The following is a 144,179-nucleotide window of genomic DNA, read 5'->3' as shown; positions in this document are numbered from 1 at the left end:
GGTGCCAGCTGGGCAGTACACTGTTGGCACTGCCAAGGCATATGGCCTGAATATGGGAGGTCATCTTTTGCAAGGGCCATCAAACCCACTAATTGTATTAAAATGAGCAGGTTTGCATAATTATCAGGTTACCGCCCTCTGTGGCCGAGATCCCGATCAGGGCTGGCAACGCAGGTCGGGTAAATCTGATTGCCTTGATGTCCATCAGGAATCTTGATTTTTGGCTGATGCCCCATTCAATAGGCGTTGGGATTTCCATGGGTTGTCTCACAAGGCTGGAGAATCCCGCTCACAGTTTTTGCTTTTAATCTTTCCTTATCTGAACTAAGCTTCCCAGAAGTTACTCTTAATTACCTTTATTACGTGAGTTCATCTTTTAGAATATCAGTATGAAATTCATTCTCATATTCTCTTTTACTATCTTCATTTTAGCTTTTGACAGTCTATTCCCCATTGTTACCAATAAACATCTATTTATAGTGTTGCTCGGCTAATCAGCAAATAAAACCCTAGTTCCATCAACCCAACCAACCTCGCTTTCTACAATTTCCACTTTACGATAGTTTGTTCTCCTCTAACCATACACCCACCATAGCACATTCTCAATTATTGAATTCCTTATTTTTTCATTTTTTCACAATTTCCTAACATGAGCATATCGGTTGCAGCATTTCCGACATAACACCTGTGACTACACTTCAAATGAACTAGTCCTTCATTGGCTGTAAAGCACTTTGAGAAGTCTGTGGTGTGGAAAAATGCAATATAAAAGCAAGCCTTTCTTTATGTGCATGCTGCCTGCCCGCTTGTAAAATTTACACTTGTAAAATGGGCATTGCTCCAACAAATTTCTCAGGGATCATTCCGGGGATTCTTGGAAAGAATCTCTTCACTTTCAACTTCACATACAAGGTGAAGGCACATTAATTTTTTTAATACTTTTATTACAAATGTTCTCCTGGATTTAACTACATTTTAGTAGATAGCAAATGTCAAACTCTATCAGATGTGACATTCTTCAGTGCAAAACCTGCATGCAATTATGATTTATTAAAATGAACTAACTCATTTCATAGTTTCACAGAGATACTCAAGTAGCATTGTGTGAAGTAATCTCTTGATGCATTGATCCATAACCATGATCTATATAAGCAATAGACAGCAAAGGAAAAAATGTTGATTATACATTCATGAAAACGTCTCAAATCTTGTAAGGGAAAGCAGCAGATGATGGATGGTAATTTTAAAATGTTTCGGTAAAGTATTCACTTAATCCTGCCGCTAAGATTGGTGAAACAAGAGCATTATTTTTCAAAGGGCAGTTCCAATTATTCTGATTCCTCTTCAATGAGATATTACAATGATTGTTCCTCTTGGCACACCAATTTGCGTGATTTGATTTATCAGTCAAGCTTTAGCTAACTAAATGAATTGGTCATCAATTTAGATTCAGTAAGTCATCGTATAATCTTGATATTTATTCCTTGCGACGTGATTTTGTGATTTTGTTTTGATAGGTCTGAGTTGTTATAAATAGAATACTGGTGCACAAGTGTGTGCTCAGCTCTCATTGAGCACAATGTTATCATCTTGCCTCCCAAAGTGATTAATTATACAATCACAGAATCTTCTTAAGATGCCCCTCAGCTACACGTAACCCCAGATGAGTTATTTATTGTGGCTGCTCATTCCCAGGAAGTGCAATGAAGAATGCATTACCATGGAAAACAAAGCTAACTTCTGCAGTTGTGGGCAAATTCCAGACACCTTCATCCCCTTTACTCAAATCCGACGGGGAATGAATCCACAATGACACTGGTCTGTCAAAAAATGGAATGATATTTGCTGGGAGGATGAGGCAAGGATGCAGGGGAGGATAAAAATGGCCAGCAAATGTGTTGTGGCTGGGGACTCTGAGGTCATGCTGCGTGTAACGGAAGGACCTCATTATAATTCGTTGCTTCTGTTTCCGGCCTTTGGCAGGACAAATTGACAATCTGGTGGGCAGGAAAACCGGAGGCAGACGGCTGAATTCAGGGATGCTGGCAAATTGGGAAGGAAAACATTCAGAAATGGGATGTTGGAAGAAAGCTATCATGCTAAATAAACTTTGAGCCTTGAGTCACACAGTTTGTGGGAGGGAGTGTCCATAATCAGCAGGAAGGAGGATTAAGGCTCCTTTGAAGGGCCCTGGTGAGAACCCTGCTGCTCATGGCCCACGAGGAGTGCTACAAAATGCATTTGTGTTATCAAGCCATCAGCTCCCACCTCCATTTTATTCTGGGTTTTCCCAAGTCCTGGAAAACCAACTTGGCAACTGTTAATTTAACACAATGTTCCAATTGCACTTTAGGAACCTGATTTGAATATGTTAAACAAGTGTTCTGGCTCTAGGGCCGCAAACCTCACAGCAGTAAAAAGCAGCAGGAGTGTACACGATGAGTTGGAGTTGCAATTCCTTTGTTTGTGTTTTTATCCGTATTCTGACCAATTCCCATCCATCATGGGGTTAATATTAAGGTCAAAGTGTCAGCCGTGGTTCAATGATAGCACTCTCATCTCTGAGTCAGATTGTTGTGGGCTCAAGCCCCACTGTAGAAACTTGTAATCTAGACTGACACAATTTTGCAATATTGAGGTAGCATTACATTTTTTTTGGAGGTGCCACTTTTCAATGAGGCTCTCTCAGGTCTATGACATGTTTGGAAAAAAAAGGGAATTTGCCTGTTCTGGCCAATGTTTAAAGCAATCACCTGACCATATACTTCACTGCTGTTTTCAGTAGCTGACAATGCACAAAGCAGTTGTGGGTATTCCATATTGTAACATTTGGTAGACTTAAAAATAACTTCATGGGTTGTAATGCTCTTTGGGTCATCCTGAGGTTGTAAAAGGTGCAATGTAAATGCAGGTCTTGCTTTTTCATTTAACTAAGGGTGTCTTGTTCAACCTAAATGATGTGATGATTTTGTGCATGTATGGAAGATTTGTAAAGTCAATAGTGTTTCTGGGAAGGAATTGGAAGAATATTGCTCCAGTTATATGGAGAATTTCACAGAACTTCATTGCAGTGTTAATGTGAGCCTTACTTGTGACTAATAAATAAACTTTAAACTTTTACCTCAATATCTCTCTCATTATCCAAGGATTAGGGACTTCAGCCACCAAATTCTATTGGAGCATGCTTCATCATTTTCTAGAGTTGAAGAGGAATCTTCCATCTTCATCAATTAGCCTAAGTTTCTTTTTCCCTGGATGTTGCCTCTTTTTTAGGAGATTGACAGACCCCATTGAGTTTGGCTGGAGAACACAGACTTGATGGATCATATGGGCTTTCCTATTCTTTTCAATATGGTTGCAAATCATAAATTGGATCAAACCTATATTTCATATATAAAGTTATTAAATGTTTTTATCATTTTGTGTGTCATAAAATCCTTCACATAAAAAGGGGTTGATTTATGTTTTCTCTGCACATCAATAATGTATTAACATTACAATATATAGTGTGCCACTGTGCATTGCATACAGTCCCCTTATTTCCCGTTTGCACACTTTCTATGATGGCAAGCTTCTGTTATTAATCAAATTCGATTTATTCAAGTTTTTCCCACCTGAGTTGATTTTTTAAAAATTTAATGGTATGGAAATTTATTGTGAAGAAATCAAATTTAGTTTCTCGGCAAAAGAAATCAAATAACTGCAACATACTTGCTACAATTTTCACCACTATTATCTTTCAACTCAATGTGCCAATTATATAGTGCTTTTCACAATTGCTGGCCACCTCAAAGAACTGTACATGAGGTCACATTAACCCTAACCCTAAACCAATAAAATACTGATGAACTGCAGTCACTGTTGTAGGAAATGCGGCAACCAATTTGTGCCGGAAGCTTCCACAAACAGATATGTAATAATTGCTCTGAGTTACCACTATGTCTTGTGATTGGGCCCTTCTGTCTTGGACTCTAGGCATAGGACTTGGTTCTTAAACAGACTATGGTATCTGTTTAACATTTGTTTATCAGTACTACATCTGAACAAGTTGCAGAATAGGCATGCAACTCTTAGGCATGATTCCAACCTCTCTCTTGAGAGTCTAAATATGACTGACTAGTGTCAATGGTACGTCATCATTTATGTCATACATTAGGATATCCCATCTGTGGGGTGGCACAGTGGCGCAGTGGTTAGCATTGCTGCCTCATAGCACCAAGGACTCAGGTTCGATTCCAGCCTTGGGTGACTGTCTGCATGGAGTTTACACATTCACCCTGCATCTGCATGGGTTTCCTCTGGGTGCTCCAGTTCCCTCTCACACTCCAAAGATGTGTAGGTTAGGTGGATTAGCCATCATAAATTGCCCTTAGTGTCCAAGGATGTGCAGGTTAGATGGATTGGTCATGCTAAATTGCCCTTTAGTGTTCAGGAATGTGTGAGTTGGATGGATTAGCCATAGTAAATGTTACAGGGATATGGGGGGGAGGGGCAGTCTGAATAGCCTCTGTCTGGACTGTAGGGATTCTATGGTTAACCCTTTATACTACAGTAATCACCCGCATGACCATCCATTTCATAATTTCGATTGTGGGATAAATATTGGCTGGAGATAACACCCCTGCACGTCTATGGAATTTTGCATCTTCTGCATATAGTCACGAGGGCTGTGTTTAATATCTCACCTAAAGATGGCAACCTGACAGTGCAACATTCCTTCAGTACTACACTTGAACATTGGCTTGATTCTTGTGGTCAAAGAAAGAGACCAGATATACAGGAGTAAAATAGGTGGGCAGCATGCGATCACCCATCCTTGAACCAGAAGCGCATGTTCGCCTTAATGGAGTAGACATCAAAATGAGCAGTCAAGGCTGGTGCCTTAAAAAAAAGCGAGGCAAATAGAGTATCTAACCCTCTGTTTGGGGCCCCTGTTTTGTTAAATTGAGCTGCATTCATGAACACCCAGTCTCTACAAGGTCGAGGCAGCAATTCTTCAAGAGAGCAGCGCAGGCCATCATGAGAAAGGTAAGTGTGATAATTGTCCCTTTAAGGGCAACACAGCAAAGAAAGGGTCACCTGATTTGGGAGACCAATTGGAACGCTAAATGGCTCATCACCCCAGGGGATGGAGTCCTCTCATAGGCAGAAGACATTTAGGGACTTACCAACAGCCATGTGGCTGCTGTCTTCTGTATAATTTTTCTTAATAATAAATACCTTTCCTACTTCTCGTGAAGTCCGTGAATATGCATCATTGCAGTAGTTTTTTGAAAAGTGTTGAGCAACATGTATGCTCCTCCCAACTCCATATTAAAATCATGGCTGCTGCTGGCCATGGCTCGCTTGACACCCAATTACTGCCTCCCATTCTGTCACCATCAGGATCTTCCTTACTTTGCTCCTGGTTTCATCCCGACCTCCTTCATCTAAAACCATCTTGAGGGCCCAAAATTCCCATTCTCTTTGCCAGTGGTCTGTTTGGGGATGTCTGCAAGCACCTGTAGCTTGCTGATCTAATGTAAGAGGAGTTTGCGGTCCAATCAGCCAAGCCTCAGGCCTACACGTTCCACGTAGGGATTGTTTCCTGAGCCGAATCCTCACTGCCTTTGTGAACCATATCTTTAGGTCAAGGTGTCAGAGAGCCATATAATCATAGAGGTTTACAGCATGGAAACAGGCCCTTCGGATCTACTTGTCCATGCCGCACCATTTTTTTAACCACTAAGCTAGTCCCAATTGCCCGCGTTTGGCCCATATCCCTCTCGACCCTCTTACCCATGTAATTGGCTAAACGCTTTTTAAAAGACAAAATTATACCTGCCTCTACTACTACCTCTGGCAGCTTGTTCCGGACACTCACGGCTCTCTGTGTGAAGAAATGACCCCTCTGGACCCTTTTGTATCTCTCCCCTCTCACCTTAAACCTATGTCCTCTAGTTTTAGACTCTCCTACCTTTGTGTCTAATATAACAAAAAAAGATTTAAAAATCTATACTCATTCTTGATCAATAAGGGGATCAAGGGTTATGGGGGAGAAGGCAGGAGAATGGGGATGAGAATCATATCAGCCATGATCGAATGGTGGAGCAGACTCGGTGGGCCGAATGGCCTAATTCTGCTCCTATATCTGATGGTCTTATGGTCTATACATTGAGAAAGCAGTGTCTGTTGAGGTAACCATTTGAATAAGACTGCAATTGCTGCCAAAGCCATGCATTCACAGTTGCACTATTTTACTCTGTGACATTATTGTGATGCCACAATAAACTGAATCACAATTATCAGATTAACTCAATACATTTACACAGCTGAAATCGGTTGTAAATGAAACATTATGTTGATTGTATTTTGCTCCATGCAGCTTTTTAAAATGTAAACTGACATTTAGCCAACAAAATTCCAAAGCATCGTTAAGGCTTACTCATGGCGGGTGGGATATTAATTTAATCTTTAAAGCTAAAGTTTATTTATTAGTCACAAGTGGACTTACGTTAACACTGCAATGAAGTTACTGTGAAAATTCCTGAGTCGCCACACTCCGGCACCTGTTCGGCGACACTGAGGGAGAATTTAGCAAGGCCAATTCACCTAACCTGCACATCTTTGGACTGTGGGAGGAAACCAGAGCTCCCAGAGGAAACTCCACACAGACAGTGACCCAAGCTGGGAATCGAACCCGGGTCACTGGTGCGGTGAGGCAGCAGTGCTAACCATTGTGCTACCGTGCCACCCAGATTTGATGGCAGACTGAACAATATTTTCCAAAAAAGACACACACTGAGCATTGCTGCTCACACCTAAAGTAGCATTCATCTTTTCAAAACAATCTGTGTTTAAGTGTTTGTAGCTCACTTTGAGCCAGAGGTGGGGGGGAGGGGGAGGTACTTTAGCAAAACATTTCCAACAAGACCAATGCGCATGCACAGACGTGTATCAACAGCCATCTTGTGAGGGCAGGTGACATGTGTTTGAAAAAAAAGAGGTCTGGTTATTCGATTGGAATCCAAATCTTGCTTTAGTTTGCATTTTATTGATTAAAAAAGACCGTTATTTGATTCTAAAGAATCAAAAGGCTTACAATGAAAATGAATCCGTCGAATTTAATGTAAACTTCCCAATCTTTTTAAAACAGTGGGATTCCAAACCCCTAGATATGCATCAGTTTCCATCTTGGGTTTTCTTTTCAGACTTTATGGACTTTATTTTGTCCTCCAAGATAAGTCGTAAGAATCTTAAGAACCAGGAACACGAGTGGGCAATTTAGCCCCTCTGCCATTTAATACAATCATAGCTGATCTCATTACCTGCCCATTTACCTTAGCCCTTCAAATGCTTACTAATAAATAAGTGAAGGAAAGTGCTATGTATCTGCTTTTGTGAGGGATATAATGGCATGCATCTCTAACCATTTCCATCAAATGTTTTTTTGTTTGCTACTCTATACTGCTAACAGCACCTTTATTAGCTGCATTTTGGTCCTGTCCTTGTTCAGCTTCCCCATGCCTTCCTCCTTCTTCCCTATCCTCCCATTCAAAAATTGCATTAAATCTCCTTTGAAAATCAAGCTTTAAAATGATCCGTTTAGTATTAATATTACGTAATTTGAGGGGTGGATTGGGGGTGGGGGAACAGGAACTGACACATTAAAGTCCTCTAACATTTAGAAATGTACTGTAGTTTCTCAATTATGAGTCATTAATTGTCTCAGTACAATAGCATCTAAAAATGCCATTCCTCTTCGCCTTAAATGTGTGAGAATATACTTCACACAATAATCATCGTGTCCATATACAACTGCGATGATGATGAACCTCTAATTTACTGCCAGGAATTTATTCTCTGACTGAAATGAACCAATTCTGACACCTATGATGAACATTACATTTCTCTAGCTACAACTGGGCCCAGTAATAAAACCTCCTATAGTGATACAAGCATTGATCTTCCACACCTTGTCAACTGTATCTTTTAATCTATCTTAGAATCTCTCCAATTATTCCTCAATAGCTCTTAGTGTGTGTCACAGACTTGAATGAATAGAATGCATTTGGGAGTTGTATTAAGTCATCAAACCTACAGCAATTCTATTATAACCTCTCAAGGTTGTGAGGCTGTTGGCTGACAAAATTCAGTGCTCTGTTCTTTGAGGAGTGTGTAATGGGAATGATATTCATATAGAACAGAAGCTCGCCAGCTAAAAGGGGCATGTTCTACCTTGAAGAACCTGGTGGTCTAACATTCTTCACCAAGACAGTGGTCACCTCACTGTCATCCCTCCTGATAGACCACCACCGCCCCCCAACCCCCCCCCCACTCCCAACCCCAGACCAAGGACAAAATAATTGAACAAAATCTTTGGATACCATTGATTTAAAAAATAACTAACCTAGCTTATAATTACTCGACGATTAATAACCAAACTGGATATGAAGAAGGGAAGATACAGAAATCTGGCTGTCTGAAAATCAGTGGTGTCCAAAAACCGGACACTTTGAAAAGTTTTTTAAGGCTAATTAAATGGATAAAAAGAATTGCTAGCTTGTTTGCCGTGGTGGCGTGTCAAGCAGTAATCCACTTTGCGCAACTGATGTTGCCTACATTACAAATGGTTGGAATAACCCTTGACGCCACTTGACGCTGATCAGCCTGACCTGTCCCCAACTGTCTCACCAGCATAGACGCAGCCAACCCAACCCCAATGGGTCATAAAACAATAGCCCTGTGCTGGTTAGGAAATAGCTGTCTTGATAATGATACATTATGCAAGTTTTAAAAAAATGCATGTCTTGATGCAGGAAGTAATAGTCTTCTGAAAAAGAATCATATGGACTCAAAACATTAACCGTGAGTTCCCCGGTGGTGTGGGGTGGCTTCAATGGGAATTTTGATTGACAGCAGCAGAACCAGAGGATCCTGCCACCTCATGCCACGGAGATAAACGCTGAGGGGAGGCCAGAGAATCTCGCCCCATGTTACACTCTGAGGTGCTTCAATACAGTCAAAAAAAATTAGATATTTTAAAATGGTCAGTAAAAAAAGTGCTGTGGCATTTACATTGTCGACATTATCATGTTGCACTATCACATGCTTCAATACAATTGTGATGTATGTAATATTCACTGTATACATTCAGTGTAAGTAACGCATCCCGAGGGGGTTCTATACATTTCCCCTCCCCTTGGTACACTATGGCTGAAAGATCTTAATGTGGAGATGCTGGCGTTGGACTGGGGTAAACACATTGTACACATTGTCTGTACACATTGGCTGTACCTTTAAGACTTGATTAGCTGCAAAGACTCACATTCCAATCATTTTTCATGTAAATTGAGTTTGTGTCTTTGTGCCCTGTTTGTGATCAGAACTCCCACCCACCTGACGAAGGAACAGCCTGTTCCGAAAGCTAGTGGCTTTTGCTACCAAATAAACCTGTTGGACTTTAACCTGGTGTTAGAACATAGAACATAGAACATTACAGCGCAGAACAGGCCCTTCGGCCCACGATGTTGCACCGACCAGTTAAAAAAAAAACTGTGACCCTCCAACCTAAACCAATTTCTTTTCGTCCATGAACCTATCTACGGATCTCTTAAACGCCCCCAAACTAGGCGCATTTACTACTGATGCTGGCAGGGCATTCCAATCCCTCACCACCCTCTGGGTAAAGAACCTACCCCTGACATCGGTTCTATAACTACCCCCCCTCAATTTAAAGCCATGCCCCCTCGTGCTGGATTTCTCCATCAGAGGAAAAAGGCTATCACTATCCACCCTATCTAAACCTCTAATCATCTTATATGTTTCAATAAGATCCCCTCTTAGCCGCCGCCTTTCCAGCGAAAACAATCCCAAATCCCTCAGCCTCTCCTCATAGGATCTCCCCTCCATACCAGGCAACATCCTGGTAAACCTCCTCTGCACCCTCTCCAAAGCCTCCACATCCTTCCTGTAATGTGGGGACCAGAACTGCACACAGTACTCCAAGTGCGGCCGCACCAGAGTTGTGTACAGTTGCAACATAACGCTACGACTCCTAAATTCAATCCCCCTACCAATAAACGCCAAGACACCATATGCCTTCTTAACAACCTTATCTACTTGATTCCCAACTTTCAGGGATCTATGCACACATACACCTAGATCCCTCTGCTCCTCCACACTATTCAAAGTCCTCCCGTTAGCCCTATACTCAACACATCTGTTATTCCTACCAAAGTGAATTACCTCACACTTCTCCGCATTAAACTCCATCCGCCACCTCTCGGCCCAACTTTGCAACCTGTCTAAGTCTTCCTGCAAACTACGACACCCTTCCTCACTGTCTACCACACCACCGACTTTGGTGTCATCAGCAAATTTGCTAATCCACCCAACTATACCCTCATCCAGATCATTAATAAATATTACAAACAGCAGTGGCCCCAAAACAGATCCCTGAGGTACACCACTTGTAACCGCACTCCATGATGAATATTTACTATCAACCACCACCCTCTGTTTCCTATCCGCTAGCCAATTCCTGATCCAATTTCCTAGATCACCCCCAATCCCATACATCTGCATTTTCTGCAGAAGCCTACCATGGTGAACCTTATCAAACGCCTTACTAAAATCCATATATACCACGTCCACTGCCTTGCCCCCATCCACCTCCTTGGTCACTTTCTCAAAAAACTCAATAAGGTTAGTAAGGCACGACCTACCTGCCACAAAACCATGCTGACTATCACCTATCAATTCATTACTCTCCAAATAACTATAAATCCTATCCCTTATAATTTTTTCCAACATCTTGCCGACAACAGAAGTGAGGCTCACCGGTCTATAATTCCCGGGGAAGTCTCTGTTCCCCTTCTTAAACAATGGGACAACATTCGCTAACCTCCAATCTTCTGGTACTATACCAGAGGCCAACGACGACCTGAAGATCAGAGCCAGAGGCTCTGCAATCACTTCTCTTGCCTCCCAGAGAATCCTTGGATAAATCCCATCCGGACCAGGGGATTTATCTATTTTCAGACCCTCCAGAATATCCTGCACATCCTCCTTATCAACTGTAATACTGTCTATTCTACTCCCTTGCAACCCAGTGTCCTCTTACTGTGAAAGATCTTAGACAGTGACCGATCCTTGACATTCACCGGAGAGGGTCGACACTGCCTCTTGTTAATGTCCCTTTGGAAAGCAGATAATGTGAATAGTGAAGTACTCCCTCAGTACTGCACCACAATGTCAGTCTAGATGAAGTGTTCAAGTTCCTGGAGTGGGACTTAAAACCTCAACCAGAGACAAGAATGCGACCATTGGGATACCTGTAACATTGTAAGTGTTTTGGAACCACCTCACATAGTGATAAACAATGTAGGTTCTACCTCCCTTCCTGCTTGTATTGGATTTTGTAGAGGGAGCATAATTGTCAATATAGTTACTTTTTTACTAGTCGACACAGATTGGGAATGATTGAGTAGCACTTCAATCCCTTACAAGTCACTTTTGGGACAAGAGTACGATAAATATTGTACTCGATATCATACAGCTACATTGTTGGTGCCCTCCTTTAAACTGTGTTCAGGGTCTCTGCGAAATCAGTTTGTGATCAGTTTTTGCGTCATTGGCTTTGAGCACTGTAAGCTGACATACTCTCATGAGTCAACATTATCCTTGAGGAATGTAATTACCTTTCACTGCAAGCTCACATTTTTTGAGGAGAAACCTCAACTTAACCTTCAGTAGTAGTTAACCTTTACAAAGTCAGTTCTAACAATTTGAAATATGTGTTGTCAGCTGGACCAAAACTGAAAATTCTTCTGCACTTAGTTTTGGTGGGAAGATTGCATCAGTTGTCTGTGAGACTTGGGGAGGCGGGGAGGGGGCGGGGGGGGGGGGGGGGGGGGGGGGGTGGTGCTCATTTATATCTGCTTCAAATTGAGTGAGTGCTAAAGAGAGGAAAAGGAGCAAGTACCTGAGAAGCCGAATCCCTGCCCCCTTTACAGAAACCTGGGGTTCTGGAGTTTCCTTCAAGGGTCATGCTTCTTCTGGTCACAAAGAAGCATTGGGGGCAATTCTCCAAAAAATTCAAAGTGTCGAATTCACGTAAAAACTGGAGTAAATCACATTGTTTTCAGCGGGATTTTCAAAATGAATCTTCCATACTCTGTGCACTGCAGAGTGAACTCGCATGATTCACTCCAGAAACCAGAGGGCAGGGCCTATTCCTGCAGGAGAGGCCAGCAGCAAAATGCTGAGCGGGTCACTGCGCATGCGCCGATCTGTCAACGCCGAGATCAGTGCATGCGCAGTGGCCCCTCTCTGCCGGCCTCCCGATTGCTGGCCAGCTCAATCACTGACGAACCCCACAACCCCTGCATCACCCGCCATGTGAGCCACCAACGGCCCAATTGCTGGCCCCCTGAACATGCCCGGGCCAGCCTCGACACCCCTCCCACTGCCCCCAACCCACCTTATTGTTCCTGCATCCCCCCCCCCCCCCACAACCCCGATCTCCAGTCCATCCCCACAGCCCTGAAACCCCACCTGCACCCCCGACCCCTCAGCAGGCTGATCCTCCCCACCTGGAAGGCCAGCCCCGATCGCTGGCTTACCTCCCTCTGTCACTCAGCCCAAGTACAGAGTGGCAGCGGGCTCCCCCACCCTCCACAGATCATCCCTCAGAGGCCCTGCCCCATTAGGCCCTGCTCCCTTTGGCAATGTCCCATGCCCAATGGGCAGTGCCAAGGTTGCCCCTGGGCATTGGCACTTTGCCCCTTGGGCAGTACCAGAGGGCCCAGGCTAGCACTGCAAAGGTGGCAATGCCCAGGGGGCGCACCCACTGGTGCCCAACCTCCTGGGGGCCTCAATTGCCCCCCTTTCACTCCAGTGGGGCTGGGCCACCAACAAGTGGGGAGCTATACTAAACCCCGCAGAGTTGACAATGCTGGAAATCCGGCTTCTGGAGACACGCGGAGGCTGTGGCACCCAGCTGGGAGCCCGCAAAACAGCCTCCATTAGAGTCTCCAGGCCCACTGTGATACCAAAGCAGCGCAGTGAGATGGAAGAATCATCCCATTGAGTTTAAATTTTGTTCTTTCTTTACATGAACCCATCCTGACAATGGATCTTGGTCCCAGCAAGATAGACCAGCTGGGTAAGCTTCATGGGTTCCTCACATGGGCCTAAGGTTAATATTCGATCTTCCTAGGACTTGTGTAGCCTATACAATCCTTGAGCAAGATATTGTATCCTCCCTAAATGCAGCCATCTTATTCTTTCCTCCATCATCTCCCACTCTCTTGGCCCCATGACTTCTCTTAATTAATTTATGGGATGTGGGTGTCACTGGCCAGGCCACCATTTAATGCCCATCCCTAATTGCCATTGACAACATGGCGGTGAGCTGCCTTCTTGAACGGCTGCAGTCTCTGAGGTTTAGGTCCACCCATAATGCTGTTAGGGAGGAAATTCCAAGATTTTGACACAATGACATTGAAAGAATGGTATTATAGTTCCAAATCATGATGGTGTCTGGCTTGGATGAAAAGTTGCAGATAGTGCATCTACTCCCCTTGTCCTTCTTGGTGATAGAAGTCACGGAGCTTGGAAAGTGCTGTAAAGGAGCATTGGTATGTGCCTGAAATGCATCTTGTAAATGGAAAACACTGTTGCCACCATGTGTTGGTGATGGTGGGAGTGAATGTTTGTGCAAGGGGTGCCAATCAAACGGGTTGCTTTGCACTGGATAATGTGTTGAGCTTCAAGTGTTGTGGGAGCTGCACTTATCCAGACAAGTGGACAGCATTCCATCACACTCCTGACGTGTGCCTTGTAGATGGTGGACAGACTTTGTCAGGAGGTGAGTTACTCACCACAGGATTCCTAGTCTCCAATCTGCTGTTGTAACCACAGTGTTTATATGGCTGGTCCAGTTCAATTTCTGGTCAATGCTGATCACCAAGATCTTGATAGTGGGGTATTAGTGATGGTAATGCCATTTAATGCAATGTGATGGTTAGAGTCTCTCTTGTTGGAGATGGGGATCACCTGGCACTTATGTGGCTCAAATGTTACTTGCCACTTGGCAGCCCAAGCCTGGGTATTGCCCAGGTCTTGCTGCATTAAGACATGGACTGCTTCAGTATCTGAGGAGTCACAAATGGTGCTGAACATTGTGCAATCATCAGTGAAGATCCTCACTTCTTACCTTAAGATTGAAGGAAAGTCATAAATTAAGCAACTGAAGATGCTTGGGCCGAGGATACTATCCTGGGAAACTTCTGCAGTGATGTCCTGGAATGGAGATTATTGACCTCCGACTTCCACAATCATCTTCTTTGTGCCAGGTATGACTGGGAGTTTTCCGCCTGATTCCTTTGTGATGATAGTAGTTGCTATATGTTTAAGAGGGTTGTTTTAGAGTTCACCTTTTTTTAATAGGCTGTCAGCATATCTGGGGGAAATGCAGCTCAGATGCTTTGAAAGCAGGAAATCCGGCTTCTGGAGACACGCGGAGGCCGTGGCGCCCAGCTGGGAGCCCGCAAAACAGCCTCCGTTAGAGTCTCCCGGCCCGCTGTGATACAAAGCAGCGCAACCCGTTTGATTGGCACCCCTTGCACAAACATTCACTCCCACCATCACCAACACACGGTGGCAACAGTGTTTTCCATTTACAAGATGCATTTCAGGCACTTACCAATGCTCCTTTACAGCACTTTCCAAGCTCCGTGACTCCTACCACCAAGAAGGACAAGGGGAGCAGATGTAGTGCTTACTTAGGAGAGAGCTAATGGACTCTGTTTGCAAAAGAAAAAGTCCACTGGAGTTTTTGATTAAAGGAATGGAAGTTGAGTTTAAATTGGCAGGGTCATGTGATAATGTGGTTAAAGGGAGAAGCGAGATTCGTAGCACAGAGATATTTGAGCCAGTTTTTTTTTAAGACAGAGGTCTGAAAACGTTTCTGAAAATCAAAACCTCTCTGAAAGCTTTGAGACTGTGTACACTCCTATAGCAAGTATATTTATGGTTGCTAACTGCACTTAAAGTAGTTTTTAAGTCTGTAAGAAGAATGTTGCTTATTTGGAACTGAAACAGCGATAAGTTAGAACTCAAAGTTGTTTCCTTTCATGTTTAAATATGAAGTTAAGCTGCCTCATTTGTTAGAGTTATAGTTAAGCCGTATTATTAAATGAAGTTTGTTTATTCTAAAAGATCCTTAATTTGCCAGTGGAATTATTCCAGGAGTAAAGCATTATATCCTCACATTTATCCCAAAAGAGAAAAATTATTCAGGTCTAATCTGGCTTCCTAGTATAATTTAGGATCCTGGTCTTGGACCCTAACACCATTGACTGCATTTTGCTTCATGGGACTCTGCAGGAAAATCTAAATCATAGATTTACAGAGAATGTGTAGCAAAGAAACAAGGTGAGAAGGGGATCTTCCATTCCCATTTCAATCAGTCGGGATCAATGACAGCAGTGGAAAATCCCACAGTAAGCTCAAATCATGTTTCTTTTTTAAATTCATTTGTGGGACATGGGCACCACCATTTATTGCCCATCCCTAGTTTCCCGAGGGCAGTTGAGAGTCAACCACATTGCTGTGGTTCTGGAGTCACATGTAGGCCAGACCAGGTAAGGGCAGCAGATTTCCTTCCCTAAAGGACATTAAAGTTTAAAGTTAAAGTTTATAGATAACATTTAAAAAAAAGTTTACTTCTGTATTAGTGTCAGAAGTAGTGTCACATTAACACTGCAATGAAGTTACTGTGAAAATCCCCGAGTCGCCACACTCCGGCACCTGTTCAGGTACACTGAGGGAGAATTTAGCATGGTCAATGCACCTAACTAGCATGTCTTTCGGACTGTGGGAGGAAACCAAAGCACCTGGAGGAAACCCACACACACAGAGGGAGAATGTGCAGACTCCACACAAGCAGTGACCCAAGCCAATAATTGAACCCGGGTCCCTGGTGCCATGTTTGGGAGACATTTCAGAGCTTGGAGATGAGTTTTGTAGGAATAATGGTGTTGAAGGCTGAGCTGTAGTCAATAAATAGAGGTCTGACATAGGTGACTTTGTTATCTAGGTGTTCCAGGGTTGAGTGCAGGGCCAGGGAGATGGCATCTGCTGTGGACCTGTTGCGGTGATAGGTGAGCTGTAGTGGATCCATGTAGTCTGGGAGTCTGGAGTTGTTGCGTGCCATAACTAATCTTTCAAAGCAGTTTATAATGATGGATTTCAGAGCCATCAGACAATAGTCATTAAGGCACGCTGCCTGGCTTTTCTTTGGTACTGGGATGATGGTTGCCTTCCTGAAACAGATAGGGACCTCAGATTGGTATAAGAGCACTTAGAGATGTCTGCGAATACCCCCGCTAGCTGGTCCACGCAGGATTTGAGTGCTGTTCCGGGTACCCCATCTGGACCAGTCGCTTTCCGTGGATTGACTTTCGAGAAGGCTGCTCTGACATCTGCGATGGTGACCTCAGATACGAGTTCGGCCGAGGATTCCGGAGTGGAGGGCATGCTTTCACTGACCTCTAGCTCAAAGCATGCATAGAATGTGTTGAGCTCATCGGGAAGTGGTGCTTTGGAGCTGGCGAATTCATCTACCTTCATCTTGTAGCCTGTTATGTCTTGCAGACCTTGCCATAGTCAGCAGGAGTTTGCGTGCCTATCCTGAAACTCTAGCTTGGTCTGATACTGTCTTCTGGCATCTTTGATGGATTTCGTTGGTCATATCTGGATTTCTTGTACAGGTCAGGGTCGCCTGACTTGAACCTGGAGTTCAGCAAGCAATGGATTTCTCTGTTCATCCATGGTTTCCGATTGGGGAACACACGGATTTGCTCCTTTGGCACACAGTCTTCTACACACTTACCAATGAAGTCAGTTGTTGTAGTGGCGTACTCATTCAGGCTGGTCGCAGAGTTTTTAAATACTGACCAGTCTACTGACTCAAAGCAGTCCCATAAGAGATCGTCCAATTCCTCAGACCAATATTGCAAAACTTTCTTCAACGGATTCTCCCATTTCAGTTTTTGCTTGTAAACTGGGAGCAGGAGCACAGCCTTGTGGTCTGATTTGCCAAAGTGTGGGCAGGCGATAGAGTGATAGGCATGCTTTATATTTGTGTGGCAGTAGTCTAGAATGTTTGGGCCTCAGGTGGAACAGGAGGCGTGTTGGTAGTATCTTGGGAGGGCGCTCTTGAGCTTGGCCTGATTGAAGTCCCCGGCCATGATGAACCAGGCCTTGGGGTGTCCGCATGGGATGGGATGTAAACTGTTGTCAGAATAACAGAGGTGAATTCCCGCAGAAGGTAGCAGGGGTGGCATTTTAACATCAGGTATTCTAAGTGGTGGGGTTCAAATCCAGGTCCACAAACCATTAGCTGAGTTTCTGGATTAATATTCTACCGATAATACCACAAGGTCATTGCCTCTTCTTCATGCCAACGTAAGGGCACAACATAATTGTGCCGGCCCCCGCGCCAATGACGCAGCCGGTATCCTGATGTTCAACATTGGGATCCCCATTACAAAAAAATTTATATCTAATTATCAAGCCTCTACACACAATAATTGCCACCCGCTGTTACATAATACATTCAGGTCATTGTGAGGGCACCCCACTGTGAATAACATAGGTCTCCCAAGGCATCAACCTGGTGAGCAGAATCTGCCAGAGGGGTTCAAGTGAATGCATCATTCAGGGGGGAGAGGGTCGTGCCTGGTCAGTACTTGGGCACTGCTCCTTGGCACCATCAGGGTAATGCCATGAGGGAATGTTGGCTGGGGGTGAGTTCTGCGTAGCTGGAGGGTGTGGGGGGGGTGGGTGACGCTGAGGGAGGGTATCCAGACTCAGGGGGGGAATCTTTAAAATCCAAAGTTGCTGATGATATGGCAGATAAAGCTGCCTTTGGGGCTGTGGCTTCAGCATCATTTTTCCTGCCTGCAACACCAATCCTGTTTCAGGAAAGGTCTCGGGATGGGAACAGACAAGTCTGCCTTGTGCACCACTAGGTGCGGGAAGAGAAACAACAATACATACATCTAAAAATTCACCAAGCTATTTAATTAACTTCTGTTCATTTTCTTCCTTTGCAATTGTGCAATGAAACTGTAATTTCTATTTCCATTACGTTAATTTCCAATTCAGCATAATTGTTTTGCACCATTTAAACCATAATGTGTATTTCTTAGGCAACATTCTCCTTTCTTTAGCACCCAGAATAAGTTGCCACAGTAATATACTCTCTGTTACACCATCCATTAATACACCCTATTATGGAATAAAGCATTTTCATTTACGTTGTGGCTTCCATGAGTTCAGGACATCCCAGTAAATCTCAGTCACCACTTCAGGATATTTGAATTGTGAATGTAGCCAGTTTGCATAGTCCTATGAAGTGCAATGAGACAGATGCCCATTTAATCCGCTTTAGTGATGTTAGTTGGAGAATACATATTGCTGGGGTTGTGGAGAGAACTCCCCAATCTTTGAAATAGGTCATGGGATCTTTATAAATGATCTAATCCAACTCATAGATCTTATATATTCATTTTGCTGCATATATTAATGTTTAAAACTTATAGGGATAATGGGATAGCTATTAAAATACACAGTTAGAGGGGACGTCTATATAGTGTATACATATAGCATGTATGAAATTTCTATACACATCTGGGCACATGTTAATGATTGTATACCACTTGATATTTGCTATATCATTACAATATGTACACGATGACATTAAAGCACTGTTACATTTTTTAGTTATTTTACTTTGCTGATAAAATAGATCAATACACAAGTGTTTATATTATATATACGTGAGATATGTATTGTATATATTTAATTTGCTGATTTAATTCTAATTATGGAATGGTTACAGCATAGCAGGTGGTCATTCAGCGCCCCCATCTGAGTCTGTGCCAGCCCTCCGCAAGAGCAATCCAGATAGTCCCACCTAGCCCTTTACCCGTGGCCTTGCAAAACATTTTCTCTTCAAATGCTTCCTCCAGTCTCTCATGCATTAAGTCAGCAAAATGCACTTTTAGCATTGTGTCTATAGCAACCATTAATTTGCATTCAATTATGTTAATTTCCCTCCCCAAGCTACATCATTCGAAAGTAAATTTCCTTTTCCCCTTTTCTATATTTCCTCATTATACACGCTGTGGCTAATGAACAGCAGCAGAGGGATGTCACTAACCCACGGAGAATGAGCATCACTGGTATGTATTTGTTCCAATGTCTGATAATACTGTGTTTGGTAACTTTTCCAAACTATTTCTGTTAAATATGATAGCCCTCTTAAACAGGGCAGGATTTTCTGTTCTCCATGGAGGCGAGTTTGAAGGGAAGACGGGAATTAAATTAGGCGAGATGGTGGCACACTTGAACCCCACTTACCTTTTCTCTGCCAGAATTAAGTTCAGGGTGGGAAAGCCCATTGTCATCTTCCCCATCCCGCTGCCTGTTGAGGCCCTTAAAGGGACAATTAATGACCACCTAAGGCCGCATCCCGCCACCGCTGGCATTAACCCACCTACAGGCAGACCTGTCAATGTGAAGTGTTCACAAACTGGATGGTCACCTTGTCACCTTCAAGGGGTGGGAGGGGGGGATAGTCCATCAATCAAAGGCCCTCAGTGATTGATCGAGGGACAGGACATCCGGAAGGAAAGAGCCCGCTAAGTGCCACGCCCTGTCCTTGCTGTTGATTCCACTGCACATCTCCCCAACCTGCAAATCGCACACCCACCCCCCTCCCCAATTTACTGACCTGTGGGCTGGTTCACTCTGTGATTATGGGACTCTGATGCCTGTTCTTCCAGCAGCAGCCACAGCCTCCTGCGTGGCGCTGCAGAGACAAGAGATGCCAACCTCCGATGGTCTGGCAGCTCGAGATGGGCAAGACGTCCAACGCTGAGATCTTCATTCCAGGGGAATACCCATTGCTCACCTCACCAATAGCTGACTGGCTTGTGGTTCGATGGGGCTTCCCTAAAAAAGCTAGCGTGGGCCTCTCACTGGCTCTTCGATTGGCAGGCGAGACCCCAACGCCCCAATAAGATTCTGCCCAAAGTAACTTACAAACAGAAACACAGTTAACTTAAAGGAAAATTCCCTAACTTATTGCAAAGTTTATATTGTTGGTGATACTAGTTAGTATCATGTTAACTTAATACCTATGAAGAAAATATTCAGACTCTTGGCAATTTTGTTATCTATCTACTGCTTGGTAAAAAAATTATACTACAAGTGTGGGAAAGTATCTTTATGTTTACTCCATGTATTTATATGAAGTAAGTAACTACTGCTAAGACAAACACAGACATCACCAAATCTTCACAGTGCAGAAGAAGGCCATTTGGCCCATTGAGTCTGCACTGGCTCCCAGAAAGAGCATTCTACCTCATTCCACTCTCCTGCCTTATACCCATAACCTCACACATTCTTTCTTTAAATCCCATTCCCATTTGAATACTGTACCTCAAAGAAACCTGCCTCCATCACTCTCTCAGGAAGTTTGTTCCAGGCAACAACCACCCTCTGGGTGAAAAAATATATCCTCACATCACTTTTACTCCTTTGCTCCATTATTCTGAATCTGTGCCTTCTGGCTCTTTGTGTACTCTCGAGAGGGAAGTTTCTCATTATTTACCCTGTCCATACCACTGTCTATACCACGCAGGATCTTGAATACCTCTATCAAGTCTCTTCTCAGCCTTCTTTTTGCTGAGGAAAGCAGATCCAACCTCTCCAAATCATCCTCATGGCTACAGTTGTTTATCCCTGGAATCATTCTTGTGAATCTCCTCTGTAATTTCTCCAATGCCTTCACATCCTTCCTCAAGTATGGCACCCAGAAGTGGACGCAGTATCCCAAATGCGGCCTAACTAGTGTCTTATGCAAGTTCAACATGACCTCCTTACTCTTATAGTCAATGCTGCTATGGATAAAACCTGGGATACTATATGGTTTATGAACTGCTCTCTCAATGACTTATGTACATAAAGGCCTTTGTTCCTGCACCTATTTTAGAGCTTGTCCCCTTATTTAATATTGTCTCTCCATATTTCTCCACAATGAATCACCTCACACTTCTCTTCATTGAACTTCATCTGCCACTTGTTTGCCCAATCTACCAATATATCTATGTCCTTTTGAAATTCAAGACTATCCTCACCACCGCTGATAACGTTTCCAATCTTTGTATAATCCACAAATTTTGAAGTCGTGCCCTGCACACCATAGTCTAAGTCAGTGCTTTCCAACCTTTTAAGTATAGGATCACTTTTAGCATCAAGATGCAGGACGAGATCTACTCTTAAAAGTTTGACTTTACTAAAACCTTTCAAAATGTACCAATGCATAATGCTCACCCATTCTTAGGGCCTGATTTTACCAAAGGCGCGAAATCACAGTAAAGTTGGGCGTCAGGCCTTTAACGTGATCTGCACCCGAATCCGAGCAGATCGCGCCTTCGGACGCGGGTCCGGCGTGCGCCCAAATCGGGTGGCCCGACGATTTAAATACATTTGCATGCATTTAAATTGACTTAATGAACCGCACGCCCAACTCTACCGCCAAATCCCACTTTACCGTCTTCAGGCCCGATCTGCGTCCGCGCTGTTACCGACCTGCAAAATAAAAGTCTGAAGTCGCCGCTGCAGCCTCCGAAGAGCGGGGTCAGAGACTGCAACGGCTCTCTGACTCATCCCCTTGGGGGGGGGGGGGCGGGGCGTTGGTGGGAGGGAGGGGGTGTGACGTCTCATCCTCTGGGGCGGGTGGGGGGAGAGGGGGTGTGACATATCATCCCCTGGCGGGAAGGGAGGAGAGGGAGTGTGACATCTCATCCTCTGGTCGGGGGGGGGGTTTGGGGGGGGTGGGCGTCGGCTGCCAGTCTGCGGCCGATGCCTCCTGACACCATCACTGGTACACTACCAGCCACAGATTACTCATCCCTGCAGGGGCAAGAGAGCGGGAGAGATGGCTGTGGCTGGTGATGGTGTATCCCTTTACACTGTGGAATCGGCCAGTGTGGAATCGGCTGGTTCTGCTTCATCTTCTTAGCGAGGGATCGCTTCATTCTGAACGTTTCGTGGGATGGCATGGCCGCACGTCCACTCCGGCAGGAGGCATTGGCCGCAGACTGGCAGGCGACCCTCCCCCCGACCAGAGGATGAGATGTCACACTCCCCTCCTCACCCCCCCCCCTCCCCCCAGGGGATGATACGTCACACCCCTTCTCCACCCCCCCAGGGGATGATCGGCCACATCCCCTCCCCTCCCACCTCCCCCCCCCCTCCCAGGGGATGATTGGTCACATCCCCCCCCTCCCACCACCCCCCCCCCCCCCCCATCCCAGGGGATGATCGGCCACATCCCCTCCCCTCCCACCTCCCCCCCCCCTCCCAGGGGATGATCGGCCACATCCCCTCCCCTCCCACCTCCCCCCCCCCTCCCAGGGGATGATCGGTCACATCCCCCCCCCCCCTCCCAGGGGATGATCAGTCACACCCCCTCCCACCACCCCCCCCACCCCCCACCACCACCCCCCCACCACCCCCCCACCACCGCGCCCCCCCCCCCCCCCCCCCCCCACCCCACCCTCCTCCCCGACCAGAGGATGAACGTCAGAGAGCCACTCTCTCCGCGTTCTGCTTTTTTTTCAAGCCCGGGCGCAGACTGTCAGATTTTTTTCAAACTGTGCACGTGCAGTTCAGAGATCTTCTGAACGTGTGTGGGCGCGCCGGAAAGAGGATTCCAGGCGCGGATCTATTTGATGCCCAGATCCGGCACTTCGGCTCAAAGTGGTAAAATTCCGCCCTTAGTGTGACACCTGTGCTTACACGCTATCTGTGAGTGCTGTGAATGCTGGGTCATAGTTTAAGGTGGCCAGTCTCATACAGTCCATCAGATGGGCATCTGTGAGACGATTGCAATACTTGGACCTGATGATTTTCATCTGGGAAAAAGCCACCTCACAGAGGTATGCGGAACCAAAGTAAACCTTCACCTTGTGTGCACACAATGTCAGAAGATGTACTTCTCTCTGTTTACAAGTTCCCAAAAATCTTTGTCCTTTGACCTAGCTTTCAGTCCTATGTTATTTTGCATGGTGATTATTTCCATGGCAAGTCCACTGCTTTGTTTGAACAATTGCTGAAATTTTGCTGTCAGTTCTCCAATATCCACTTGAAGAAAAGGATTTGAGACAAGCATAATGATTTATTCCATCTTGATGAACTCCTGAAATTGTTTGGTGAATTCCTTTCCCAATTTGTTCAGATAGTTGCGAAATCTGTTGGATGGAACCCTTTCTGTTTGACCTGTTATTGGATTTTCTCCAAGTAATTTGCTCTTTAACAGGCCCAGTTTCAGCTTGAACACATTCACTACACTGATCATGTAAGACAAATCTCTGTCCTAGCCCTGCAGTTCATAATTCAGCTCATTCAATTTTGCACTTGTGTCCAGAGGAAACACCAAGTCTAGCAACCACACATTATCTGACAGCTCATTGTACACCACATTTCTTAATTTTACAAAGGTGACAACTTCAGGGAGCAGATCTAAAAATCTCTGGACAACTTTTCCTCGACTTAATCACCTCACATCTGCATGAAGGATTAGCTCACTGTAGGTGGCATCAAGCCCATCAAGTAACGATTTGAACAAGCGATGTTGCAGAGCTCCAACGTGAAAGAGTTGACGATTACATGAGAAAAGTCAATAACCTTGCTCGCTAGCGCTTGTTGGTGGATAACACAATGGTCATTGACAAAGGAGGGGAATTCAGAGTTATTTCTGCAAAGTGCAACAAAGCCTGAATTGACACCCAGCGTTGGCTGTGCACTGTCGGTTGTGACTGAAACCAGTTTCTTGATCGGAATGTTTTTCTGTCACAACTTGTAAATTCGTTGTAGACATCCTCATCTTTTGTCCTCTCTTTGAGTGGCAAAAGAGTGAGGAAGTTGTCCTTTGTTGCTGCATCTTTGAATGCCATGTGAACAAAAACAATCAGCTAGACCATATCCGTCATGTCTACTGACTCATCAAACTGCAGGGAAAAACATTCACAACTGATAAGTCTTGGTATATTTGCTGAGACACATCCTCGGACAACAGTTCCAGCCTTCAAGCTAATGTTAAAGCAAGGAGCGGCATGGGCTTGATGTCTGTCATAATTTCATCTTTGTTTTTAAAATCTTTGAACAAGGTGTCGGCAGCAATCGTCAAAGCCTCAGTGATAACTTCACTATCGCTGAACAGTTTCTTATGGTTTTTCAGCAGATAGCTAATGTGAAAACATACTTTTTTACCATCTTTGCCGTTAGCCACAGGTTTTGAAAAGAGTGACTGTTGAGCTTGCAATAGTCCCTTTAACGTCCAAACTTTCTTTGTTCAAATGGCACTCTTGACAGGGGAGTTTTCTTGAAATTTTTCATGCATTGTCCTGTGGTGCCGTTCCAAATGAGCCCTTTGACTCAAGGCTACACTCTATTGATAAATGAGATAAATGGTCTTACCTTTGACATTCATAAAAAGAAATTCACTTTCCCATTCCTGCTAGAAGTGGTCAGTTTTTGCCCTCTTGGAGATCCCTGGCTCACCACTCGTCATTTTGTATTCACCCAGCTTAGTTCATAGTAGAACTCTTTGTCAAGGTGGATAGTAATGTAGTTGATTCAGAGACCAGGTTCCTGAATCTCAGTAAAGGTAACTATGATGGTATGAGGCATGAATTGGCCATGATGGACTGGGAAACATTACTGAAAGGAAGGACAGTGGACAGGCAATGACAGGCATTTAAAGAATGAAAAGGTGAACTCCAGAAGTTGGTTATTCCTGTTTGGTGCAAGAGTTGTAAGGGAATTGTGGCCAAACCATGACTTACAAGGGAAATTAGCGATAGTATCAGATTCAAGGAAGAAGCATACAAGTTGGCAAGAAAAAACAATAGGCCTGAGGATTGAGAGCAGTTTAAAATTCAGCAAAGGAGGACCAAGGGATTGATTAAGGGAAAAGTAGAGTATGAAAGTAAGCTAATGGAGAACATAAAAACTGACTCTGAAAGTTTCTACGGGTATGTAAAGAGGAAAAGATTGACAAAAATGAACATAGACACCCTACAGTCAGAAAAGGAAGAATTCATAACGGGGAATAAAGAAATGGCCGAGGAATTAAATTCATACTTTGCTTCAGTCTTCACAAAGGAAGACATGAATAATATACCAGAAGTTCTGAGAGAAACAAGTTTCAGTGAGGAGCTAAAGGAAATCAGCATTAGTAGAGAAATGCTTTTGGGGGAGTTGAGGGGATTGAAGGTGGTTAAATCTCTGGGTCCTGATAATCTTCATCCCAGGGTACTTAAGGAAGTGGCCCTGGAAATAGTAGATCCATTGGTGGTTATTCTCCAAAAATTCTTTTGGACTTTGGAATAGTTCCTGCAGATTGAAGGGTAGCTACTGTAAGCACGCAATTCAAAAAGGGAGATAGAGAGAAAACAGAACTGTAGGCCAGTGAGCCCAACGTTGGTACTGGGGAAATTGCTAGAGTCTATTATCAAGGATTTCATAACTCTGCATTTGGAAGGCAGTGGAATAATCAGACCAGCATGTCTGAAGACAGCATGGATTTACAAAGGGCAAATCATGCTTGATAAATTTATTGGAATTCTTTGAGGATGTAACTAGTAGAGTTGATCATGGAGAACCAGTGGATGTGGTTTATTTAGACATTCAGAAGGCTTTCAACAAGGTCTCACACAACAGATAACTATGTAAAGTTAAAGGACATGGGATTGCAGGCAACGTCTTAAGGTGGATAGAATGCTGGTTAGCAGATAGGAAGCACAATGTTGGCATAAATGGGTCTTTTTCTGATTGGCAGTCAGTGACTAATGAGGTTCTGCAGGGATCTGTGCTAGGACCCCAACTGTTCACATTATATATTAATGATTTGGAAGAGGGAACTAAATGTATTATCTCCAAATTTGCAGATGATACAAAGTTGGGTGGGAGGGTGAGCTGTGAGGAGGATGCAGAGATGCTTCAGCATGATTTGGACAGGCTGAGTGTGAGGGCAAATGCATTGCAGATGCAGTATAGTGTGGATACATGTGAGGTTATCCATTTGGTAGCAATAATAAGAAGACAGATTATTATTTGAATGGGTATAAATTGAGAGAGGTGGATACTCAGTGAGTCCTTGGTGTCCTCGTGTATGAGCGCAGGTACAACAAGCAGTAAAGAAGGCAAATGGTATGTTGGCCTTCATAGAAAGAGGATTTGAGTATAGGAATAGGGATGTTTAACTGCAATTGTATAGGGCGTTGGTGAGGCCACATCTGGAATATTGTGTGCGATTTTGGTGTCCTTATTTGAGGAAGGATGTCCTTGCTATAGAGAGAGTACAGCGAAGTTTTACCAGGCTGATTCCTGGGATGGCAGGTCTGTTGTATGAGGAGAGACTAAGTCAGTTAAGATTATATTCATGGAGTTTAAAAGAGTGAAACGGGATCTCTTAGAAACTTATAAAATTCTAACACAGGGTAGTCCTGTCACTCAGCCAAATTCTTATCCAATTGCCTAACTTCCTTTTTATTCCATGAGCTGGAATTTTGCACACAAGTCTGTTGCGGCAGTTCCTGGTAACTTAAGTGAGACTGTTCTGATGCTTGAAACTCCTTCAACAAATAGTTCAATAAGTCAGGTTTCACTTGGATTTATTACTGCCAACAGATGTATGTCAGTTTACTGATTTCGCTGTCAGCTTTGGCTCAGCAGTAGACTTTTGCATCTATTTTGGATCACATCACAAGCTTCGGCAATTTATCTTGGATGATGTTTCCATGCAATTTTGAGGGAGAGATAGAACATAGGAACCATACCATAGAACCATACCATAATGCAAAAAGAGGCCATTCGCCCATTGACTCTGCACCGACTCTCTGAAAGAGCATCCCGCCCATGCCCTCTCCTCCACCTTATCCCTGTAACCCTGCACATTTACCGTGGCTAATTCACCTTCCTTACACATCTTTGGACACTAAGGGGCAAAATAGCATGGCTAATCCATCTACTCTGTACATCTTTGCACAGTGAGGGGCAATGTAGCATAGCCAATCCACCTAACCTACACATCTTTGGACTGTGGGAGGCAACCCATGCTGACAAAGAGAGAATGTGCATACTCCACACAGTTACCAAGGCCAAAATTGAACCTTGGTCCTTGGTGCTGTGAGGTAGCAGTGCTATCCTTTGATGGACCCATCTAGTTGAATTCCGCAGCCATGGCTGTATTGCCACATCTTATTACTTGGACTGTTCCAGACCCAGCATGATTCCTTTCCTTCCCGCAAAAACTGCAGACCAGTCCTTAACAAGCTGAGAACAAACATATTAATAAGCTTAAGTTGGCATTGCTTTGAATATTGTCAATTGTGTCACGATTAAGACAACAGGGATATGGGGAGAACTCCCTGTTCCTCGAAATAGCGTGTGGAATCTTCATCAATTATCTAACTCCAACAAATCAATCTACTGTGTATTTTCATCTTTAAAACTTTCTGGGATAATGGGATAATGATTAAAATGCATAAATAAAGGAGAGATATGTCAATGTATGTACACACATATGGGAATGTACAAATGGTTGTAAATCGTTTGATAAATACTTTATCATTACAATGACATTAAAACATTTTTGCAATATTTGCATTCAATTTAGCTTGTCATAGCTGATATAATAGATCATTACAATACATATATGCATATTTATATGATTGTACATGTTTTATTTATATATAAATACGTATTATACATCTTTCTTTCATTTGATGGGTTATTATAAAACCATGGAATGGTTACAGCATAGAAAGAGGCTACTCAACCCATCAACTCCATGCTAGCCCTCTGCAAGAACAATTCAGATAATCTGACTTCATTGAGGCCCTTTCTACCCACTGAGTCAGTGTAAACAATTAAATGACAATGTGCAAGGATAATTAAGAAATTCTCCTCATGGTCCATCCAATATTTATCACTCAATCAACATAATTAAAATAGACTTTCTGGTCATTTAACTTATTGACGTTTATTGGACTGCTTTATACAAATTGGTGCTGCATTTCCCTATGTTATAAGATTAACTTAGTTCTACTAACACTTTAGGATGCCATTAGGGTCTTAAGAGCTGCAATATAAATGCAAGTTCCTTCCTTCCCCTTTGTAATACATGATAGAGTTTGCAATGACTTGGGCAAAGGTGGAAAGATGTCAGTTATTTAACAGGAAATGTTGAAACACAAGTACTCTGTGGTGTGATTGGTATCTCCAAAGAATGAATTGAATATATCTTGTGGGTTGGAGACTTAACATTGCGATATTCATGCTTTTCATTTTGCAGATATTTAATAGATTGACCTAGAATGTACAGAACCGTATCTAAAAGGGGTTACATACAGGTTAAGAGTTTAAAAACATTTGAATAATTACTGGGAATTACTCGTGTGCGAGAACAATGGAAGCATTTTTAGAAAATGAATTAAGGTCATATAAGACGCGAACCGCATGAATTTGAAGCATGAATGAATGCAATTTTTGATGAACCATACCTCTTTCACTAATATGGCTCAATAAGGGAAAAGTGCTTATGATGTATCGCTGCAGTATCCTGAATAATTACAAGGTAAGCCTTGTAGTTAAGGCATGTTTATGGATTATGTTTAAATGGTACACCAAAGAAGGCCAAATTGGCTTCCATGTAATTACATCAAGAACAAAGATGTGTAAGTTAGGTGGATCGGTCATGTTAAATTGTCCCTTAGTGTCCCTAGATGTATAGGTTAAGGGAATTTGTGGGGTAAATGTTTGGAGTTACGGGGATAGGGTGGGGATGGGCCAGGTGAGATGCACTGTTGGAGAATCGGTGTGGACTCGATGGACCAAATGGCCTCCTTCTGCACTGTAGGTATTCTATGATTCAGTAACGAGAAGCTAAAGAGCACCAAATCAAATTTCAGAAATTCCCCAAAAAGTGCATTGTGAATCTTACTTGTGAATGATTTATCTTCCTCTTCAAAATAAAACAGAAAATAGCTTTGGAGTCAGTCCAATGTGCTCAAACAAATTTCAGCAAGTTATCAGATATTGCTTTGCCACTGCTGCTAATTGAAAGAAGCCCTCTCTGTTTACCTGGCTGCCGTTATCTTCCAGTTTCTGGCTTGCTGTGACGGATGTGTCACAACGTGAGATTGTACTCTCACAGAGACATATCAGAGAGACATTTGTCTCTACAAAAGACAAAGAACTTGCATTTATATAGAACCCTTCATGACACCTCCTCCCCCCAAGTGCTTCATAACCAATTAAATACTTATAAGTGTCAACACTGTTGTAATGTAGGATTTTTTTTTTATTCGTGGGACACGGGCGTCACTGGCTGGCCAGCATTTATTGCCTATCTCTAGTTGAGAAGGTGGTGGTGAGCTGCCTTCTTGAATCGCTGCAGTCCATGTTCTATGGGTTGACCCATAATGCCGTTAGGGAGGAAATTCCAGGATTTTGACCCAGCGACTGCAAAGGAATGGCGACATATTTCCAAATCAAGATGGTGAGTGGCTTGGAGGGAACTTGCAGGTGTTGGTGTTCCCATGTATCTGCTGCCCTTGTCCTTCTAGATGGAAGTGCTCATGGGTTTAGGTGGTGCTGTCTAAGGATCTTTGGTGAATTGCTGCAGTGCATCTTGTAGATAGTACACACTGCTGCTACTGAGTGTCGGTAGTGAAGGAAATGAATCTCTGTAGATGTGGCAATCAATTTGTGCACAGTGAACTACCACAAATAGCAATGTGTTAATGTTTGATAATCTATTTTAGTAAAGTTGAATGGGGTTGGTGGCGGCGATAAATATTGGCCAAGGCACCAGAGAGAACTTCTCTGCTCTTCTTTCAATAGGATTGCAGGATCCTTAAATCCCAAGTAAGACATCTGACAGGCTCCCAGTTTAACATCTCATCCAAAAGACAATATTTCCTGACAATTTAGTGCTCCTTTTGTGCTTAAGTCTTAGAAGTGGGACACTGAACACACAACCTCCTGACTCAGAAGCAAGAGTTATGTGATTAGGCCACGACTGACACTTAAAGCATTTATCTAGATAAGGAATAGGAGGGTTTGACTGCAGGTGAGGCAGGAACCCCGGAAGTAGCAAAGGAGAATCCTCAACCCTGCAATTGCTCAATATGGTTCCTGTTCTTGCAGCTTGTGTGGACCAGAGGAAGAATTGTAGGTTGGTTGAGCAAACTGACCATGGCACCATGATGCAAAAGGCCATTCAGCTGGAGGGAGAAAAAAGGGAATGTAATTGTAGTAGGCATCAGTATAGTTCTCTGCAGCATGAGTCCCAAAGGCTGTGTGGGCTGCTTGGTTCCAAGATTAAGAAAGGCTGCTCAGGGCTGAGAGGAACTTGGAGTGGGATGGGGAGTATCCAGTAGTCATGATGCATTTGGTTACCCAGGACAGAGGGAGGAATAAGAATTCTCTACTGACAGAGTATGAACAGCTTGGACTCAAATTAAAAAGTAGAACTACAAAGGTTCTCTCGTTTTCTATTTTAGCCATGAGAAAATTGGCAACTAAGTCATCAAAATTGGAGAGTGAATGTGTGACTCAAATATTGGTGTGAAAGAAGTGGATTTTGATTCATGGGGTCCCAACAACAGCACTGGGGAAAGAGGGAGCTGTGACATTGGGATGGTCTTTATCTGAGCCTTGTAGAACCAGTGCCCCGGAAAGTCAAAAACCTAGGGCTGTAGAAAGGGCTGAAAATGAAATAGTGTGATGGGGAGGGGAAGAGTAGATTAGAAGATTCATGCAAGGGGAGACTTGGGAAGTAATGAAAATCATTTTACTTTATTTCTTCTTTTCATCTTATTAATCAATTTTTAACAATTTATATTCTTATTCTTACTTTTATTTATTATTCCTTCCATCATTTCATTTGTCCAGTTCTATCTCTTTCCCTCCACCCACGCCCCCCCCCTCCCCCCCATTCCACAAGGGCCATCTGTCACATTCCTCGTGTTATCCTTTTGACACTCTGCCGTTTACATATTCCAATCTCCCAATAGACGCTATTAGCACTATTCCTAGCTTTTATTATCACCATTTACATACCCTTTGTCTTTTTGTGTATGCCATCCCTATCAATTACAGCTGTGTGCCATCCCTATCAATTACAGCCCCACTCCCCCTCAACCTTACAGTATAAATCTCATCTGATTTTCTTTGTCTTAAGCTCTGATGAAGGGTCATCCTGACTCAAAACGTTGGCTCTATTCTCTGCACAGATGATGTCAGACCTGCTGAGATTTTCCCATATTTTTTGTTTTGTATTGAGGCTAAAATATTGTATGCTTCAGGAAGCAGTTATATATATAGCACTTGGGGCAAAGGGAATCAAAGAATATGGGGGGGAAGGCGGGATCAGTTGGATGTTTTGCCATGATCATAATGAATACTGGAGCAAGCTTGAAGGGCTGAATGGCCTCCTTCTGCTCCTGTTTTCTATGTTTCCATCTTTTTCACTGATGTGCTGGGCTCCTCCATCATTTAGGATGGGGATATTTGTGTAGCCTCCTCTTCCAGTGAGTTGTTTAATTGTCCACCACCATTTACGACTGAATGTGACAGGACTGCGGAGCTTGAATCTGATCTGTTGGTTGTGGAATTGATTCGGTTTTTGAAAAAAAATCGTTTAGTGGATGTGGGTGTCACTGACTATTTATTGCCCATCTCTCGTTGCAATTAGTCTTGCACAGCACATGCATATCAATGTCTGAGTGCAGCTTCCTGCTAAGTGAATCAGATTTTAATCAGAATCATGATTAATGGTTCAACATCATCAGGAAATAACTGTTTATCACCAGCAACATCTCTTTTCTTGTTTTACTAAGAACCATATGTTTAAGCTCCTGGACTAACCTACAATTAAAATGTTACAGTTTTTGTGCACAGCTTCAGGAGAAGGATCAGAAGCTTGTAGATTTTAAGCTGTGAAGGATTAACAGACTTCAGTAGACTGTGTGTACTGCATGATGATTACAAAGACAAGCTCCAGGCAAAGTATACCTTTCCCTAGCATTTTATCCTGTTGAAATGGCAAGCAGGCCTGTATTTAGACATTGGAAGAGATTTTGGCCTTTTGCAGTGATTGCTGAGACTTTGAGAATCTTCAAAGATCAGTTGGATGGACTCACTACTGCATTTATCTTAAAGTGATGGATTTGTCGTTCTGCCTGAGCAAATGTGCCTGTGGAAAATGGATTTGTTTTAGATGTTTAAGAGGAGTGTATTTTAGCCAACATCTTCCTCTCCTAATTTCAGCAAATGAGTTAGACATGAATAAACAGTGGGCTGATGTCAGTGAAAGGCACTAATGGGCTATTTGCATTTAGTGCTATTCTTGTGATTGCTGCAAAAGTGGACTCAGGGAAATTGGCAAAAGACTTTAAATGCACTCTGCTTTATAAGACCTTGTTCAATGCCAATCAAAATCAAACAGGGAAGGGAGATGATTAAAATCATGAAGTCAGTTAAGGTCATCAACATCTGGACATACTTCGGTCTGTAACCTTATCTAACAGGAGGATTCTGAAGCATTAGCTCAGCTGCAGAGATTCTGGAACAGTGAGCAGTAATGAGATAGAAAGTATCAAAGTTTTCTTTCATTACTGATGGCTTATTGAAATCATGTATTATGTTGCTGTTCCAATAATTGTTCTCCTAATAGCTTCACTGATGGGAACCATTGAGCCTGCTGCTCCTTCTGTGCATCCTTCAACCCTGTGAGGTTTGGAGGGAATGTCCACATTAAATGGAAATCCTCAACACTGAGCTCTCAATTCATGAGGGGAGTAGGTTCACAATCCCATACTATAACCTACCTCAAAGCTGAAAGACCTCGGGCACGACCATTCACCCCTGAGTCAAAATTTACAATCGTGTCTTCAGTTTCACATATTGGACAGGATTTTCCGGCCGTTCCTGCCAGTGAGATTTTCCAGTTCTGTTCAAGGTGGCCCCCACCCCCACAGGGTGACAAGCAAGCTACGCAATACGCCCTGAACATCAACGGGTCTGGAAAATCCCATCGACAGCCAACGGCAACGGCCTCCAACTTCAGAAAACACACGGCGGTGGCGGGGGGGGGGGGGGGGGGGGGTAGTCCCACCCAAATTGTCTAAACATGCTTAAATTCAGAACTTGTTACATTTAGTTCAAACCAGGTCCAATACCAGCAGTATCACACTAAAAAAACTAAATGATGTGCACTCAACTCCTAATAGTCATATTATAATAGAAGCAGATACACATTTTGTATTTGTGTATAATTTTTAATGGTGTCAGTAATTCTGTTCAAAAACGCTGGATGGGAAGGAGTTGTTTTATCTTCCAGATAGAAATGCTATTTGTAATTAGTTATGTCACAAGTTAAAGCAAATGGAGCTCCATTGTGAATTCTGACATCATTGCCTTTGGGCTAGGCACCATGTTGCTCTGATAATTAGTATAATCCAAAGTAATGCCTAATGCTATCTTCCAGCAAATTACTTGAACTTCACGTGCCAAGCACGATGAGCAGGATGAATTAGAGACAATAGCATCACATTGGAGCATTTGGATCTGAATATCGGAAGAAATAGTCCAAACAACATCCCTTTTGGATTGAGTTGATGGGTACAACCTGATGTTAGTCACAATGCTACAAGCATATTATAAACCGGCAGAGTAAAATGCCAATTGCGGGTAAAACCTGTGGACAATTTTGGGAGGTATGCATTAAAAATGGAGCTGCAATTATATATTTTAATTATGTAAACATTGCTGGATGAAAATATTTGAACTGCCCACCTAGCAGCGCTGTGGGAGAGCTTTCATCACACTGGTCAGCAGTCCGAAAGTCAGCAGCACACCACCACCTTCTCAAGATCAATTAGGGATGCGCAATAAATACTGGTGTGACCAGTGCCCCACCAACCCCCTTCCACCCTGCACCCACACCATCCCTGACATCCCATGAATGAATGGGATCAGAACTAGAGGTCATAGCTTGAGGATAAAGGGTAAACATTTAGAACTGAGATGAGGAGAAATTTCTTCACCCAGAGCATGGTGAATGTGTGGAATTCACTACCACAGAATGTAGTTGAGGCCAAAACGTTGTCTGATTGTCATCAGCGGCATGATGACACACGGTGGCACGGTGGCACAGTGCTTAGCACTGCTGCCTCACAGCGCTAGGGTCCCGGGTTCGATTCCCAGCTTGGGTCACTGTCTGTAGAGTTTGCGCGTTCTCCCCATGTCTGTGAGGGTTTCCTCCGGGTGCTCCGGTTTCCTCCCACACTCCAAAGATATGCGAGTTAGGTGGATTGGCCTTAGTGTCAGGGGGACTAGCTAGGGTAAACGCATGGGGTTATGGGGGTAGGGCGTGGGTGGGATTGTCGTCAGTGCAGACCCGATGGGCCAAATGGTCTCCTTCTGCACTGTAGGGATTCTATGATTCTATGATTCTAAGAAATTAGATATAGCTCTTGAGGCTAAAGGAATCAAGGGGTCTGGAGGGAAGGGAGGATCCAGATATTGAATTCCATGATCAGTCATAATCAACATGGATAGCGGAGCAGGCTCGAAGGGCCAAATGGCCAACTCCTGCTTCTTGTTTCTACATTTCTATGAATGAAAAAATAGGGAAAATATTTGTGGTGAAATATTTGTAGGTTTTCTGCAGCCTCCTCACTACAGCTTTCCCCAGTCAATGGATTCCTACACTGAAGCAGTATTCCTAGATAATAAAATGGTAAGTGGTCTCAAAGAAAGGGAAGATTTGAGAAACAGTGGCCACAATATAACTAGTTTCAGTGTAATAACAGTAAAGAGAACTGAAAAGTCAAAGACGGGTTCTTTGGACTGGAAAAATCAAATTATAGCAAGAATCATATCTAAGAAAGAATTTACTCAATCATTAAATGCAAAATGTTTTGGGAGCAATTTGGGTTGTATGGGATGGCAAAAATCAGATTAAAATCTATCCTATAATACAACTTTACTAGATTATTTTACAATTTAATACATTTCAATGTTCTCTATATAATATCTGTATTCATCTTTAATTAAACTTTATATTAAAGTGATTGTATTACCACGAATAGAGAGGATTGCTGAAATTTTGAATGATGAAGGCAATTCCCTGAAACGTGGATAAAATGAATCTGTTAAGTACTAAAAACAGAAAACACTCCAGTAGTCTGGCAGCATCTGGGGCAAGAGAGACAAAGTTAGAATAGCAAAAGAAAACTTGGAAAACTGGGCAAAGAGGAGAAGGCAACTGTGGCAAGAAGGACAGCATGGTGGCACAGTGGTTCGCACTGCTGCCTCAGTGCACCAGGGACCCCCCCGGGTTCAATTCTGGCCTTGGGTGACTATCTGTGTGGAGTTTGCACATTCTCCCCGTGTCTGTGTGGGTTTCATCCGGGTGCTCCGTCCAAAGATGAGCACGTTGGGTGGATTGACCATGCTAAATTGCCCCTTAGTATCCCATTAGCTATGGGAAATGTGTAGGGTTGTGGGGATAGGGCGGGGGGAGGCGGGGGGGGGGGGGTGAGGTGGGGGAGAGGGAAAGGAGAGAGTGAAGGGGCTGGCTGAAATAGGAGGTGCTCTTGCGTGTGTTCTCATTGAGGTTCATTGAAACAGTGTAGGAGGCTGAGGACAGAATGGGAGAAAGAAATAAACTGAGTAGCAGCCGGAAGCTTGGTGTCACATCTCCAGGCTGAACAGAGGGATTCAGCAAAGCTTTCACTCGAATTACAGGAGTCCATATTAGAGCAGTGAACATAGTGTAATTGAATTTTTAAAATACAAGTACGTTACACAGGAGGGACTGTTTGAGTTCCTGGATGGTGGATAGGGAGGGGATAAAAGTCCAGGTGCAGTATTGCCTGCACATGCACAGAAATATGATGTGGAAAGGGGGGCATGTGTTGGGGATGATAGAGGAGTAGAACATGGGGTTATGGAGGGAATTATTCCTTTGGCATGCTGAAGGGAAGGGGAAGATGTGTTAGGCGGCCAAAATAGCTGAGGATGATCCATAGACAGTAGAAGGTGGTGGTGTATTAGATGATAAGGGGCTGATGCACCATCAATCGAGCAAGGACTAGTTTGTATTCAAGAACAAATAGACTTTTATTAGCACAAGACTTGGAGCACACTCGTGCCGATGAACTGGTCCAGACTGAGGCAAGGGGGGTGGGGAGCAGTTGCCTTTATACCTGGACCGGCGGGGGGGAGGGGGAGTCTCGGGTAGGGCCGGCAGGGATGTGTCCAGACATGTCACATATCCAGGTAATAAGCTAACAGTGGTTTACCACAGGGGCATCCTATGGTCATCCATCGGGAAGGGAGGTGGTGCAGGCAGAGTGTTAGAAACATGACAGGCACTGTCAAGAGCCCTGTCTACCATGGTGGAGATGAATCCTGAACTGTGGGAAAAGAAAGGCATTTCAGGAGATCTAGTATGGAAGGTGATATTATCAGAACGTACAAAGTAAACATGGTGAAACTGGGAGAATCGAATAATATCCTTACAATGAAACAGGGGTTGGCGCAAGTGTAATCAAGGTAGATGGGGCCCTATAAAAGATATCAGTGGATAGACAGGCAGGAAAGGAAGCCGAGAAGTCGAGGAAGGGAAGTGAAGGGTCGGAGATGGATCACGTAGAAGCGAGAGGCGGGTGAAAATTAGAAGCAAGGTTGATTAAATTTTCCATTTCAGTGTGAGAGCAGGAAATGGCACTTGTAGTTATCAGTGTATCATAAAAGAGGTGAAGGAGGGAGCCTGAGTAGGATTGGAACAGAGAATCTTTCACCCTTTCCACAAAAGCTCAAGGGAACATGAAAAAACAGTCTCACTTCTTAAGAGTTTCCAGAATACTATGGATCTTATAATCCAACGTGAGATTCCAACCGAGAACTTGACTGATTTTTTTCAGTAGAAAAATGTTTAAATTAAAATTAAAACTCTTCACTGCAGCTTCTTCTGAGGAAAGCCAAGCAATTTATTTTCCATTTTTTTGCCAATTGCTCGACCAATGGCAACACTTTTGCCAAACTTATTAGAAGATACTTATCTACCAGTATCACAATGTTTAGTATTTTATCTTCACAAATTTATCATTTGTGGGTCCCCATAGCAACACCGTTAATTGGAGGAAGTTGAGGGTAAAGTTGTTCAATGTGAGAACAATATAAAACAAAGGATGATAGTTGTGGTTGAGATCCATTTATTTGAAATCAAGCCTAACATTGTCAAAGATAGATTACAATTTGCCTTGAAATTTACATGCGAGATTTAAATGCAAGAACACTTTCAATATGTGTTTATGTAAAGTTTCAGTGGGTCTACAGTTAACACCTGTCATGAAAATTGCACAAGACTGGTATTCAAATCTGTACATGCAGAATCTTCTATAAAAGCCTTTCAAAACTTTAAATACCTAATATTCTTTGCTTTTAATCATTGCACTGTGTGACAATCCAAGCTTTCGCCATGTGTTGATAAATGTTACCATAGTATCTGATAGTAAGGGACATGTTACTTTCTTCAAAATGTGTTTAATTATGAAGTACACAAGGATTTAAGAAAATCAACCACCAGAAGTGGACATGGATGGCAAGGACGAATGGTAATCCTAAATATTGGCCTTGTATCTTGAGGTACATTGAGCTCAACATGGGCTGACTAATCTATAGGGCCGGTTTGTGGGCATAGGGATTGCAATACGTCCGCCTGAGGTGATGCAGTCAGCATGCAAACTGTGTTTGCAGCTAAAGGCTCCGCTGACTAGTTACATCAGCAAAGGGCCTGGGTGTGGTACAGCAAGCACAGGTTAAAGCTAGACAGCACTTCTTAAAGACAGCCTGTCCCTCTTAAAGGGAAGGTGCACTTTGGCTTCAGGTATTGGCACTGTATCAAGAAGTGTTTCTCAGAAGGAAGAAAGAATACTGATAGGGCAGCAGGCCAGTGAGAGAGCTTCCAGATTCTATGATGACGTACAGTAGGCCTTACTCTAGGAGCTGGAAAGGAAGAGGGCGTCATGATCCTCCGCCTTCCAAGAGGCCCTCAGACCATGCGTTGTGAATGATAGGAAGCAGGTGGCCATGGACCTCAATCCAAGGAGTCTAATTTCTAATTCCGAGGATCTGGTTTCAGTGCTAGAAAAAATGTAATAACCTCACACAAGTGATCAAGTTTGGTCAGTGAAGTATTTTCAAAAGGCATCTCTTATCCACCACAACACCAAACTCACACACTGCTCAATGCATGATGCCAGCCATGTTGAAGCCACAGGAGTAGCACTGCATAGGAGCACTGAGCCAGGCAAAGGCACCCCCAAGAGACAAAAGAAAGAAAGGAAAGTGCCAGGGTGAATATTTCAATCCTGTGTGTGTTAATGGTTAAGCACTGCTGCCTCACAGCGCCAGGTTCGATTCCCGGCTTGGGTCACTGTGTGGAGTTTGCACGTTCTCCCTGTGTCTGCGTGGGTTTCCTCCGTGTGCTCCAGTTTCCTCCCACAGTTTGAAAGATGTGCTGGTTAGGTACATTTACCCAAACAGGCGCCGGAGTGTGGCGACTAGGGGAGTTTCACAGTCACTTCATTGCAGTGTTAATGTAAGCCTTACTTGTGACTAATAAATAAATAAACTTTTGTTGGTGCTGTTGGGTAAAGTTGTCATGGAATGGATTTGATGTCTTTTATTTCAGGATTTCGGCCAAGTGGAAGGTGTGAATGGCCATTACAGAGGGATGGAAAGTTGGTGGTTTGTGGAGCAGTGGTGATGTGGAGATGTTTTCAGGGAACCGGTGTCTGTGGACCTGGTCATGGACAGCACAGCGGAATCTGTAGTGTCCCTGAAGCCTATTCCCTTTCTCCTTCTCTTCCTTCTCCTCCTCTTCTTCCTGCTGATCCAGTAGCGAGGGCTTCACCTGCATGAGAAACCAGGTTGTGTGGAATACCTCAGGCCACAAAGTAGGAGGCATGCTCCAGCGAATACTGTAGACACTGCTGAGTGATCCAGATAGCAGAATCTTTGTTTTAGGATGTTGATGATTTGCCCGATGACTTTCCTGATCTCCACAATGTGGCAGGTCAGGTGCCAAATCAACATCGGACACTGGGTGATATCATGATTTATCTAATCTTGCTCGCTACCTGCATGGCATGCTCTGGCTCTGGTCCGATTTTCCTTGCCTTCAGCTCTGACAAAGGGCATCCTGACTCAAAATGGTGGCTCTATTCTCTCTCTACAGAGGCTGTCAGATCTGCTGAGATTTTCTAGCATTTACTGTTTCCGATTCCAGCATCCGCAGTATTTTGCCTTTATTTTGCTGTTGCCCTTGGGGCGGCACGGTAGCATAGTGGTTAGCAATGCTGCTTCACAGTGCCAGGGTCCTGGATTCGATTCCCAGCTTGGTTCACTGTCTGTGTGGAGTTTGCACATTCTCCCCATGTCTGCATGGGTTTCCTCCGGATGCTCCGGTTTCCTCCCACAGTCTGAAAGACATGCTGGTTAGATGCATTGACTGGAACAGATGCTGGACTGTGGCAATTAGGGGAATTTCACAGTAACTTCATTGCAGTGTTAATATAAGCCTTACTTGTGAATAATAAATAAACTTTAACTTTAAGGCATGGCAGTCCACATGGGCTGCAGCAGAAGGAGCCAGGAGTGTATAGGTCAGCATTTTGAGGCCCTCCGGACTCCTGTAACACCAACACCACTGGCATTTTAGGAGCCCAATTCTGCAAACCATATATTTTATACACAAGTCTTGGCGGCATGGTAGCACACTAGTAGCACTGCTGCTTCACAGTGCCAGGGACCTGGCTTCGATTCCCGGCTTGGGTCACTGTCTGTGTGGAGTTTGCACATTCACCCCGTGTCTGCGTGGGTTCCCTCCGGGTGCTCCGGTTTCCTCCCACATTCTGAAAGACATGCTGGTTAGGTGCATTGACCTGAACAGGCGCCAGATTGTGGCAACTAAGGGAATTTCACAGTAACTTCATTGAAGTGTTAATGTTAGCCTTACTTGTGACTAATAAATAAACTTTAACTTTTAAGTCTTAAATTTGTTATTTTTAGTTTGTGAGTGTATTTTTCATTTCTCTTTTGTGGTGGTGAGAGGGGTGCTTTTATCTTGCCGTTTATAAAATGTTAAGAGTATTTTCCAGAAACTACAGTTGGTGATCATTTAATATGACATTCCCTTCCTTCTATTTTAATGGGGCATTAATGTACTTAAAGGGAATGGGTTCACACCTCCATTAAAACAGGGAGCCTGCTAACAGTGTAACTAGAAATTTCTAACAGATGTGTCATAGATGTCATATTGAAGCTTCTAACATGGACAATAGCGCTTGTTAAAATAACACAGTCAACAGTAATGTAAGTCAATGAAAAATTCACAAAGGCAAGCAGTCATTTTGAACACAGTCACGATAATTGATTGAACTGCCATATTGTCAGTTCGGTACTTGTCCCTGGTTGCAGAATGATTCCATTAACTCTATCTTTTAATACACTCATTCTTCTCAAGGTCAAACCATTGTCAACCATGAGGCCTTTTTGTTCACCTCATGAATCTTATTGAAGCCTAACAAACATATTTATGCAAGGCATGTCTTTATGTTCTATAGGTGAATGCAACAATTCAGACTTTTAATTAAATTCATAAGTATCATTAGAAATCCATAGAATTCCTACACTGCAAAAGGAGGCTACTCAGCCCATTGAGTCTGTGCTTACTTTCCGAAAGAGCATCTTACCCAGGCCCACCCTGCGCCATGACCTTGTTGTGGGCTGGGATTAAATTGAAGTCCGCTGTCCTTTGTTTTAACACATGACATGTGATCATTGGTATGTCACTGTATATTCCATTCTCAAAGAATGTGCAGGAGCAGATATTCTTTTCATACAAGTATTTGCATTAGCGCAGGGGAAGGGCAGTTTCTACACTGTACTGTTGACATGTTGGAATTAGTAAGGATGAGTGTTCATCCCTTCACTTTACCCTTCTCTTTATTGCTGTCAGTTGTTCAACTGGCCTTTATTCCCTGGATGGATAATTCTTGGTGAATGCATTTAATCAGCTTTCATTGTAATCTCAAGAATAACAAGCACGATTATTGGGTTGGATATGGGTGTTGAAGAATGGGGCAACCAACTCAAAAAAAAATTCAAGAGTACGGAAGCAATAAGAAGAATATAACACTGAAAGGCAGCTCAGAGGATAAATTCATTTGTTTGAGAACATTTAAATTGCTGGATGCGATTCATGATTTGTGGTGTGTCCTTGCCTCAAACACTGTGGTTGAAATGGGGTCAAACAGAAGTTGTGCACGATTCTGTAAGAACATAAGAACTAGGAGCAGGAGTAGGCTATCTGGCCCCTCGAGCCTGCTCCGCCATTCAATAAGATCATGGCTGATCTTTTTGTGGACTCAGCTCGACTTACCCGCCCGATCAGCATAGTCCTTAATTCCTTTACTGTTCAAAAATGTATCTATCCTTCCCTTAAAAACATTCAATGAGGTAGTCTCAACTGCTTCACTGGGCAGGGAATTCCACAGATTCACAACCCTTTGTGTAAAGAAGTTCCTCCTCAACTCAGTCCTAAATCTGCTTCCCCTTATTTTGAGGCCATGCCCCCTACTTCTAGTTTCACTTGCCAGTGGAAACAACTTGCCTGCTTCTATCTTATCTATTCCTTTCATAATCTTATATGTTTCTATAAGATCTCTTTTCATTCTTCGGAATTCCAATGAGTATAGCCCCAGTCTACTCAGTCTCTCCTCATAAGCCAACCCTCTCAACTTATTAAAGCTGGCTGGATGGAAAATCAAAAACACTCAAAGCTGCAAGTGCTTCATGGGGCTGATTTCTTTCAAAATGCATAAATGGAGTGAGATGATATGAGACTGAGTGGAAATATTCAAGTTTTGTTTTGTTCACCCTGATTTTCATCTTTTGGTATCCTTTGAGGTAGATAAATATCAAAATATGACGTACGTTGCATAAAGTGAAAAATAAATTGCAGAAAGCCACAAGTAAGCTGATGACTTACTGAATTAACAAAAAGCACAGGCAATTTGGTCTCGGTACAAAAGTATATGGGAAATAAATATGGACAGTGCAAATCCTAAATGTGGATAAAAATTGGAGAATGGGATTGTTGGGCTAATTGCCAACCGGAAATCGCATGGGAATGGGGTCTGAATAAGCCACTTAATTAAACTAAATTGCAGATGATTGGCTGTCTGTCACTTGCTTTTGGACAGCTGACCTGATCCCAACATGACTTCTTTGAAGATGGCTCGGGTTCAGGGTCACAGTGGGGAACCAGCCTGATGGTCATTTGTGCCAAATTGTAGACCCACTTACTTCTGATTCAGAGGTTGATCCCAATTAAACATTCAGCCCTAAATATCTATATGGAGTAGGGGAATAGAGGGGTACAGATATACAAGTGACTACAAACAAGCATGCAGATTATTAAAACCATTATAACAAGCAAACAAAACATTGGATTCATTTCTACACAGTTGGATTGAAAAACTGAAAAGTTAGGTTAAACTTGTATCAAACCCTGAATGAACCACACTACCACACACAACTCTAGGGCAAGATTTTTCAGACAAATTGCCTGGAGGCAGGACCCTCATGGCAAAATCCTTCCTCAGAGAGCTGCCAGCCAATCTGACTGAGGATCTTAATGAAGAGGTGGTGCGGGAAGGAAGGGAGAACCCACTGACGGCAGACCTTGGAGGGAGAGGGCTGAGTAGAAAGTGGCCTGTAAGTGGACAATAATTGAATTCCTCAAACTCATACTCTTTCTTATTCTGCAACACACTTCTATTTTCTTTGCTTCCCTGGATATCTTAGGTTTCCGAATCAATAGCTTTCTTTCAAAGTTGTTCTTTTTGCATGGGTTCCATGTGAACTTTATCCTCTATTGTACTTATTTTTCCTTCCATTCAAGACAAACACTTCATTATATTTACAGCTTCAATTCTTTTCTCTGGTATCTTCTTGTGTAAGGGGTAGAAGGTGCAACATCTGCCCTTTCACCTCCTTTCTTCCCACAACTGTCCTGTTGGGTGAAAGAGCAACACACTTGTATTTCTTTTGATTTAGTGTTCTGTATTCGCTGCTCACAATGTGGTCTCCTCTACACTTGGAGGATCAACTGGAGATGGAGTGATAGTAATATGGTGCAGCTTTGTGCAGTCTGCAAATGCAGACTACCCCCAAGTTTCCTATCACTTGTCTTTTTAATTCTCCACTCCATATTCCCACTTTGAACTCACTATCCTCGGCCTCTTATGTTGAATCTCGATGTAAGATCAAAGCACAGCACTATCTATTTTATTTCAGTATTTTGCAGCCTTCTGGGCTCAGCATTGAATTTAATGATCTCAAATCATGGCCATAGCTTTCATTTCTCTTTGGACAGCAGTTATTTGTAATGATTCTGGTTTTGTCATTTCTTGTTTCTCGAGTCCCATCTTTTGTTCTTGTCCGATTCCCATCCTTTTCTTCCTGGCACCATCATCCCTTTCATCATTGAGATCAACCTTACTTTACACCCTTTTAAAGACCTTTCCTTTCATTCCTTCCTCCCCTCCACCTTTTTGTTGCCTTTGTCCTTGCTTACAAACTGTTACAACTTTACCTTTAGCCAGTTCTGATGAAAGGTTATTGACTTGAAACATTAGCTCTGCCCCATCTCTTCACAGATGCCGTCAGACCTGCTGATTATTTCCAACCTTTTCTGTTTCCTCCAGATTTCCAGCATCCACAGTATTTTGCTTTTTGCTCTAGAGGTTAATCTTTTGGGGTTTGAGTGTAGAAGGATGAGGGGGAGATTTAATTGAAACTTACAGAATACTGAGAGGGCTAGATAGTGTGGACATGGAGAGGATGTTTCCACGAGTGGAAGACACTAGAATTTGCGGGCACAACCTCAGAGTGAGGGGACGCTCCTTTAAAACTGAGATGAGGAGGAATTTCTTCAGCCAGAGAGTGGTGAATCTGCGGAACTCATTGCCATAGAGGACTGTGGATGCCAGGCCATTGAGTTTCTTTAAGACAGAGTTAGATAGATTCTTGATCAATAAGGGGATCAAGGGTCACAGGGAGAAGGCAGGAGATTGGAGTTGAGAATCATATCAGCCATGATTGAATGATGGAGCAGACCTGATGGGCTGAATGGCCTAATTCTGCTCCTATATCTATCTTATTGTCTTATGGTCATTTGCAGTCCACGATTGCAATTTCCTTCCTTTAACCCAAATATAATTTTAATATCTGATTTGAGGAAGTGTTATATATTTAAGTAGTTGCAAGATTGTATTAAGAGCAGGTCACATGATTTGATGGTAGTGTCACTGGGGCTCCTTCTTTCAGTTTGTACTCTGTACAAGCAACATTTCTTTCAATAAAACTGTTGTGTGTTACTATGAATCTACGTGTGCAAACCGCATCATTTCATTTTGTTTAAAACCCACAACCCTTAGCATGGTTAGGACATTACAGGAAGCACTTAAGAAAAATAGGTTTAATATTTTTCAAGTATTGATGAAGTTTATTCAGACGCACCACTTAAAACTGAAAAGGTTTGCTCTTTAACCTCGGTACAGGTAACCTCTTGTGAAAAATTTCACCGATGTAATTTTAAACCATTGTTCATTTCATCAGAATTTATACTGTCAGGCAATAGGACACACAAGTGGAGAACTGTAAAAGGTTTCTTCTAAGCGGAAATCAGTTTTTCTCATTGATCTTATTTTGATTTCTTGTATTCATTCTGTGAGCAATTGCTGGCAGGCTAAGTTTTCTAATTCGTTGTATTTCTAAACAAATATTATTTGTTAATTTTGCATTCAATTGCTGATAAGTGTATTCACAGGAGTGCAATGTGTCTGTTCTGTGCAGTCACTGTGTAAGGTAGTGGCACTATTACAGCGTTTTGCCATATAACAAGAATCATCTAGATCAGGACTGCATGGAACGTAACAAGCTCTATCTGAACTGCAACCAGTGCTTAATACAAACTGTAAATCTACACTACCCAGTGGGGGATTTGATGGGTTTAATTACACAAAGGATCATTAAACATCAACAAAGTGTTAATATAAAAGCAAAGTGCAGCAGATGCTGGAAATTTAAACTGAAAACAAATCACGTTGGAACTACTCAGTGGGGTGAACAGCATCCATGGGAAGAGAAAGCAATGATATGGAGATGCCGGCGTTGGACTGGGGTAAGCACAGTAAGAAGCCTCGTAACACCAGGTTAAAGTCCAACAGGTTTATTTGATAGCACAAGCCACAAGCTTTCTCAGGAGTGTTCTCTTCCTGTCGGGGAACACTTCTTCTAAAAACACTTCAGGGGAACATTACAGCAGTCACGGGCATTCAGTCTCTGATCTTCGGGTAAGCGTTCTCCGCAGTGGCGGATTAACTACCACCCGGATCCCTAGGCTGAGCTTTAGTAAGGCCCCCTGACCTGCCCCCTGCCCCACCCTTCGTTGAATAGAATAAAGTGACGTTAAGTGACGTTAGATAACTTATATTGTTGTACTATGTATAATGTACTACATGTATAATATCATAAAGTTATATGAATCAGTTACAGCCCTTTTATTCATTTATTTTTCATTTTCTTTACATTTGTACTTTAAAAAGCTTCCGTGCTTTTTGGTTTACAAAAGTGTCGATAACAGCATGTAAATCAACAGATCGAAGCATGTCTGATTCAATGTGCATGAGTGCCAGATGACTAAGTTTCTCATCACTCATTGTTGAGCGCAAATAGATTTTGATCCTCTTCAGTGCCCAAAATGAACGCTCACCTGAACAGTTATGAAAAGTTATTCACCCTTAAAAGAGTTAAACCAATTTTTTTTTGCTCTCGGGCCCTCCTCCCTTCCGGGCCCTTAGGCTTAAGCCTACTCAGCCGAATGGTTAATCCACCACTGGTTCTCCAAGGCAGCCTTCACGACACACGACAATGCAGAATTGCTGCGCGGAAACTGATAGCCAAGTTCTGCACACATGAGGACGGCCTCAACCGGGATCTTGGGTTCATGTCACACTATCTGTAACCCCCACGACTTGCCTGGGCTTGCAAAATCTCACTAACTGTTCTGGCTGGAGACAATTCACACCTCTTTAACCTGTGCTTAACCCTCTCTCCACTCAGATTGTCTGTACCTTTAAGACTTGATTACCTGTAAAGACTCACATTCCAACCATTATCTTGTAAATTGAGCTTGTGTCTATATAATGCCCTGTTTGTGAACACAACTCCCACTCACCTGATGAAGGGGCAGTGCTCCGAAAGCTTGTGGCTTATGCTTCCAAATAAATGTACAAGAGAAAGCAAGTCAGTGTTTCAGGTTGGTGATGTTTGTCAGAGTTTTGCTGGGAGCGCTTTTTGTGGCAGCAACTGCTTTCTGCACAGCTCATGCAGCATGGCATATTGAGATGTATTCTTGCACGAGTATCCCCGTGTGGGGCAGAAGCACTGAACGGGCGCTATCCTGATGTTGCACCAGCTGTGGACCATGCAGGGCTACTGAGTGAATTCACAGAGTAAAGATGAAGCAACTTCATTGTTAGTTCTACATATCTGAAGAGCTGATGTAACATTGGTTAAGATAAATCAAGGGGCTTGATGTAACCAATTTATAAAGATGTCAATGACATAATTATGTTCAACATTTTCTATTTATTGAATTCCATATGCAGTATGAGCTACTTGTCATTATTAACTAGTCTAGTCACCCAATTCACTGAAGATTTCAGCCTTGTTTCTGTGATAGCATTCTCTCCTGTGAGAGAGAAGGTTAAGACATAAGTACACTATTTAGGCTGACACGTTCCATGAAAGTACTGAGCCTGTGCCACACATTAAACTGAGTCTGCCCTCTCAGGTAGGCAATAAAGATCTTATTGTGCTGTTCTAGCCAACTGCTCACATTGATGACGAAGAAAGAGTGATTGGAGTGATGATGAAGAGAAGTTGTAGAGTCAAAGGGCTACGCTCATCCTAAGGGCAGAAATTCCTGCCCGAGATCAACAGACCTTTGCAGGATCCGCCCCGCCCACTACGATTCCCATGGCAGGCGGGATGGGAAAATTCCACCCACAGAGTCATAGAATCAGTCATGCAGAAAAGGTCCTTTGGCCAATCGAGTCTGCACAGCCAACATCTACCCATTTTCCTGCACCTGTCCCATATCTTTGAATATTATGGTACTTCAAGGTTGGGAGGAGGCAATGAGATGTTGGGGCAGAAATGGTGAGGGAGGCTCTGAGTGGGGGTGGGAGTGATGGAGTTTATTTTAATCGTTCATGGGACATGGGCGTTACTGGCTCGGCCAGCATTTATTGCCCATCCCTAATTGCTTGCTGGGTCATTTCACATTCAACCACGTTTCTGTGGATTTGGAGTCACATGTAGGCTAGACCAGGTAAGGACAGCAGGTTTCCTTCCCTCAAGGACATTAATGAATGAGATGGGTTTTTATGACAATCGACAATGGTCTCATGGTCATCATAAAACTTTTAATTCCAGATTTTTATTGAATTCAAATTTCACTATCTGGTGTGGTGCGATTTGAACCTGGGTCGCCGGAGCATTATCCAGGGTCTCTGAACTACTAATCCAGCAACAATACCGCTACGCCACTGCCTCCCCAACAAGGAGAGAGAGGCAATGATGAGGAGGGAGTGGAGGTAAGAGTGATGGTGAGGACCGAGTGTGGGTAAGGGCGATGGTGAGGGGAGGGTAAGGGGGTCAATTCTGAGGGGAGGCTGAGGGGAGCGATAGTGAGGGGAGGGTGAGGGGGCAATTCTGAGGGGAGGCTGAGGGGAGCGGTAGTGAGGGGAGGGTGGAGCAGATGTTTTGAATGCCAGTGAATGCTGAGCAATGCTACCGTAGCAATACTTTTCCCCAGCAGAGCAAGTCATTATGAGTAGAGGTAATGACATGGAATACAGATCAGATAGTGAAACAAAACAAATTAGCACAGCTGATGGAAGCTGCACAAATTAATATAAATTGCTTTTACCAAACACAATTTAAACAATGTCATCAGCTTAATGACTGACTGCAAGTTGTGGATATCACAAACACAGGGGCAAGACTAGCAATCGGAGAGTTTAATCTGATGCTGATTGAGGATACATTTGGGTTATCAATTCTGTCCACATGATTGCTTGGAGGTTTTGCCTCCAGCTGCCCCTCGTGTTTGTCCCATTGGTCATTCAGCCTGTACGACTGGATTTTCCCATCCCGGGAGTGGGGACTGTTCCTCGGACTGATACCCACCAGCAGGGAATGGGGTGGAAATCAATCACCCCAGCAGTGATTTTCCTTCGGGTGGCCAGCTGATGGCCAGAGAGCAGGTTCACATTCCAAACAAGGCTGGTGGGTGAGACCTCCAAGCTGGGCATCCATCCACAGCCCAGTGGCCTTTCAGCTTGAAAGGACCAACAGGTTGTAAGGTAAATTAGAAAGAGGATGCTTCAACATGGAGGCACCTTCTCTCCAACCATCATAAATCTTTATTTAAATGATAGGTTTCGCAGCCAGACCACCATTTTGGGGTGTATACATGAGGAGCTACACATGTAATGCTGCACTTTGATTTTTTTTATTGTTCAGCCATGGGACATGGGCGTTGCTGGCTGGCCAGCATTTATTGCCCATCCCTAGTTGCCCTAGGAGAGCAGTTGAGAGTCAACCACATTGCTGTGGCTCTGGAGTCACATGTCGGCCAGACCAGGTAAGGATGGCAGATTTCCTTCCTTAAAGGACATTAGTGAACCAGATGGGTTTTTCCGACAATCGACAATGGTTTCATGGTCATCAGTAGATTCTTAATTCCAGATTTTTTAATCTACAGGTCCCCAGTAGATTAGCTGAGTTTCTGGATTAATGGTCTAACGATAATACCACAAGGCCAGCACCTCCCTGAATGAATGAATTTAAAACGGAGTAAAGATTGATTCTGGCTGATTCCTTCAGCTGCTGGTTCACAGAAGTTTCTCATGCTTGCAGTTACAGAGAAGGATTGCCTCAAGGTGAAAGAGTTCATTTTTAAGACTGAAGATTACTATCTAAATAGTTTTTGTGAAGGATGGCTGAATGCAAGTGTAAATTGTTAGAGGACGATTACCCATCAACGCCCTCAGAGACTGAACCTTCTGACCAGTGAAAGAATGGCTATGGGTTACATCCCTATCAAAGAGGTATGGCCTTGGCATGATGCTTCCCAACAAATGTAAAATCAGGGCTTAACAGGTGGCAGACAGGTGCCCGCATCTAGGGGGCTAAAGTGACCCCTGCCATCAACTTTCTTTCTGGTAAAAACAATTAAACCAAAGAAGACAAACTAAGGGACACGCAAGAAGGGCAGCCCCTTAAAAGGAGGGGAAACCGCCCAAAATAAAAAAAAACAAAGCTCAAAGGATACTTAAAACATTGAACCAAAATTCGATGAAAGGGATTGATAATACACTCCGGTCCCTGCAGTAGCCAAAGAGTAAGAAGTCTCACAACACCAGGTTAAAGTCCAACAGGTTTATTTGGTAGCAAACGCCACTAGCTTTCGGAGCGCTGCTCCTTCGTCAGGTGAGTGGAAGAGCTGTTCACAAACAGCAAACAGGGCATATAAAGACACAAACTCAATTTACAGAATAATTATTGGAATGCGAGTCTTTACAGCTAATCAAGTCTTAAAGGTACAGGCAATGTGAGTGGAGAGAGCATTAAGCACAGGTTAAAGAGATGTGTGTTGTCTCCAGACAGGACTGTTAGTGAGATTTTGCAAGTCCAGGCAAGTAGTGGGGGTTACAGATAGTGTGACATGAACCCAAGATCCCGGTTGAGGCCGTCCTCATGTGTGCGGAACTTGGCTATCAGTCTCTGCTCAGCAACTCTGCGTTGTCATGTGTCGTGAAGGCCGCCTTGGAGAACGCTTACCCGAAGATCAGAGGCTGAATGCCCGTGACCACTGAAGTGTTCCGCAACAGGAAGAGAACACTCTTGCCTGGTGATTGTTGAGCGGTGTTCATTCATCCGTTGTCGTAGCGTCTGCATGGTTTCTCCAATGTACCATGCCTCGGGACATCCTTTCCTGCAGCGTGTCAGGTAGACAACGTTGGCCGAGTTGCAAGAGTATGTACCGTGTACCTAGTGGATGGTGTTCTCACGTGAGATGATGGCATCCGTGTCAATGATCCGGCACATCTTGCAGAGGTTGCTGTGGCAGGGTTGTGTGGTGTCGTGGTCACTATTCTCCTGAAGGCTGGGTAGTTTGCTGCGGACAATGGTCTGATTGAGGTTGTGCGCTTCTTTGAAGGCAAGAAGTGGGGGTGTGGGGATGGCCTTGGCGAGATGTTCGTCTTCATCAATGACATGTTGAAGGCTCCGGAGGAGATGTCGTAGGTTCTCTGCTCCGAGGAAGTACTGCATGACGAAGGGTACTCTGACAACCGTGTCCACATCATGTAGCCAAAGAGCACAGAAAGCCTCAATGGTACTTGCGGACACCGCATAGTCCCTCTCCAGGGACACTTGGCCGTGAATATAGCTGTGCTAGAGGGACAGACAGTCGGGTCAGATGATCCCCTCGGTCGCCCGCTGACTGGACCTGTTTAGAGCATGTTTAGCTAGGCCCAGGAGCAGGTTCATGAGGAGGTCCTCCTCCTGCCCTGTACCCCCTCCGCACCGGGTGCCTGTAGATCCCTGCCATCTACAGGAGCCTTAGAAATTCCAATCAAGCTTCCTTTAATTGGCTTCAATTAGGTTTCTGATTGGCCCCTGTTTCTGCCTCCACAAAAATGACCTGGAGGAGGGGTAGATCATGGGAAGCAGCACGCAAGCCAGCAGGACCTTTTTTTTTAAGCTGTTCCCCATCTCCAGTCTGGTGGTGCTCAAATATCCAGCCCGCACACTTTCACAGCCCATTATCTTCCCATGCCAACTGGGAAGTGAAAAATAGCAGATTGACAATTCATGGCTATCAATGAAAACCACTTTTTATTTCATGTCACTCAGATTTTCCTCCCAGGTTACCTGCAGCCGTGACCTGGAGATTAAGCTTCAATCCCGAAACTCCCAGATAATTTCTGGAAGGTTGGCAAAAGTTACATATTCATCAGCAGAAGGCCAACTATGTACTTACTGTAACAGCAGCCGAGAAAGGAAAGAAATACTTAAAATTTTAACTTATTTGTATTTTGTTTAAAATCCAGCCTAAAGTACAAAAGGGCAAGTGTTTGTATTAAGATGCACAACACTTAATAGTGAGAATTATTCACTTGTTGGAGCTGACACACACACCAATGCCAGTACTTAAAAACCATTCTCCCTGTGCCTCCACTTACAGTAATATAATGATTTTTGTCAACGTAATGAGTGAACTCCTGTGAAGCTATAAATTGTGAACTACTAGTGCTTTTTTGGGATTTTCATATTCTTGCTGAATTATTCCATTTAAATTGTTCTGTAACAGAGTAACACATCACTCATCTTATTGTCAGCACCTGAGGAGAAGTGGAAGTCATCAGCAGGTGGTGGGCAATGTATCTTTTTGCTGACCTATAAAAGAAGAAGCTCTCGCTTTGAAAAGTGTTAGTCATGACCTCTTCAGGTTTGTGGGGCCACTTTGGGAACAATGAAGCAGGTAAAACAAGGGTTATTGTTTAAAGAGTTAACCCCTTGCAGTGACCCCTGTGATGAATACGTCAAGATGTGGAGATGCCGGCGATGAGTACGTCAAGGCAGACAGGATTGCAATCCACAAAGGTATGAAAGCGTCCAGCCTTCCTGCACTTTGCCCCTTATTCATAGCAAGAATCATTGTACACATTGGCACTCAAAAAGCTTAAAAGGCCACAGCAATTCAAGGATCATTTCTCCAGAGAGAACATTCTAAAAATACTCTTGTGTGTTCATATCTTTTTCTTTTGAAAGGTGAGCTGTGAGATTCTTTCATCCAGTATATGTTGGGTGAGACAATTGTTTGCTATTTATTTCATCACTTCATAGTATTCTATGACATACTAACATCTGATTCAGTACGTTTTGAATTTCCAAACATTACATAGGATACACAGTAGATAAACAGGCCATTCAGTCCAATCAGTTCATGCTGTGAGCCTCCTCCCATCTTTTTTCATCTAATTCTACCATTGGAACATTGTGTTCATTTTTCCCTCAAATACTTGTCTAGCTTTCCCTTAAATGCATCCAAAGTATTCACGTCAGCCACTCCCTGTGGGAGCGAGTTCCACATTCTCATCACTATTTGGGTAAGAAAGTTTCTTCTGAATTCACTATTGGATTCTTTGGTGACTATCTTATATTGATGGCTGCTAGTTAATGCCCTTTCCTGCCAGAGGATTATTTCTATGGCATTCTTTAGTCTGTCGCTGTACCATATTTTAGAGGGCGGCACGGTAACACAGTGGTTAGCACTGCTGCTTCACAGCCCCAGGGACCAGGGTTCGATTCCCGGCTTAGGTCACTGTCTGTGTGGAGTTTGCACAATCTCCTCGTGTCTGTGTGGGTTTCCTCCGGGTGCTTCTGTTTCCTCCCACAGTCCAAAGATGTGCAGGTTAGGTTGATTGGCCATGCTAAAATTGCCCCTTAGTATCCTGAGATGCGTAGGTTAGAGGGATTAGCGGGTAAATATGTAGGGTTATGGGGGTAGGGCCTGGGTGGGGTTGTGGTCGGTGCAGACTCGATGGGCCAAATGGCCTCTTTCTGCACTGTAGGGTTTCTATGATTTCTATGATAGCTGATATCCTGACTCTGGAATCGGTCACATGTCATAGGTAATAGTTTAGAATATTGGACGGGGCAGGAGGAATGCGACTCGGCGAGGAAAAGGACCCCAGGTGAATTGACGGAAAAGCTTCAGCCTTTGCCGTTGTCCAACAGTTGTCAGGTACTTGCTACTGTTGTGGATGAGAACAAAGGCTGCAGGGAGGTGGACAAATCGATCATGGTACCAAAGTGTAGGAGGCTATTCAAGTGGGGAAAGCGAGAAGGAGTGTGGTAAGAGTTAATGTAGTCAGGTGGAGTGGATACTGTTCTCTGCAAGCAGCTGTGGTGCAGACCCATATCCAACATCAAAGGCGTCTCTTTGTTACTGAAAAAGAGTTGAATGGATGCAGATTTCAGCAGCAAATGAGCTGCAGAAGGGGTGGAGTCAGACAATATTACAAAAGTAGATGTAGGCAGTCTTGGTGATGAAGCAGATAGGTGGTCAGAAGCCTATTTTAAATATGATTGTGAACAGTCTGGTTTAACCTTAGAGAGTAGCCTGGGAGAGGGATGGATTCCATGGCACAGGAACAGAGATTGTGGCAGAGACCCACAGAATTCCTACAGTTCAGAAGGAGGCCATTTAGCCCATTGAGTCTGCACCGACTCTCCGAATGAGCATCCCAACCAGTCCCTCCCCTCCACCCGATCCCCTTAACCCTGTGCATTTACCATGGCTCAACCACCTAACCCACACATCTTTGGACTGTGGGAGGAAGCCCACGCAGACACGGAGAACGTGCAAACTCCACACAGACAGTCGCCCAAGGCCGAAACCGAACCCAGATACCTGGCACTGTGAGGCAGCAGTGCTAACCACTGTGCCAGCATGCCACTCAAAGTAGCTTCTTTCCTCCTAATATCTAATTGAAGAAAATATATGCGTATCTGGTACAGAATCGCTACCCTAAACATCTATTCAGGAGTCTTCTTTTAAGCCCGACCCTCTCTGCCACATGATTATTCAGTAGTTTACAACTTACTTCCATTTCTGTTTTAATCCTCTGTGAAAAATTGAATATGTCAGCTAAACGGAGCTACATATCATTGTCTAGCAAATGTTGACTTTTGTGGGCAATTTATCCAGTGAAGCACAAGTACTCTCGGTTCAGATTCACTGCAACACATTAATGCACTTTTCTAAATTCAGTGAAGGGCTCAGATTGTCCTATTCCATTCACGCCAGTCAATCAGTCTCAGAAAATGTCAGTCTTAAGAAGTAAAAAGGAAAAAAAATGATTTTGGTCGTTATTAGTTGACAACTAAAATAGATCTTAAAGGACGTCCTTGCAGCAGGAAGCATCCTCCTCAAAATCCCACAGCAAACATAACATGATAATGAGACCTGTGAGAGAGGATTGAAATAAGATACAGAGAATTAGGGGGATTAATGCAAACCTTTACAGGAGCGATAGCCTATCCCTTCAGGGGATCAAAAAATATACACAGCTTTGATAAAATATGGTACAGCGACAGACTAAAGAATGCCATAGAAATAATGGCGATGAATAAAAAATTATGTTCCCGTTCAGGAGTATGTGGTTGCATATTTATGTCATAGCTCAGACAGTTTAAGGGAAAGGGTGAGAAGGTTTATGAGCCCATTCTATGCTCAGTTTGATGGTAGATGTTCCCATCTCTGTTCTATGAAGCTGAAAGAAATGATAGGGTTGAAATAACCCACCCCCCCCCCAGGCAGCTTTGCAACTTTCAAATGTCATGGGTTAGAAGGTGGCTGTGGAGAGAGTAAGATTGCCCCACTGCCTTCAGTATTTTACAATGCACGGCAATCTGCTCACTCCTTAAAGGTCGCACAGCCAGGATTAGCACCCAATCCTCCGGTAAAGTCACAGATCCTCCATCCCATCACTAGGTATTGCTAATTCTATGCTTAGCTCCTGTCTTAGAACCATAAATTTTAAAGTCTTTCACTTCATGAGGAAACTGAGGTGATGCCACAAGAATATGTGAGGGGTGGCAAAATCTAATTTTATGATTTTGGTTTGCATAATGAAAGAGGCTTTTTGCTTGAAATATGTGCGTGCTTGTGCCAATTAGCATTCGCCTGTTGTAAATATGATAGAAACATGGGCATCGTTGTCAAAGGGGAGCTAATTCTGAGACCCTATTCTGAGGTCGATATTGATTTCAGTGAGTGAAAATGGGTAATTGGACAGATGCCACACATTTGGATGTGCAGAGCTTCTTTAGCACTTCTTTGTATAGAGTCATAGAGTCATAGAGATTTACAGCATGGAAACAGGCCCTTTGGCACAACTTGTCCATACCGCCCTTTTTTTTAAATCGCGAAGCCAGTCTCAATTGCTCGCATTTGGCCCTTATCCCTCTATTCCCATCTTACCCATGTAACTGTCTAAATGCTTTTTAAAAGACAGAATTGTACCCGCCTCTACGACTACTTCTGGCAGCTTGTTCCAGACACTCACCACCCTCTGTGTGAAAAAATTGCCCCTGTGGACACTTGTTTATCTCTCCCCTTTCACCTTAAACCTATGCCCTCTAGTTGTAGACTCCCCTACCTTTGGGAAAAGATATTGACTATCTAGCTGATCTATGCCTCTCATTATTTTATAGACCCCTATAAGATCACCCCTCAGCCTTCTACGCCCCAAAGAAAAAAGTCCCAGTCTCTCCAGCCTCTCCTTATAACTCAAACCATCAAGTCCCGGTAGCATCCTAGTAAATCTTTTCTGCACTCTTTCCAGTTTAATAACATCCTTTCTATAATAGGGTGACCCGAATTATACACAGTATTCCAAGTGTGACCTTACCAATGTCTTGTACAACTTCAACAATAAGTCCCAACACCTGTATTCAGTGTTCTGACCAATGAAATCAAGCATGCTGAATGCCTTCTTCACCACTCTGTCCACCTGTGACTCCTGAGAGTATGTCAAAAAACTCTATGCAGAAACAACAGTTGTGGATTTATACCACTAGAGGAAAACACAGTGGATTTCAGATAACTTTTCAATATACGAGGGATATCTATTTCTGACAAATACTGAGTATGAAATTCATCCTGAGCAGTACCTTAAAAAGGGCGGTAACAAATCAGCTGCCCCCTTTTTAACACTCTGCTCAATTCTCTGTTCAATGGAAAGGAAAATCGGACAAAATGTAAAATGCAGGTATTAATTTGCACGCAACCATTCAGTCCTGCTGCTCAAGACAAATTCTATCCATTGAAACTGGGTCTAAAATAACACTGCATGCAGTTATAATGGAAAATGTGTGAGACTCTCCCTTTATCTTCAATACTGAGTATTTTGTGATACTGTAATTCTGTGAGCTGACTGACCTATATTGATTCCTGGCCAAGGAAGACCTCAATTTTAACATTTTCGTTCTTGTTTTCAAACCCTTCCATGGCCTCACCCCTCCTTATCTCTGTGATCATATCCACCCTCTGAGATATCAGTATTCCCCTACTTCTGGCCCCTGAGCATCTCCAAATGTAATCACTCCACCATTGGCAGCCATGCCGTCAGGTGCCAAAGCCTAAGCTCTTGATAAAAGCTGGAATCTGAAACCAAAAGAGAAAATGTTGGAAAATCTCAGCAGGTCTGGCAGCATCTGTAAGGAGAGAAAGGAGCTGACATTTCGAGTCCAGATGATCCTTTGTCAAAGTTCAACTGACGGTTCGAGTCCAGATGACCCTTTGTCAAAGCTTTGACAAAGGGTCATCTGGGCTCGAAACGTCAGCTCCTCTCTCTCCTTACGGATGCTGCCAAACCTGCTGAGATTTTCCAGCATTTTCTCTTTTGGGCCCTAAGCTCTTTCTTTCTGAAAAATTATCCTTTCATGGGATGTGGGCATCGCTGACAAGGTCAGCATTTGTTGCTCATATTGCCTTTGAGAAGATGGTGGTGAGTCACTTTCTAGAGCCACTGCAGGTGGGAACACATATAGCGCTGCGAGGGAGGGTGTTCCAGGACTTTGGCCCAATGACACTGAAGGAATATTGATACAGTTTCAAGTCAGGATGGTGTGTAATTAGGAAGGGAACTCGCAAGTGGTGGTGTTCCCAAGTGACTGCTATTATCCTTCTAGGTGGCAAAGGTTATGGGTTTGGAAGATATTGTTGAAGAGATCTTGGTGAGCTGCTGTAATGCATCTTGTAGATGGTACACACTGCTGCCACTGTGCGCCAATGATGGAGGAAGTGGTCGTGGATGTGGTGCCAATCAATTCTTTGACTGAATGGTGTCAAAGATAGGAAAGTTGTTTGTTCTTAACAGTTATGCTTGGGATGTTGATAATTCTTCCACCCATTGGTTTATTGACAAATTCTTTGATCTTTTTCTTGATATCTTTGACCTTTTCCCCTCTTTACCTCTTTCAAATGATAACAAAGAAATTTTCTTGACCCTTTCCCTTTCCAGGAAAGTAAAGTTTTTTTTCAAATATGAATTTTCAACAAGATAATTTATACTGGTTTTAAGACAGATTCTGAGAAATAAATATTCACGAGCTGTTACAGCTCAGGATTGTAGGGATGGTTTAACAGACCTCAGGGAGCAAGTTAAATGGCATAAATGTCTGAAGTTGGTTCCCAGAAGCACTCAATAAGGTTCCCAGAATCGCTCAATAAGGTAACACATTTGAGAGGTTGAAGTGTGTGCCCTCAATCATAAATCAAGTGCTTACAGCATTGGTGGTGAACAATGACACTCAAACAGTTGTCTTCTTGCAGGATAATATTCCAAGTTTCCAAGAAAAGCCTTCCAACTTTTATCTAGCTTTGTGGAGAAGCATTTCCATGGCCTTTGCCTTGAATCGTGCAGCTCTATTATTTCTTGTATGTTCCTGTTAACAGTGCTGAAGTTCCACATTTTATTTTGCATCAGTGGCCCGTGAAATACTACACACCTTTCGATGCTGCAACTATAAGCAAGCTCCTACCTTCGAGATTTAACTGATTCGTGGATACCATAGAACCATAGAAATGATATGACTTAGAAGGGGGTCATTCTGCTCAACTTGTCCATGCTGATCTAAAGACAGTAAGAAGTCTCACAAAACCAGGTTGAAGTCCAACAGGTTTATTTGGTAGCACAAGCTTTCGGAGTGTTGCTCCTTCCTCAGGTGAGTCCTGAGGAAGGAGTAACACTCCAAAAGCTTATGCTGCCAAATAAACCTGTTGGACTTTAACCTGGTGTTGTGAGACTTCTTACTGTCCTTACCCCAGTCCAACGCCGGCATCGCCACGTCATGACCCAAAGACACCCAGGTGCCTTTTCTAATCCTTTCTCAGAATCAAAGTTAACAAGCACCTTGAGAAAAGTAGTATAAGTTGTTTGCGGATAAAGTAACATCTTTATGAAGGTGACTCCTGCATTGAGTGCTGCCATCATCATTGCATTATGTGGGATGATCTGTGAAGCTGTAAGAAAGTCGATTATATTTTAGTGGATGGGCTTTAAATGGGATTCCATCAATATTCTGCCAAGGATTTTGCCTGAGCAGCATATCTAGGAATTGATACCAACCTGGAATATCTCTAGTCGGCAATACCCTAGGCTTTATGGAGCGTAGTGTTTCCTTGCTTTGAACCAGTGGTGTATTGCTCTCTAACCTTAACTCTGAATAGCACGTCCTACTGCAGTAGTGCTGCACGTACACATTTCCTACCAGCCATCTAAGTAGCTACTTTGGATGCTACTTTGGATGCAGCATGGTGGCACAGTGGTTAGCACTGCTGCCTCACAGCGCCAGGGACCCGGGTTCAATTCTAGCCTCGGGTCACTGTCTGAGTGGAGTTTGTACATTCTCCCTGTGTCTGCGTGGGTTTCTTCCGGGCGCATCGGTTTCCTCCCACAGTCCAAAGATGTGCGGGTTAGGTTGATTGGCCATGTTAAATTGATCCTAGTGTCAGAGGATTAGCAGGGTAAATATGTGGGGTTACAGGAATAGGGCATGCGTGGGAATGTGGTCGATTCAGACTCGATGGGCCGAATGATCTCCTTCTGCACTGTAGGGATTCTATAATTCTATCACCAATTGGTGTGAACGCTTTCCTTGCATTTGCCTCATGGAACGGAGTTGAAATTGCATTGCAAACAACCTAAAATACTGCAGATGCTGGAAATCTGAAACAAAATACTCTGAAAATTAGCCACCGTTTGAAAAGTTGACATCTTGAACATCCTATTGTTCACTGAGTGATTACATCATTTCCTGATTTTGGTTTTGAAACTTTCCACATTCTGGCTAACACGTAGACAAAACCCTCACCCTGTTGGCCTGAGCTGAATTTGAGCTGGCGGTTAGGAAATGGAGGAAGACAGCAGTAACCCATTGCAACTGACCATCCCACTCAATTGTGAATATATATTTTAAATCGATAAATCATTCCTAACTGTTTCAGAGTGACCTTGGTGGGGAATCCTCCCAAAAACATTCTTAGGGTGGAATTTTACTGGCACGCCCGCCCGAGGTTCATATGATTCCACCCGAGGCCAACGGAGAATGCCATTCTCCGAACCTCGCCTGCCCCCGGGATCGGGCCAGGCATGCCGGTAAGATTCCGGCCTAAGTGTTGAATTTTGGGAAAACTGGAGTAATTCATGCTGTTTTTTACAGTGGGAGTTCCCACTAGAATCTCCCACACTCTGTACACTGCAGAGTCCACCAGCGTGAATCTCATTTGATTACAGGGGGTGGGGCCTAATCCCACCCAGGAGGCTGAAACCAGCTGGCTTCTGCACATGCACAGTGGTCCTGAACTGTCAGCCTCCCATTTGCTGGCCAGCAGTGCTGTCCTTGCACTACACCACATGGCCTAGCCGCATCCCCCCCGCCCGACCATTCTTGGGCACCCCCAGCCCCGTCCTGGACCATCCCGATCCCCAGTTCCCCCCAATCCGCAGTGCCAATCACCCCCTCACACCCGCAGTGCAGACACCCCTGCAGGCAGACTCCCCCCAACCCCAGAAGACCCTCCCCATGGCAAACCCTGCCCCCCACTACCCCAGCAGACCACCCCCCAACCTGCCCCGATCGCTGCGCTTCCTCCTCCCCCCGTCAATCCCAATGCAGAGTGGCAGTGGGACTCCCCCCCCCACCGATCGACCCCTAGGTCCTGCCCTTATCTGCCCCCCTGCCCCCACGTGGTCCCGTCCCCTTGGCACTGGCCTATGCCTGGTGGGCAGGGCCAAGATGCCCCCTTGACATGGGCACTTTGTCCCTTGGGCAGTGCCAGGGGGCACAGACTGGCACTGCCAGGATGCCCATGTCCAGGAGGACCCCTCTCCCCCCACAGCCTGACCCCCTGAGGGGCCCCGATTGTCCCCCCTACACTCCAGTGGGGTCAGGCTGCTAGCTCTCCGAAAGTGGGGAGTTACTCTAAACCCCGCTGGAGTGAAACAGTCTGGCAGGGTGGGAGAGACTAGCAGGCCCAGTGAATTCCTTCTTGGTCCTGTTAAGGGTATTTAAATGACATTTATCATTTAAGTGCTAGCCCCGCCACCCCGCCAATTTCCGGCGCGGACTAGACTGTGCCGAAAATCCGGTGCTGGGAGATGCTAGCTGGGTGTGAACGCTCACAGGAACCCTGCGAATCGCCCCCCACGTGATTCTCCTGGCCCGTTGCCCAAGCAAATTTGTGCAGCGGGATGGGAGAATTGCCCCCCCCACATCTTGGGATGAATATGGACTCTACATTTAGAGGAGCTTCAAGTGAGTTTAGCAAGATTTGTTGTGAGATGAAGAGTAATGATGAAATCTTACGATAAAAATTAAACTTTTGTGCATGATGCATGAAATAAAATCAGCAAATACAAGAAATATACAGGAAGTCGTGGGAAAAATTCATTTCTTTTCGTTGAGTTGTTATGATCTGGAAGGCACAGCCTGAAAAGGCGGTGAAGACAAATTCAGCAGTAACATTCAAAAAGGAATGAGATGTGTATTTGAAAAGGGAAAAACAGCAGTGTTACTGACAAAGCGTGGGGGAGTGGTATGAATTAGATAGCTTCAACGAGCTTGCATAGGCTCATTGAGTTTATTGGCTATTAGCTGTGCAGTATGATTCTACGGGCTTTGTTTTACCGGCCGCCAAGTTGCAGTGACTGAGGCAGGTAGTGTGGGGATATTAAAATAGCGCTGAAAGACTCTGAGATGGCTCGCCATCATTCTCCTTTCACCAGGGAGCCATTCCAGCAACGGGCTGTGAGGCAGATCAGTGTCCACTCCACAGAGATAGCCAGCCAATTTCCATTACTAAGGCCCCAATTAAAGGCCATTTCACAGGGCAGCCTGAGGAACCATCAAAGCCAGAGACAACATGCCCCAGGAAGGTGCACTGGGCAAGAAAGGCAGCCCTGTATCCCAATGGGCCTACCAGCTCCAGCTCCCTAAATTTTAATTTTTACGTACCCATCGGCGGATGACTCCAGCTTGAGGTGCCTTGAGGATTTCCCTGCCAGCCTCAGCAGTGCCCACCTCTCCCAGTGCTGCTGTGAGGCCTCAGACCTGTTGGACCCTATTGGGCCAGCAATATCAGGAGCTCACATGCCACCCTCAATTGGATGCTAGGCCCACAGGTGACCAATTAGGAAGCCACTTGAGGTCAAATCGCTGAGCTAGTCCTGCTGTCATTCTGAAGCCTGCAGTAAAATTCACCTCTATGATTCTAGGCCAGTCGAAAGAAACTTTTAGGTATCTAAAAGAGAGAGAACAGATTAGTGTATTCTGGTGATGGGTCCGCAGTTGGAATATTAACTTGTCTTTCGTATTTTCAGATACTAAACAAATGGACAATCTTTACATGCATTACCTTCTTGATATAACATTGTTCTTGGGAGTTAAGGGAAGTAGTATTGCATTAAATAACTGGACATGACCAGTGGCAGCTAGTGATCTTACTGACAGGTGAGGCACTTACTGTACATGCTGAACCATGCTGACTTGTTACCGCGGTAACAGGCCTCTGCATATATGCAATCTACTATATCTTCACAAAGCGTTGTCTTTAAACTGCTGCAATAAAACCTGTTGGAATTATTTCCACATTTTTTTAACATTGCGTTCAAAAAGTAGCAATTCAGCACCCCAAATAATTCATTCAGAGCACAGGGGGTTTAATGTTTGATCTCAATTCATGGGTTGATTTTCAACAGACTCATGTGGTCCTTAAAGGGGAATTAATGAAACAAAAAACAGCGGTGAATTGGAATAATTCAGGCTTCAGTAAAAAAAAACATGCCTGCTAACTCCTGCTAACTGGGATAGATGAGCTCCAAGAATTAAAAATGAGAGTTTGGGCTCACAGGACTTGTCTGATAGCAATCGCATTGCATGGAATCGTTTACAATTCGAGGTGAATCATAGAATCCCTACAGTACAGAAGGAGGCCATTCAACCCATCGAGTCTGTACTGACCACAATCCCATCCAGGCCCTATTCCCGTAACTCCTCATATTTACCCTGCTAATCCCCCTGACACTAGGGTCGATTTAGCATGGCCAATCAATGTAACCTGCACATCTTTGGACTGTGGGAGGGAACCGGAGCACCCGGAGGAAACCCACGCAGACACAGGGAGAATGTGCAAACTCCACACAGACAGTGACCCAAGGCCAGAATTGAACCCTTGTCCCTGGTGCTGACGCTGCGACAACGGATGAATGAACACGCTCGACAATCACCAGGCAAGACTGTTCTCTTCCTGTTGGGGAGCACTTCAGCGGTCACGGGCATTCGGCCTCTGATATTCGGGTAAGCGTTCTCCAAGGCGGCCTTCACGACACACGACGGCGCAGAGTCGCTGAGCAGAAACTGATAGCCAAGTTCCGCACACACGAGGACGGCCTCAACCGGGATATTGGGTTCATGTCACACTATTTGTAACCCCCACAGTTGCCTGGACCTGCAGAGTTGCACTGGCTGTCTTGTCTAGAGACAATACACATCTTTTTAGCCTGTCTTGATGCTCTCTCCACTCACATTGTTTTGTTTCTTAAAGGCTTGATTAGTTGTAAGTATTCGCATTCCAACCATTATTCATGTAAACTGAGTTTGTGTCTTTATATGCCCTGTTTGTGAACAGAATTCCCACTCACCTGAAGAAGGGGCTTGGAGCTCCGAAAGCTTGTGTGGCTTTTGCTACCAAATAAACCTGTTGGACTTTAACCTGGTGTTGTTAAACTTCTTGCTGTGAGACAGCAGTGCTAATCCTGCCTTGTGAACAACTGCCTCATCTCAAAAGCCACTTCCCATTTAATACTAAAACAGTATTAGCTTGTAGTGTAATCACTGATGTACATAATCTGCTGTCTGCTTAAAGTGTCAAGTTCACCATAGAACTGGAACTTTACAAAGTGTGAAAGGTTTTATTTAATCTAATGCATCTAAGTAATTACTGTCCATATTTAGTCATCCATTGCAATTGGTTAATAGTAGCTTAAGGAGATGTTAAATGTTTGGTTCCGTAAGAATTATACAGAAGAACCTGTTAATGAAAATGGGATCAAACAATTGTAAATCCAAATCCCACCTAAAAACAACATGATATTGAAACAGTGATACAAAAGTGCATGACATACTGAGGGAGAGCAATTCAGTGCGCCAAGATTTTAACTCTGGTTGATTATTAAGAGGTGCAATGCTGTGATTGCACAATTGCTCTTCTTTTGAAATATTTCTGATATATAATATTGTCCTCACAATGACCTTTTCAAGAAAATTGTGAAAGGGAGAATTGCACCTCCATTGTTTTTAGCAAGTGTATAAATAGTGCTGTGACATTTGTGATAGCATTCATATGTTAATTCATCAGTATCTGTCATTAGCATAAGGGAAGAGGTTGAATTCGGCAACAGGTCTGCTGTCCATCTATCCTTGAGAGGGCTGGCCAGCAATTTCTAAAGAGTGTTGGAAATGTATTTATAATATTGATAGAGGCTATGCCTATGTGCCAAGAATGTGCTGGAGTCGAACACTTGTGCTTTTATTAATGGTTAAATAGACAAACATACTCCCATCCAATACTCAGATTGCAAGACGCTGAGCTGCAGATTACACATCACAGCTGAACTCAACCTTCCGCCTCTCTACCTTCTCCTTCAGCATCTCATTTCCTTACAGTGGTCTGGCTTTTTAAGCTCACTTTAAAGGCCTTCACGTGACTTCCTCCACAACCTTCACCCTTGATTTTACTTTGAGATTTCATTAGCATACCGCAGACTCAAAAAGATTCCATCACATTGGGGTGGCACGATGGCACACTGCTGCCTCACAGCGCCAGAGACCTGGGTTCGATTCCTGGCTTGGGTCATTTTTTTAAATCCAATTCAATCAAATCAAGTCCAATTCAGAGTCTCAACAAGTGACACATTCCCGATCCAAGCTGACAAGACAGGGCTCTCACCTCCTGCCTTGGGCTTGATCTACATGATCCAAGCTGATTGGAGTAGGCATTGCACCTCCTCCAAGGCTTGATCTCATTTGCATCTTAGCCAAATTGCTTCAAATGAGGCTAAAATGTAACCTAATGACTTCAACCAAGTACAGCATGTTGATACTACACTTGATTTTAGCCAAAAGGCCGAGAGGCTTGGGTCGTTGTCTGCGTGGAGTTTGCATGTTCCCCCTGTGTCTGCGTGGGTTTCCTCTGGGTGCTCCGGTTTCCTCTCACAGTCCGAAAGACGTGTGGATTAGGTGGATTTGCCATGCTAAATTGCCCCTTAGTGTCAGGGGGACTAGATAGGGTAAATGGGGTTATGGGGATAAGGCCTGGGTGGGATTGTGGTCGGTGCAGACTTGATGGGCTGAATGGCCTCCTTCTGCACATAGGATTCTATAATTCTATGACGTGGCCTTGGTACAAAAATGTAACCTAACTTATCGATTTACATATGCAGAAAAGACATATATAGATGTATCTATGAGTAATTTAGAATAATGCAATACTATGAAGTGGGTTCTATGAGTATCCATGACAAGGAACATGCAGGGCCCGATTTTGCGGGCGCAAAAACGTGGTAAAGTCAGGTGTGTGGCCATTAACGTGATCCACGCCCGCGTCCGCGCAGCTTGCCACTTTACCAAAACCCGGGAATGACGGCGATTCAATTCGCGCCCAAAACGGGCGCAACGGCGATTTAAATGCCTTTGCGTGCATTTAAATTGAATTAATGAACTGCCCGCCCAACTTTATCAGCATTTCCCCCTTTACCACCGCATTTGCCAATCCGGAACCGTGCTGTAATGGACCTGCTAAATAAAAGTTTGAATCAGGCACTCCGGCTTCTGAAGAGTGGGTTCAGAGCTTCCAACGGCTCCCTGACTCAGATCAGTGGTGGGGGGGAGGAGGGAGGCAGGTCAGATCATTCTCTGGTTGGGGGGGAGAAGGGGAGTGAGGCCAGGTCTGGTTTGGGTGGGGGGGGGGGTGGGGGGGGGGCGGGGGGGGAGGAGGAGGAGGCGGGTCAGATGTATCTCTGGCAGAAGGGGTGGGGGGGGAGAGGGCCGACCGTTGTCTGATGGTGGGGTGGGGGGGAGGGCTGATCGTTGTCTGGAGGGGAGGGAAGAGGAGGCAGGTCAGATGTTCCTCTGGAGGGGAGGGGGGGGAGTGAGGCCAGACCATTCTCTGAGGTGGGGAGGAGTGAGGCCAGATCGTTGTCTGGGGGGAGGGGGGGTGAGTGAAGCCAGACCATTGTCTGGGGGTGGGAGGGGGTGAGTGAGGCCAGACCATTCTCTGGGGGGGGGGGTGGAGTGAGGCCAGATTGTTGTCTGGGGGGGGTGGGAGGAGGGAGGCAGGTAAGATGTAACTCTGGTGGGGGGTGGGGAGGCCCGATTGCTCATTGGTGGAGGGGGTGCAGATGGATCTCTGGTGAGGGTGGGGGGGGGCAGATGGATCTCTGGTGGGGGGGCGGTGGGGCAGGGATGTCTGCTGCCACTCTGCGGGCGATCGGTGGGGAGAGGGGCAGGGGTGGCGATCGGTCTGGGTAGTGGGGGGGATGGATAAGGGGGACAGTGATGTCTGTGGGTAGTGGGGTAGGTGGATAAGGGGGACAGTGATGTGTGTGGGTAGCGGGGGAGAGGTGGATAAGGGGGACAGTGATGTTGTAGGGGTGGGGGTGATGTGTGTGGGGGCCATTGCTGCCGCTTTTCGCTCCCGGGCCGCTTTCTCTGCTTTCTGCGGCCCGGGAGCGATCTGACACGGACGCGCTTTTTCAAATTTTTTTCTAACTGCGCATGCACAGTTCAGAGCTCCGATCGTTTCGGCCGTGCTAAGCCCCGCCCACAGCGCGAATGGGACTGGCAATTTTCTTTTCAGGCTGAGTGCGTATGGGGGCGCCTGAAAGCAAATTTCCAAGTCGGATCTGCATTACGCCCAGATTCAGCATTTAGAATGAAAATGGTAAAATCGGGCCCACAGTTTCTAAGGTGGACAATCATACTCGTTAGCAAGTGATCACCAAAGAAGAAGATTATTTAATATTTAATATAATGATAGTTACAGCCTTGTAGGCAAAGGGCGGGATTTTACAACCTCGTTTGGATGAAATTGGAAATTCCTGTCTGAGGTCAACAGAGATTTCCTTTGTTGAACCTCATCCGCCCCGATTCCATGGCGGACGAGATGGTAAGGTTCTGGCCATTGTCTGGTCTATTAATTGGTCTATAGCTTTATCTATTTAACCATAGCAGTTAATTATAAAATAGAATCCAACATAAATGGACTATTTTTTGGAGAAAATGCTTATTTTTACAAGCTCCTGATTTTGATCAGTAACACAGGCAAGGGGTTTTAAACCAGTGGCCTTTTTTCTTGAATGAAATTTCAATGAATTCCTACCCACAACAAAGATATCTTCATGATCCCAGCCCTGTTCTTTTCCCAATCCAAACAAAAGCATGCAACTCGATTCAGAAGCAAATTGGCATTGGACTGCAATGCATCGCTTCTGAATCAGTCACAGCACGAGTCCTACCCACAGGTGGGTTTGCTCTATACACGGCCAATTCAGAGTATGAAAATAGAACCAACTACACTCCCTGTGGGAGATCAAACTCGAATAGATATCAGGTCTTTTCCAACCTCCTACTAGCAACACACACTGGGTATAAGTGAGACACCCACTGTGTTGTATTGGAAGCTCCCTCAGCACACTTTAACTGCTTTAAAATAAAAATTGGCCGTGTTAGTGAGCCTGCTGTTTAAATGGCTTCCTCACTTCACTCCAATACAATTATTACTCAGGGGTGCCTGAAAACAATGACTGTAAAGCTGCACAAAAAGTAGCCATTTAAGAGCATTTTGGCTCTCTTGAGGAATATTTGGGCCAGATTTTATATGATGAGACTCTGTTATTTTCTAGGAACATGATGAAAGCTGCAAGGTTGAACTTAAAAGAATGTGTCAGACAATTTGCTATTTTTTTACAGATTGGTGTTGATTCAGTGTCAAGCTATTTGACTTTTGTCTCTAAATCAGAATTTGACGAAAGGGCCTAGAAATCAAGTCGAGGGACGTGGGGAACCATCAGTTGTAGCCTGTAAGCAGCACTGGAGAGTGGTCTGCTGTGGAACCATAGCAGCCCTCAGGGTGGCATCTAGGGAGAGGGATGACTGGGGATGCCCGAGATTGGGAGGGGCAACTGGGTGGAAGAGGAGCCGCAAGCAATGATCTTAGCTTGAAAGAGCAAAATATAGAATCACTTTTGGTGGAGGTAAGAAATAGGAAAGATAAGAGGTCACTTGTGGGAGTAGCTTGTAGGTGCTCCAATAGCCACTACACTGTAGGACAGTTATACAAGAATTTTAAAATGGTATATGTAAGAAAGATATTGCAATAATCATGGGTTACTTTAATCTACATGTAGATTGGATAAATTAGATTGGAAAAGGTATCCTGGAAAATTTGTTTGTTGAATGTATTTGCGACAACTTCTTGGAACAGTATATTCCAGATCCAAACTGGGAGCGGGCTATTTTATACCTGGTAACATGCAATAAGTCAAAATTAAGCAATCCCCATGATAAACAAGCCTTTAGATGACAGCTAATGATAACATGATAGAATTTCATATTCAGTTTGAAGGTGAGAAGGGTGGGCCTAATGCTAATGTTTCAAATTGAAATAAAATTATAAGAATATGAAGCTGATAATAATGATATGTAGGCAGGGCTATAGCGAAGTGGGAAACTAGGTTAAAAGATAGGACGGTAGAGTTGCAGTGGCAGACTTTTAAGGAGATATTTAATAACTCTCAAAAGATTTATTCCAGTGAGAAAGAAAGACTCTTTGTGAAGGATGCATCATCCATGGCTAAATAAGGAAGCTAAGAATAGTATCAAATTGAAACAAGCATTGTACTCATCAGCAAAAATTAGGTATAAGCCAGAAGATTGGATATATTTTGAGAATCAACAAAGGGCACCTATTAAAAAAAAGAGAGAAAGGAGTTCTTGAGCTAACTAATAATAATATAAAACAGCAAGAGTTTATGCGAGCATTTAAATAGGGAAAGAAAAACTAAAACCCATGTTGATCCATTAGAGAGTGAGTTTGGGAATTGATAATGGAGAACAAGGAAGTGGAAGAGGTGTTGAACAGATATTTTGGCCTCGATTCTCCCATCCTGCTGCATTAAAAAATGAGCACAGCGGGCCGGAAGAATTGCGTGGGGGGAGGCGGTGTGTGGGATTTGCACGAGGGTTCGCACCATGCTAGCATCTCCCAGTGTCAGATATCCAGTGTGTTCTGCGCTGCACTGGAACTTGGCAGGGAGGCAGGGCTAGCATTTAAATATATTTTAAATGCATAGAATTCAGACTCTCCCCACCACCAGAGTGTTTCACTCCAGCAGAGATTACAGTGGCTCCCCACTTTTGGGGAGCTGGTGGCCCGACCCCGCTGGAGTGAAGGGGGGCAATAGGGGCCTCCCAGGAGCTCGGGCGACAGGGGTTGGTGCCCCCTGGCTATGGGTACCCTGGCAGCGCCAGCCTGTGCCCCCTGGAAGTGCCCAAGGGGCAAAGGGCCAATGCCCAGGGCATAGGGCAGTGCCAAGGGGGGCAGGGCCTGATGGGGTGGGGCATATGGGGCAATCAGTGATGGTGGGGTGTCCCGCTGCCACTCTGCCGTTGGGATCGGTCAACTAAGGAGGGAGGCCAGCAATCGGGGTGGGCTAGGGGGGTGGTCAGCCGCAGGGGTGGGGTGGGGGGAGAGGGTCTGCCTGGTGGGGTGGGGTGGATCGGCACTGCTGGGGGGGTGGGGGGCAGGCTGGCAATCGGGACGCTCCGAGACCAGGAGGTGGGGGGGTCAGGGCTGGCCCAGGAATGGTCGGGATGAACACGATTGGGCCATGGGGGTTGGGGGTCGGAGGGGCAGCAGTGTGGGGGTCGTGGGGCTGATCAGTGATTGAGCTGGCCAGCAATCGGGAGGCTGATAGTCCCGGGCCTGCTAATCAGATTTAAAATAAATGGTAATGAGTATTACCATAATGTTTGTGCCTCCCCGTCGATTTTCTGCGTGTATGTGATGCCGCCGGAAATCTGCCGCTAGGAGGTGCTAGCAGGCCGGGACGCCCAGCACGGATCCCACGAATCAGGCACCACTGGAATCTCCTGGCCCACTGTGTTCAAAATTTAGTGCAGCGGGATGGGAGAATCGCCCCTAAGGTATTTCACTCCAGACATGCTTCTACTGACAAACTGAGAGGCTTTTATCAACACAGTTTAACAACACAGTTTAACTATAACAAATTAATTAGCTGCATGTTTACCAGTCAAATCAACTCTTGTAACAAAACACTGTCTCTTAAAGCAACCCAACTTAAACACCAATAGCAAAATAGTACAGTATCACAGGAAGAATAGGAAAGCAGTATACTATTTAAATGGAGAGAGATTTCAGAACTCAGTGGTACAGAGGGATCTGTATGCCCTGGTACATGAATCCACACAGTTATTATACAGGTACAGCTAGTGATGGGCGGCACGGTGGCACAGTGGTTAGCACTATTGCCTCACAGTGCCAGGGACCCGGGTTCGATTCCTGGCTTGGGTGACTGTCTGTGTGGAGTCTGCACGTTCTCCCCGTGTCTGCATGGGTTTCCTCTGGGTGCTCCAGTTTCCTCCCACAGTCCAAAGATGTGCTGGTTAGGTTCATTGGCCATTTTAAATTCTCCCTCAGTCTACCCGAACAGCGTGTGGTGACTAGGTGATTTTCACAGTAACTTCATTATAGTGTGAATGTAAGCCTACTTGTGACTAATAAATAAACCTTAACTTTTTAATGTTGGCAATTAATGCGACGGGAATGAAATATAAAAGCAGGGAAGTTTTAGAACAGTTGTTGAGGGCCTTGGTGTGACCATATTTGGAATACCACGTACAGTTTAGATCTCTGTATTTGAAAAAGGATATAATTGTGCTAGTAGCAGTTCAGAGAAGGTGCACTCGACTCACTCCTGGGATGATGAGAATATCTTATGAAGAAAGGTTGAAAAGATTGGGCCTACACGCTTTGAAAGTTATAAGAATAAGAGGTGATCTTATTGAAACATGTAAGACCCTGAGGGAACTTGATAGGTTCAATGCTGAGCAAATATTTCCATTATATGGCAGAGATGTGAACTCGGGGACGCAGTTTAAGAATTCCTTTTAAGATGGAGGTTAGGAGATTTTTCTCTCTCAGAAGGTCATTAATCTGTGGAATTCTCTTCCCTGGAAGCAGTGGAGAATCGGTCATTGAATTTATTCTAGTCTGAGTTAGACAGATTTTTGATAGACAAGGGAGTCATGTTATGGGGGGACAGACGGAAAATTGGAGTTGAAACTCCAATCAGATCAGCCACGTACTTATCAAATGGCGAAGCAGGCTCAAGGGACTGAGTGATCTTCTCTTGGTCCTAAGTTTAATGTTCCTATGTCCCTTTCTCTTTAGAGGCCTTCAAATTCCACTCAACTCCTTTCAAAAGTTCAACACCACTTCCTTCTGACTCAAAGGGAAACCCATTGGGGCTGGCTTTGTGAGCTTCTCCAACAGCACACTTCCTCTGCTCCAGTAGAGAGAATCAAAAGCACCTGGAAGTCCCATACTGATGCCTTTAAATAACTAGTGGGAGGGTCCGTCACGTTGCTGAATACGTGCATGTATTTAAGACTCACTGCTAATCAGGCCCCATGAGATACAAAATGGCCAATTGGGTGTCAAATCAGCATTAGTTGCTGACCAGAGTTACTCTCTGCCCACTCTGCGTGTTTCTGGTGCCTGCAAGGTACAATTAGACCTTACAAATGTGGAAATTGGCCCAGCCATGTCAGAAATCACCAGAACAGAATCCTTACCATTTGTAGCCCCCTAGGGCTCCCTTAGTATCTAAGTAGAGCTATTGAGAATGAAATGAGCTCCATTTATCCAACCCCCTTGTGTTGTTAAACTTCGTTTCTCTTTTGCTTTGAGCGGAACACAAACACACACAGCTCTGATGACTTCAACCTTTACACCTCTGACTACCTGTTCTCATGTGCTTAATAAGTGAATCCACAACATGTTTATCCAATTCTTGTGAGCAATTGGTACCTTGTGCCTTGTACAGTAAATAAGCCCAAGGTATTACATCATTCTAATAGCATGACAGGATTATCTGCACATTGCAGTTTATCAGACCATGCTGTGTATAAATTGGCTGTGGCTGTTCCTACTTTACAACAATGATTACACTTTAAAGTACTTCATTGGTCACAAAATGATCATCAGATAGCAGAGAGAACCCCCCTGCATTTCTCCAAATGCTGCCATGGAGGGTGAGATTCTCCAGCCTCAGCAAACAGTCCACAGGAATCCTGATGTCCCGCTGAATGGGGCGTCAGCCAAAAATCAGAATTCCTGAGGGATGTCAAGACAATCACCTGACCTGCCCCATCAGCACCAATGGGTTCATCTTCCTCTTTTGCTGACCACTTATTCCCTTTGGAGAAACTCAAAGCTGCCAATCAGGCTTAGAGTCAATGTTAACATTGCGGTTAGGAACAATGGAGGTACTTGAGATGCATTCAAGCTGGAAAGGAAATGGTAAATAAACACAGCTGACTGGAGCTTGAGTAAAAATTCATTAAACTGCCAATGGAAGCCTCTTTCAAAGCATTGCCGTTTGAAATTGACAAAGGTTAAAAAGTTTCAGCTTGCTCAAAGATTTCAAATTAAAGCTGAGTGAATACATTGGGGCTGTGCGCAGCTGTGGAGAATGGAACCGCCCCCCGCAAGTGGGAAATTAGGGAGCATGGAAGTTAAAGTGACCAGGCCACATCAAAATTTTCACAGCTGACAGGCAGGAATGAAGATGTTGATCACAGGGCTACATGAAATCACCATATCCTGGGTGACCATCAGGTCTGCCAGGGCTAGAACGGGCAATCCAGCCATGAGACACCACATGTCAAGGGAGACTGGTGAGGCCAATCCCTTGCCCCCGGCCTGAGCCACCCAAACCCCAGGACCCTTGAGTGACCCTTCCTCTGCAGCCTGGCAGTGGCTGAGGGGAAAATGGCCACTGAACCTACCTCCCTGACCCCCCCCCACCCCCCCCCCCCCTCAGTGCTCAAGGCACCAGGCCAGGGTGTCAGTGCCAGTTTGCCATGGGGCGGTGCACCATTGGCACTGCCAAGGTGCATGGCCTTAGGATGGGCCTGAGTAGGTGCCTGGGTGGGTGCCTGAGTGGGGAGGGAGCTGAATGGGAGATCTGAGGGGGGAGGATGCTGAAGGGGGTATGAGGAGGAAGGCAGGATGAGTGAGAATCTGAGGGGAGAGGGACTGAGTTGGATATCTGAGGGGGAGAGGGGGGCTGAGTGGGTATCTGAGGGGGAGAGGGGGGCTGAGTGAGTATCTGAGGGGGGTGATGGATTGATTGGGGGTTATGAGATGGGGGTGGTGCTATCTGCAATTTGTGGGTGAAGAGGATGATTCCCTTCTTTGTTAAGGGGTTGGCGGTGGTCCCTGGCGGGCGGTGGGGAGTGGAGGGGGGGGTGGGGGGGGGTGGCGGGGCACTGTTTCATTTTTGGGGGGAGGGGGTCTGTCTCCAAGCACAGAGATCAGGGTGCTCCTTGAAAGGACGGCCCCAGTCTCGGAACAGTGGGGCTGGCAAACACGTTCCCCAAGATGAGCTAATTAGCATCTTTCAGGTCCCACCTGACAGATGCTGTCAATGCCAAGGGGAACACTCCCACCTTCCCACTGGCATGGGCACGTAGCCTGAAAATGGAGGAATTCCACAAGCAATCTTTTATATTGGCCTAAGAGCACAGTAGGTGGGGACATAGTTTAATATATTGGGTGGAATTCTCCCAAAATATTTCTAAGGCAGGATTCTCCAATCACGTTCCTTCCCCCCACTGCCAGCGAGGATGGAGAATATGGCACTCAGCTGAAACTCCATTCACTGCAGCGGGACTGGAGAATCCCAGCCGCAGGTAAGGTTTCCAGCATCAGTGTTGTCCCCAGTGGGAAAACTGGTGAGATTTCCACTGTGGGAGGTGGTCAGTGTAATTCAGTTAACAATTTTTTTGGAGCCCTGGGAGATTCGCATTGAATTCCCCCACACTTAGAATTTACTTTGGAGTAGGCACATAAAGACGACAGCAAGACCAGCTCCTTGGAGAATTGTTACCCCAATCACCAGTCAACCCTACAAATCCCCTGCTCCACTTGCCAGCTAAGATAAACCACCATGGGCCCTCCTGCTTCTGGAGCCTCTCCTCATGGGCCCCCTTTCAGACCCCCCCTTTAGCACTTTCAACCTGGCACCCTGGAATTGTCACCTGGTGGTGCTAGGGTACCGGGGACAGTGCCAAGACACTACTCAGACATTTCCCCAACCACCTGAGGGCTTCATTGGCCTCCAAGTGCCCGACATGTCTGTCATGCCTGGTCTCCTATCATGCAGCCCAGAAGTGATTCATGCCGGATTCCCACTGCCCTCGAGAGTCAGAGAGTCGGAGCAGGGAGAATCTGACTTGAACTGACTAAGCATGTGTAAATAGAGAATGTAAATACCCTGGGCAGGAACCAGATTATGTCCAGGCAGGGGTGTGGGGGAGGGTGAGTGGAGTGTGGGTGTGGGGGGAAGAGAATCTCAAAGGGGGTTCTCATCTGCACTAGGCCCGCCCCTGCGATTCTCCGACCCCTGAGAGCCGTAATGTTGAAGCGATGAAAATTACATTGGCACAGGAAACTGAATCCCTGCACAGAGATCTAACCCACCCTTCCAGCTGCTGCTGACTTATTCAAATACGTTAGTCCCTGGAGCCTCCTTACATCCACAGAAGCCAAAGTATCTGATATGACAATTCCCGAGGGCAATGTCACACTAACGAGTAACATACTTGAGTATTCAAAATTGATTGCAAGGACTAAACTGGGTGAAACATAGGTTACAATTTTGAATCATAAATTATGTGTGGGATAATCAGGTCTTCAGTCATTTATAGTTGATTTGAATTGTACATAATTATAAATATATTTGAACCTGTGCAGCACGAAGTTGGCCGAATGTGTATAGGAAGAGAAGAAGTGACTTCTTGTTATTTAGTGAGTGATGCATATGCAGACATGTATGTATATTTAAGATATATATTATATGTATGTAGTATACCCATTATATATACATATATTGTTATGGCTACATGAGAGGAAATATAACTCCCAAGTTTGACAGTAACAGGTTTTATTTAAATATAGAAGGATCAGGAATTTTCTCAATGTCTATGTTTAATCATTTACATACTGATTGCCGAGGTAGTAATTTATGCAAAGAAACACTGCATACCACAAGTCCATCAGGCAGTAGTCTGCATATAATGTCCTAGAGGCTCTACAGGGAAGGGAGATGACGGAGCCTCCCTGAGCAAACGGTCAAAGTCATTTGGCAGAACGCCTCATCACCAGAACTTTCAAACAAGCACCAAGACCTAGTGTAGCTGGTGGTGAGAAAGGCCCTCCCTGTCAGATCCTTCCTACAGGCCCAGGGTCTCACCTGATCCAGACATTGTCCTCGAGGTGATTGTGGTGAGGGGGAGATTGTTGTCCACCTCCTTGTGGAATGTGCCTTTGCAAAGAATTTCTGGAGAGAGATGAGGTGGTTTTTGTCGGAGGTTCATCCTGAGCAATTTTGTGATGCAGGACTTTGTGTTCTGTGGGCTGTTCCTAGGAAAGCACACTGAGACAAACACCAGCTGCTATTGGAGCACCATCAACTCCATGAAAGATACTCTTTGGTCTGCCCAAAACCTGTTGGTCTTTCAGTGCAAAGAGTTATCCCTGGCCAAGTGTTAGCTATGAGAAGAGATTGAATAAACTGGGATTGTTCTCCCTGGAAGGTTGAGGGGTGACTTGATAGAAGTTTATAAAATTATGAAGTAAAGTTTATTTATTAGTCACAGGTAGGCTTACATTCACACTGCAATGGAGTTACTGTGAAAATCCCCTAGTCACCACATTCCAGCGCCTGTTCATGTACACTGAGGAAGAATTTAGCATGGCCAATTCACCTAGCCTGCACATCTTTTGGAGTGTGGGAGGAAACCGGAGCACCCAGAGAAAACCCATGCAGACACAGGGAGCATGTGCAAACTGCACACAGACAGTGACCCAAGCCGGGAATCGAACCCGGGTCCCTGGCGCCATGAGGCAGCAGTGCTAACCACTGTGCCACCGTGCTGCCCCTATGTCCCTGAGGGACACAGATAAAGTGAATAATTGGAAGCTTTTTCCCAGGGAAGAAATAACAATCACAAGGGGACACAAGTTCAAGGTAAGGGGGAAAGGTTCAGTAGAGACGTGCAGAGGAAGTTTTTTTACACAGAGGGTGGTGGGGGCTTGGAATGCATTGCCAAGTGAGGTGGTTGAGACAGATGCGTTAACAACATTTAAGACTTAAATGGATAGGCACATGAACAGGCTGGATATAGTTGGTCTAGGTAGGACAACGTGATCAGCGCAGGCTTGGTGGCCAAAGGGCCTATTCTTGTGCTGTACAGTTCTTTGTTCTTTGCAGACTGGTGCATTCCAAAGCCCAGAACATTAAAGCTTGGGGCAGCCACCACAGAGGCACAATGGGTAAAGTCATTGTCAAAGACTTTCCAGCCATAGTGAATCTAGGAGAGGGGAATTGTACAGAACCCCCTTGAACTGTATGACTCATACTGAATGTATACAGTGAATATTACATGTATCCCGATTGTATGGAAGCACCTCAGAGTGCAACTTGATCTGTGTAGACAACTGAAATGTCTTTACACCCTTTGTAATGACCATTTTCCTTTGATTGTATTGAAGTACCTCAGTGCAACATGATGTAGAAAATGTAAATATTATTGCACTGTGTGTGGTGATCACTTTGAAATGTTTGAAATGTTCTTTTAGATATTTTACCAATAAAATATATTTTTGCAATAGAATTTTTTTTAGAAATTTAAATGTTGGGTTGAATATGTTTTTCAGTCAACTCCTTTGAGGTAGCTCTTGATTTCCTCAGGTGCGCAACTCCATGTGTTCCCCGCTAACTGTTCGCATGGGTGGAGGCCATCTTGAAAATTCTGGCATGGTGCTACCAATGCCCTGTACAACTGAAGCATAACCTCCCTACTTTTGTAATCAATTCCTTTCTCAATGAACGATAACATTCTATTAGCTTTCCCAATTATTTGCTGTACTTGTACATGAGTCTTTTGTAATTCATGCACTAGGACACCCAGATCCCTCTGAATTTCAGAGCTCTGCAATCTCTAACATTTAGCTAGTGAATTTATTTTTTATTCTTCCAGCCAAAGTGGACCATTTCACTTTTTCCCACATGATACTCTATTTGCTAGATCTTTGTCCACTCACTTAATCTGCCTATATCCCTTATAACCTTCATGTGTGTCCTTTACAATATACTTTTCTGCCTATCTGTGTGACATCAGCAAATTTCACAATCATACCTCCGGTCCCTTCATCCAAGCCATTTATATAAAAATGATAAAAATATGAAGCCACTTGTTTCATCTTGCCAATCCGAAAAATCCCATTTATTCCAATTCTCTGCTTCCTGTGAGCTAGACAATCTTCAATCCATGCCAATATGTTACCTCCTATAACATGAGCTTTTATGTTGCGTACCTGTTCGGGTGCCACCTTTGATGTGGCACTTTATCAAATGCCTTCTAAGGAAATCTAAGTATAGTAAATTAATTGATTCCCCTTTATCTAAAACACATGTGACTCTTTCAGAAAACTCCAATAAAGCATGATTTCTCTTTCACAAAATTATGTTGACTTTGCCTGATTGCCTTGAATTATTCTAAGTGCCCTTCCTAAACATCTATAATAGCTTCTAACATTTTCATTATGACAGATGTAAAGATAACTCGCCTGCTGTTCTTCAAATCGTAACATGGAGCTGGATTTCCTACACTCTACAACCTTTAAAAATGGTGGACAGTGTCCAGATCCAAAAGTCCCACGTACATTTTTGCTGGTAGAGAAAAGAGGGTGGGGAATGAAGTGCATTGGTGTGAACTACAAATAGGCTGGACCATTTAAGCTCAGTGCATAGGACAAGTAGATCTAATTTGTCTGTGTGGAGTCCGCACGTTCTCCCTGTGTGTGTGGGTTTCCTCCGGGTGTTCCAGTTTCTTCCCACAGTCTGAAAAACGTGTTGGTTAGGTGAATTGGCCATGCTAAATTCTCCCTCAGTGTACCCGAGTGTGGCGACTAGGGGGTTTTCACAATAACTTAATCTCAGTGTTAATGTAAGCTTACTTGTGACACTAATAAATAAATTTTAAATTTTAATTTTTTGTTCCAAGAATGGCCTCAAACTATAGCATATATTCCACAACTTCAAATTTGAGACATAAATGCTCTTAAGGTGCAGAGAACTGTCAAGTTATTTAAATCCCCAATCCTTTAAAAAATGAAAAGTATTGCCTATTTGTGTCTGTGAGAACGAAAAATCTCTTCTAGCATTTTCATTGGCTGTTGGTTGACAAGTGCTATCAGTATCAAATTATTACTGTACGTATTATTATCACAATAGGGAACTGTAAGTGCACAGTTTGACCTTAAAAGGTTATTAAGGACTCGCTGCCTTTGATATGAGGTTATGAATACAAATGTTTGTTTTCATAAGGAATTGAGTACTTGGGGGATCTAAATGTATTTAATGGGCTTTCATGAATGGGTTGTGATTTATATAGTGGAATTTGCATTCAATATTTAGACTCATTTTTCCATCACAGCATGGCTCCTGAGGTCTGCCTAGTGTACTAGGTAAGCAGACATGGAAGGTGTGAAGGCAAAAGGTGGGGGGTCATGAGATGGCACAAGTTAGCACTAAGTTGGCATAGAGACTATAAAGGGCTTTTGTAATGTGTAGGTTATTCATTGGCATGGAGTAATGAAGGGCCATTAGGGATGGCTGTGGTGCATGAATAGGCACTAAGGGAATGAGAATTCATTTTGAGTGAATGGGGCATGTGTTGACATGGAGGATATGAGGGGCCTTTGAGGTGTTTGGAAGACATGGGTTGGCATGGAATGGCCATGGGGAGTGGGTGGGGGTGAGGATGAAGGTTTGACGGCCTAATATTTCACAAAAAAATAGATGAATTCCCAGCAAATCCAAATGGGTCTTTTAATAAGCCCACCAGTGGGCACCTCTGACCTATGTCCCGAAGCAGAAGGCCTGACTCCACCTTGCACCCGCCTATTATGGGTACTGGGTAAGCAAACATGGAAGGTATGAAGGTAAAAGGTGAGTGGGGGTCACTTTCTGCCCACCCAGAATGTAAATGGTGCTATTCAGGGTATGTTTTCTTGAGGTACGTGCACCAAGCCTGGGAACTTCCCAATTCAAACTACTCAGCACACCATGAAAGGGAAAATCTGGGCCGTGGGATCTTTTACAAAATTTGAGCTGACATTCCAGAGTGGCACAGTGGTTCACACTGCTGTCTCACAGCACCAGGGACTCGGGCTTGATTCCAGCCTTGAGTGACTGTGTAGAGTTTGCACGTTCTCCCTGGGCCTGCGTGCTCCTATTTCCTCCCACAGTCCAAAGATATGCAGGTTAGGTGGACTGGCCATGCTAAATTGCCCCTGAGTGTCCAAAGTTGTGTAGGTTAGGAGGACTGGCCATGCTAAATCCCCCCTGAATGTCCAAAGATGTGTAGGTTAGGGGGATTGGGGGAGTGCACCATTGTCGGGGATACCATTTCTCAGTTGAGCCTTAAACTGTAGCCCTGTTTGTTCTGTCCATCCATTCACCCTGGAGGCAGCCATTAGGAAAAGCTTATCCATTTAATACTACCTTCAAAACTTTCACCACGAAGGGAAAAAAAATATTTGTTGATTCTCACCCACATTCCTGTTAACATAAAAACACCAAAGTGTTGTAAGCTTGAAATGGGTTTCATGCCAGATTTTGGAGGACTTTTTGCTGAGGTTGCATCTACAGTCTGATAAATCCCCACAGAAATTAATCCCCTTAAATTCGAGGATGTGGTCTCAAGCCCCAGGTCAAATTTTCTAATCTTTGGAACTGGCCAGATGGATTGCAGATTATTTTCCAATGTAGGCTTGCTATGTTCTGATTTATTCTGTTAGGAGAGGTTTGCAATCTTACATCTGCATCAAGATTTATGACGGCACTTAATATTTTATACTCTTGCACTCAGCTTGAGACAGGATTATAAAATTTGAAGTGTTTTTGAGCTTATTCTGCAGTTCCATTGCAAAGCTTCAGTTCTGTGTTTAATATCTTATTTATTTCTTTTATCATGTTTATTTGTGTTCATCTTTGTCCATTTTTCCATTTGTGCTAACCTGCCAAAGTAATATTACCTGAGTCAAGTTCCTTATTTAAGAAATTAGAAGGCTACAGGGCGCGCGCATGTGTGTGTGTGTATGTGTGTGTTTCTGTGTGTGTGTGATATGTTTGTGTGTGTGTGTGTATGATGTGTGTGTTTGTGTGTGTTTATGTGTGTGTGTGTGGTATGTATGTGTGTGTGTGATGTGTGTGTTTGTGTGATATGTGTGTGTGTGTTTATGTGTGTGTGTTTGTGTGTGATGTGTGTTTGTGTGTGGTATGTGTGTTATGTGTGTGTGTTTGTATGATATGTGTGAATGTGTGTATGTGTGTGTGTGATGTGTGTGTGTGTGATGTGTGTGTGCGTGTGTGATGTGTGTGTGATGTGTGTGTGCCTGTGTGATGTGTGTGTGTGTGATGTGTGTGTGTTTATGTGTGTGTGTGATGTGTGTGTGTGTGTGATGTGTGTGTGTGTGTTTATGTGTGTGTGTGATGTGTGTGTGTGTGTGATGTGTGTGTGTGTGTGTTTATGTGTGATGTGTGTGTGATGTGTGTGTGTGTGTGATGTGTGTGTGTGTGGTGTGTGTGATGTGTGTGTGCGTGTGATGTGTGTGTGTGTGATGCGTGTTGTAGTGCCAGCTACTAAATCTCTTATTTCTTAATACACATTTTGAAATATTCAGATTTACTTCCTCATATGAAACATTTTCTTAATATTTCCAACTTCAATAAAGGAAACCCAACATTCCTCCCAGTTGTATGGTTTCGTGCCGGGGAGTCACTTTAGCCTGACCTCACCTGGTTACATGTCCAGGTCCCCTCCTGTCATTAACACTCCTGTTTCCCCCCCCCCCCAGGCCAGGATCTCCTCTCATTGGACATCATCTTCTCTAGCTTTCAGAACTGCCTCCCAAGCTGAATTCCTTCTCTCTTCGCCATTTTAGGCCTCAGGCTGGCATTACTCCTCCGCTGACATGCCTCTCCACAACACCCATTCCCCTCTCTGCCTCACCATTGCAGCTTTTAAAAGGCTCCATGACAACAAGCAATGCCACAGTTGATTAATTTCTTTCATAAAACATTTCTATATGCAAACTTCCAATCTGAATTTTTAATTAGACTGGTGGTTTGGAATTTTAAAAATGGACCTTGTTTAACAAGATCACTTTTATCATTTGTTCTAATATACATTGTTGTCAGTGGGGAGAAGGTCATTCAGCGATCGTGCAGTTGAAATTTTCAGACTGGTGTAATGAAGAATTGTAGGGATCTTTTTAAGGAAGTGGAAATCTATAAAGCAGAAGCTTCATCAAAAGAAGAAAAATAATCTTTCATTTCCGTGGGAACATTCCTTTTATTAACCACTTCTTTATTGATTTGGTGGGTGACTTTATCACCAGATGTCCTTCCTGCTTCTATTCTCCTTATTTATTTGAGCATCAGCAGCCAAGAAGCGCTAGAGTGGGACTTGAATCTGTGGCCTTACCGGTTTAGAGAGCTACCTCAAGAGCCACTGCGGCTTTTCGAAGTAGGAGAGTCAAATTGGGTAATAAAATACTGCAGTCATGCATATGCTATACACTGATTAATTGGTCTCTGAGCTAGGTTTCCTACCAGATTTTATTGTTAATTAGGAGCTAGTTAGCTGGCATATTCATTATGTTTCGAATAGACACTTGAATCTTTAATCTGCTGCTTTAAGTAGTTGAATTATTATATAAATATCTTCCACAAGAGAGGAAAGTGGTAAGGTGCTATCTAACTTACACAGTGCATTCAAAATTTGGTCGTATTTGAAGCTGCAATGCAAAGATACTTGATAAATTAAAGGCCGTTGTCTATAATAAGCTTTCAGGAGCAGATGGTATTTAGCATAGGTTGCTGAAGGTGACTGGAAAGGAAATTCATGGGGTGCTAATTGTTTAACAGAGGTTTCCTCAGGCACTGGAGCAGCTCCACAGGATGGCAAGTAGGCACACATTGCACCACACTATAAGAAATGGCAGCATATATAAACCAGTCAACTGGATCCTAATTAGTCTCACATCAGTTAAAATAACAGATTGCATTCAAAGGGGTAAGTGGGAGTAATGCAATTCCTTAATAAGAAACAGTGGGCAAGATCTTCTGGCTCTGCCAACGGCACTACCCTGCCATGGGTTTCCCGGCAGCATGAGGTGGATTCAATGGGAAATTCTACTGACAGCGGTGGGACCAGAAGATCCAACTACTTGCCAATAGCTGGTCCCCTCCTGCCACTGAGAAACATGCCACATGGAGGCCAGGGCATCTCACCCAGCAAGTCTGAATCTAGGAAGGGAGTGTCCCATCTGACAGAACCAATGCGATAACGGATATAAGCTGCAGAATTGCAGCTGCAGAGCACCCATTGTATTTTTTTTAATGTTTATTTATTAGTCACAAGTAAGTCTTACATTAACACTGCAATGAAGTTACTGTGAAATTCCCCGAGTCACCACAGTCCGGTGCCTGTTCGGGTCAATGCACCTAACCTGCATGTCTTTCAGAATGTGGGAGGAAACCCACGCAGACGCAGGGAGAACGTGCAAACTCCACACAGACATGACCCAAGACGGAATTCGAACTCGGGTCCCTGGCGCTGTGAAGCAGCAGTGCTAACCACTGTGCTACCATTTTGAGGGCAAAATGGTACCCAAGGAACGGTGCACACTAATGGTGCAGACCACGCTAAACACTATTTTGATAAGGGTGTTAATATAATTGCAAGGAGTATGCATTACAGGTATGTACAGGATGAGATGACAACATCAGTCAGCTTATAGCACTGAATGCAAGGTGACTGTTGTGGAGTGCCAATTTCCTTGCCCAATTTCACCCCCACCTCCGATCTGTGCCAGCTGCCAAATTGGTGTTCTCTTAAAAGGAACAGTAATGCCTCTTCAAGATGGCAATTTGAGACCCCAGATCTTACTTAAGACCCCTCTGCCAAATTCTAAGCAAACTGAACACAGCATGTGTTGAACATGTCTCCGTCGGTACTATCTGGGCTTAATTCTGCTTAACTTGGAATCCTTGACATGACAAGAGGCCACCAACATGCAATCTCACAGCAATACTGCAGACCACTGTTTACCCATGCTCTTCTCCGCCCACCCCCCCATTAGTTCCCCTTCCGATTTGCTCCCCCGGATTAACAGTGGCCTGTGGCCTGGCCTTGCGTCTCAGTGCACCAGGTTTGGGAAGGCTACATCCAGCACACTGCTTGAAGGGATTGAGTTGGCATCTACAGCTCACCGATGTTATGGAGACCCTACGGGCATGTGTTCCTGATGCAATGGCCACTTCACTCCAGGAACTAGAACCAAAGCAATTATGTGCCTTTAACAGGTCTAATGCTAGTCTAAGGGAAGTGTCATTTGGAATCCCATCAGGGCAGTACTAGGAAATAGGAATTCTTTCTGGTTGTATCACAGCTTGGTATGGCCGCAAGGAACTACAAAAGGTCGTGAATGTAGCCCAATCCATCATGCAAATCAGCCTCCCATCCATTGACTCTGTCTACACTTCCCGCTGCCTCGGCAAAGCAGCCACCATAATTAAGGACTCCACACACCCCCTTCTCTCTTCCAACTTCTTCCGTCGGGAAAAAGATACAAAAGTCTGCGGTCAAGTACCAACCGACTCAAGAACAGCTTCTTCCCTGCTGCCGTCAGGCTTTTGAAAGGACCTACCTTACATTAAGTTGATCTTTCTCTACACCCTAGCTATGACTGTAACACTACATACTGCACTCTCTCATTTCCTTTTCTATGAATGGTATGCTTTGTCTGTATAGTGTGCAAGAAACAAAATTTTTCACTATATGTTAATACATGTGACAGTAATAAATCAAATCAAATCAAATCAAATACTGTTGTTTCTGAACCATGGCTTGGACATCCGAACCAATGATTAGTGTTCAGATTGGCTTAAAAAGTAAAGAGGGAGAGCAGTAGGGATGGAAGAGTGTGGTGAACCATAGATGGTTACCACTATGGGTACTTGTACATATGTTACTCTTGTTACTGTTGGGGTTAGGGTTGGGGTGTTCCACCTGTTAGCATTGTTCTGTGGTACACTCCGTTTGGCTCCGCCTTCTTATAGGAGTATAAAGGTCACTGCCACTTCCTAGTGACCCTTAGTCTGGGATAGTATTGTTAAGCAGTATGCTCTATTCTTGTTGCGAATAAAAGCCTTTATTCCCGGATACGATCTAGCCTCCCGAGTGGATTAATCGCGCATCAAAGAACAAAAGAGCTGCATATGAATTTGGATCAGTTATAAGCTTGTTAAATTATATAACTTGCATAAATCCTCTTTACAAGTCTTTTTGCTACAAACCCTTTGTTTCCAGATGCAAATGAGATGGTCTCAACTCTTCCAAACTTGCAAGAAAAGTCTCCTTCATGCCTAACTGTGCATAAGTTTGGTCTGCCTTTTATTCTATGTATGTTCCTTTAAGATGCTCAGTTCATTTAAAGTTACTGAGAATTTACCACTGAATGTTGCAATGTAGCTTCAGGAATCAGTTGCCTAACTGATAGGCACCTTTAGCTTTGCGAATCACTGGGACAATTGCACAAGGGGACTCAAAGGCCGGAATTTTGCCGTCCCACCTGCCACGGGAATGGTAGCAGACAGGGCAGGACCATGGAAAGATCCGTTGGCCTCGGGTGGGATTTTCCGATTTTGGGGCGAGTGAGGCTGGAAAACCTCACCCAAAATCTCACAACGACTATTGGTTCATGCTTCTGCATTGTAATGGTTCTTAATTGTCCACCATAGTCTTAGCTATGAGGAGAGATTGGGTAGACTGGGGTTGTTCTCCTTGGAAAGACGGAGAATGAGGGGAGATCTAATAGAGGTATACAAGATTATGAAGGGTATAGATAGGGTGAACAGTGGGAAGCTTTTTCCCAGGTCGGAGGTGACGATCACGCAGGGTCACGGGCTCAAGCTGAGAGGGGCGAAGTATAACTCAGACATCAGAGGGACGTTTTTTACACAGAGGGTGGTGGGGGCCTGGAATGCGCTGCCAAGTAGGGTGGTGGAGGCAGGCACGCTGACATCGTTTAAGACTTACCTGGATAGTCACATGAGCAGCTTGGGAATGGAGGGATACAAACGATTGGTCTAGTTGGACCAAGGAGCGGCACAGGCTTGGAGGGCCGAAGGGCCTGTTTCCTGTGCTGTACTGTTCTTTGTTCTTTAAAGCAAACTGAGATCTCTGAGGACTGCTGCTTTGTAATTTACAATCTACAGATTGCTTTTAGCTATGCATGCTTAATCAAAGACTGGCTCCCCTTTACGATGCTAAAATACAATCATTAAACCCACTGTAAGATTGTAGCAGTTGCAAAATCTCACTTTGCAGAAATGGTAACTTAATGACTTTACTAGACTCATAGTCCACAGGTTTAGGCTAATGACCTGGAAATCTCGTACATTTGAAGATTTTAAATTAATTAATTTGATTTAATTCAATTAATGAATTCAATCTGGAATGAAAAAAGACAAGTTTCAGTAATGGTGACCATGTAGCTACCCATTACTGTTAAAAAAAACCCATCTGGTCAATAATATCTGTGAGGAAAGGAAGTCTACCATCCTTACCTGGTCTGGCTTAAATGTGATCGCAGACACACAGCAATGTGGTTGATTCTTAACTGCCCTCTGAAAGATCAAGTCACTCATATAAGGGCAATAAATGTTTGCCTCACCAATGCCATGAATAACACAAAAAAGCTCACTTCATGAAAGATGTTTCACTCATTTGGGGCAATCTTGAGCCTACATTCTCCATCCATGGGATCAGCGGAACTGGGGCTCAAGATCTGACGAAATCCGGAAATTGCGAATCTCGCCGGCGAGATCACCATCTCTCATTTTCATCTCCTCTCGCTAGTGATGTAATTAGGTTCACGCCCATAATAGGCAAGAACCTGATTTTACCAGGTTTAAATAAATTTCAATATAAATATACAAGACACCCCCGCCCTCCCCATCCCTGCTGCCATTTATTCCCCCTAGGTGTATTTTCAAACCTTGTCCAATTTGACATCAGGTCAGCGAGATTTACAAAAGGTTCACTCAGACATAAACCTATCATGGGGATCCCCATGGGGGTGTAAAGGTGATTACAGCCCCTGCGGGGGAGGACATGGCCAGGCAATGCCAACCTGCCAGTGCCAACCTGGCAGTACCAACCTGCGCCAGGGGCCTGTGCCAGGGGCGAGCCCTATGGGGAGCCTCATGTGCGGGCCCCTCAACATGATGGTGTGAAACCCACCCCCCTGTTTTTTTTGACAAATGCCTTAGGATCTGGAGAGAAAACCAGCCCACATGCTGTTGTTCAGTCAGATCCTGGCGCATGTTGCATGAAGTCCCATATGGTGTAACCATGTAGGAAAAGGTACAGGGGGTTGCATTAGTTCACTAAAATCTGCGAGTCACCCAGATAAATTGTGATTGTTAGATGTCATTGCAAAATAAAAAATGTTGTCAAGTTAGTCTCAAGCATCAAATATGTTTTCCTCTCTGCCATATTCTCAGAATCTTGTATTTCAACTTACGCTGAAGAAACAATAGTCGAGGTTTTGTGATAGCAATGACAGCAAAATAGTCAACACTGGCTGTTTTGTATGTTGGGGCATAGCCCCTTTAAGGGAATGGGTCAAGTGACCTTGGGTGTGAGGTGAGCTGTTGGATTCCGCCCAGAGTGGGCAGTCAACGTTTGGAGTGTAGAGCAAGTAGACTTAATAAAGAGCTGTGTTCCCTGATGCCTGTCTGTGGAGAAGCTATTGAAAAGCCTCAATACAATGGGATTTAACACTGGCAGTTGCTTCTCAGCAAGTTCTATAGTCCACACATGCACAGTTAAATGCCTAAATCCAGAAGTTGCTGTCACTGATTCTATGCTGCCCATAGGTTGAGCTGTTAAAGTATCTGCTCCCAAGGTTGACTCAAGTAGAAATCGCTGACCTGACAGAAACCTGACTTTTTCTGCTCGTTGTCTATTTGTAAAGACCCTTGGAAAAGGTACACTTTATTTAATGGCTTGTAACTGCACTTTCAATGGTGTACTAAGTTCATAATTACTGCTAAAGACTTCTCCGACCCTGGGAAATGACTTTTATATTTATAAAATGCCCATTATGACAGAAAATCTTTTTGTTTTTCTAAGTTTGTTTTTGATTTATCTGATTCTATCTTAAATCCATGTGTATGTCGCTCCACAGAGACATTCGTGGGACATGGGCATCGCTGGCAGGCTAACATTTATTGCCCATCCCTAGTTGGTCTTGAGAAGGTGGTGAGGAATTCCCTTCTTGAAACGTTGCAGTCCACATGCTGTGGGTTGACCCACAATGCCGCTTGGGAAGGAATTCCAGGATTTTGACCCAGCGACTACAAAGGAACAGCAATATATTTCCAGGTTAGGACGGTGAGCAGCTTCGAGGGGAATTTGCCGGTGGTGGGCAGCTTTGTTTTGAGCTCAGCAGTGAGCTGTCACTTAGTTGTTGACCACAGAACCTGGGCTAATGACGACTCTTCTGGTTGCATCCATTCCATTTTACCATCTCGCTGGGTGTGAACATCTTAACATTAATATTTCTGGAAAAAGAGACATTCTGTTGAAGATTTTCATCTCATCAGGACAGACACAAGAATGCCAAATTTCAAATGGAACAACAATTCATTCTGCATGTGAAAAGGTGGCAGATTGGTTGCCAAGTTGACTCTGGTCGAGGTGTTGCCGTGGAGAGTGCACCAGGGAATAATTGTTCCCCGCTGTTTTGGTTTAATTTTAAAAAGGCACCATGTCTGGACCAATCAGAGACATTTTTCCAACCAATCAGCATCATTTTGATTGTGCCGGATAAACTTTTGCTCCCTTTGAAATTTGGCATTCTTTCATCTGTCCCAATGAGTGCAAGACAAACATATTTGACACCATATCACTTTCGCTTTTGCAATATGCAAAATTAATTTTATTTTTTAACAAAAAATGGCAAATTAATAATGTGAAGCTGTTTTATGGAATGGAATGCCATCAGGCTATTTCATGTCAACATTCATTGCCCAAAAACATAACCTGCTGTAGATTTCTTCAGTTGTGTATAACGTGATATAATTTAACTTGAATAATTCTCTGAAAATTAAAGCCACATCTACCCAACCCTGTCAGTAGATCTGGCTGAACCTTGTAAACTATGATTGAAGAGGCACTGCAGTACATTAATGGCAATCCACACTCTAAAAAGTAATTCCATCTCTGTAAACAAAGCTTTTATCTGATTCCTCTGCACAAGTTCCTTTGACTTCTCCATGCATTTTGAATGACCTTTATTTAATTTACTTCAGATTCTATTTGTGTTTATATTTGTGAAATGCAAAGCCTGGACGATTCATCCCACAGTAACTTTCAGAAGGAAATTGGATTAAAAGAAGTGGAAAAATTTCCAGGGCTATGATGAAAGGGCAAGTGAGTGGGTCTAATTAGGTAGCTCCTTCAAAGACATAGAACATAGAACAGTACAGCACAGAACAGGCCCTTCGGCCCACGATGTTGTGCCGAGCTTTATCTGAAACCATGATCAAGCTATCCCACTCCCTATCATCCTGGTGTGCTCCATGTGCCTATCCAATAACCGCTTAAATGTTCCTAAAGTGTCTGACTCCAAAATCACTGCAGGCAGTCCATTCCACACCCCAACCACTCTCTGCGTAAAGAACCTACCTCTGATATCCTTCCTATATCTCCCACCATGAACCCTATAGTTATGCCCCCTTGTAATAGCTCCATCCACCCGAGGAAATAGTCTTTGAACGTTCACTCTATCTATCCCCTTCATCATTTTATAAACCTCTATTAAGTCTCCCCTCAGCCTCCTCCGCTCCAGAGAGAACAGCCCTAGCTCCCTCAACCTTTCCTCATAAGACCTACGCTCCAAACCAGGCAGCATCCTGGTAAATCTCCTCTGCACTCTTTCCAGCGCTTCCACATCCTTCTTATAGTGAGGTGACCAGAACTGCACACAATATTCCAAATGTGGTCTCACCAAGGTCCTGTACAGTTGCAGCATAACCCCACGGTTCTTAAACTCCAACCCCCTGTTAATAAAAGCTAACACACTATAGGCCTTCTTCACAGCTCTATCCACTTGAGTGGCAACCTTCAGAGATCTGTGGATATGGACCCCAAGATCTCTCTGTTCCTCCACAGTCTTCAGAACCCTACCTTTGACCCTGTAATCCACATTTAAATTAGTCCTACCAAAATGAATCACCTCACATTTATCAGGGTTAAACTCCATTTGCCATTTTTCAGCCCAGCTTTGCATCCTATCTATGTCTCTTTGCAGCCTACAACAGCCCTCCACCTCATCCACTACTCCACCAATCTTGGTGTCATCAGCAAATTTACTGATCCACCCTTCAGCCCCCTCCTCTAAGTCATTAATAAAAATCACAAAGAGCAGAGGACCAAGCACTGATCCCTGCGGCACTCCGCTAGCAACCTGCCTCCAATCCGAAAATTTTCCATCGACCACCACCCTCTGTCTTCGATCAGACAGCCAGTTACCTATCCAATCAGCCAACTTTCCCTCTATCCCACACCTCCTCACTTTCATCATAAGCCGACCATGGGGGACCTTATCAAACGCCTTACTAAAATCCATGTATATGACATCAACTGCCCTACCTTCGTCAACACACTTAGTTACCTCCTCAAAAAATTCTATCAAATTTGTGAGGCACGACTTGCCCTTCACGAATCCGTGCTGACTATCCCGGATTAATCCGCATCTTTCTAAATGGTCGTAAATCCCATCTCTAAGGACATTTTCCATCAATTTACCAACCACCGAAGTAAGACTAACCGGTCTATAATTACCAGGGTCATTTCTATTCCCTTTCTTAAACAGAGGAACAACATTCGCCATTCTCCAGTCCTCTGGCACCATCCCCGTGGACAGAGAGGACCCAAAGATCAAAGCCAAAGGCTCTGCAATCTCATCCCTTGCCTCCCAAAGAATCCTAGGATATATTTCATCAGACCCAGGGGACTTATCGACCTTCAGTTTATTCAAAACTGCCAGGACATCCTCCCTCCGAATATCTATTTCCTCCAGCCTATTAGCCTGTAACACCTTCCTCAAAAACATGGCCCCTCTCCTTGGTGAACACTGAAGAAAAGTATTCATTCATCACCTCGCCTATCTCTACTGACTCCATACACAAGTTCCCACTACTGTCCTTGACCGGCCCTAACCTCACCCTGGTCATTCTTTTATTCCTCACACAAGAGTAAAAAGCCTTGGGGTTTTTCTTGATCCGACCCGCCGAGGACTTCTCATGTCCCCTCCTTGCTCTCCTAAGCCCCTTTTTCAGCTCATTCCTTGCTAACTTGTAACCCTCAATCGAGCCATCTGAACCTTGTTCCCACATGATGGGCTGAATGGTCTATGACAGTGCTGTTGAGATTCTCTGGCCCTGATATTTAGGGGAAACGGCTGTGGGGTTGAGGGGTAGTTGGGGGTGGTGGTGTAGAAGAGGGAGGTGAGGAGGGACAACTGCTGGCAGGGGGGAAGATGTTGGAAACATCAAGGCTCCCAGGACGGCTGGAGAATGCAACACTCCTACCAATCTTAATGGCAGGACCTCTCTCACGTTTTCTGGCTCCGTTTCCCACCCAATGACCAAACAAACAGACATCCTAGCCTGAGGCTGGAATGGAGCACCAGCAACACAAGGCCACAGCCAGAAACCATTGGCAAATGTCCCCCAGTAATAAAAAAGCAGGAGACAGTCTCCCTCTTCAGATCAGCCATGATCTTGTTGAATGGCGGGGCAGGCTCGAAGGGCCAGATGGCCTACTCCTGCTCCTATTTCTTATGTTCTTATCTTCTTATGTTCTTCGGCCTGTTCTTGGAGTAGGGACAGGGTACTGGTTAATATGAATGATTCTATGAGCTCCCTGAATTTATTTAAAGATAACATAACCTCTAGTTCTGTTGTTCATTGTTAATCTGAGACCAGAAGTTCCGTTTCTGATACCAGGACAGTCCCATTTAAGTTTAAATCACCAACCATTAAGGTACAACAGATTTGCTGGAACAATTGGTGAGATCCCTGTGTAGAAGTGGGCTCAGTTTCTGCTGCCCCTGCCTTTGCACAACGTCAATTCTCTGGGTCTGGAAATGTTTGCCATTGTAAACTGAGCTGCCAAGAATATTTCCAACTGCCAACTAATCTCTCGGTATAGATACCAGCATTGTAGGAATGCTCACTGCAATGGCGAATCAAGTGTCCAGTAGCGGTTTAAATTTTGTAACCTGGTCTGGGAGTCTGGTGTTGTTCTTCCTAAGACCGGAAAGTTCATAGAATCATCAAGTCAGAGAATCATCAAGTCATAGAATCATAGCATCCCTACAGTGCAGAAAGAAGCAATTCGGCCCATCAAGCCTGCACCAAAAACAATCCCACCAGGGCCCTATCCTTGTAACCCAACATATTTACCCTGCTAATCCCCATGACACTAAGGGACACTTTAGCATGGCCAATCAACCTAACCCACACATCTTTGGACTGTGGGAAGAAATCAGAGCACCTGGAGGAAACCCACGCAGACACGGGGAGAGTGTGCAAACTCCACACAGACAGTGACCCAAGGCCGGAATTGAACCTGGGTCCCTGGCGCTGTGAGGTAGCAGTGCTAACCACCGTGCCACCAATTGGGTCAATTGTCTGTATTCCCAAAAGAGGAAACCTCACCGACTGTGACAAATGGAAGGGAGTCACTCTCCTGGCAATACCAGGTTAAGTCTATCACTGAATGATCTTTAATCATAATTGAGACATGGTGGATGGAGAACTTTGGAAGGTCAAGGCAGATTTCAGACCGAACCGCACTTGATCTGAGCTGATTTTTACACTATGGCGCATCATTGAGAACTGCCAAGAGCATCAAGATCCACATGCCATCAGCTTTAGAGGCCTTCAATATTATGCAGCCTTAATTCTTGAGAATTCGCTCTTCATATGGAATCTCATTCAGAATAGTTATGGCCAATGGTAAGATCTGTAAGAATTTCAGATGCTGTGTCAAGACGGAGATTAATGCAGGTGTTTTCTGGGTCAGGAAAGGTTGCATCCTGTCCCCCTTTTCTTTTTGCTGTCACCATTGGCTGAGTATTGAGGAAGTCATCCCAGGATAATCTTGGATTAAAATGGATCAGTGATAGCTTAGCGACTGGGACTTTACTGATGACAGACAGCATAGCAGTGTTGCAACAGCCCAGTAATCTCAATCAGCAAGCAGGCTGAGAGAGTGGGACTCACCATAAATGCCAAGAAAATGAAAAATATGAGGATGGGGAAACCACCAATAAACAACAGATGTTTATGCCAATGAAAGCCCAAAGTTGACACCATAGAGTACTTCACTGATTTAGGCAATTCCATTAATCTCCAAGAAACCATAAAGATCTCAATGTGAGAATAAGTAAAACATCATCAGCTTTCAAACAACTGAATAAAGATTTGCACCAGTAAAAAGCTTTCCATGACAATAAAGCTTAGGTTCTACAGTACAAATGTGCTCTGCACCCCTCTATGTGGGACTGAATCCATAGATTCCCTACAGTGCGTTGGCCATCAAGTATGCATCGACTGTCCGAAAGAGTATGTTACCTAGGCCCCCCTCCCTCCTTGTAATCCTACACATTTAGCATGGCTAATACCCCGAACCTGCACACCATTGGGTGTGGGAGGAAACCGGAGCACCCAGAGGAAACCCCCGCAGACACAGGGAGAATGTGCAAACTCCACACAGACAGTCACCCAAGACTGGAATTGAACCCAAGTCCCTGGCACTGTAAGACAGCAGGGCTAACCACAGTGCCAACGTACCATCCATAGAAATGAAATTCAGGAAGATGGACCCAACCACCTGTTGGCATTTTCATTCAGTGGGTAAGGAAAGTACAGTCTATGAGGGTGCATGACAAGATGTAAAACTGAGGCGGAGAGGGAGACTGCCAAAACTTGCTCCATTTTCTGCTCATCCTCCCAAATCCAGATAGGACCGTGCATGAAAGGTAGAGTCAGATGGGGCAGGATTTTACAGGGTGCAGCCACTTAACAATTGAATGGCCACTGATAAACTGGGGGTGGGACTTCTGTCCCTCAGTAAGCCCCGCCTCCCTCAGGAACAGAAAGTCTTGCCTCAGAGAGCTGATGGACACTGCGGGGCTTGAGGAGATGAGCTGCATTGGATTATGACTTTGGAAGTTTTTGTGGTCTCATCAGTGAGGTGGGGGCTGAGGTTTGAGAATATCTGGGGGAGGAGGAGATGTCAGGGGAATGGTAACACCCAGAGGAAGGAGCCCCCCTCCTCCCCAAACCCCCCTCCTCCCCCCATCCTCCCACCCTCCCACACCTCCATCCACCCCCAAGTCACACAGGAAAACTTACTGGGCTAAGTGCTTAGTGTGAGCCTCTCCTGCCACTGGTCAAATTCCAGCAGCAGTGGCAATTAATGCCCAATTAAGGGCCTGGATTGACCCACTTACAGGCAGAACCCCAAAGCCACCCCTGGCACTGTAAAAGATTGTAGTAGAGGGCAACAGTGAGCAGGTATGCAGCAGGCAGGATGCGCACTGACTTTTGTGTGCCCACTGCTACCCCGCCCCGCCCCTGCCCCCAGCCTTCCAACCCGCCAGTGGGAGAGTGTACAACTCAGCCCCAGGTATCATCAATGATGCACAAGATTGTTCTGGAATGCACAATCATTCCTTTGAATAAGTTGCTGTTCCTTCTCATGTTATTTCCAGTTTTCAATGGGAAAGCTGGTGAATTCTTTGGCTCTGGCAAACAAGGCATCAGCCACCTGCTCGATACTGAATTGGCTGATGTCACTGATGGGTTGGCTTGCAATGGTTCACAAGACAACATTTCAGGCTGTAGTGACCTTGATGGTTCCTGCCAAGGCGTGCCTGCGGTGGAGTTGGCTACAGGCGAGAATGCAATTTGCTGCACTGCTTTATCATAACATCGAAACTAAATGTCAGACTTTTTTTATTATCCATTCTTGGGCATCTCTGGCTAGGCAGCATTTATTGTCCATCCCTAATTACACTTGAAAACGTGGTGGAGATCCATCTTCTCAAACTGCTGCAGTCCATGAGGTGTAGGTGCACCCACATTGCTGTTAGGGAGGGAATTCCAGGAATTTTATCTAGCAACACTGAAGAAACAACAATATATTTCCAAGCCAGAACGTCATTTGGAAGGAAACTTGCAGGTCTTTGGGTTCCAATGCACTGTTGGCTCTTCTTCTTCTAAGTGGTAGCGATTGCAGGTTTACAAGAGGCTGTCAAGTTAGTAAGTTTCAGCAGTGCATCTTGTAAATGGCCACTATGCACTGGTGATGATCGGAATGAATACTTAAAGTGATGGATGGAGTGCCAATCGAGCAGGCTACTTTGTCCTGTATGGCATCTAGTTTCTTGAGTGTTGTTGGAGCTACACTCAGCTAGGCATGTTCTACCACACTCCTGACTTGTGCCTTGCAGAGGGTGGACAGGCTTTGAGGAGCCAGGTGTTGAGTTACTTACCACAGAATTCCCAGCCTCCAACCTGCTCTTGTGTTTATTTGGTTGGTCCGGTTTAGTTTCTAATGGTAACCCTCAGGATATTTATGGTGAAGAATCAGCAATGATAATTCCACTGAATGTCATTAGATTCTCTCTTGTTGGAGATGGTCATTGTCTGAAAATTGAGCAGTGATTTGCCACTTATCAGTCCAAATCTGAATGTTATGTTGTTCTCGCTGAATGTGGGCATGGACTGTTTCAGTATCAGAGTAGTTGTGAATGGTACTGAACACTGCACAATTAGCAGGGACCATACCTCCTTCTGATCTTACCATTAAGGGAAGGCCTTGAAGAAACTAGTTGAAGATAATTGGGCCTCAGACACTACAATGCAGACACTGGCCCTTGGAGCAGCCTAGCTAAGTGTGCCTCTGTCAGTGCACGTGATTCGAAGTGTCATTGCACTGTCCTTTTTGAGTGTAATTATGAAGGAGTGTACCCAATGCATCCCAACAGGGAACAGCGTGAATGTCAAAGAACATCTCCTTTATCCATGATGCTGAAAGAAGGTTCCTACCTGCATGCACTGGGAGGGTCAGTATCAGTCCACATGTCCACTGGGAGTGAGCTCCTTGCACAGATAGCCACAACAATGCTCATGATATACAAATCGAGTCTTGCTTTTGCTTAAGTAATTCCATTGTGTATAATTTCAATTTACTGGGACACTACTTTCTTTTATGTTTTATTTTTGGCACCATGGTTATCCTGTTTGCATAAATTCCTTTCTGCTATATTTTGCTGTAGTTAAATCTGTTCAAATGTTATCAGCTTAATATGTGTTAAAATAACCTGCTGGGAACTTCACATCAATACATTAATTGGTGTACTAAAAATATTGCACGGAGGAATTACAGCTACATAAACAGATACAGGGCTGGGTTTTACGCAGCCTCGCCTCTCACCCCCACTGGGTGTGTTTGCGGCAGCAGCTAATGTGAAGCACAACAGATAGCCAGTGCACTTCTTTCCCATGCCTGCCCTGCCCCCCAACCTCCACCCATCCTCCTGACACTCCTCCCCTCACCCCCCACAACACTTGCCCAATTCCCCATTACAGGGTGGATAAGGCTGCCGCTCGTCCATCTACCCTTACCTACCAAGGCTCTTAACAGCTCAACTGAATGACAATTAAAGGCCTCAATCCACCTCCACTGCCTAAAACTCTGGGCAGTGGCAGGTGGGCCAGAGTGCAAAGGCTGTTTTTAAAACTGCTTCTTTGAAAAGATGGGATGGAAGAAGGAAGGGTGCGCATCAGTCTGGGGCTGCCCTAAGCACAGCAGGGCACCTCACACCCCTCCCCCACTCTCACCCCCACTCCCTTCCTTGGATGTCACTCACTTTCATCCCCTCTCCTCCCCCTTCCACCTTAGTTACTCTCCATTTGATTTCTAAAACGCACAACCCCTTTCCCCTCCTTAAAGTGACCTAAAAGCCCAGGACCCACCTGGGTCAGATATCTATCCATGATCTCTGTGGTACTTCCCGCAGTCCTAGCAGCACCCACTACTGAGTTGTGGCACTGCCAGGACTGACAAAGCTGCCAGCTAGTTGGATTGTCTGGAAACTCTCGGCAACGGGACTTCCTCCAACCAAAGGGCAAAGGTCTGACCCTCGGCCTTTTAATGCCACCCCATGTTATCACCACAGGGGGAGGCTTTTTAAAAGTCCATCCGATCAGGACCAATGCGCATCCCCACCATACCCTCAGTCTGTTAAATCCAGCCCATGGTGCTTTTGTTTTGAATTAAACTTGTAGTTTGAATTCAGATTGGATCATGTGGAACAGTGTTAAATATTCCAGTGCAAATTTTAGGAAGGACAATGCAATTTGATTTTCAAATCATTTCAAAAAAACGTCAAACCATCTTCTGGGAAATCTACTGTGAGTGATGAGCTCCAATAGGATTGTGTGACATTTTAACCTTTCTAAATGCACCATAATCTTCAGACATGTAGTCAAAGCTATGTACAAAAGGAGGATTGTTGGTCATAGCATATCAAGCCTGATTGTTTAAAGAATATTGTAACCAACTGCACATGTATCATCATTCCCACAATGCCAAATGAGATGACACATTGCTCACAGCCGTGTCATCGGCAAGAGGTGAATGGCGAACTAACGCAGGAAATTGAGAACTGAGTAAACGCAGGCTACTCATTGCTACCTCATAGCTGCCAATCAGAGAGACACTGGAGCTTGGGGTTCAATCTGCCTGCTGATTTTCTCCGTGGATAATGAGATGTGGCCCAAGTAAATGAGGTGAATGAAATGAGAAAATGCCAGAAACACTCAGCATATCAGGCAGCATCTGTAGAGAGAGAAAAATGGAGCTGGATTATACACTAGCCTGTAATTTTACCACCTCGCCCGCCCTGGAATCGGGGCGAGCAAGGCTCGCAGAATGGAATTCACCGTTGACCTCGCCCGAACGAGGTCATGAAATACCAGCTCAAGAGTGGACTCCCCGCACCCCAGCCTAAATTCATTTAGCCTCCATTTAGCCAGCTCGCCCCACGTTAGTTTTTTGAATGCCGGTCGTTTAATGAGTATGAGGCGGAACTTCTGTTCCTCCCCAGGAAGGCATCCCACCTCATGGAGCTGCCAGTCGATGGGAGGTTGGCAGCTCTGCACACCGACAGCACCAGCAGGAGATATGGCCACTACCAGTACTGCAGGTAAGCCAAGGTGTTGGCATTCAGCGATGGACTGAGACATTCAGGTAAGTCCATGAGCTCACTAGAGTGAGACTGATTTGATTTGATTTATTATTGTCACATATATTAGTATACAGTGAAAAGTATTGTTTCTTGTGCGTTATACAGACAAAGTATACCATTCATAGAGAAGGAAATGAGAGAGTGCAGAATGTAGTGTTACAGTCACAGCTAGGGTGTAGACAAAAATCAACTTAGTGCGAGGTAGGTCCATTCAAAAGTCTGATGGCAGCAGGGAAGAAGCTGCTCTTGAGTCAGTTAGTACATGACCTCAGACTTTTGTATCTTTTTCCCAATGGAAGAGATGGAAGAGAGTATGTCTCGGATGCATGGGGTCCTTAATTATGCTGGCTGCTTTGCCGAGGCAGCAGGAAATGTAGACAAGGTCAATGGGTGGAAGGTTGGCTTGCGTGATGGATTGGGCTACATTCACGACCTTTTATAGTTTCTTGCGGTCTTGGTCAGAGCAGGAGCCATACCAAGCTGTGATACAACCAGAAAGAATGCTTTCTATGGTGCATCAGTAAAAGTTGATGAGAGTCAAAAGTTGGTGATATGCCAAATTTCCTTAGTCTTCTGAGAAAGTAGAGGTGTTGGTGGGCTTTCTTAACTACAGTGTCAGCATGGGAGGACCAGGACAGGTTGGTGGTGATCTGGACACCTAAAAACCTGAAGCTCTCCACCCTTTATACTTCATCCCCATTGATGTAGACAGGGGCATGTTCCCCTCTACGCTTCCTGAAGTCGATGACAATCTCCTTCATTTTGTTGACATTGAGGGAGAGATTATTTTCACCGCACCAATTCCCCAGATTCTCTATCTCATTCCTGTACTCTGTCTCATCATTGTTTGAGATCCAACCTTGTTCAAGATTCTCTTAAGGTTAATGTGCAGGTTCAGTTGGCAGTTAGGAAGGCAAATGCAATGTTAGCATTCATGTTGAGAGGGCTAGAATACAAGAGCAGGGATGTACTTCTGAGGCTGTATAAGGCTCTAGTCAGACCCCATTTGGAGTACTGTGAGCAGTTTTGGGCCCCATATCTAAGGAAGGATGTGCTGGCCTTGGAAAGAGTCCAGGGGAGGTTCACAAGAATGATCCCTGGAATGAAAAGCTTGTCATATGAGGAACGATTGAGGACTTTGGGTCTGTAACTTGTTGGAGTTTAGAAGGATGAGGGGGGATTTTATTGAAACTTACAGGATACTGCGAGGCCTGGATAGAGTGGACGTGGAGAGGATGTTTCCACTAGTAGGAAAAACTAGAACCAGAAGGCACAGCCTCAAGCTAAAGGGACGATCCTTTAATACAGAGATGAGGAGGAATTTCTTCAGCCAGAAAGTGATGAATCTGTGGAACTCCTTGCCGCAGAAGGCTGTGGAGGTCAGGTCATTGAGTGCCTTTAAGACAGCGATAGATAGGTTCTTGATTAATAAGGGAATCAGGGGTTAAGGGGAAAAGGCAGGAGAAAGGGGATGAGGAAAATATCAGCCATGATTGAATGCGGAGCAGGCTCAATGGGCCAGGTGACCTAATTCTGCTCCTATGTCTTATGGTCTTATGACCATGCTGGCATCATCAGCAAACTTGAAAATCAGGTTGATGGGGAATTTGGCCACACAGTCATAGGTATATAAGGAATATAGTAGGGGGTTGAGAATACAGCCTTATGGGGCACCGGTGTTGAGGATGATCGTGGAGGAGGTGTTGTTGCCTATCCCTTCAGATTGTGGCCTGTGGGTTAAGAAGTTCAGGATCCAGTCACAGAGGTAGGAGCTAAGGCCCAGGCCATGGAGTTTGGAGATGAGTTTTGTCGGAATAATGGTGTTGAAGGCTGAGTTGTAGTCAATAAATAGAAGTCTGACATAGGTATCTTTGTTATCTAGGTGTTCCAGAGTTGAGTGCAGGGCCAGGGAGATGGCATTTGCTGTGGACCTGTTGCAGTGGTAGGCGAACTGTAGTGGATCCAGGCAGTCCAGGAGGCTGCAATTGATTCGTGCCATGACTAGCCTTTCGAAGCACTTCATAATGATGGATGTCAGAGCCACCGGACGATAGTTGCAAGGGGTGAGTGGGTGCTTTTTGGACAGGGTAGTGGACAAGAGTGTTCTTGAACAAAAAAACTGTGGAGAGGGGCCTCTGACTGACACTGGGGACACAGTAAGATGCACCCCACTCACTAATTAACTGGCAAGCAGTGCAGGGTTAAACCTGCCAGGCTGTACATTGGGTACTGGCATCTTACGTCACCTATTAAATCAAGGCAGTGGTGGGCAGAGGCCCACAATGGGCATTGATTGCCCACTTACAGACCTCAATTGGGCCACGGGCGAGGACCCACCCCATGCCTCCCCACCACTTGTAAAATCATGACAGGGTACAAGCCGACTGGCGATGGTGGGTAGTCTGCCAATAGCGAGAAGCCCTAATTTATGGCTTCACCCATTCTCTTCTGTGGCGGCCCATAAAATTGAACCCACAGAGTTAAAGAGGACCAATTTTGAACATGTTAAAATCTTGCCCATTTCATGTTTCTAGTTGACGACCTTTCATCAGAACTAGCAAAGTTTGGACAGTTTTAAGCAAGTACAGAGACAGGAAGGACTGGGGAGGAAAGAGAAGGCCTGATAGGGCAGAAGGCCGGAGAGATTAAATGGCAAAAGGACAGAAAGGGGTGGTAATGGGACAAGTAAACAAAACAATGGTCTGGAGGAACTGCAAATGGCAATAACAGAATTATTACAAACAACTGCTTTCCAAAAATTAAACATGGGAGTGGTGGTTATGATCTGAAGTTAATGAACTCAATAGGCGCTCCCGCTGTAGCAAAGATGGAGAATTTGATGACAAGCCAAATCTCTGTTCACCGTAAGGGGATGGGAAAATCCCACTGGTGTGAACGGTCAGAAAATTCCGACCAGTGAGTCTGGAAAGTCAAAAGATAAGTTGCTGTTCCTCAGGCTTCCAATCACCTTACAAAACTGAAAACTTATCGTATCCCAACAATAGCTGATTTAACCCCAGTTGCAACTCAATAATCTTCAGCTAACTCCTTGTTAGCCTTTTGTTCATATACTAACAGTGATTGGCATTGAATGAAATTGGTCAGGCCATTGATCATTGACCCAAATGGTGTGCCACACTCTGCTTTGCATGATGTGATATATTCTTTTAACGGAAACTGGTAGATTCTGGTAATCTACAATAAGAAGACCAGCATGTCCAGCAGCATCTCAGGAAGAAAAAGCTGTCATCCTTCAGATGTAGGTTTAAATAAAACCTGAACCATGAACTGGTCTTTTCTTTTTCCATTTACTGATGCTCCTGCTGTATATTTCCATATGTCCATGCATTATTCACACTAACCAGTCTGACAGGCTGTGGTTGCTGGTGAGAGTGTTGCGCGCATTAAAAATGCAGAATGTATTATCTAGCATCATAATGGTGGACGCTTGTTTTAACTAGACCCATCATGTTGTGGCTACAAAGTTTTAGTGCTGCAAGCAATCACCATCTGGGAGTCAGCCAGACTTTAATTGAGGTTTGATGAGGGAAGTTTGCAGGTTGGCAGACACTTGCTGTTTAAGGTGTTAGCCTTGACTCAATGCTAACACTCTTGCCTTTGGATCTGGAAGTTATGAGTTTCAAGCCCAACTCCAGAGACTTGCGCACAGTGCAGTACTGAGGGAGCGATGTGCAGATTTGTCAGCTGGATGTAAAGGAGGAGCAGGGGAGTTCACCCCATACCCTGACTCATATATCAATTGCTTGATCATAGAATGATCATAGAATCCCTTCAGTGCCGAAGGGGGCCATTTGGCACTGGCCACAATCCCACCCAGGGCCCTATCCCCATAACACCAAGCATTTACCCTACCTGGTTCCCCTGACACTAAGTGACAATTTAGCATGGCCAATCCACCCAACCTGCACATCTTTGGCCTGTATGAGGAAGTCATGATGTGGAGATGCCGGCGTTGGACTGGGGTAAGCACAGTAAGAAGTCTCACAACACCAGGTTAAAGTCCAACAGGTTTATTTGGTAGCAAATACCATAAGCTTTCGGAGCAATGCTCCTTCGTCAGAACCATGTTGTGGCCTGAGGAACAGCAACTTATCTTTTGACTTTCCAGGGATTGTGGCCAGTGCCAAACGGCCTCCTTCGGCACTGAAGGGATTCTATGATCATTCTATGATCAAGCAATTGAATATATGAGTCAGGGTATGGGGTGAACTCCCCTGCTCCTCCTTTACATCCATCTGACGTAGGAGCATTGCTCCGAAAGCTTATGGTATTTGCTACCAAATAAACCTGTTGGACTTTAACCTGGTGTTGTGAGACTTCTTACTGTATGAGGAAACCAGAGCACCTAGAGGAAACCCACACAGACACGGAGAGAATGTGCAAACTCCGCACAGACAGTGACCAAAGCCAGGAATCGAACCCAGGTCCCTGGCACTGTGAGGCATCAGTGCTAACCACTGTGCCTCTGTGCCGCCCAGTAGGTTAAATGTATTTATTAACTACAAGAACAATGTACAGATATACAGCAAGGGGTTCAATCTAAGAACTGTCCCCTTGCTTGCTTGTGCACACAATGTTTGATTGTGTGTGTTTATTGTGTCTCTTCTGTTCTGCTAGTCAAGCCAGCGTGTGGTTACAGAGGAACTAAACTGGAAGGAAACAGCTGGTAGTTTGTGCTACAGATATTTTAAAGCATCAGAGCTTTCCAGCACAGAAACATTCGTAATCTCTGCGTATCTCTGAGGCTCAAGAAAAAAACAATAGGAGAACAGATAGAGTAGTTTAAATTGATCAGTTCCAGCACCTTTCCTTTCTGAGCTGGAACATGGATCAATGCCGTGGGATCGAGTAATTCTGGGTGAACCCCGAGTCTGGAACAGACCTACTTGTTCACTACATAGTCCAGATCTGGCAGTAACCTACACAAAGGCAATACGTGCACATTGCCTCACAGCTAGAGGCCAGCGAATATTCCAGCTGTTCACAGAAGCCACGTCCAGGGTGGATATAGTGCTAAGTACTCTTGAAAAATACTACAAGCCCAAAGAAAAGTGTGATGTCCCACCAGAGATGCCAGTCATCACGGTCATCACACACCCTCAAAAATGTGCCCAAATTGTGGAGGTGCCCATCAACTCACAGCACAATGTCCAATTCAAAGAAAAATATGTACCTTTGGTTTTCTTTATTCATCTGTGGGACATTCATCTGGCTAGTCAGCATTTATTACCCATCCCTACTTGCCTTTGAACTGAGTAGCTTGCTAGGCCGTTTCAGAGGCAGATGTGAGTGAACCACATTGCTGTGGCTCTGGAGACACATATAGGCCAGACCAGGTAAGGACGGCAGATTTCCTTCCCTGAAGGACATTAGCGAGCCAGATGGAGTTTTCCGACAATTGGAAATGGTTTTATGGTCATCAGTAGATTCTTTATTCCACATTTTATTGAATTCAAATTCCATCACTTGTCGTGGCGGGATTTGGACCAAGTCCTCAGAACATTTGCTGAGTTTCTGGATTAATAGAGAGTGATAATACCACAAGGCCATTGCCTCCCCGATAATCCTTATGTTTAAAGTGGAATCACTTCACAAAACTGGCAAACTTAGATAATGTGTCAACCTTAAGACGATCAACAAAACAATAATTCCAGACAAATATCTGTAATAAGAGTGGCACATATAGGGTAAATGTGGGACTAAATACAGTGCTGCCCACACAGTGATATAAAAGAACATATGACTGTCACCTAAGGGTTAATGTTGGACAGAGTTGTGTGCACAAGCAAGCAAGGGGACAGCTCTTAGCTTGAACCCTTTACTGTATATAGTTCTTGTAGTTAATAAATACGTTTAACCTACTGGAGAATACAAAGTCATCAATAGAACCTACTGAACTATATCCATCACCCTTCAACAGTATCCATTTCATGAAATCTAAGGACTATCGCATCATCCCTGCATATTTCCAAGGCACAAAACACAACATTTATCCCTCAGCTCACACTTGAATATCTGGTCATTTTGCCTGGTTGTTTTATGGGATCCTGCTGTGTACACATTGCTATGATCCTTAAAATTCAACAGTAACTACAAGCCAAGAGCATTTCATTGATTGTAAAGCACTTTGGAACAACCTGAGGCCATGAAAATACATTATATGAATGCAAGTCTTCCTTTCTCTTTTATGGACACCTTCACGAGGAGGCAACACATGCACATTACCTAAATTTCACATTTTGGGATGCTCGCCCAGCCGGGTGGAGTGAAGTGCGACTCAGAATTAATGATCCTTTCTTGAAATGCCATAGAGCAAGGTATCCACTCTGGATCCAGATTTTCACAAAATCAGTCATTCACGTTTCTTGAAGCACACAGCATCAGTTGCTTTGCATGCACACATTATCATTCTGACTGCTACTTAGGGAACTGGAAAATATTTTATGTCCAGAAAAATTGATTAGAAATATCACAGTGAATAACTTTCGGCATTAGAAGCGCAAGCAAATTAATTTCCAAATCCCATAAAAAAAACAACTTCTCTCAGCATCAGTAACAAGGACACAGGGAGGAAAAGTGCACCAGGATTCCACTGCCTTTATGCCGGCTACAAATAATGGGGCAGAATTTGAAATTTGCATCTGGATATAAAACAGGCATGGCTGATGGGCTGTCCATTCTTAAAACTGCACACGAATAAAGTCTAGAATATTCTACAATGAGCGGTCGATTCACAACATAGCTTTTACATCTTGGAGACAAGTTGAAAATCTACATACGAACATACACATTAGGAGCAGAAGTAGGCCACTCAGCCCCTCAAACCTGCTCCGCCATTCAGTAAGATCTGGCAGTAACATCAATGCCACATTCCCGCCTACCTCTGATAACCTTTCACCCCCTTTACACCAATATGATTTTAATATTTTTTTTCTGAATGCAGACATTAAAGTACCAGAAATTAGAATGAATTTATACATTTGCCAACACAAAAAGAATTGCTGGTCAGTGCCAGAACTTGGGTATTCTGTTTAACATTTTAAAGAACCAGCAAAAAATGATTAATTACTGACAAAGAAAGTACAATACTATTTCACAAACAGTTATTTATTGAAGATAACTAAAAAGAGAAACAAAGATTTTGAAGAAGTTATTGAAATTCAGCAATTCTAGGAATTTCCTAACACTTTTGTCCGTGACCACAAGGTCCTGTTTCATGCTACAAGAAAATATCAAAACTTCTGTTGGGAACCTGCTTTGAAAGTAGCCTAGAAATCAATATGGGTGATATTGGTGGCTGAACAGTGAATGCATTGATGTTAGACCACTTACAATAGATGGGCTGATGCCACCCTTACTCGAGACTGAGAAGTTTAGTGGGGTATTTGTGTAATAGTGTAAAACAGGTGATGATGAATCAAAACCAAATTAAATTGAGATCCGTGGAAATAAAAATGGGAAGAGATAGAAAACTGGGTGACTCTTAATCCCTACTTTTACATTTTGGCATAAAGTCAAGGCCTATCTTCATAAGAGTTTACGCATTGATTTTTCTCGGTAGTAAGGTTGGTATGGTTTTTTCACTCTGTTCAAAAGTCAATCATTGCCTGTTGCTGCTTCAACTTAAGCTATTTTCCTGGCACAAAAACAGAAAATGCTGGAAAATCTCAGATGGTCTGACAGCATCTGTGGGGAGAGAATAGAGCCAATGTTTCGACTCTTCGTCAGAGCTCTGTTCTCTCTCCACAGATGCTGTCAGGCCTGCTGAGATTTTCCAGCATTTTCTGTTTTTGTTTCAGATTCCAGCATCCACAATATTTTGCTTTTATCTTAATGATTTTGAGCACCTCCCCTTAACTCTCCCCTTAGCTTTCTTTTCTCTAAGGAGAACAACATTTTTCCATATGACTGACATCCTTTATCCATGATACCATTTCAATAAAGCTCCTCTATGAACTTGTTACCTTCCGGTACATGTAGTGTTCATAGTTAGACACAATACACTAGCTGAGGCCTAACCAGTGTTGAATAAAGGTTTAACATGACTTCCTTGCTTGTGTAATCTAAAATTACAAAACCTTTTCGCATTCTTCCTACAAAATATACCATTTCCCACTTGTCTGCATTAAATTACACCTACTATGTGCCTGCCCATTTCCACCAGCCTGTTAATGTCCTCCAGAAGTCTGTTGCTATTGTGTTCACAGTTTACTGCATTTCTGAATCATGCGTCATCTACGAAAATTGGTATCATGTCCTGTATATCACGTTCAGCTCACGAATACATATCAAGACGAGTAATGGTCCTAATATTGACCCATGGGAGACAATACCCTCCCAGTCTGGAATACGGCCATTCATCACCAGTCTCTGCTCTCTGGCCCTAATTATCCAGTATTTTATCTACTCTTTCATTGGCCCTTTAATTCCACGGGCTTCAATTTTGCTAATTGTGTTACATACTGATTATGTTTTATTCAGCTGCATTGCAGTAAGTTATAATTTGTTTCAAATAAGTACAGGTACTGTACTTAATGAATGCTTTCTTACAGCAATCAAATAAATACAAAGTAATTAAATTAAATCTCTAAGAGAGTTATTGTGTTCATTTAGCCATAAAGCAGACATAAATGAATAGGGATCTTATGAAGAGGCAATGGGATTTTACATCTTTTTATTGTTAAACGTTGCTTTGAATCTTGCTCCCATTTTAAAATTGTTGGGTAAGGATTATTAACACATTATTAAGGATCAGGTAGGCAAATGAAATAGGAAAAAAGAAAAATGATTTAGAAACCGAAAATATTGCGCTAGCATTGACAAGTGCACAGCACAGAGATATTTCGCAACGTAACCTGGGTGTAGGAGAAGATTGATTTGGGAAGGGCTCCCATTCATAGAATACATTCCTCCACAGTTCAAATTTGCTATGTCAAACTCACTTACCCGCCTGGGCGTATTAAAGGCACATGGTTCTGTGAGATTTGTCATCTGGTCCACAAAGACCTCCAGGGGGTTGCAACCATCTGTGCTGCACTACCAGTGGCAGGAAATATCAACGCTGCCTGTAGCTCTCGTGCCAAAGTGTTCTTGCATCAGCTGTTACATTGTCCACTATACCGTGTAGCCAGAGTCATGTTTCCCTATAGGCCCACCAACATCGCAGCAGGGATAGCGGTAGCTTTACAACATACATGGTTTCTCACAGCTGCATTATAGCCATTTGTATGCCTACTAATAAGACCATGGCATAAATAAATAGGAAGGGATATTATCCCGTCAACGTACAGATGATAAATGAACCCTTTGTATAGAAAGGTTATAGTGTGTACCATCTCTGCCAGTGTTCGCTGCAGTCCATGCGATGGAAATTGGTAATCCACTCACCGCTACAAACAATTTATAAAGAATAATTATACTCAGGATAGAGCCATAGAATCCTACAGTGCAGAGGGAGGCCATTCAGCCCATCAAGTCTACACAGACCACAATCCCACCCATTGCCTACCCCCACAATCCCATGCATTTACCCTAGCTAGTCCCCCTGACACTAACGGGCAATTTAGCATGGTCAATCCAACCACCACGCACATCTTTGGATATGGGCAAGGCCAATATTGATTGCACACTCCTATTTTCCTTTGAGAAAGTGTTGGTGGGCCTTTAGCTTGAATCACTGTACAGTACTCATTGAATAGTGAAGGTGTTCCTACAGTGCAGTCAAGTAGTGAATGCCAGGATTTTGACCCAGCGATAACATAGAAGTTAAATTTTGCCAAATTTGGGGGTTGAACACTTAAAATGTATTTTGCAAATTGGAGTCTAGTGGCTTCATGCTACGTGGCCATCATGTGTTTTTTGGGTGAAGACGTGCTTCTTGATTTCTCTCCCAAAAGACCCAGCTCTATTTTTAAGATTGAGTTCCTAATTTTATATTCCGCATCAAAAGAAATTGTTTTTCGGTATCAATGAATCAAATCTTTTTAACACTTTAAAGGCTGGCCACCAGATCACCTCTCACTCTTCTGTAGTCAAACCAATTATTTGCAGCCTGGCCTCAGAGTTGAACCCTCTAAACCCAGGAATCATTCTGGTGAATCTTTGTAGCAAATTTCCAAGGCCAGCATACTCTTTCTGAAGTTCAGTGCCCTGAATATAAGGCAGTCCTCTAAATAGGATTTGACTAAGGCTACATAACTTCCTCCTCATGGTAATCCAGTCACTTTGAGATTATAGTCAGCATGCCATTAGACCATTTGATTGTGAGGTGCATGGGCAGAGTGGATAGTCAGAAGCTTTTTCCCAGGGTGGAAGAGTCAATTACTAAGGGGCATAGGTTTAAGGTGTGAGGGGCAAGGTTTAAAAGAGATGGACGAGGCAAATATTTTACATAGAGGGTGTAAAAGAGGGGCATCTGGACAAGTGCATGAATCAGATGGAGATAGAGGGATATGGTCCCCGGAAGGGTAGGGGATTTAGTTCAGATGGCAGCATGGTCAGTGCAGGCTTGGAGGGCTGAAGGGCCGGTTCCTGTGCTGTAATGTTCTTTGTTCTTTGTTCTTGATTGCTATTGTACCATCTTTAAAATATTTCTCTATTTGAATTCATATATGCAAATAGACTGACATTAAATTGGTTCAGTTGTATTAGCATCATGAAGCAGTTTTCTGGTTGAGAAAGCAAAAGCTGCTCTACATTAAGCACAAAATTATGTTTATCATGGTTTTCATCTTGTACAAGCCTCAGTTGGCAATGTTAAGTCACTAAAAAGAGCACACCATAATCCCTGTACATAATTAAAGCATCTTGTCACGAGTAATTTGGAACACACTGAGTTAATGTTCCCCACGTTCTGTGTGAGCTAGTGATGGATAAAGCAAAAGCTAATGAACTCAGGAAAAAAGATAATTGTCAGGGCAACAGAGATGGAAGATACTTCAGAATTGGCACTTCAATAAATTTCTTGCCTATGTGTGATGATAGTTTAGGCAGCAATTGCAATAAATTAGTTCATTGCTTTGCCATTTATTGAAACCTGGCTGCAGAGGCAAGTAAAATGAATGAATGTGCATGTAAGAATGATAGTTATGTAGGCAGCAGCAAATGTATTTTGATGTTGTTCAAGGACATGAACAACCTGCATTCAACTATTCATTGAATGTTGAATGCAGGTAGGAATGCGGAGTTTTGATTAAATTAATATTTATAAGTATGGAATTAAATAACAATGTAATGACGTTCTAATTGTTATTCTTCTCAATTCCAGTTCAACTTCAGAAGAGCATCTTGATTAGATCTTAATGAGTTGATTATAATGAAAAAAGCAGTCTATGGAAACCCACTTGAAACTTCTCAGCTTTTGAAAAAAAAGCAGGAAAGAGACTGGGAGACGTAAAATATACAACAAAGAAGAAAAGAAAAAGTGAGAAAAGGGGATGGCAACATGAACCTCTTGAGGAGCTTGGCAACGTTCGTGATGATACTGTGCCTGTTATTGCTGGAGATATGAAGTAAGGAAATACTGCACTTTAGATTCAGTCACCCAGGTGTGAACTCGGAGAGAGCCACTGTTGCCTACACTTCAGTATTAGCCACTCTGCTCATTTGACAAAAGAATGTTTGAAGGCTTAAAATACTTGACTTCTCAATTGAATGCTCACAGAAAAATGGATGGATTATCTTCTTATTTGTCCGAACTCACAGACACAGTCTTCCCTTTAATTGAGACTTTTCATAAAAGTAAAGGGCAAGGCATTTCAGATCTCATTTAAAGAAGTACTTCACAATTTGTCAGTATTGCTACAGTTCCGTGTCTCTCGGCATTTCAGCTTTCACAGTGTTCTGATGGCCAGATATATCAACAGCTCTTACACCCTGAACCAGAGTTTGACCGCAGGGGAAATATTTAATGCCTCAGACCCAGAGGACATCTCGCGCACAGCCATTTCGAAAAAGAACTGGCCGGCCTTGCTGATTCTCATCATCGTCGTGTTGACTGTTGGGGGCAATATATTAGTGATCATGGCGGTTTCACTGGAGAAAAAGCTACAGAATGCCACCAACTACTTCCTAATGTCGCTGGCCGTTGCTGATATGCTGGTGGGAATTTTAGTTATGCCGGTCTCCCTAATTACTATTCTCTACGGTAAGTTCTGTTTGGGTTTCATCAACTTTGCTGACAACCTGGCTGGAAAAACCTCTCGCAAAATTGTCCACAGATTTCAATTAAATGTAGCAATCAACCCAGTTTGGAATTGTAAATGGCCTGAGACGTGTAAGATAATTAATTTTCTCTTTCAGTGACAATGGAATCAGTCAGATTCCAGTATAATGCAAAGGAGTACAATTTATCATACTGTGACTCTCCTTAGTGCTGAGTTGGACATAACCAGAACAGCAATGGGATTACACATGCATTGAAGACGAGACTTAATTGTAATCATTTAAAGATTGTGGATGTCCTAATTAAAAATATAAAAGCATGAGTTGCAAAAATATTTAGGAAATACTTAAAATATGGTCATTTAATTAGATTTAAACATCGCAGGATTTGGCTCAATTACACCTGTTTTTAATGGCGCTACAAGTGATGTACAAGTGCTACATCTGCAGCGCACACTCAAACTTCTAGTGTGAACTGTGCTGGGCAGACATTTTGTGACAGCATTACTGGTTTCAGGAAGCATCCACTGGAGGCATACAGAGTAAGAAGTTTAACAACACCAGGTTAAAGTCCAACAGGTTTATTTGGTAGCAAAAGCCACACCCATACAGCATACAGAGCATACAGATAAAGCATACAGAGTAGGCAGACGATAACATTAATCAATATATAACACTAATTAGGTGCCAATATTGCTACTTTGGAGCTCAACCCTGGCTTATACTATCTCTTCAAATGCTAGTTGATTAACTTCCACTGGTTTTCTGGAAGTGTTTGATAGTTTTCAGAGTTCCTTCAGGATGTCAGAGTTCACAGGGAGTGATGTGGCATGGACTGAGGGACTTTGTTCTGGCTCTGAGGATTCTACACACTGCACTTGCTCTCAAACATAGGTGCAGTTGTATGGATCCCTCTTGCCCACAAACTACTTCCTACAGCAGAGAGAATGAGTAGAAGTGGCACAGAGGAGGATAAGTTGCTGACAAAGGAAGGAGGAAGCCATATCCACCCGATGGAACAAATCCCCTCCTTTAATGTGGCCATAAACTTGAATGTGTCAGGTGCCTTCCAAAGTTTATTTATTAGTCACAAGTAGGGCTTACATTAACACTGCAAAGAAGTTACTGTGAAATTCCCCTAGTAGCCACACTCCGGTGCCTGTTTGGGTCAATTCACCTAACCTGCACATCCTTGGACTGTGGAAGGAAACTGGAGAACCCGAAGGAAACCCACACAGACACGGGGAGAATGTGCAGACTCCACACAGACAGTGACCCAAGCTGAGAATCAAACTCGTGTCCCTGGCGCTGTGAGGTAGCAGTGCTAACCACTTTGCCACCATGCCTCCCCTCGGCTGGAGTTGGAGCTATTTACACCATATCTCAGTTCACTGCTGCATAAGGATGGCAGCGAGACTCTGCATTCCAAGACAACCAAATATATTTTATTCTATCTTGCCAGAGAGGAACAAGTAGAGCAAGCACATAGCTTCATGAGGTTTCCCCATTGGTCCAGAGTGACATTAAATGCATGCTCATCACTTTTCAACTATTGCATGTAAATTCTGAGATGTACCACAACCAAAAAGGATTCCATTCCCTCATTGTCCAGTCATGTATGACTGTACGCAGCATATCATGCAGATCAATGCTCAGTATACTGGCTGCAGTCATGATGCCTTCATTGTGTGACAGTTTACTTTGCCATCTGCATGCTGTTATGACCATGTTAGCTGGTTCCCCTCTACTTGCCCTCCATGGTTATTCACAACAAAGATTTTTTTTAAAAGTTTATTTATTAGTCACAAGTAAGGCTTACATTAACACTGCAATGAAGTTACTGTGAAATTCCCCTTTAAGTTTAACTTTCTTTTTCACAAGGATGCTCCTTTTTGGAATGCAAATGTATTTAGTTATTTATTCAGTGAGTAATAAGAAGCCAATCAAACAAGGTTTTCTTGAGTTACAGAATGAGCAAACTTATTAGTCACTACTCCCAAAAAAAAAATGACACCAAGCTAACCCTGATGCAGTCATACATACACACACACACACACATACACACACACATGCATACACGCGCACATACACACATGTCAGGGATAAGGGAGTTCGAGTCCAATGAAAAGTTTAAAGAATATTAAGTTAAGTGTTTTGATTGTCCTTGAGGCATAGATTTTTGTAACTGATTAGTTAGTTTTGTGGATATGACAGATGTCAAGATATTCCAATTATTATAAGATTTCAGTTTGCTGGTAGATTTCTATTAAAGTTGACTTCTGAAATGGGAAATACACTTGTTCCAAAAAAGAGAGGGAGAAAGAGCCCAGCTTTCTGCCTGTTTCCTCTTCTGTAAACGTCCTTGAAATCTCTCCTGCAGCCTGTCCTTGAAATACTTCACCCATTGTGTATTTCCAAGAGGTTATGGGTGGGCCTGTCTGTGGCAGCCATTGTTTCAATATCCCATACTTTGTACTTTTAAAGTTTCCCCCTTAGATAGTAACAGTTTTGATGGGTGTGTGGATTATAGGAAATGACTCTCTCATTGTATACCCGTGAGGGTTATTTCTTTGTTATTTGCCTTCACCTTGGAAAGTGGCCTTGCATTTTTAAGTAGTTTGTTCTGTCTCATTTCCAATTACAACATTTCCAGACCGTTGACAGTGGAAAGATCGTATTGTCAAAAATAAAGGGGCATAGCATTGTGACATTGCATGTATACCTCACCATGTCAAACAAGAGAGCGGGTGCGAGACAACAACGGATCTCCTTTGAATACATGACTGATGATGCTGGGGCACAACCCACATGCAGGTGGGTAATAGGTGAATGACTAAAACATTACAAGGAAGCTGCCCACAATGAGTCATAGAGTTCATAGAGGTTTACAGCATGGAAACAGGCCCTTCGGCCCAACTTGTCCATGCCATCCTTTTTTTTTTAAAACCCCTAAACTAATCCCAATTGCCCGCATTTGGCCCATATCCCTCTATATCCATCGTACCCATGTAACTATCTAAATGCTTTTTAAAAGATAAAATTGTACCCGCCTCTACTACTACCTCTGGCAGCTTGTTCCAGACACTCACCACCCTCTGTGTGAAAAAATTGCCCCTCTGGACATTTTTGTATCACTCCCCTCTCACCTTAAACCTATGCCCTCTAGTTTTAGACTCCCCTACCTTTGGGAAAAGATATTGACTATCTACCTTGTCTATGCCCCTCATTATTTTATAGACCTCTATAAGGTCACCCCTCAGCCTCCTACGCTCCAGAGAAAAAAGTCCCAGTCTATCCAGCCTCTCCTTATAACTCAATCCATCAAGTCCCAGTAGTATCCTAATAAATCTTTTCTGCACTCTTTCTCGTTTAATAATATCCTTTCTATAATAGGGTGACCAGAATTGCACACAATATTCCAAGTGTGGCCTTACCAATGTCTTGTACAACTTCAACAAAACGTCCCAACTCCTGTATTCAATGTTCTGACTGATGAAACCAAGCATGTCGAATGCCTTCTTCACCACTCTGTCCACCTGTGATTCCACTTTCAAGGAGCTATGAACATGCACCCCCAGATCTCTTTGTTCTGTAACTCTCCCCAACGTCCTACCATTAACTGAGTAAGTCCTGCCCTGGTTCAATCTACCAAAATGCATTACCTCGCATTTGTCTAAATTAAACTCCATCTGTCATTCATCAGCCCACTGGCCCAATTGATCAAGATCCCGCTGCAATTGGAGATAACCTTCCTCACTGTCCACCATGCCACCAATCTTGGAGTCATCTGCAAACTTACTAGCCATGCCCCCTACATTCTCATCCAAATCATTAATATAAATGACAAATAACAGTGGGTCCAGCACTGATCCCTGAGGCACACTGCTGGTCACAGGCCTTCAGTTTGAAAAACAACTCTACAACCACCCTCTGGCTTCTGTCAAGAAGCCAATTTTGTATCCATTTAGATATCTCACCCTAGATCCCATGAGATTTAACTTTATGCAACAACCTACCATGCGGTACCTTGTCAAAGGCTTTGCTAAAGTCCATGTAGACAACATCAACTGCACTGCCCTCATCTACCTTCTTGGTTACCCCTTCAAAAAACTCAATCAAATTTGTGAGACATGATTTTCCACTCACAAAGCCATGCTGAGTGTCCCTAATCAGTCCTTGCATCTCTAAATGCCTGTAGATCCTGTCTCTCAAAATACCTTCCAATAATTTACCCACCACAGATGTGAGGCTCACTGGCCTGTAGTTCCCAGGCTTTTCCCTGTAACCCTTTTTAAACAAAGGCACAACATTTGCCACCCTCCAATCTTCAGGCACCTCACCCGTGACTATCGATGATTCAAATATCTCAACTAGGGGACCCGCAATTTCCTCCCTAGCCTCCCACAACGTCCTGGGATATACCTCATCAGGTCCTGCAGATTTATCTACCTTGGTACGCTTTAAGACTTTAAGGTGGAGGGAATGGATGTTTGTGGATGTGGTGCCAATCAAGCTTTGTCTTGGATGGTGACAAGCTTCTTGAGTGTTGTTGGAGCTGCACACATCCAAGCAAGTGGGGAATATTCCATCACACTCCTGACTCGTGCCTTGTAGATGGTGGACAGGCTTTGGGGAGTCAGAAGGTGAATTACGCACCACAGTATTCCTAGCCTCTGACCTGCTCTTGTAGCCACTGTGTTTATGTGGCAAGTCCAGTTGAGTTTCTGGTCAATGGTAACCCCGAGGATGTTGACAGTGGGAGAATCAGTGATGGTTACACCATTGAATGTCAAGAGGCGGTGGTTAGAGTGCTGTGGGGAATTCCATTTGCCTTGATCCCAAATCAGGGGATGTCTTAATGTGCAGCAACAGTGATGTCAGCAAATGGGCAATCAATCAAATTGAAGTTTCTCACACACAGCAAGCCAGGAAGTCAAAGACATTTCAACACTTTTCAGAAGGCAAAACCCGACATCTGAGATAGAAGCTAAAATAAAGATGAACCAACCTTTCAAAATTAAATATTTTTATTATACTTTTAAAAATATGTCAATTTTTTAATCACTGTGAAGAAATTTGACATTCCGCAAATACAAAATTTACTTTTCAGGGCCAGTAAAATCTCTCAATATATGACCAATGGGAATAAAGCCTTCACACAATACTGTAGGAGAACTTAGGAACACACATTTACTCAGCAACAAGATTAACCATTCCAGGGCAGTGGATTTGGAGTGTGCAGGTTGAGAACTATCATAGAAACATATAATGCAGAAGAGGCCCTTTGGCCCATCGAGTCTGCACCGACACATGAGAAACAACTGACCTCCCACCTAACCCCATTTACCAGCACTTGGCCTCGAATGCTATGATGTAAAGAAATAGCAAGTAAACAGCACATTACCATTAATGCCCCTTTAAAAACCCAGTTATGCCATATTCAACAAGGTGAACATTTTTCCCGATTTTTACAGAAAAACTAGCAATGTTAAAGTTGGAGATCTTGTCAATTTGTGATTGCAATGGAGATAGCAGGCTGTAGGAATCTCAACAGAGCAATCTGAAAATGCACAGACATTGACAGCATCTTCTGAATTTCCACATTATTCTGTGCATGTCTGATTTTGCAAAGTTGCTGTCAGTTTCAGTGGAGTGGTGATAACGAATGCTGGCAGTTTCATCGTCATTACCACAGCAAAATCGGGGCCAGTGCCTCTGCTGCCTGAAGTTATCTGCAGGAGTCCTGCTGTTCTCAGCACCTAAGTGCCAAGGTTCATGACGATCTGCTGCATGCCGCACAATCTTGTCACCAGCTTCATGGTGACTGGCTTGAGGAGCAGGCGGGAGGGGAAAAGGAGTACAAGGAGAAAGAAGAAGGAGGGAGCAACCAACACATCCCCTTTCTGGTCAGACTGTAAGTGACCAACTCAGCTAACTGGAAACACAAGCCCAATTCGCCATTCACCAAGAGTTCCACATCTTAGCTTCCCTCTGCTATTGACCATCACAGCGCTCACTTGACCACAATGCAACAATAAAAGCCATCACAAAATAAGCATTCTGCAATATCTTGGAAAGAGTGGCGACCACCAAGTGGAGTAACTAAAGAACTATTTATTAACAGGAATAATACATTATTCTTGGGCGGCACGGTGGCACAGTGGTTAGCACTGTTGCCTCAAAGCGCCAGGGACCCGGATTCATTTCCTGGCTTGGGTCACTGTCTGTGCGGAGTTTGTACATTCTCCCCGTATCTGCATGGGTTTCCTCTGGGTGCTCTGGCTTCCTCCCATAATCCGAAAAACTTGCTGGTTAGGTGCATTGACCATGCTAAATTCTCCCTCAGTGTACCCAAACAGGCACCGGAATGTGGCGACTAGGGGATTTTCAGAGTAACTTCATTGCAATGCTACTGTAAGCCTATTGTGACACTAATAAATAAACTTAAACTTATATACAGAGAATGAGAAAGCTGCTACCAATTACTTTGACTCAAGTCTCTAGACTCCACGGAGAGCCCATGCTCAGCCCCAGGATTCTCGTGCTTCGGCCTGTTTGGCCGAATGGGTCACATGACCCTCCAAAACATCACCTCTTAAAGGGGCATGCTACAACACATTCTAAACCATAATTACAAATTAAATCATTCTATATTGCACACACGCCAATTGATTACCCTTGTCCATCCATGTAGTTCTTGTCTTCCATGTTCCTTTGTCATTCCTAGTGCTCCCATACACTGCTACCCCTGCCCACAAAATGATACTGAAAGGTTGTTGACTGTCAGTGGAGGCCTCGAGTAACCCAAGGCCTAAAAGTCCAGGTTGCAAACTGCACCATCTCAGCACGGCTGGCAGCTATCTGGCTAACAGGCAATAGCAAAGGCACTGATGGAGTGGCAGTAGTGAGAAGATGAATGCTGTCTTGCTGGGAGAAGACAGTAGATCGTGCTACATGGAGCCATTGATATTTTCCCAGAGTGGTACATCAGCAATGCTGGTAATCCGTGGGAGAACAAATCGCTGGACTACCATAACTGCCATTTCCACTGCAGCATTCATGTGGAATGGCTGCTGAAAACTGAGACATTGGCCAAGGGGTGATTTTACCTTCTTGTCTCACCAGCTGATGGGTGGGGAAATCCGTTAAGATCGCACGAGAGGCCAAAAATTGAGTTTGCACCCGATTTCTTGCCTCTCATGATCTTACTGGGCCCAGATTTCCGGCGAGATCAGCCTTGCACCCAGGAAGGCAGCGAGGCTGATCTCAATATTTAATTCAATGTTAATACTGATTTAAATATTATTGGTGAGCCTGGGAGGCTATCACCTAGGCTCACTTGCCTTAGTGGCCTTGCCAGTGAGGATCATATATGGACCCCATCAAAGAGAATTTGACGTGATGGCCGCGCTGGTAGGACCGGAGGCCACTGAGGCCTGCTGGGTGGTCAGGTGCAGGGAGGCAGTGCTGGTTGGGCATTAGCAGTCTGGCAGTGCCTGCCTGGCACCCTAGCACAACCCACCTGGCACTGTCAGCCTGGCACTGCCCACTAAGCACAGGGCAATGCTAATGGGATGGGGCTGAAATGGAGGAGGTGGCACATGATGGTGGCAGGGCCTAAGGGGAGGTAGGTGGATAGAAAGCTGCATACTCTGCAAAGGGGATCAGCTAGGGGTGGGGGGGGAATTGCACACTCGGCAACTGGCAGTTGTCTGAGCTCGGACAGGAATGTGGGGGTTGGCATGGATGCAATCAAATGGGCTGGGAGGGAGGGAGTGGGATTGGCCAGGCCGGGCTGGGGGTGAGATGTGACCAGGCCAGGCTGGGGTGGGCTCCATATCCGGGGGTGGGGGACCAATCTGCTGGGGAGTTCAGCAATCATGAGGCGGTGATGGGGAGAGAGGGGGGAGGGGGGGCTGCGAGGCAGCTAATATCCAGGGCAGTGGGGTGCCTGACAAATCGCTCTGTTCTGTTGCAAGGCCTACTGAAGGGCCCATCATTGGTGGTGGTCAGGGGGGCGGGGGGGGGGGGGGGGTGGTGTGGTAGGAGACGTCGGACCATCTGCGCACTCTGCAATGGGATTGGTGGGAGAGGAAGGGAGGCGGGCGATCGGGATTGCACATGGAAGACGTTGGGCTGGCCATGGCGGGGGTTGGGGTTGGCCAGATGGGCGGCACGGTAGCACAGTGGTTAGCACTGCTGCTTCACAGCTCCAGGGTCCCAGGTTCGATTCCCGGCTCGGGTCACTGTCTTTGTGGAGTTTGCACATTCTCCTCGTGTCTGCGTGGGTTTCCTCCGGGTGCTCCGGTTTCCTCCCACAGTCCAAAGATGTGCAGGTTAGGTTGATTGGCCATGCTAAAAGAAATTGCCCCTTAGTGTCCTGGGATGCGTAGGTTAGAGGGATTAGTGGGTAAATATGTGGGGGTAGGGCCTGGGTGGGATTGTGGTCGGTGCAGACTCGATGGGCCGAATGGCCTCCTTCTGCACTGTAAGGTTTCTATGTTTCTATGATATCAGGGGCTGGGGTTGGCCAGATGGGGGGAATCGGGACTGGCCATGGTTGGGGGGGGGGGGGGATCCGGGCTGCACAAGGCAGGGTAGTGGGGGACTGGCCATGAGGAGCTGGCGATTGGGGCTGGCCCAGAGGTGCAAGGGTCAGGTTGGGTAGGCTGACAATCGGGGGGTGGAGGGTGGGTGGGGTGGGTTTGGGAAGCCAGTGATCAGAAGGCAAGCGATGAAGGGGTGGCCAGTGCGCATGCATTGATCTCCCCACTGACAGATCAACACATGCTCAGTGGCCCGCTCAGTGCGCTGATTCTGGCCTTTCCAGCAGGATGAAACCTCGCCACCGACTTACCGGCGTGAATTTCCCAGAGGCACTCTGTGAAACATGGAGTGCTGGAGATTCATCAAATTGGGTACACCCAAAAAAAAGTGGGAAAAACTCCCATTTTCCCACCTGTTGGATACTTAAGCCCTGATTTTACTGGCACGCCTGCTCACTGACCAGGCCAGGCTGGGGTGGGCTCCTTATCTGGGGGTGGGGGACCAATCAGCTGTGGAGGTCAGCAATCATGGGGCAGTGGTGGGGAGGGAGGGGGGGCTGCGAGGCAACTAATATCCAGGGCAGTGGGGTGCCTGACAGATCGCTCTGTTCTGTTGCGAGGCCTACTGAAGGGCCCAGCACTTAAAACTGTTCCTCAAGTTTTTTTTCTCACTTTCCCAAAATGAGGTACCAGAATTGACCACAAATATTGTAGCTGACATCTAGTCAGTGATTTATAAAGTTCTAAAATGACCTCTTTGCTTGTGTTTTGCATTCCTTTTCTGAAGTAACCTTCCTCCTCACTGATTACAGACAGAGTGGCAGTGTACCCCTCCTTTCCCCCTCCGATCTCAGGCAGAGTGGCATCGGACACCCCCGTCCCCCTCACTGATCTCAGGCAGAGTGGCAGTGAATCCCCCCCCCCCCCCTTTCCCCTCACTGATCACAGTCAGAGCGGTAGTGGAACCCCCTTCCCCCTCACTGATCTCAGGCAGAGTGGCAGTGAATCCCCCCGCCCTTTCCCCTCACTGATCACAGTCAGAGTGGTAGTGGACCCTCCTTCCCCCTCACTGATCTCAGGCAGAGTGACAGTGGACCCTCCCCGCCCCCCCCACCGATCTCAAGCAGAGAGCTGTCGACCCACCTTCCCCCCATCTCCACTGATCTCAAGCAGAGAGCCATCGTATCCTTCTTCCCCCTACTGATCTCAAGCAGAGAGCCGTTGGACGCTCGGCACTTACCACTTCCCTAGCTGGAGCGCACGAATTGTAGAGCATTTCTGTTTCACGCCGAATCTGGATGGGCGAACGCGGTGGTAAAGGGGCAAGTGTTGGTAAAGTTGGGTGTGCAGCCCATTAAGTCAATTTAAATGCATGCAAATGTGTTTAAATGGTCGTCGTGCCCATTTCGGGCACGGTCCCAATCGAGGCCATTTTCAGGCTTTGGTAAAGGGGGCGCGGAGGCGGGCACGGATCGCACTACTTGCCTCATACCCGATTTTACTCAGTTTTTGCGCCTGAAAACGGACGCAACACGATGGTAAAATCAGGCCCTTCCGAAATGATCCAGGTTTTGCTTGAGTAAAAACTATTCACTCTCCTGACTAAGCCAACCAGAGGAGATAGATTTAAAATCATTGGCACAACATCCAGAGAAGGGAAGGTGAGCAGAATTGTTTTCACTCTGAACATGTTGGGATCTGCAACATTTTATACAGGTTATTGGGGTTGAGGGATCTTAGAGATTTACAGGCACGAAGGAGGGATCTGGGGCAATTGCTGTTTCAAAGTGTTAGATGGGCCAATTCTGTTCTTCTGTGCAGTAAGTTTCTATGGTGTTCCGTGGTTCTATTTTGTATCCGTGATCTTGAAGCAGCAATTGATTGATACACTTGGCAAAGTTTGTTCAGTACTGGCAGAGATTACAGCAGAGAAAGACATCATAGGGTTTAGCTGGCCTGAACAGTCCCACATTCAAATCAGCTCACCAAGTACATCGCCTCCGAGAACAGAGCAGGAACACTTATATTTATAAAATGTCACAATAAAGGGAATACAAATTGCAGCACAGTTATTGTGACATCTTTTGGGAACCAGGGGACAAGATGGAGAAGACACTGAATGATGTGTCTTATGTGTTTTATAGAAAATGGATGGAAGTCGACAATTGATGATCATTATTAATAATTACTTGAATTATTTTCTGATTGGATTCGCCAAAAAAAAAACTTGTGGCAAAACAACTAGCAACTTGCAAGAGATTACAATGTGAAATGTTACGCTTTAATGTTTAATCCTAGTTTAGTTCAAGATCTTGAATGAAACACTTCAAATGCCTTTGTTTCTGCTGAGGTCAGGCTTTGTTTTAATATGGAGATTCCACAATAATACAAGTCATGCACTTATAAATGAGGAGGACCAATAAATTATATATAAGGTTCTACAAAGGGATCCTTATTGTAATATTCATACAGTATTATCGTAAAATAGCAATGGTCTTCACCTGACAAGCTGTCGAGCAAGTGAACAATGCTGGAATTCTCTCCAAAAAAATCTAAGTGCCAAATTCACGTGAAAACGAGAATAAATTGCGACGGTATTTTTCCAGCGTGTTTCCTGAAATGGATCTCCCACATTCTGTGCACGGCAGAGGCCATTTGTGCGATTAGCATTAAAAACCAGGGGGCAGGGCCTATTCCCACTGAAGAGGCTGAAACCAGCGCGATGAGCGGGACCCCGTGCATGCGCATGTCTCTGAGAGATCACTAAAAAGACCACAGACATTGCTGGCCTCACCACTAGCCCCTCACCACACCCCCCGCCCCCAACCCCGCCCCCCCATGGACATTGCTGGCCCCCACCCTCACGCCACAGACATTGCTGGCCTCATCGCTGGCCTCTCACCACCATCCCCCGCGCCTCCCATCCCCTGTGCCCCCCCCCACCCCCCCCCCCCCCCCCCACCCCCCACCCCCACCCGTCATAGACATTGCTGGTCTCTCACCCACTCCAATCCCCCACAGACACCGCTGGCTTCTCAACACCCCCCTCCCCACCTCCCCACAGACATCGCTGGCCTCTCAGCCCCCACCCCACTCCATGGACATCACTGCCCTCTCACACCCTCCCCCCTGGACATCACTGCCCTCTCACACCCTCCCCCATGGACATCACTGCCCTCTCACACCCTCCCCCATGGACATCACTGCCCTCTCACACCCTCCTCCATGGACATCACTGCCCTCTCACACCCTCCTCCATGGACATCACTGCCCTCTCACACCCTCCCCCATGGAAATCACTGCCCTCTCACACCCTCCCCCATGGACATCACTGCCCTCTCACACCCTCCCCCATGGACATCACTGCCCTCTCACACCCTCCCCCATGGACATCACTGCCCTCTCACACCCTCCCCCATGGACATCACTGCCCTCTCACACCCTCTCCCATGGACATCGCTGCCCCCTCACACCCTCCCCCCTGGACATCGCTGGGTTCTCACCCACCATCCCCCCACCACAGACATTGTTGCCCTCTCACACCCACCCCTATGGACATTGCTGACCTCTTACCCACCTGCCCCCTCCCCACCCCTCATGGACATCGCTGGCCTCTCCATCCCCCTCCCCTCCAATTCACACATACAGGCCTCACTGCTGCTTTGCACACAAATAGCGCTGGGCTGCAATGCACGCCCCCTGCCTCCGAGCATTCCCCCTTGTTGTTTGAGAGCCTTGAGCACTGCATCCACTGGACTCAGTACCTTGTTGATTGAAAGCCAATCAGCAGCCTGGGCGATGGCTCACTTTCTATTGAAACCAGGTTCCCTTTACATTTCTCACAAGGAACTTTTATTAACGGGCCCAAACTGACCGCGCCTGGATTCCCCTAACAGTCATGATCTGGAGATGCCGGCGTTGGACTGGGGTAAACACAGTAAGAAGTCTCACAACACCAGGTTAAAGTCCAACTGGTTTATTTGGTAGCAAAAGCCAAAAGCTTTTGCTGCCAAATAAACCTGTTGGACTTTAACCTGATGTTGTTAGACTTCTTACTGTGTTTCCCCTAACAGGCCAGAGCTGTATATAAGCTGCAATAATGGACATACAGCTAGTCAAGCCAGGAAGGTGGCTGGAAGGAATCCTGCCCTGAGGTTCTGCCAGGCTGACCAGGCCCTCCTGATGGACACAGTGGTGGAGAGGCATCAGCTGCTGTTCCCCACTCAGGGCCGTCGCCAAGGCCCACGCCACAAAGGCATTGAGGGGGGAGGTGGCAGCTGCAGTCAATGCCAGGATCTTGACACCTTGGTCTGGGAAACAGGGTCAGAAGGAATCATAGAATCATAGAATCCCTACAGTGCAGAAGGAGGCCATTCGGCCCATCGAGTCTGCACCGACCACAATCCCACCCAGGCCCTACCCCCACATATTTTACCCGCTAATCCCTCTAACCTACGCATCTCAGGACTCTAAGGGGCAATTTTTAACCTGGCCAATCAACCTAACCCGCACATCTTTGGACTGTGGGAGGAAACCGGAGCACCCGGAGGAAACCCACGCAGACACGAGGAGAATGTGCAAACTCCACACAGACAGTGACCCGAGCCGGGAATCGAACCAGGGACCCTGGAGCTGTGAAGCAGCAGTGCTAACCACTGTGCTACCGTGCCGCCCTGAAAGGAACTGAATGACCTTCTTCGGGCAGCCAGGGTAAGTGCATCCCATTCTGATACCTGCACATGTGCTGTGCTAACAATGTCAAACCATGCTCAGACACCTGAAGGGCATCCAACAACAGCCCTCCCCCCACCAACTGCATCCAACCCCTTTCCCCCAACAATCAGCATGCCCCAGTGGTGACCCTTTTCCCCGAAACGGCCAACAGAAGGTCCAAACCTCAAGCACACGCTGCACCCCATGCACTTCAATATATCCACGCTTATGTCCCCACAGGAAAAAAAACGCACACAACCAATGAGGGAGGGCACAGACTGGTGGTGGGGCCGCCTGCTCTGTGGCACCTGGTGGTCTGCGAGCAGCATGCCCTGGAACTGACAGGGGGAGAATCAACGCCTAGAATGGTGACTGACAGTCAGGTCAGCGTCCAGCATGCAAGGAAGCATCAGCTTAACCCTCTTCTTAAGTCTTCTTTGAAGTAAGTGCGGGCTGTTTTCCCTCTCTTCCCCTAATGTGTTGTTCTTTATTACAGTGCTGGACCCTGATGCTCCAGGCCCCTCGGATGTCAGCACCCCCTGCCCACCCCTCCCCACTGCTGCTAATGAAGAAACTCCCCAGGACGTCCCGACGACACCTTGGAGGGAGGCCCTGAAGATTCCTCCAAGACAGCAGGAGTGTCCAGCACAGGCATCAACCACACAACCCACCAGCACAGAGACTATCACCACAGTGGGTCATTTTAGTGCTGAGGCTTCTGGGTCACTTACTGGTGAGCACATCACAGACACTGATGTTCATTGGGTGGCGGGCACATCCGAGGGCTCGGGCACACGGAAGCCTGCAGGAGGCGAGGATTCAGCTGTCCCCAAGCCAGATGCCAGGCCTCAGGGTTCATTCATGATGGAGATGCATCAGTAAACCTGGGGAGTTGTGGAAGGGATATCAGCATCCATGCTGCGACCGCAAGGCTGTTTTGAGAAGTCCTTCAGGAGGTGGTGCCGACACAGCGTGCGAACCAGGCCAATACTGCAAGGGTGGCGTCCACACTGGAAAATTTGTCTCTGGGATCTGACCTCATGGGTGACGGGGCGCAGGCCATCCTGGAGACACAGTGGGCCGCGGCAAGTGTGTCAGGGGCACATGGGAAACACTGCTGGCCATGGCTGGGACTCTCACTGGCATTCAGGAGACACAGCAAGCCATGGCTGTGAGCCTCGACAACTTAGCCCAGGCTCAGAGGGTTACTGCTGGGGGGCTCCAGAGCCTGGCTCGCTCACAGAATGCTGTAGCGGAGGGGCTCCAGATCTTGGCCCAGTCTCAGAGGCCAGGACTGTGGGATCAAAGACCATGGGGCAGATGCATTTGGGCCTCCAGGACTGGCAGAGCCAGGTGACGCTGAGGCCTGTGGAGCTCAGTCCAGCTGCACTGGCATCCCATGGAGTGTCCCTGGGGCCTCTAGGAACCCCAAGGGAGGATGAAGGGCTAGAGTCCACGCAGGGGCCTTCCACCCAGGAAACTCCGGATCTCCCGAGACCTTCCAATTCCCCCCTTCCCCACATAAGAACATAAGAAATAGGAGCAGGAGTAGGCCATCTAGCCCCTCGAGCCTGCCCCGCCATTCAATAAGATCATGGCTGATCTGACGTGGATCAGTACCACTTACCCGCCTGATCCCCATAACCCTTAATTCCCTTACCGCTCAGGAATCCATCCATCCGCGCTTTAAACATATTCAGCGAGGTAGCCTCCACCACCTCAGTGGGCAGAGAATTCCAGAGATTCACCACCCTCTGGGAGAAGAAGTTCCTCCTCAACTCTGTCTTAAACCGACCCCCCTTTATTTTGAGGCTGTGTCCTCTAGTTTTAACTTCCTTACTAAGTGGAAAGAATCTCTCCGCCTCCACCCTATCCAGCCCCCGCATTATCTTATAAGTCTCCATAAGATCCCCCCTCATCCTTCTAAACTCCAACGAGTACAAACCCAATCTCCTCAGCCTCTCCTCATAATCCAAACCCCTCATCTCCGGTATCAACCTGGTGAACCTTCTCTGCACTCCCTCCAATGCCAATATATCCTTCCTCATATAAGGGGACCAATACTGCACACAGTATTCCAGCTGCGGCCTCACCAATGCCCTGTACAGGTGCATCAAGACATCCCTGCTTTTATATTCTATCCCCCTCGCAATATAGGCCAACATCCCATTTGCCTTCTTGAGCACCTGTTGTACCTGCAGACTGGGCTTTTGGGGCATCTCAGGGCCAGCTGCTTGAACAGGTTGGCACAGAAACAGTGTCATCCGTAAGTCAGCCGGGGCCCTTCAGGTCCCAGCCACCCAGGGGACGGCCGCTAAGGGCATCACAGGCATCGGGGTGTGCATCACTTCCACCTCCGATGTGCATCCTGGGGTAGCATCTAGAAGTAACAGTAGACCGCACAAAGTTAGAAAGTTGTAGGTTCACTAAGAGGGCACGGGTGAAGGTCAGCAGTAGTCAGGGTTAGGTTTTGTTAAATGTTAAGAGCACAATAAACTGTTATTTTCAGCTCACAGCTGTGACTAATCTGTCTCGGACTCTCCCCCCACAGAGATGAGTGCTCCCCATTCCCATGCATCGAGGCACAGACTGCTGCGCTGAGCGAAACTCAGCCAAATGTTACAGACCGTCTGCCCCACTTTCCCCAACATCCACCGGACCCTTAGTCAAATAACACCCCCTGTCATGCCTCCCCCCCCCCCTGCCCCCACCCCTCTGGTGGTGCCCCTGACCCATTGTCCCATACATTTGTGTTCCCAACACTTACTGCTAAGTGAGCCCAGCTGGAAGTGTGCATTCGGAGAGCAGGTAGGAGTCAGACTTGAGTGGCACCAGGGGCAGGATCCCAGTGTGCCTTACAATGAGTTGTCATCATCCTCCAGCCTTCACCAAAGACTCGCTACCAGTGCCAGCTCAGGTACATTAACCTGTTGTGATGTTTCTCAGGGTCAGGGTGGTGGGATGAGAGGGGGTGGAGAAGGGTAGTGGGTGGGGTGAGACAGGGTAGAGAAGAGGAAGTGTCATGTGGGTTGAGTGGCCAGTTTGGGGCTGTGGGGGGTGGCAGTTGCAGTGGCTCCTGGGGTGTGGTGGATGTGTGTTTGTAGCAGCCCCCACGCTGCACAGCACCAGTTATGTGAAGCGGGTTGCTATCAAGGCCTCCCTCACTGCCCTACCCTGCCGCGCACCTGCCATCGCCACATGCCCTCCATTCTCCGAATCCTCATATGGCAGGATGTCCACTTCGGCCTGTCGCCGCTCCTCCTCCTCCTGCTCCAGCTGGTCTCCACGCTGCTGCACAATGTTGTGCAGGATGCAGCACTCACTGATGATGCGTGAGGCACACACAGGGTCATACTGCAGGGCATCCCCAGAGCGGTTCAGACAGTGGAACCGTACCTTGAGCAGGCCTATGCAATGCTTTCATACGGACCAAGTGGCAGCGTGGGCCTCATTGTAACGGGTCTCCGCCTCGGTCTCATGCCTCCGCACTGGCATCATCAGCCGTGACCTCAGTGGGTAGCCCTTGTGCCCCACGAGCCATCCCGGCAGCCTGGGCTAGTCTTCAAAGAGCTCTGGAATGTCCGACTGCCTCGGCACAATGAAAGCTGCCATGGACACTCCCTGGGTGGCATGCACAGACCTACATGATGTTCATCCGATGGTCACAGGCGATCTGCATGCTCAGGGAGTGGAACCCCTTGCAGTTGATGAATGGTTGCCCCTCACCTCGCAGGCACCACAGGGCGATGTGTGTCCCGTCCACTGCCCCGTGAACACGGGGCATCACAGCAATGGCAGCGAAGCCTGCAGCCTGGGCCTCCTGCTGAGCCTGGCCAACATCAAAATGAATCTATTGGCCTGCCCGGGTGCACAAAGCATCTGTGACCTGGTGAACACATCGGTGTATTGAGGCCTGTGGGATCCCACAGAGGTTGCCAATTGGTGCCTCAACTGACCCTGTTGTGTAGAAGTTAAAGGCCACCATCACCTTAACTTCAACTGGGAGCGGGTGGCCTCCCCTCCCCTCAGGTGCCAAGTGTGCAAGCACCTCACACAAGTGCTAGACCGTGTCCTTGCATAGTCGGAGCAGACGGCAGCACATAATCTCCGACAGCACCTTGAATGAATGATTGGTCCGGTACCGCCTTTGCCTCGGCATCCTCTCTGGCCACCCTTTCGGAAAACTGCTCTCCCATCTCCCTGGCCTTCAACAGCAGCCCCTTCCCCTCCTTCATGAGAGCCTCCCACTGGCTGCTCGTGAGGTGGCCTCCCCACCCCCTCCACCTCCTGAGCTGCCTCCTCCTCAACTGCCGCCATGCTGGCCAGTTCTGAATCAATCAGTCCCAGATCCATTCTGCACAGTGGGGGTTAGAGAGAGAGAGATTGATAGATTCATTCATTGCTTGCATCCACCCCAGCACCACTCCCCTCTCCCTCCCCCATCCCTCACTGGGACCAGTCATACATTGGTCACACAACACAATCTGTGGTGCCTGATTAGGTTGTCACCTGATTAGGTTGTCATTGGCATCGTGGACACGGCTGGCAGGGAGAGTACGCAGGTCGATGTGCGGTCATGACCCTTGCGATCCCTTGAGCCATTGCCATGAGTACATTCCTTTCCAAGCACGTGTTGCAGGTGAGGGACACGAGACAAGGACAGACTCCTAATTATCACAAGATGTGTTCCCATTCACTGCTGAGCGCCCCTGCTTGGAGCACTAGCTGCTTGAACTGATTAACCCTCAAGCAGCACATGGTGTCCTTCCCCCGTCCCTAAAACCCCAGCACTCAGTCCAGTCCCTCACCACACCCCACAGCCAGAACAATGGAACAGCCCAGTGGCTGCAGAAAGAGCAGCCTGGCCAGCAGTCCATTAAGGGCCCCACCCCACCCCACAGGGCCAGGGCACAGCAACTGGAGATCTCCAGGAAGCTCCCCACAGCAAGCAGCAAATCTCCAGGCTCTGCCTCAACCTCCCCAGCACTCCGAGGGCTGCAGCTCCATAAAACTTACCTCCTTACTCCTGTTCAACGCTGCCATGCCAACTCCCACAGAATTCCCACAACTTTCTCCACACCCTAGCTATGACTGTAACACTACATTCTACACTCTCTCGTTTCCTGCTCTGTAAACGATATGTTTTGTCTGTATAGCGCACAAGAAACAATACTTTTCACTGTATGTTAATACATATGACAATAATAAATCAAATCAAATCAAATCCCGACTTTGAGTTAGCAGTTGTAAACCGCACCAGAGTAACATCATGCCAGAGAGGTGGGAGACGCTAAGGAGGGCGGAGATTGTTGTCACGGACCCGCTAATCAGATGCTAAGGTATGTAAACGCATGCAAATTTCCCTTACACTGATTTTCAGCATGGTTCCATAGGCACCTAAAAACTTGTGTTGGGAGACGCTATCGGGGGAAGGAACGCATGTGCAAATCCCACGAATCGGCCGATGTAAGAATCTCCCAGCCCGCTGCGCTAAAAACTCAGGATGTGGAGATGCCGGCATTGGACTGGGGTAAGCACAGTAAGAAGTCTCACAATACCAGGTTAAAGTCCAACAGGTTTATTTGGTAGCAAAAGCCACTAGCTTTCGGAGCGCTGCTCCTTCGTCATGTGAGTGGGAGCTCTGTTCACAAACAGGGCATATAAAGACACAAACTCAATTTACAAAATAATGATTGTCCCGAGGCATAGTACATACGCTACGACAACGGATGAATGAACACCGCTCGACAATCACCAGGCAAGAGTGTTCTCTTCCTGTTGGGGAACACTTCAGCGGTCACGGGCCTCTGATCTTCGGGTAAGCGTTCGCCAAGGCGGCCTTCACGACACACGACAGCGCAGAGTCACTGAGCAGAGACTGATAGCTAAGTTCTGCACACATGAGGACGGCCTCAACCGGGATCTTAGGTTCATGTCACACTATCTGTAACCCCCACGACTTGCTTGGGCTTGCAAAATTTCACTAACTGTCTTGCCTGGAGACAATACACGTCTCTTTAACCTGTGCTTAACGCTCTCTCCACTCACATTGTCTGTACCTTTAAGACTTGATTACCTGTAAAGACTCGCATTCCAACCATTATTTTGTAAATTGAGTTTGTGTCTTTATATGCCCTGTTTGTGAACAGAACTCCCACTCACCTGACGAAGGGGCAGCGCTCCGAAAGCTAGTGGCTTTTGCGACCAAATAAACCTGTTGGACTTTAACCTGGTGTTGTGAGACTTCTTACTAAAAAATCAGCACAGCAGGATGGGAGAATCGCTCCCAAGTCTGGGAGGAACCAGACATTCTGCCTTGACTGTATTGGTTTCTTATCCTCGGGCCACAGGCTCTCAGCTAAGCTGCTGTTTCTCTGAGGTCTAAAGAGTGCAGAATGTGTGATTCTTGCTACATCTGTCGATAGGATCATTAATTTAAAGACAGTTACAAAATAAATTGTGAAAAGGTGAAATTAATAAACAAAATCCCACTTTGGAAAAAACTGCGAGGACTAATACTTATCATGTCTGCATTGTTTTCCTAGGTCTACCAAAAGGGGTGTCACTTTCCTTATCATTCATCTACATTCCTTCCTTAATTAGACGCAGCACGTGAAATTGCTTTAGTTGTTAACCCTTCCTACAAATCGGCTCCTTTCTCACAATTGGATGTTGTGGTTCAGGCATTAAGTGGAACTTGAGTTTCAAAATATATGGCGAGCCCACTGACTGGATAGATAGCAGACTGATGTTTCTGTCTCATTAATATATCCCTGCGACATCAGTTTTGAAAGATACCTAGTCATCATACATCTCCTGCTTCCTTGTGATGTTGGAAAGACAAATAGCATTGAAATTGCCACACTGTCTCACATTCAGGCCCTGAACACTCTTTCAGAGAATTGCTTCTTTCAAACTGCTAATGGGACTGTTTAAGCAGCACGGTGGGACAGTGGTTAGCACTGCTGCCTCATAGCGCCAGGGATCCGTGTTCAATTCCCAGCTTGGGTCACTGTCTGTGCGGAGTCTGCATGTTGTCTATGTGGGTTTCCTCCAGATGCTCTGGTTTCCTCCCACAGTCTGAAAGACGTGCAAGTTAGGTGCACTGGCCATGCTAAATTCTCCCTCAGTGTACTCGAACAGGTGCCAGAGTGTGGCGACTAGGGGATTTTCACAGTAATTTCATTGCAGTGTTAATGTAAGTCTACTTGTGACACTAATAAATAAACTTTAAGTTGCCAACCTCCAGCACTGGCCTGAAGCCTCTAGGAGTTGAAGATTAATCTCCTGGACACTGGCCAAAAAGAAAAATCATAGGGTTGTTTAAAAAGTCTGTGATTTTCTTTTTGTTTTGAAAATCGACATTAGTTGTGAAAATATTGGAAATGTGGCAAAAAAGTCAGTTTGACTGACTGTCAGAAATTATTCACTCAAACAAAGGAGTCCATTCACTTTCCAATTGGCTTGGGAAGGCTACATGGCCCAAGAATGAGCAAGTCAGGTGACCAATAGGAGGCAGTGGGCAGGATGACAAAATCTTTTAAATCAGAGAATCCCTACACTGCTGAAGGAGGGCATTGGGACCATTGCATCTGGGGTGACAACAATTCCACCCAAAAGTCCCTGTAACCCCAGGTATTTACCCCGCTAAACCTCCTGACACTGAGGGGCAATTTGGTATGGCCAAACAACCTAACTTGCGCATCTTTGGACTGTGGGAGGAAACTGGAGCACCCGGAGGAAACCCACGCAGACACGGGGAGAACGTGCAAACTCCACACATTCACCAAGGCTGGAATTGAACCCGGGTCCCTTGCACTGTGAGGCAGCAGTGCTAACCACTGTGCCACCGTGCCACTCAAATCTCTCAGAAGACAAGGAAGTTAACTATGAAAGGTCTGACACTAAGATGTTCGGAAGAGCAAAGGGGCCTTGGCGTGTTTGTCCTTAATTCTCTGAAGGCGGAAAGGCAGGTTAATAGGATGGTGAAAAAGACATATGGCCTTTATCAATCAGGTCTAGATTACAAAAGCAGAGAGGCCATGATGTAATTGTATAGAACTTTGGTGAGGCCACAGCTGGAGTACCGTGTGCAGTTGTGGTCGCCACATTATAGGAAGGACGTGAACGTACTGGAGAGGGTGCAGAGGAGATTCACCAGGATATTGCCTGGATGAACATTTAAGTTATAAAGAGAGGTTGGATAGGCTTGGGTTGTTTTCTCTGGAGCAGAGAATACTGAGGGGCGACCTGATTGAGGGGCATGGACAGGGTGGATAGGGAGCAGCTGTGCCCCTTAGTTGAAGGGTCAGTCACAAGGGGACACAAGTTAAAAGTGAGGGGTGGGAGGTTTCGGGGGGATTTGAGGAAAAACCTTTTTACCCAAAGGGTGGTGACCATCTCGAATGCACTGCCTGGGAGGGTGGTGGAGGCGGGATGCCTCACATCCTTTAAAAAGTACCTGGCATGCCATAACATTCAAGGCTATGGGCCAAGTGCTGGCAAATGGGATTAGGTGGGAAGGCCAGGGCCTTTCATGCTTCGGTGCAGTCTCAATGGGCCAAAGGGCCTCTTCTGCACTCCAATATTCTATGATTCTGTGACATCCTGAGGACTGAGTTGAGGAGGAACTTCTTCACACAAAGGGTTGTCTATCTGTGGAATTCCCTGCCCAGTGAAGCAGTTGAGGCTATCTCACTGAATGCTTTTAAAGCAAGGATAGATAAATTTTTGAACAGTAAAGGAATTAAGGGCTATGGTGAGTGGGCGGGTAAGTGGAACTGAGTCCACGAAAAGATCAGCCATGATCTTATTAAATGGTGGAGCAGGCTCGAGGGGCCAGATGGCCTGCTTCTGCTCCTAGTTCTTATGTTCTTATCCAACCAGAGCTGGTGACTCTAACATTCGTGCTGACAGATCAGCTACAATGCAAGAATGACTGGACTCAGTGCTTTAATTCAAGAGCTCTTATAATAAATATACAAGTGTGTAAAATAAAACAAGTCCAGCGTATGGTAATGCCTTTATTCAAAATCTAATTTAGTTTCATGACTATATTTTCGGACCTGACAGAAATGACTGAGAATTTTCCATACTTCTTTCTTAATAAGGTCATATGTCAATTAACGTTAGCCATTGCAACTACTTCAATCTAGTTTATGTCATTTTAAATGAAAAGTCACCAGGTTACAGTGCTCTGCAGATGAACCTAATCTTGGCCTTTTCCCACATTACAATTGTACCCAGGAAGGATTACAAGCAGCATACTATTGCTTCTGTCAATAAAAGTGCTGGTAGCATGTAAAAAAATATATTTTTGAGATCAGACTCCAGATTGACAAATTATCTTTCCATTATTGAATAGACCACCAGGAAGTAGCAGGAGACAATCAAGAGCACAATTTAAATGTGCTAAAACTATAATTTTAATGTGTTTTTACCTTTTACTTTAAATAGTCCATCCAGAATGTATGCCAATGGGCACAGAAATATAAGTATAACCATTTGTCTTTCAACAGTTCCACTGTATCCATTTGAAATGTGAACACATAACAGATAGCATATTTTATCCATCTCAAATGACTGCAGGATGCACTGCAATGTCCTTGTCCTGGAGCTGAACACTTCCTAACTGGTTCCATGCTCAGTGACTTTATGTAAAAGTAAGCCAAGCGCCTTGCTTCTGTTGGCTGCATATAAAGAAACTACATAGATTGTGCTCAGGGTTTAACTCAATCTGCCATCAGACAAATTGAGTCAATTAATATTGTGGCTCAAATATGGAGTGGTATGTAGATTTTACATTTTGATCAATTTTAGACATTGGCTATGCAGAAACTAAAAGTTCAAAGGTTGACCATTGCTGTTTTCCGGAAAGAGGTTGAATATAGCAACTATGATGAATAGGACACGTTCAATTCCAGCCTTGTCTGTGTGGAGTCTGCATGTTCTCCCCGTGTCTGCGTGGGTTTCCTCCGGGTGCTCCGGTTTCCTTCCACAGTCCAAAGATGTGTGGGTTAGGTTGATTGGCCATGCTAAATTGCCCCTAGTTTCAGGGGATTAGCAGGGTAAATATGTGGGGTTACGGTGATAAGGCCTGGGTGGGATTATTGTCGGTGCAGGCTCAATGGGCTGAATGGCCTCCTTCTGCACTGTAGGGATTCTATGATTCTACTTGAAACAATGTGAGAATACCTTTGCCTGGCTATTACAATTTCTGTAGCAAATTTCATAATTATTTTGTGTTTTTCCTTAATAAACTTTTGCTCCCTAAACTTTAAGAATCATGAGGCCTTAAATAATCTTAAATAAGATCATCCTGGCTAGTACTTCCTCATGATCAAACTAAATTTTGTATCTCTCATTTTTAGTTTTCTTTATACTTTTCTATCCTAAATTCAGTACATGGGGTGCATAATTCATTGAAAACTTCATGTGAAGCCAAGGCTTATTCAAACCCATTATTGATCCTGGGAAAGCTACTATTCAGCAATAGGAGCTTTCCATGATTAGCATGTCACACTAGAACAACAGCTTCATTAGTGTTATTTTGAAAAAACTACCCTTTGGAGGGCCGTGATTTGATTTAATATAGTCTCTGAATTTGTCCCTTGACCTTTTCCCCTTCCCTCTTCCCCTCTCAACCATCACATCCAACCTTTGACTCCTAACCTTTAAACATACCAAACTTTCTGAAGCCTACACCATTCCCTCATTTTATCTTCTACATTGCTCCAACATCACCTTGTGGCACATTTTTGGCTCTTGCCCTCCTTCAGCCCTGGTCAAATTATTTCCCATCTTCTAACATCACTTGGCCTGTGACAGCACATGGCCCAATGTATTCAGCCGGTCTCTATATTAGGGGTTTTCTATTTAAAAATATGGGGACAGTAATTTAAGACAGAGATTAGGAGAATTCTTTTCTCTCAGAGTCTTTGGAACTCTCTTCCTCAAAAGGTGGTGGAAGCAGAGTTATTGAATATATTTAAGGCAGAGCTAGATAGATTGTTGATTGACAAGGGGTGAAAGATTATCAGCGTAGACAGGAATGTGGGGTAGACCAGCAGGCTGAAGAGTCGATTGGCCTATTCTTGCTCCTAATACATTTGTATGTATGTGCTGTGTACTATAATTAAAATCTTGCATCTGAATGCACTTCTAAATGCCTCACTTATCCTCTATTATAACTCTGCCATCACGTTTTTTTTACGTTTATTTATTTATTAGTCACATGTAAGGCTTACATTAACACTACAACGAAATTCCCCCAGTCGCCACATTCTGGCACCTGTTCAGGTCAATGCACCTAACGAGCACGTCTTTCAGGCTGTGGGAGGAAACCGGAGCAAAACCACGCAGACACGGGGAGAACATGCAAACTCCACACAGACAGTGACCCAAGCCGGGAATCGAACACGGGTCCCATGTCTGCATATTGTCCGACTCACCATCAGCAAAACTATGCGTCGTATTTTATGGGGTAGATTTTAACTAGGGTGACCCGCTGAATATGTGCGCCAGCCGTAATCCCAATCCTGCTGGTGATAGGTCTGCCCATTTGAGAGTCCAATGTTATCACCGTGTTGCCATTGAATTGTGAGTGCCATGCTGCTGCTCGCTGGCTCCAGGCTGGTGTGATAACGCATGGTCTGGAGGTCAGCAGAGAGGCTGCCGTGGGAATTATATAGAAATTAAAGCCGGAGTAATGACTGCCTAAACTATACCTGCAAGCATCGGCCCACCCTTGCCCCATAAAAAGAATTGTAAAATTAACCCTTTCTGGGAAGTTCCCAGCTGAACCGCAGAGTAACGTTGGGACAGAACCTGCACAGTGAATGCACAAGTATCCTTTAAAATTATTATTGATTTATGCCATATGTTTCAACTTATATATGTGGAAATCTGAAATGGACAGGGCCTTTCTAAGCATAGCAATGACCAGAACACTGGCACAAACTGGCACAAACCAGGGTGGCAACCCATGGGCGGTCCACTGCAATCTCATTAAGCCATTAAATAAATGTCTCAGAGGAACAGAATTTAGATGCAATGGAGATGAGCAGTCATTTTTGGACAGCAGACAAAAACACTGTGGGGTTAGTCAAATGAGTAGAAGCTGGAGTTAGGCTTTAGGGGTTAGGGGCTATTTCAGCATGAATGTCCCCTAACGGAATACACAGGAAGGATAAAATCTATGACAGGGAGACACAAATGAGAAGCTTGATGGGCTGAGTGGATTTATTTGCTTTTCTATGCTCTGAAAAGAGAATTAAACTGTTCCTGTAAATCCCATCATTATAAGGGATAAAAACAATATTATTATATTTCGCATAACGTGGATAAATTGCTCAACCTTCTCTTTCCTGCCACAGTACCTCTTGACGTATGACCACCTCATGAAACAGTCAGTTCTAGAATGTATTTTTTATGCGTTGTCTTTATAAACTTCATTTGTAATCCAAAATAGTATTGCAATGAAGTATTGCAATCTATCTCATCCTCATGGACTGATCTTTCTTCATATGTTCTTTCCTCAAACAATTGATATTGGATTTTACCCTGAGTTTTGGGTGACACTTTTCATGTGGATACTAAGTTGTCCTCTCTACATAATCTATATTATAGTAATCTGTATTCCACAACTGTAATAGTGTACAGTTTTAGTCTCCTTATTTGAAAAAAAGACAAAATTGCATTAGGAGTTCAAAGAAGGTCCACTCATCTCAATCATGGGATGATGGACTTACCTTATGAAGAAAGAGGTTGAACAGTTTCGACCGATACCCATTGAAGTTTAGAAGAATGAGAGGTGATCGTATTGAGACAAATTAATTCGGAGGATGGATACCAGGTGGATGTTTCCACTTGTGGGGGAGACTGGAACGAGGGAACACAGGTTAAAAATAAGACTGAAATGAGAAGAATTTGTTTTTCTCTCAGAGAGTGTTAGAATCATAGAATCATAGAATCCCTTTGGCGCAGAAAGAGGCCATTTGGACCATCGAGTCTGCACCGACAACAATCCCATCCAGGCCCGATTCCCATAACCTCATGCATTTACCCTCTCACTAAGGGGCAATTTAGCATGGCCAATTAACCTAACCTGCACATCTTTGGACTGTGGGAGGAAACCGGAGCACCCAGAGGAAACCCACATGAGGAGAATGTGCAAACTCCACACAGACAATGGCCCGAGGCCGGAATTGAATCCGAGTCCCTGGCACTGTGAGGTAGCAGTGCTAACCACCATGCCGCCCCAAACATAAATAGCAGAAAATGGTTTCGATCCATCGACCTCTGGGTTATGGGCCCAGCACGCTTCTGCTATGCCACTTTGCTGTTAGTATATGAAATTCTCTTCTCCAGAACACAGTGAAGGCTGACTCGCTGAATTTATTCCAGGCACAATTAGACAGATTTTTGATAAACAATCGAGTTAAGGATTATGGGGGGCAAACAGCAAATGGAGTTAAGACAACATGGCATATCAACAATGATCTTATTCAATGGGGGAGCAGACTCGAAGGAACAAACGAACTACTTCTGCTCCTAGGTCCTATGTTCCCTTGTTAGGGGCCAGATCAGAAACAAAGAACAAAGAACAGTACAGCACAGGAAACAGGCCCTTCGGCCCTCCAAGCCTGTGCCGCTCCTTGGTCCAACTAGACCAATCGTTTGTATCCCTCCATTCCCAGGCTGCTCATGTGACTATCCAGGTAAGTCTTAAACGATGTCAGCGTGCCTGCCTCCACCACCCTACTTGGCAGCGCATTCCAGGCCCCCACCACCCTCTGTGTAAAAAACGTCCCTCTGATGTCTGAGTTATACTTCGCCCCTCTCAGCTTGAGCCCGTGACCCCTCGTGATCGTCACCTCCGACCTGGGGAAAAGCTTCCCACTGTTCACCCTATCTATACCCTTCATAATCTTGTACACCTCTATTAGATCTCCCCTCATTCTCCGTCTTTCCAAGGAGAACAACCCCAGTCTACCCAATCTCTCCTCATAGCTAAGACCCTCCATACCAGGCAACATCCTGGTAAACCTTCTCTGCACTCTCTCCAATGCCTCCACGTCCTTCTGGTAGTGCGGCGACCAGAACTGGACGCAGTACTCCAAATGTGGCCTAACCAGCGTTCTACACAGCTGCATCATCAGACTCCAGCTTTTATACTTAAACTCCAAGGTATAACATTCCGAAGGGATCATGTGCATTCAGGTTCATGATGCTGAGCGTGAAACAGCAAGAAGTTAGGAGCTAGAATTTATTGAAAAAATGATGCCGTGTAAATGATGATCGTTGTGTAAATTATGTAAATCAGCCAGTAAATTGTGGCAAGATAGCATAGGAAAATAGATATCTGATCTTTCTTGTGAGGTTGCTATATTTGCATATTAATTACGCATGCCACAAATAGTTACATTCAGTAATTAACAATGGGAGTACCTTTACATAGTTAATGACTGCCAATCAATCTCTTTGGTTCAGAAAGAGAAATGGTTCGGCACAGCCAAGAAGGGCCAAAAGGCCTGTTTCTGTGCTGTAATGTTCTATGGTTCTAATTGAAAGTGTGGAGTCTCATTCCTGCAGGAGCTTTTAAAAGTGTCAAATTTTACATTTTTAAATTTATTTTTATACTGTTTTCCCTCTTTCTCATAATCCAAACATCCTTTTTCTTTCTTTATTTTGTTTTCTGTCACTGATTTGACATCGAACCCACCCATAATAATACACCCTCCTTCTCACTCCTCCCTCTGTTTATTTCTTGTCTTATGAGGAACAGTTGAGCAGGTCGGGTCTCTTCTCATTGCAGTTTAGAAGAATGAGTGATCTTAATGAACCATGCAGCGTTCTGAGGGAGCTTGACAGGTTAGATGCTGAAAGAATCCTTCCTCTCATGGGGATCCCAAAACTGAGAGGCACAGCTTAAAAATAAGTGTTCTCCTTATGAGCTATGAGGAGGAACATCTTGAAACTTTGTAATTTTCTTCCCCAGAGAGCAATGGAGTCTCAGTTATTGAATGTATTCAAGATTGATTTAGACAGATTTTTGATCTACAAGGGAGTCAAGGGACGCGTAAAAAAAATTGAGTAAAGGCCACAATCAGATCAACGTGAGTCAACCAAATGGTCTGTTTTTTATGATCTTATCATTTTAATCCTCGGCGGCACGGTAGCACAGTGGTTAGCTCTGCTGTCTTACAGCGCCAGGATCCCGGGTTCAATCCTGGCCTCGGATGACTGTCTGTGTGGAGTTTGCACATTCTCCCCGTGTCTGCTTGGGTTTCCTCCGGGTGCTCTGGTTTCCTCCCACACTCCAAAGATGTGCAGATTAGGTGGATTGGCCAGGCTAAATTGCCCCGTAGTGTCAGGGGGACTAGCAGGATAAATACATGGGGTTATGGGGTAAGGGTCCGGGTGGGATTGTGGTCAGTGCAGACTCGATGGGCCTAATGGCCTCCATCTGCACTGTAGGATTCTATAATTACAAAAGGAGATGCGCTGTTGATCCTGTTAGTCACCAAGTTTCCTGATATTTTGTTGTCCATACTATGTCATCACACTTGCAACAACTTACTGGGCGGAACAGTTTTCAGCTAAAGTGGGCAGGAGGATGTGTAACATTAATCAGGCACTCATGAGCCAAGCATTACAGTAAAGTCAGTAGCGGTACCCTTCGTAAATGGACAGAATAGATGTTCTGTTATGATTTCTTGATACAAGTCAGTACACAATGAGGACCAGCACTGCATAACAGACTGTTATGTCCCCAGATTCTGTGTTTATCTTTGTGTTTTCTAACAACTGCTTTCACAACTAAGCTCAATAAAATGAAATGGAAAATAAAATCACAGATTTCAACGTGGCACATCACTGAAGTAGAGATGGCGGTGTTGGACTGGGGTAGGCACAGTAAGAAGTCTCACAACACCAGGTTAAAGTCCAACAGGTTTATTTGGTATCAGTGGCAGCACTCCGAAAGCTTGTGCTACCAAATGAACCTGTTGGACTTTAACATGGTGTTGTGAAACTTCTTACCATCACTGAAGTACTCTTAGGATCACTGGGGACAATCAGAACAAGGCAGGCAGAGCACTAAGTTACTTCGCTGGGAAGATGGCACTTGCACTGCCCCTAAACCACATGTTATTTATAGCGTGGGAGACCAAGGTGGTCTGGGGAGAAAAATCAAGGGATTGTTGAGCTCCCATACCTAAATGCATTAATATAAAGTTCCACTTTTAACCTAAAAAGTTTGTGTTTCAGACAATACCTGGCCTTTCCCGGAAAAGTTGTGTCCCATCTGGGTTTACTTGGATGTTCTCTTTTCCACTGCGTCCATCATGCATCTCTGTGCAATATCACTGGATCGTTACGTGGGAATACGCAATCCTATTGAGCACAGTCGCTTCAACTCACGAACCAAAGCTATTATAAAACTAACTGCCGTCTGGACCATTTCAATAGGTAAGTGTTGCATTTGCTTCTAAGTCCAAACCATGTAGAACATTAAGCATGTCTGAAATCATGATGTTCGTGGCATCAATCCATTCCTTTACACTTCATTACACTTCATTAAATAGAGTTCCAGAAAACTGTGGGGTACAATCCTGAATATTGCTTTTATGTATTTGCTATGAATGCTGCCAGCTAATCAGCCTATTCCTTGGAAAATCAATGCCGCCATATAAAGCATTTTTTGTTTTTGCTCAACTGTAATAGAAAATAACCTGGAAATTAGCAGCCCTGTATATTTCCAATCTAATAATTTGCGTTGATATCATCAGCATACTTATGGAAGTTGACCCCCTATCTTTATAAGGGCATTTTTTCCCTATCTTTGTAAGGGCATTTTCAAGGGGCAGTAAATAGATGAGGAAGAGGAGGGAATCAAGGCTGGAGTCCAGAAATGGTGCTGTCGGGGGTGGAAGAGCAAATGTTGCTGGAAATGTTCTGGGTATGATTCGGTGGCTAAGAGTTAACTCACAGACCCACAAGGGCAGTCCCACAAAGGTGGACAGGGGCAGAGAGATGCTGGAGGATATGATGATGTGATTGATTACATTGAAAGCTGCAAAAGGTCGAGAAAGATGAGGATGTATCTATCTGAGTCAGACAGAATATCTTTCTTGACTTTGGATGAGACTGTTTCAGTTCAATAGTATGGGAAGAAACTTATTTGGAAGGATTCAAATTGGGAGTTCCAGAAGAGATGGATATTGATCCAAGAGGTGCCCACACATTGTAGACAGAAACAAAGAAAATAGGAGTAGGAGTAGGCCATTTGGCCATTCGAGCCTGCACCACTATTCAATAAGATCATGCAGTTTCCATATCCCCATTTTCCGTTTTCTCTCCATACCCCTTAATCCCTTTAGTCACAAGGGCTACGTCCAGCTCCCTCTTGAACATATCTGTTTTCCGTGGTAGAGAATTCCACAGGTTCACAACTCTCTGAGTGAAGAAGTTCTTCCTCATCTCAATCCCAGAAGTCCTCAGTTCTGGACTTCCCCAACATTGGGGACATTCTTCCCATATCTAGCCTGTCCAGTCCAATCAGGATTTTATATGTTTCAAGAGATCCCCTCTCATTCTTCTAAATTCCAGTGAGTACAAGCTCAGTCAATCCAGTCTTTCAAGAATGTCAGTCCTGCCATTCCAGGAATCAGTCTGGTGAACCTTCGCTGGACTCCCTCAATAGCAAGAATGGCCTTTCTCAGACTAGGAGACCAAACTGCACACAATATTCAGGGTGTGGCCTCACCAAGGCCCTGTATAACTGCAGCAAGACATCCCTACTCCTATACTCAAATCCTCTTGCTATGAAGGCCAGCATGCCATTAGCTTTCCTCACTGCCTCTTGTACCTGCATGCCAGTCTTCAGTGACTGTTCCACCATGACACCCAGGTCACGTTGCACTTCCCCTTTTCCTAAACTGCCACCATTCAAATAATAATCTTCCTTCCTGTTTTGCCACCAAAGTTGATAACCTCACATTTATCCACATATTACATTTGCCAAGTATCTGCCCACTCAGTCAGCCTTGCAGCTTCTTAGCATCCTCCCCACAGCAAACACTGCCAACCAACTTAGTGCCATCTACAGATTTAGAGATATTGAATTCAATTCCTTTGTCCAAATCATTAATATATATTGAGAACAGCTGGAGTCCCAGCACTGAACCCTGCGGTGCCCCACTAGTCACTGCCTGCCACTCTGAAAAGGACCCATTTATTCCCACTCTCTGCTTCCTGTCTGCCAACCAGTTCTCTATCCACGTCAACACATTACCCCCAGTACTATGCGCTTTTATTTTGCTCACTAATCTCTTGTGTGGGACCTTGTCAAAAGCCTTTTAGAAGTCCAGATATACAACATCCATTGTTTCACCCTTGTCCACGCTACTGGTCACATCCTCAAAAAAATCCAGAAGATTTGTCAAGCACGATTTCCCTTTAGTGAATCCATGTTGACTTGGACTGATCCTGTCACCTGTTTCCCAAATGCTCAGTTATTACATCCTTAATAATTGACTCCAGCATTTTCCCCACCACTGATGTCAGGCTAACTGGTCTATAATTCCCCGTTTTCTCTCTTCCTCCTTTTTTAAAAAGTGGGGTTACATTAGCTACCCTCCAATCTTCCAGAGTCTATAGAATGCTGGAAAATGATCATCAATGTGTCCACTATTTCTAGGGCCACTGTCTTAAGTTCTCTGGGATGCAGAGCATCAGGCCCTGGGGACTTATCAGGTTTTAGTCCCAGCGATTGCCCCAATACAATTTCCTGACTAATAAGGATTTCCTTCAGTTCCTCCTTCATGTTAGACCCTCTATCCCCTAGTATTTCTGGAAGGTTATTTGTGTCCTCCTTAGTGAAGACAAATCCAAAGTATTTGCTCAGTTGGTCTGCCATCTTTTTGCTGCCCATTATGAATTCACCTGATTCTAACTGTAAGGGACCTACATTTGTCTTCACCAGTCTTTTTCTCTTCACATATCTATAGAAATATTTACAGTCAGTTTTTATGTTTTCTGCAAGGGCAGAAGCCATGGCCTCTTATACTCTCCATGCCAACTAGTACCCTACATCCACCCCAATGGTCCCTGTAGCTTGCATACCAACTCAATACCAAAACCAGTTCATGCCACCCCCACCTCCCCCATCCACTTCCAATTCCCCTTATAGCTCCTGTCATCATTATGTATGCTTGACTGAAAGCCCAGACTCATAAAAGGCCTAACATTCAACATGAAGTATGACCCTCCGGTCAATCAGTGGCCGGGATGTGTACCTACCATCTAAATAACAATGGGAGGTAGACTCCCAAGGCTGCAGGGCCAACAGGAAGCCCTCTAGGCAACAATGATACATCAGCAGCCCCATTGCCTGAGGTGGGAGCTGCCAATGCAGGTAGGTGAGAGGGTGCTCCTCCTGATGAAAGCATCTTCTGAAGAGCTTGAAAAGGCCACACTGCCAGGCCATCAACATAGAAAGGCAATCCCCCCACTGAATGGTCAGCTGTGGCTGTATAGCCATTGTGGGTGCGAGGTGGGGGAGGGGGGGTGGGCGAAGGTGAGGGTGGGGAGGAGGGCCTAAAAAATAAAGAGCTTACCCTAGGCTTCCCATTTAGGAACTAATTATTTCTTGAGGAACATTTATGTTCACAGTTTGCCAGAAGCAGCAAACAACCAGTATTCCAGAATTTTACTCATGTCAAGGAGTCCAATACCACAGATTACTTGTCAAAATACACAACGGGCATCAGCAGAATAGCAGAAAAGTGAAGAACAAGAGGAAAGTTAGATGTATGGCTTCCCCATCATTGAAGTCAGGGATGTTTCTGGTGCCTCATTCTCTGATTTATTGTTTATTACCCATTCATAACTGAATGTTGCAGGACTGCCAATCTTTGATTGGATCGGTTGATTGTGAGATCGCCTAGCTCTATCTGCAGCATGTTGCATCTGTTGCTGTTGCATGCATCTATTGTGTTTTAGCTTCACCAGATTGGCACTTGAGGTGTTGTATATTCCTCGTGGCTTTTAAAATAGAACTGGATAATTATCTGAAGGGCGAATATTTATGTGGAAAAGGCAGGGATGTGCGAGTGGTTGAGTTGTTCTCACAGAGAGCTGGCACAGACATGTTGGACTGAACATCCTCTTTCTATGTTGTAACAATTCTATGATTCTGTGCATGGATGTAACTATTAGTAATCTTTAAAGAACTGGAAGAGATTCAGACCAGCCATTTCCACGATGATTTTGAAGAGGAAATCAATGGCAAATAGTGATTAGAATGTGGGTGGTGGAGCAAACAAGGCTTAGCAACAACTTCTTGTTGTCACATTCTGGATCCCCTTGTATGACCTTTCTCCGTTTTGCCCTCAGTTTAATTAAGTAAGCTTGTTTTAAGTATTTTGCATAATTTCATAATCTGTTTGAAACTATTTCTTCCAGGCATATCGATGCCAATCCCAGTCATCGGCATTCAAGATGAATCCAGGGTTTTCATTGACAACAGCTGTGTTATAAACGATGAAAACTTTGTCCTCGTGGGTTCATTTGTAGCGTTCTTTATCCCACTGATTATAATGGTTTTCACATATTGCCTGACTGTACAGGCTCTGCAGAAACAGATCAGCGTGTTTTTAGGTGATCAGAAACAAAAGCGAACAAGCTTGCACGTCTTTAAAAAGGACAACTTAGGGGAAAATGCCACAGTGATAGAAAGATCGGAGACTCCAGATGCAAGTCCAAAGCCGCCTTTGAATAAGGAATCTCGGCTCTTCCGAAAAGGAACCATGCATTCGATCAACAATGAACAGAGGGCTTCAAAGGTTCTCGGAATTGTCTTCTTTTTGTTTGTTGTCATGTGGTGCCCGTTCTTCATCACTAATGTCATGTCTGTTATCTGCAAGGATTCCTGCAATGAAGCCATCATTGGAGAGCTGCTCAATGTATTTGTCTGGATTGGTTATACCTCATCCGGTGTCAATCCACTAGTTTACACACTCTTTAACGGAACTTACCGCCGAGCTTTTTCCCACTATATTCGTTGCCAGTACAATGTCAGAAGAACCAGAAATCACTTCACAATCATTGCTTCCACATCAGCAATATACGACAGAAATTTGGAAATGACTGCCATGAACAATGGAAATAAATCAGTGAATAATAAATTGAGAGTTCCTGATGAAAGACTACATGTAGCACTGGGATCGACCGAGTCTTCTATAGACAATTGCATTGTTATCAGTGAAAAAGTTAGCTGTGTGTAATGTTGGGCCTAAAATACTAGGCTATTTATTATAAATAGTATGTGGCCTAGCATACTAGGCCATTAGTTTTGCATGTACTGTGAGGCCTAACTTTACTAGGCTACTAACTGTGCGTAATGAGGGGCCTAGAATACTAGGCCACAAACGCAATTAAATGACTGTAATTAATATATATAGGTCAGAAAATGTTTATTGCCTGGTTCAAAGATTTAAAACCATATTGAGATGTGAAATATATATATATATATGGGGTGTATA

The 144,179-nt window shown here is 44.8% G+C and overlaps 1 protein-coding gene across 1 annotated transcript; it reads left to right on the top strand.

The window, feature by feature from the left end:
* Positions 1-51,881: 51,881 nt before the first annotated feature.
* On the top strand, positions 51,882-143,921 carry LOC144493165 (5-hydroxytryptamine receptor 2C-like). Its single transcript, XM_078212060.1, has 8 exons — positions 51,882-51,951; positions 52,983-53,155; positions 57,049-57,093; positions 93,650-93,816; positions 97,052-97,150; positions 109,042-109,358; positions 138,904-139,104; positions 143,101-143,921. The coding sequence occupies exons 1-8, from the start codon at positions 51,882-51,884 to the stop codon at positions 143,919-143,921; spliced, it is 1,893 nt and encodes a 630-aa protein (XP_078068186.1).
* Positions 143,922-144,179: the final 258 nt, after the last annotated feature.

The sequence above is a fragment of the Mustelus asterias genome, chromosome 4, assembly GCF_964213995.1.
Source record: "Mustelus asterias chromosome 4, sMusAst1.hap1.1, whole genome shotgun sequence".
In the NCBI taxonomy this organism is placed as follows: Eukaryota; Metazoa; Chordata; class Chondrichthyes; order Carcharhiniformes; family Triakidae; genus Mustelus; species Mustelus asterias.
This window is presented reverse-complemented; position numbering and strand designations above follow the sequence as displayed.

Coding starts and splice junctions, on each gene's coding strand:
- LOC144493165 (XM_078212060.1), top strand. CDS start 51,882: ATGAATACGTCAAGATGTGGAGATGCCGGCGATGAGTACGTCAAGGCA. Junction 57,094..93,649: donor ATATTGTTGAAGAGATCTTG/GTGAGCTGCTGT, acceptor TGTTATTTCCAG/TTTTCAATGGGAAAGCTGGT. Junction 139,105..143,100: donor CGTCTGGACCATTTCAATAG/GTAAGTGTTGCA, acceptor TATTTCTTCCAG/GCATATCGATGCCAATCCCA.